The sequence below is a fragment of the Rosa chinensis genome, chromosome 1, assembly GCF_002994745.2.
Source record: "Rosa chinensis cultivar Old Blush chromosome 1, RchiOBHm-V2, whole genome shotgun sequence".
NCBI lineage: Eukaryota > Viridiplantae > Streptophyta > Magnoliopsida > Rosales > Rosaceae > Rosa > Rosa chinensis.
The window spans coordinates 1,366,126-1,505,068 of record NC_037088.1 but is presented as its reverse complement, the minus strand read 5'-3'; the positions used below and the strand labels follow the sequence as shown (position 1 = coordinate 1,505,068).

Sequence of the window (138,943 nt, the reverse complement as noted above, 5' to 3'; positions counted from 1 at the left end):
GTTCACACCAAATACAAATTTGCAAAGTTCTTGGACTCACAGAGTGAAGAAACTGCTCTGGAGGAATCTTTGTGCAGCACCAAAGCTAAGATGTTACGCTGCCTGCATCAAAGTCATCATTAGAAAAATGTCCCCGAAGGCAAAATGGCAATATTTGGCAGAAGGGTATTTGACTTAGCTCACCCGTGATCACAGAGTTTGCAGTATTCACTCGGCTCACCCTCGATCACTAAACTGCAGCCACAAAATACAAGAGAGATGGGAGTCGTCTGGTTCCTGTTACTTGGCACAAGATGGTGGCAGAAATGTTTATTAACTCCTAGAAAAGATGTGGTCAAGCTACAACGTCTTCCTTCAAAATTATGTTTGCTGCAATGGTTCGAGCACCGCCTGCAATGCCTTCCTTCGAAATTGTGCCCGCAAGATGGAAAAGAGGTCTCATGATCAGCAAGAAAGAAACATGAAGACCTTGCTTTTGGTTTCACGGTCACAGCTACACACACAAAAAATGGAAGCTTAATTACACTTATTTGCAACGGAACAGAAGCTTCAGAATATGCAGAGCTATGCTGCAAGTCTCTTTTAGAACAAGTCAAAAATAAAAGACCAAAGAAGCATGCAGCAACTACATTTAATTTAAGAAGCAGAAAACACTTCTTAGCTTGCCACGAAGCTTGGCGGTGGAAGAATGTCTAAAACCTGCACACATAAGCTTGTCAAAGTCAAAGCTTTTAAAATGTGTTTGAACACGTTTGCTGCAAGTCAGAGCAATATACATATTTGTTTGTTCAAACAATCCAGGTTTAATTAAACTTTCCACCTTAATCATAAATCGGTGGCCTAGTTTTTGACATTGCAAGAAGACAAAATGAGTCCTTGTCTTTGTAGAAAACTGATCAGTATGTATGGAGTAATCAAGAATTCAAGATCCATGTGCAATTAAGCATGCTCCAGTGAGAATTAAAGACAAAAGCTTTCAAATATGCATGCAAGTGAACAATTGTGCAGCAAGCTTCTTTCTACGTGTCTGTTTGTCAATCAAAGAAAACCATGGAAGAATCCATATTCAAGAAGAGACACAGACAAAGCAATTGAGTCATGGTGAAATAATAATTTAAGAAGACCAAATAAAGGCCACGATCATGCTTGGCGGTGGCAAACCGATTTAGTACACATCAAGACGAAAAAAATGTTTCATGTGCAATTAAGCAAATATGCAGCAAATTTGTGGATGCAATACAAACAACAAAGGCCAGTCGGTGGTGTTGTCAGCAAATCATAAACAATTGAATTAAAATTCCCTGGTGTGGCAGCAAGTCACCTTGAGGAGAAGCCACGTCTAGTTCAGTTCGAGATGACTGCACAAAAAAGAAGTCTCAATTAGATATTGGGGATTCATGTGAGCTGGTAGCTACAAGACAACAAGATCTATGTCAGATACCGAGTAAAAAAAAAAATCCCAGCAGAGACAGTTAATCAAAACCCAGGGAGAAGAGAGAAGAAGATTGGAGGCTTTACCGGTTCAAGCTTTTGGTTAAGAGTGCAGCATCTCTGGTACGGATCCCGCTATTTATGAGGGGCCAAATATGGAGTCTCCTTCTCCTAATCAAGCAAATCCCGTTGATCTCCATCTCCAATTCAATCTCTATCCTAAGCTGATAAACACACCAGAGATATTCTCTACGGGACTTGAGGCTTATCAAGAAAAGACGTCTGCTAGAAAGAGTTCTGGGGTTCAGTATAGAGACAAGATCAAGTCGTCTATGTCCAAGTTGCAAGCTTTTGGGCTCATAATCTCTCATCAACCAATTTCGGAGCAGTAAGAAGCCCAATTTCGAAAGCCCGTTCAGATTGTTTGTTGATAAAAGAAGAAGGGTGGTGCAAAGCCCATTTCAAAGTTCATGGCCCATTATGAAGCTCGGCACATTCGGGTGCCCAATTTAAATCAGTGGACACTCTACTAAAATTGGGGGTTCACCAAAATATGTTTTCTCGACGAGTTCAAAATATACACCCGTTGAGTAAAAATTGGTACAAAACCGAAAATCCCAAAAGTTGAACTACAGTGGTTTGATCCCTTTACGGGGTATGTAGGCAGTCTAGCAACCCACTAGATGCAACCGCAACTCCAAACAGAATCTCTGACTCCACCAGTCAAATTCAACTAGTCCCAAATGAATCACTGACTCCAGTCAAATTCTCCCAACACCAGAAAAATCAAATTCATTCCCAAATCACACAAATAAAGTCCAAACCAAATTCAAGGGCTTTAAACACTTTCCCAAACACAAATTCAAAATAAATGGGTCATTTACCCATTTAAATCTAAAAAGCCGGAACTACATGTGGTTTGATCCCACAAAGGGTATGTAGGCAATCTAGAACCAAATTTATCTAGATGCAACCGCGTCCTAAACACAAAATCGAATCCCTGGTCCACTTAAACCAAAGTCGTCCCAAACACTACTCTAATTCCAAAATCAAAGCCCTCCAATGAGTCATCCACTCATTGGAACTCTTGAACTACGAGTGGCTTGATCCCTCTCCAAGGGTACGTAGGCAACCCATTCAAATATCCGGGTGCAGCCGCAAAAACAAACAAACAAACACACATCCCATCCCATCAATTGGTTTCTTCATAAATGGAATCAAAGGGTGTTTCTCTGTAACAAGAGATTGTAATTAAGAGACACATTCTGTCTTGAATGGGTCGAACCCAAAATAATAAAAACTCTATTCACTAAATGAATACGAGTGAAATTATGTTGGGTGACATTTACGCTCACTGTGTCCTATTTTCTCTCAACACAACCGCGCACTATTCAGCACCCCGGTAAACCCTGGCGGTGAGACAAACCCGAGTAGCGGTCCGCCCACCAGACCCGCGTTAAACGAAAGATTGGCTACCGCCGGACTTTGAGCATTATCATTGGCGTATGAGCTGGCACTGGCGGATCTTCATACGGCAAACAGAGAACGTGAACAACAGCACAAAGAAAAGGCCGAGGCCCAAAAGCAGGTGGCCACGTTGGTATCACGTTTTGATGAACTAAGAAGAACGCTGGAGGCAACCGCCAACCCGACATGGAGCGAACAGTCACAGAGCACCAGGCACAGCCAACCTAGTGTCGGCGCATTGATACCAACACCAGTCGTACATATGTAGGTCCCGCTGGACCCACCAGAGCTATTGGGAATGGGGCCGCCCCCGGTGCCCCAGTTAATGTTAGAGCAAGAGGCAAAATCATCGCTGCAACCCCACCGCTCGAGACCAAGGGCAAGAATCGAAGGAAACCCACCCGCTCCCAGGCGAGGATCAGTCCAGCGGAGTGCCCAGCCAGGCCCCGCTGGCGATGCAACCGCTCAAATACTGGAAAGGATGCAGCAGTTGGAGCAAAGGTTAATCCGAGCGGAGTCAGGCACCCCAGCGCCAATTTCAAATCCATTTTTTGAGTCCAGGCCAGGACCATTCACTGCTGCAATTCTACAGGCTGTCAGACTGGCGTAAGCAAAGACTCCAAAAATGTCACATTACAGCGGTAAGACTGACCCCTTCGTCCATATGGACACCTTCAAGAAGGTCACCAACAACAAAGGATTCGATGATGCCACCCTATGCCACTTGTTCAGCGAAACGCTGGACAATGAGGCAATGAATTGGTTATTCGAATGCCCGCCGGGATCCATTGACTCATTCCAGGCATTGTCACACGCTTTCCTTTCTTGGTTCATCCTACTTTCCGCCGGACACCACAATACAAGCCAACTGTTCAACGTCAAGCAGGGTACGGAGGAAACACTAAAGGCATTCGTCACAAGGTGGCGAGCGGCAGCATCTCAATGCCGTGATCTTGATAAAACAATGGCTTTGGAGACTTTTAAGCAGGGACTCCTCAAGGGGCCATTCCTCTATCACCTCAACTACAATCATCCAAATGCGGTGTACGACCATCTCATGAGTGAGGCGGTCATTCATGCCCAAGCAGAATTCATCACATATGGAGAAACCCCACCGCCACCAACAACTCCTAGCCAGTAAGGAGACGAAAATCCAGCAAGTTGCGATTCCGCCAGCAACCTCTGATACGTGCCACGCGGCACTCTTCTTTGCGAGTCAGGTTATACTGCAACCCCCCGCTGCACAAAAAAAAAAAAAAAGGTAATTGTCAGTACAAAATACAAGGCTGTGTAAAAAAAAACCCGCCAGTCATGTTCAGCGGAGACCGACAAACAACCTCGGATAGGCTGAAACTCCGACTTAATCCTAAACGTCGGCTCCCCCTCGTTGAACCCCGCTTGGTATTCCCACCCCGTCGTGGCAACACAGAAGGTCCCCAGCTAATAGGACATGGAATCTCTCAGGTTCTCGATCAGCTTTGGCGCTCCCTGGCGGCGACTCAGGTTTACCTGCCCTCTACAACCTTGGCTCTTCACATACACCAGTTTCGTAGAAATGCAGCACCTCCGCCACAGTCGGTCCCTCGCAACCCGACAACCGCCATAGCGAGTTCAGCGCCAGCATCAACCTTCACATGTTGGGGCAGATCTGCCCAAAAGCAACGCCAAACTCGCACACCAAAATTTGAAGGTTTGGCACTAGCGGGAAGGTCACTCCCTAGCGGAATATAGCCTCGTGCACGGCGGCAAAGCCCTCTGGCAGGATCGAGGCCTTCTCCTCCATCGTCGGCGGACGCAGCTTCACCACGCCTGGCAACCGGAACATCCGCTTCAGCTTGTTGACGGCAACAACAGTCATCCTACCTCCCGCCTCATCAATGGGGGTGCCGTCCTGGAGGACCCACGCCGACTCAGCATCCTCTCCCGTTACATCTTCCCCTTCAGCAGAACCACTGGCTGCACTACTGCTTCCTAACCGCTCTTCACGCATATTGTGGGCAGCGGTAGCCTCCCCTACCCTAGAACTCTCTAGACGCGAGGCACGACCCATAACTACGTCCCACGGTATGGTTTGTAGCGGCTCAACCTCTAGCGGTTCTGGCAGTGAGGTTCCTGCACGGGCAGACGGACGCAACAAGTTAATAAAAATTCTATCCGCTGCGCTGAATGACACTTCAGATCCGGAATCCTCACTGCTTGAAATCTCTATGACGTCGGCCATCCCAAACCCTAAAACCCAAATCAGTCAGCTCACATAAGATCTAACATATCCCTATATCAGTTAGTACCCAAGAACATCAAGAACAGTCACCCAGAAAATGCCAAAACAAGAACAAACACACTCAACCCATATGCGACCATCTAGCAAATCCCTAAAAGCCCCAACTCTGTCAAACACCATAACCCATCCCCAAACTCACTTTAACACCCTTACAAAACGTCAAGGAAGAGCATATCAAAAAGAAAACCCAGAAACTGGCCATGCCAGACATCCAATGAAACAAGGATAAGGTTCAGAGTACCAACCTTAATGATGGAATCTCTGGTGAGATAGTGAGCACTTATCCTCGAGGCAGGAGGTCATCGTCCCTCCGGGTATGGTAACTCAACGAAATCTCCGCAGTTTTCTTCTCGAATCTCAGGCGAGCAGAGCTTGAAGACGAAGAGTAGAGTTTGAAGCTTTAGCAAAGTGTCAAATCTCGCTAACTTCCCCCCCCCCCCCCTTTTATGTCAACGTCAAACAGTTCTAGGCCGTCCACTGAAAAACGACATCAAATACCAGCCGTACACGTGTCCCACGATTCCACTTACTCTCCGGATTAACCGAGGCGTCGCCTCGGTTACAAAACCCATCATTACTTAGCATTAATGACAGGGAGACGGGTAGGCTGAGGAGATACGCCTCCACACGCTAACCCTCTATGGGTTAGCCACGTGTCGACCACCATCAGACGAAGCGTTATAGTTAGATCGTCCCTACTGGACACCGGGACTTGTCAACAGTCTACGACGGCCCTGATCAGGTATGTTGACCCCCATCACTTGGGTACTAAGATTGGGCTCGCTACCCAACACCCTCTGCTCCGTGCAGCTCCCCCTCAACAAACAATTTGCCGACCATCCGGAGGTCCGTCTTGGCTAGGGAGTGGGGGACTCCCTGGCAGGCCTAGCAGGGGCCCACCCGAAAGGGTATAAAGCGTTCGCTCAGTAAATCCATGGTTGACAACGCACTGACGCTAATTATGCTTTTGCAAGTCTAACGGAAGTAACGCTTCACACCGCCGATCAACTCCCCAACCAAGATTGCCCTCTTTGACTGGGGACTTGGGGGACTTGTACTTACATGTGCCAGAACAAGCATAATTAGCTATAATGAGCCACGTTCATTGTACCGCCAGAGGTACCGACTCACCAAAGGAGTGACCTGCGGAGGCACAGCCAGGCGGGCTACCACCCTAGCCCTGGATCGCCCCCAGATCACCGCTGACGCTCCGTCACGCGCCGCGCCAAGATAGCATCAGAAGCTCCATACGCTAGGAATCGAAGCACATCAGTCCCACATCGAAAATAAGAAGAAGATCAACCTTCTCCTCACCTATAAAAGGTTCTCCCATCTCTCCTCATTAATTACGCATTTACTACTCATTTATTTTTACGCTGCCTATATGCATTGACTGACTTAGGCATCGGAGAAGTGATGACCGCCCAAAGCGGTCTCCCTCTAACGCCCTGTCTCTCGTGTGACAGCTAGCGGAGGCCATCAAATCCTCAGAGTAGCGGTCCGCCCACCGGACCGCGTTAAACGAAAGATCGACTACCGCCGGACTTTGAGCATTAACACTCTTGGTTTATCAACGGTTTTGATGAGTAGATTCAGGCCCAAACAACTTCGAAAATAACTGAAATTTTGACCATAATTATATCTTCTTATCATGATGAAATCTAACGGTCGATTTTGATAAAGTCTATTTCTTCTGCATTGTTCCTTGTAGAAGGTATATTTTTCAATACAACTAATAAACTAGTTAAACAACATTAGTAGGCACATAAGGATTTCATTCGATCTAAAAAATCGAAACTGGAAATCGATAAATTTGGCATTACTCATCTATTTATAGCGTATTAATAGGTATTGTGTAAAAAAATTAACCCGATCCGCCGTTATTTTGACATGAAATAAACTGGTCAACCCTTTAAACGCTTCTACTTCCCTAAGGGGAGCCGACCCTTAAGGAGATAAAATTTCTGAAATTTTTACACCCATGAGAGCATGAGAGTTTACAGATCAAAAAAATAACTTACGAGTGAGCGGTTATGAGCATATTAGTTTTATGTAGTATTTAAGGTTTAGGGTTGACCTACTAGATCGAAATCCAAACGACAACGAAAATAGCTGAAATTTTGAACATAACCATTTATTCTTATCATGATAACATCCTACGGTTGATTTTGATAAAGTCTATTTCCTATGCATTGTTGCTTATGGAAGGTATACTTTTCATTATAACTAATAAACTAGTTATATCACATTAGTAGACATAAGAATTTTGTGCAATCCAAAAAATAAAAATTGAAAATTGATAAATTTGACATTACTCATCTATTTATAGCGTATTTATAGGTATGGTGTAAAAAAATTAACTCAATCCGTCGTTATTTCAATATCAAATAAAGTGGTTAACCTTATATACACCTATACTTCCCTAAGGGGAGTTAAACCACGAGGAGATAAACTTTTCAAAATTTTTACATTATTTGGTATACCTCATATTCATGAGAGTATGAGAGGTGACAGATTGAAAAAATAAGTTGCGAATGAGCGGTTATGAGCATATTAGTTTTATGTGGTGTTTAGAGTTCAGGGTTGATCTAGTAGATCGAGATCTATACGATATCAAAAATAGCTGAAATTTTGACCATAACTATTTATTCTAATCATGACAACATCCAACGGTCGATTTTGATAAAGTCTATTTCCTCCACATTGTTGCTCATGGAATGTATACTTTTCTTTACAACTAATAAACTAGTTATACCACATTAGTAGACATATAAGAATTTTGTGCGAACCAAAAAATCAAAATTGAAAATCAATAAATTTGACATTACCGATCTATTTATAGTGTATTAATAGGTATTGTATAAAAAAATTAACTCAATCCGCCGTTATTTCGATATCAAATAAGTGGTCAACCTTATATACACCTATACTTTTTCACACGGAATTTTATAGCTAATTATTCTTTTCACCCGGATATCCGTGTGAAAAGGTTTTAGTTTTACACAAACATCTGTTACTGTTATTTATTCACACAGATTTCGGTGTTAACATGTCAAACAGATATTCGTGTGATATTCATTTCACACAGAAATCTGTACCAAAAACTTATTGTAACGAAAATCCGTGTTATTTGAAATTAAATAATTAGTCGTTAGCTTTTATTTTTATTCATAATAATTTTCTTTCAAGTTATTTTGCCACAAAAATCCGTGTGAAATAGTTACACATTTGTAACTGATATCCGTGTATATTTATCTGAGTACCATATACAATTGTCATTCAATTGTTTGCACAGAATTCTGTCTCTAATAGACTTTTTCACACAGATATCTGTGTTAACATTTCACACATATATTCGTGTGTTACTTATTTCACACAGAAATTTGTACCAAAAACTTATTATAACGAAAATCCGTCCCTCCATAATTCACATAACATAAAAAATTAACGATTTCTCAATAAACTTATTTATAATACATACAGAAATCAGTGTGAATTGATATTCACACAAATAACCATGTGAAAAGGTTTTAGTTTTTACACAGACATCTGCTACTGTTATTTATTCACACGGATTTCCGTTGATATTGTTGTATAAATTATTGTGGGCCCAATTATATTCATTTCACACTGATTTCTGTTAGTATATATATTTCACACGGATATCTATAGCTTTTAAGTACAGTAAATCCGTGTGTGTTGTTATTTTGCTAGTAGTAAACCCCATATCAATATCACCTTTAATCAATCTTTGGACATTGCCATCTCGACCTTCAACAATCCAGCTTATATTAATTCATTAAGAGAGTTCAAACTTCAAAACAATCAGTAAACAATACAACCCAAAATCTTGAGTTTTCTCTCTATTAAAAGAAAATTTTCAACGCAATATAGCAAATTTTCACCCAAAACCCCAAATCCAAATGAAAAAAATTAATCTTTAAGCATTGCCTCCACAAATTTGCCTACTTTCGAATATTCATAACATCATGTTTTTATCTTTCCCAAAATTCTCATTCATTAAAAATACTAAAAGATCACAATTCAGAAATTACAAACACAATAGAGCAAAAGATTCATGTCTCTCAATTTTCTAGTCAAGAAAACAAACAGAACATAATGAGAGAATGACAAACCCCCAGAATTCCTCAACAGTAGAGAAGGTATAGATTGGGCGAATAGAGCTGCCCCAATCCTCTTGCTTGGACTTGGCGTTCTCGTCTTACATTGATTTAGGGTTCGACTCCGTCCTGCTCTGATCTTCCGAAGCTGAAGTCTTGGCTGCATCTTCTACCATCGAATCAGCTGTTTGGTTTAGGAGGAAGAGAGAGGAAAAACTCGGTCTGGGTCCTCTAGGAGGCAAAAGGGAGGAAGAGAGAGGAAAAAATTGGTCAGTGGCAGATCCATAACAAAATTTCAAATGAGGGCAAAATGGTCTTTTCATCCAATAATGAACAGTGACCCCAAATGAACAGTTAACTCATCTTTTATATATGTATAATATGTATATGTATATATATAAACCTATATATATATATATATATATGTGTATATATATATATGTATATATATATTGGTATATGTTATAAAAATAAGTTAAAAATTTTAAAAAATAAAAACCACCTAGGCGCTAGTCCCTTGGCTACCGCCCGACTAGGGCCTAGTGATTTTTCGAACCTTGGTTACGATGTTAGCTGATTATAATGCTGACTAATCCAATCAATGCCATAGTTGGATTAGATGAACGGCTACGATACACTTTGATGTATACCAGAATTTTCGGTAAAATCAACAAAAATAAAAATGGAAAAAAATAATTCTGAGAAGATAAGAGAATAATTGCAACAGACCATATATCCCAACAATGAAAACAGAGAAGAGCACGTGAAGTGCTCTCTGAAGGTGAAAAAAACAAAGTTTTTGCTGTAGTATTTTCCACCAAACCTTCGCTCTCTCTGGATGGCGAGCCTAGGGTCTTCGCAAGGGATCTCTACCTCCGTCCGACGGTGCGTCTATGGACGCTATCGTCAGACATGATCTATTCCTAAGTGATCGAATTTCCTTTGATCGGGGCTTTTTTACTTCAGATCAAACCTTTAGGTGTCCAGTGGAAGGGATTGTTGCGGTGGCTGTGTGGGTTTTGTACAGCTCTGGCAGGACGATGTGGCGGGTCAGATGGGAGGCCGGATCTTGGGTGACGCTCAGCAGTCGGGTTCCTCGAGGATGGTGGATGCGAACAGCGTCTTCAGACAACTGGGTTGGAGATGCAGTGGCTGGGGACGATTTGTTGCAGGTCTCAATCCGATTCAGAGGATACTCCGACTTCGACAGAGTTCTGATGCAGGTGGTGACCGGACGCAGGGGTGGGTCCGATGCAGGTGGGCCTGTAGACCCCCGTACTTTTTATTGTTTATTTTATTTCATTTTAATTTGTCGTATAACGTATGAAACTACGTATTCGCGCTTAGGTTAAGACTTTGAGGTCATTTTAAAGGATTAAGAATTTAGAGAAAATCCAATTTGGGTCTAGAATAGTATTTTTAAAGTATCGAGGCTTAGGACAAGCCCGGAAAATTTTCCCGAAACGATTCGGTGAAGTATCGGAGAAATAAGGATGTTTGAAGAGGTAATTTTCGGTGTGGGCTTAAGGAAAATTAAGAGAAAAAGAAAATTGGAGCAGCCCAAGCCCACTTGACCCAAAAGGAAGGGTAAATTGGACATTTCACATTCATTAATGGGAGAGGTATTTAAGAATCACACTCTCTCCAAACCCTAGCATCTTCCTCATTTTCTCCCTTTCCTCTCTCTCTCTCGCCCCGAGAGCTTCTCTCTCTACCTCTCGCCTGAAATCGTGTCACACCCTAACCCAGAAAACTGCCAAATTTTTTTTTTTTTTTTTTCAGAGTAAGGGTGTGAATAGCTTTTAATTGTCAAAGATAAGAAACACTTTGGCAAATAAAAACTATATTGACAAAAAATGAGAATCAGAGGTGACTTGTGGTTGAACTCTTTATTGCATAAGTAAGTACTTACAAGAGAAACAAAAGCAAGCTTAGGAAATAAGCTTTATTGTACAAAGATGAATCAAAACAGTAAACTAAAAATTTATTTCTCCTTCTCCTACTCCCAAATTTCCAGAAATTAAATTCTAACCCCCAAGAGCATGATCTGCACAATATCATAAAAGGGGTGAGCTTAAAGCTCAGTAGAGCAAACCTCAAACATATAATTTGTGATGATGCAATACAGAAAATAACTTCTTATCCTCTGATTGTTAGTAATCTTGTACTAATCTCGGTCACCAGTGTCTTCTTGCCAAACATTAGATCGTTTTATCAATAATAATTGAAGGGGCTTCTCTCCCCAAGTGTATATACCATTGGCTGACTTTGCTGGTCCCTTACGAGTATTAGACTCAACTACACAATCATTTTTACTCTTTCTTCAAGCTAGGATTAGATAAAACAACATGATAATGAACTAAACAAATATTTTACACAACATAAACAATCTGATCAATAGCAAATATCACTCAAAATCATATCAATAGACTGATATAATCAAACTTGAGGTTCCCCAAAACTTCCCCTACCTTAAACCTGGTTTAATAAAGCTGAGGCTTTGTTTCTAGACCTCTCAAAGCTTGTTTTCTGGACTTTGCTGATTCCAGAGTCTCTAAATTGTTTTCTGCTATGTTTTTCTAACTTGTGTTTCTTACTGCAGGTAAAGGCTTCTTTTATACTAGAAGATGTAATCATTAGAAGCTATAAGTAGACTAGCCACCTCCTGCTTAGCTTAGTCAGTTAGATAACCATTGGGAGCAGCTTACTGCCAGCTCCTGCTTAAAAAAACTCATCTGAGGATTAACCCAAATTGCCAGCTCCTGCTTTGAGCTTATTGCCCAAGTTTTAAGCTGCTCTAAGAGCAGCCACTTGTTGCACACACTTAACTTTAAGTCTGCAGGTTCTTAATTGTGGTTAGAAGTGTGTGCACATGTGTTTCTAATAAGCTGCTAGGTGACTCAGCAGTTAAATAAAACAAATAACATTCCAGATTTTCTTTTCTTCTTCTAATGTGTTTTTGTGCATGCACTGCAGGTTTTAATAAAACTTCCAGCTGAAGAAAAAATTCAAGAAGAAGGAGCATAATAAGTTAAGCATTTGCTGGAAATTTTGGTACATTTGCAAGAAGTAATGGCAGAAAGTCAAGGAAGCTATAATTTCAAATCATGAACAAGAAATTGATGTATTGTGACATTTGGAAACATGTATTACTGTAAATATAGTACTTGTAGCTATCTATGTAACCTTATTGAAACCTAAGCACAATTTGTACTTTTTTTCTTTTCTTTTCTTTTTGACAAAGAATGTAAACAGGTAAATGTTTGCTTTTGTTTGTAAGAAACACTTGTGTTCTACTCTAGCATTTTGTTAACAAAAGCTAGTTGGTTTTTGAGTTATAAAAACAAATAAACCAAAATCAGCAGGGATCAAACAATTCATCATTCATGACCCCATACACAAAGCTAGACCCTCTATATTTAATCATTCTTTTGCCAAAACAATTAAGTATATAGCTATAAATAGTTTAGAAGTAGAGTAAACTAAACTAATTAACTTAATTAGAATTCAAGTCTTCACAATCTATCCTCCTAAAAAAAATTTCGTCCTCGAAATTTAGATCATACCGGGATTTAGAAGAGTTCAGGGTATTTCTTGCGTAGTTCAGTCTCTAGTTCCCATGTGGCTTCCTCTATATTCCCATGTTTCCAAAGTACTTTGACCAATGGAATAGTCTTTGTCCGAAGTACTTGCTCTTTATGATCCAATATTCGTATTGGTCTGTTCTCAAATGATAATTCTTCATCTAACTCAAGTTCACTCCAATTCAAAATACGGGATGGGTCTGGATGATACTTTCGAAGCATAGAGACATGAAACACATCATGAATGCCTGAAAGTTGAGGGGGTAATGCCAACTTGTAAGCTACTTCTCCGATCCTTTCTAGAATTTCAAAAGGTCCAATAAACCTTGGTGATAGCTTTCCGGACTGTCCATACCTTTTGATTCCCTTGCGAGGTGATACCTTGAGAAATACATGATCACCAATACTGAATTCCAACGGCCTCCTTCTCTGATCCGCATAACTCTTTTGTCTACTTTGGGAAGTTAGCAAACGTTGCTTGATCAATTTTATCTTTTCGGTGGTCTCTTGCACCAAATCGGGTCCTAATAAAATTGTTTCACCTACTTCCGTCCAACATAAAGGGGATCTACAAGGCCTTCCATATAATGCTTCATAAGGTGCCATTCCTATACTTGATTGAAAACTGTTGTTGTAAGCAAATTTTGCCAATGGTAGATGATCTTCCCAACTTCCATGAAAATCTAGGACACATGACCGTAGCATATCTTCCAAAATTTGAATGGTCCTTTCTGACTGGCCATCAGTCTGAGGATGAAATGCAGTACTAAAGTGCAACTCAGTTCTGAGTGCATTTTGTAAGCTTTCCCAAAGTTGTGAGGTGAACTTGGAATCTCTATCAGATGTGATTGAAATAGGAGTCCCATGTAATCTCACTATCTCATTTATATATAGCTTAGCAAGTGTCTCCGTAGAATCTGTCGTCTTAACTGGTATAAAATGTGCAGACTTGGTTAGTCGATCCACAATCACCCATATGGCATCCCGACTTCTCTGAGAACGTGGTAACCCAGTCACAAAGTCCATGGTGATGTGATCCCATTTCCATTCAGCTATTGGTAGTGGTTGAAGTGTTCCTGCTGGTTTTTGATGTTCCGCTTTAACTTGTTGACGTATAAGACATTTTTCCACAAAAATAGCAATGTCCTTCTTCATACCACTCCACCAAAATTGATGACGTAAGTCATGATACATCTTTGTGCCTCCTGGATGAATAGTATATGTTGTATGATGACCTTCATGAAGCACTTGATTTCTCAATTCCAAGATTTCAGGTACAAATAATCTTCCCCAATATCTAAGACCTTTATCTTCTTTAAGAGTCCATCCTTCTGGTCCATTTCCATTAGCAATTTGTTCTCGAATGGATTTAGATGTAGCATCATTTTGTTGACCTTCAATGACGGTTGTCATCAAGATTGGTCTTCTAGCTAAATTATAAATGAAAGTAATACCCTTTTGCGTGTGTACGAACAATTCGTACTCGCAAATTGGTTCAATCATTTTCCACTTTTGAATTTGTAGTCCTGCCACAAGTCTTTTCCTACTAAGAGCATCTGCTACTGCATTGGCTTTTCCAGGATGATAATGTAATCCAAAGTCATAATCCTCCAAATACTCCATCCAACGTCGTTGTCTTAAGTTAAGTTCTTTCTGAGTGAAAAGATATTTCAAACTTTTATGATCAGAGTAAAGCTCAAATCTTTCACCATAAAGATAGTGTCGCCAAGTCTTCAAAGCATGAACAATAGCTGCTAATTCCAAATCATGCGTTGGATAATTCCTCTCATGCGTCTTTAGTTGACGAGAAGCATATGCCACTACTCTATCAGATTGCATTAATACACATCCCAATCCGCATAATGATGCATCGGTGTATACTACATACCCTACACCATGTTTAGGAATGATTAACACTGGAGCAGTAGTCAAACGAGTCTTCAACTCTTGGAATGATTCTTCACATGCATTGGTCCAAATAAATGGAACTCCTTTTTGTGTTAGCTTCGTCATTGGAGCAGCCAAGCGAGAAAAATTCTTTATAAATCTTCTATAGTATCCTGCTAAGCCTAAAAAACTTCCTATCTCTGAGACATTCTTTGGTTGACTCCAATTTTGTATCACCTCAACCTTGGAAGAATCTACTGCAATGCCTTTATTTGAAATCACATGTCCTAAGAACTTTACTTCAGTTAACCAGAATTCACATTTGCTGAACTTAGCAAATAGAATTCACATTTGCTAAACTTAGCAAATAATTGATGTTCCTTCAATGTCTATAAAATGGTAGATAAGTGTGCTGCATGCTCAAGATCGATTCCCACCAATGATATGCTTGTCCTTCCAGATAAGTACAAGCGATAATGACTTTCAAATCTTCAGGAACTCTTTGGTTATTCATACTCCTTGTAATCTGACATAGCCATTCCTCAGCCATCATAGGATCCATTTTGCCTTTAAATACTGGTGGTCGAGATTTCCGAAATTCTCCTTGAATCCTCATGACTCGACTTCCAGTATCTTCTTAGTGGTTATTATTTCCTCCCCTAATGGCATTTGCCATATCTTGAATGGCAGCTATAACTGCAGAGTTGTTATCTTCATGTTGTTCTTCCATCTCAGCTATCTTAACTCAAGAAAAAATTGAGATCGCTTAGTATTCTAACAATAAACTTAATTTTACGTCTAAATGTAAATAGACAAATATCTCATAACCAAGTACATACATAATAATAAGATGTCTGGTATTATAAAGCATGACAAAATTATTTAACCGACCAACTTATAAGTATGCTCCGTGAAAATATATCTATATCTATATATATATTGAGCTACCAATCAATAACTTAGAAGATAAATATATACTAACCAAGGTAATATTCAATTTATGTAGTACAATCTATGTAGTATAATTGTAATTCAAAAACAATTGCAGTTGCTAAGGGAAAGGTCACGGCCAGCTGTTAAAAATATAAGGCATAAAGAATAAAATCAAAAGATAATGAAAACAGCTTGTCTAGGTTAGGTAAGGAAAGGATAGATCTACTCCCGACCTCCCCTTCTCTTTGGTCAAACCCAAAAACTGGCCACAGCAATTTCCTACCCTTTTTAACTCTAGACTTCGATTCTTGCCCAGAATTCTTGCATCTTTTTACCCATTGAGAGTTACCTAATCGCTTACCCAGACAATTTCTCCACCAAATTGATGAACAAAAGGTCAAAGACGATGGAGGAGAGGCTCCAATCCAAGGTTCCTACGATACTGCCATACTTGTCGTCGTTGACGCCTACCGGAGCTTCCACCCAAGACATGCATCCTCTCAGAACGCCGATAGTTTCTGGTAATCTTTCTTCTTCATGGTTTTGAAATTCTTTTTTTTGGTTAATAGTCATGTTATCTCTCTTGATTTAAATGCTAGTGTAAGAAAAATTGTAGGAAGAACTAGTCAAGTATTACCGAATTCATATGCAAATCGATATGGCTAGCTACTTTCACAATGATACAACTATCTGAAAATAAAGTCTGAAAAGGGTATACTTTGTTGGAAAGTTAAGAATGCTTATGTTCAGTTTGTGAACAAGTCTGAATAAGGGAAACTATCAAACACAAATGAAACAAACAGAAACATAGTATGAATTTGAAGAATTTCCTGATGCAGACCCTCAACTTCGAAAAATCATAACTTACTCTAGAAAACTCCTTTTCATGAGATTTCAATTTTGAAATGATCTTCTAGATGTCTACTGAAACTTTCATGAAGACACCAAGTTCAAATATCCAGCCAAAATGTACATTTTTTAGTAAGAAGGCAACTGGGTCAAAAACTACAGAATACAGACTTTGGTCTTTTAGCCTTGAAATTAACCACTGAATCTTAAATGAAATTGTATGAAATTATATAGATATTAGGCCTAAAGTATAAGCTTTCAACAAATGCAAATGGTTTTTGAAATGAAGGTCTAGATCAAAAGGCTTTGGTTGCTCAAAGTTAACTAAATACATAGTATAAATACAGTAGAAACCCCCCTTTTTTTTTTTTTTTTTTTTTTTAAGTTGACGTGAAGCTGCCTTGCAAACATATATTTCTACTTACTCAAAATAAAAATAAAAAATACTTATAGGACTTGTAGGAAAACTAACATACCATTAGTACATATTGTTCTTATCATGCCTAATCAAACATTAAAGCTTAAACTTCCAACAGAAATAAACAAAGAGTCAGCTCCCCCTTTTATTCTATTTACACTACCTCCCTCCAGACTTCTACTTCATAGGTTCTCCATTAGTTAACGGTGTGGTGTAGTCGGAGTTTCATTCAAAAGGGGTGGGTAGTTTGTTGAGTTCACTGACTCAGAATGGAGGAATAAATCTGGTAGGTTGGCTCCAGCATAAATTCCAGCTATAGGGATTGGTATTGGCGCAGCAATGTTTGGTGCAGCCCCATTTGGTACCTGCACTTGAGGTGTACGTAATATATTCTCCCTCACAATGTTCCTTGTATAGCGATAATCAGCCTCATTTTCCTCCACGTTCATTGCTCCAACAACAATGTCAAAGTGAGCTCTTAATCGATACCGCACCAACTCTCTTTGTGCTTCTGCAGTGAAACGCTGCCTTGTAGTACTAACTTGGTGAACCATGGATGCCAAAAAGTTTCTAGAGTCCACAGCTATGGCCACCTCATATGCCCCCAAGTTTAAAGGTCTTGCCCCTTGGGGTCCGATGTGAAATCCTCCCCAACTGTCCATACACTACTAGAGAAAACCCAATCAACAACAAAATCAATTTGTCTCTAAAAGCTGAGAATTCGTCCCAAAATAATGTTTGAGACGGAATCATTTTGTGGCTAAGGTCGTCTCCTAATGCTCGTCCCTAATTATTAAAGACAACGGTTGATAAATTCCGTCTCCAAATGCATTTGGAGAAGAAAATAAAATTGTCCCCTGTTCAACAAAATTTCATCCCCCAATCTCATTCAAGTTGGCGGGAAAATTAACTATAAATGATGCCAATCGAATGAATAAGCGACAAAACTCATTCCGTCTCTTATTATTTTCAAAATTTAAATTATTTTCAAATTTAATCGCGCCAATCAAACGAATATGGGACGATTAAAACCAGCCAAATAGTGAATTTGACACACAAATTTAGATACAAATGAGCAAAGACAAACCCCAATTCCATTATTATAAGACGGCTAAAGTTCAAACACTAATATAAAGGACTGCGACATAGTTTAAAATAAGACCGTCTAAACCACAATACACCAGCAACTGAATACAATATTGATCAAAAATGCATATCGAACTCGAGTACAGTATTGCATTTGCATATGCAAAACTGGAGGTGTCATAATCATTTCTTCTTGGCAATGAAGAGGCTCCACTTCTGCTCTCTAGAGTTAATCCTAATCAGCTTCGCCTTCCATTCATCAACTATATCATTGTAGTCTTGCTGAATATATTTTGATTGCAAAGAATCAGAAATTTATGAATGCATAGAAATGTAATAATATAACAAATGCACATAGAAAACGAGGAAGAAACTCACCTTAGAAAAGTCCTCAATGAATGGATCCTTGTCATTGCATCACGCAAACCTGATCAGTACGATCCTCGGCAATTACGCCATCAAAACCAGCATATGAGATTAGTATAACCATAAAGTTTAATTTTCTGTCAAGAAAATTTAAATACTAGAGTGTAAAAGGTGGGTTGAGCAAAAATAATCAAGTGAATAGTATAGAATGCTCTTTCCCAAGAAGCAATCCAATAGCTGCAGTCATATCCATTACTATGCTATGTATAGATAAATGGCATCTATATTTTCAGGTAGATACTTGGAATTTGGTTTAGCTTACTGTACTGATTGGATATGATATTGGGAGGAAGACCAACAGATCGAAGAAGAGGAACCAAGAGAGAGAGTTTTGCACCAACAATTAGTCCATAATTAGCACACAAAGCTTGAGGGATAATCTGGAAAAGATGAAAAAAGAAAAAGAAAAAAGATGAGTAAATAAAACTGATTCTTCATGCCTAATTACATAACTAAAAGTAGAGGCCTTTCAAAATGCAAACTCTTGCCTCCGTAAAAGCAAGTACAAGGATGACTGCAGCAAAGATAGCAGGCCATGCTGGGACAACTGTGTCCAAGAAAATGGGAAGTGCCTTGCATAACACAATGCCTAGAATCAAATCACATGTGTTTAGGATACATGTCTACATAATGCATAGTGAGTATAATCAGCATAACTCTCCCCCATTTATTGATATTCAGTATTGTAGCCTAGTTTTAGGGCTGGCTGAGTCATCAAGAATGAAAATCAATACAAAAAATTGCGTAAATTTTTTCTTTTCTCTTTTACTTAGGATGCACATAATGAAAGTAAAATCCATTTGCTTTTAACCATTTGCATCTCTTCCGATACTATCCACCAATCGAGGATCAAGAAGTGGTGGATACTTCACATTTATGGGACGATATAAATGACAATTCACAGAAGCAAGAAGAGCTTGCAACATAAGGGGAGCGGAACTTTAACAATGATATGTAAGTGAAAGAAGAAGCGTAGATTTGAAAAGGTAGGAGAGACAGTGTTGAAGAGAAAAAAAAAAACAAGACATAATGGTAAAAATGTAACCTCATAAAACTCCAAAAAGTTTAGTTTGATATTGAAGTCAATATCATCAGTCAAAACTTGCTGCAAAGGGTGAGGAGTGAAATACGCGATCAATTGCCCCTTTATCTTGGCCTGAACATACAAAAACAAAACCATATGACATAAATCCTATCCATAGCACAAGATGCAAGATTAAAGAATTAAAGAAACAGTATTGCACCTAATATTATATGCCTTTTTAACAGACGAGGGAAGGAAGAAAACAAAGTCAATAAAAATTTCCAAACAACAAAGTCCACCAAGAGCCTATTTGACTAACACTGTAACTGATGAATCGAAAATCACACAAATGAGCTGCCTTCAGATTATGAACAACTAACATTTGACACACAGAACACACTTGCATATGAAAATTGAAAAATTCACACTCCTATTCATTACACTAAACTCAACAATTCAAACACTTTTTCCAAAACGATTCATTCAAATGCTCAATCCTTCACCTTGGGTAGTCATATTCTCAAAGCGAAGCACTTTTGATATGAAGTTCACACTAGACCTAAGGAAAAATCCAAATGCAAATATTCTAAATTTTGAAATTGAGCGTTGCAATATGATCTCCATTACAATCGATATAGCATAATAGAAAACGAGAATTCATAGAGGAGGGGCGGGCGGGGGGGGGGACGAGACTAGAAGAATCGCCACCTACATACCCACGAGATCGAGAAGATTTCGATCAAAAACCCTAATGCCTGAAGAAATTCCTATCCTTTATTACCTTTTATTAAAGATCAAAATGTATCTTTATTTTTTTCTTTCGTTATTTGTAATTTTACTTGTTTATCCTTTTCCATTAACGTAGTTTTCATAGTGTCTCTATAAGGGGTATTTACGTAAAAAATTATGTCTGAGTTAACAAACACATTTTAATAGATAAAATAATTAAAATAAAAGAATCCTAATAAGCTATTAGAATTAGGAATAATAGAAATAAAAGAATCCTCTAATACACTAAATTCTTTTCATATAGAAGATGATCTAGAGAATCCGGATTTTCAAAAAAGTTATCTTAGGTTGTTAATAGTAGTGCAATTGTCTTCTAGTCGAGTCTCTAACGTTCCTCATTATGACATTAACAAACAAATATTACCAGTACCAAAACAAAAAAAAAGACTAAAATTTTGACTCTAATTTGAGATTTGGTGTACTAAATGAGGAGAAGAGAAACTTAGAGAGGCGAGATAGATGAGAGGGATTGTATGATAGAGACACTACTGCTGGGAGGTATTGGTGTTGGAGGTTTGTACGAGGAAGTTGCAGAGTAGTGATCGTAAAATAGTTCGAAGAACTGAGTTAAATGGAGAGGATATTTATATGTAAGATCGAAACTACATCGTTTTAATCCCAATCAGTCGCTATACATTATTTATTTTTGCCAAACCCTGTCCAAATGAAAAGTTATAAAAGGAAAAATACCGCCAACAAAATTAGGGACAAAATTTTTCGCCCCTAATTCTTTTCGTCCAAAATTTGAAATTCAGTGCAAGTGTGCAACTAACCGCTTGAATTTTACCACTTATTTGCGAAACCTAGTATGCATAGGAGACTAAATTAAATTTCGTCCCTAATTAAATTTTGGGACAAATATTTTTTTGTCTCTAATTGAAACTTATTTGTCTCTAAATAGCGTTGGACAGAGAGTTTTGAAAAACAAAAATTTTAGGGACAAAATAATTTTTTTTGTCTCTAATCATGTGTTTGGGGGACGAAAAATTGGTCCGTCCCGAAAAGATTTGTCTCCAAAGGGGTTTTCTCTAGTAGTGATACTCTCTGAAGGTTCCATCTAATTCAAGAAACTTGCAGCTTTAGTTAAGAAAATAAATTTATAACACCATATACCCAAAATCATCCTATCCCTAAAAAAAAAATTTCAAGATCTGTTGCTATAGCTATAAAGATCAGTTCCTATTCTTAGTCTTATGACCTGGTAAACACTAGGCTTTGATACCACTTTGTCACACCCTAACCCGGAAAACTGCCAAATTTTTTTTTTTTTTCAGAGTAAGGGTGTGAATAGCTTTTAATTGTCAAAGATAAGAAACACTTTGGCAAATAAAAACTATATTGACAAAAAATGAGAATCAGAGGTGACTTGTGGTTGAACTCTTTATTGCATAAGTAAGTACTTACAAGAGAAACAAAAGCAAGCTTAGGAAATAAGCTTTATTGTACAAAGATGAATCAAAACAGTAAACTAAAAATTTATTTCTCCTTCTCCTACTCCCAAATTTCCAGAAATTAAATTCTAACCCCCAAGAGCATGATCTGCACAATATCATAAAAGGGGTGAGCTTAAAGCTCAGTAGAGCAAACCTCAAACATATAATTTGTGATGATGCAATACAGAAAATAACTTCTTATCCTCTGATTGTTAGTAATCTTGTACTAATCTCGGTCACCAGTGTCTTCTTGCCAAACATTAGATCGTTTTATCAATAATAATTGAAGGGGCTTCTCTCCCCAAGTGTATATACCATTGGCTGACTTTGCTGGTCCCTTACGAGTATTAGACTCAACTACACAATCATTTTTACTCTTTCTTCAAGCTAGGATTAGATAAAACAACATGATAATGAACTAAACAAATATTTTACACAACATAAACAATCTGATCAGTAGCAAATATCACTCAAAATCATATCAATAGACTGATATAATCAAACTTGAGGTTCCCCAAAACTTCCCCTACCTTAAACCTGGTTTAATAAAGCTGAGGCTTTGTTTCTAGACCTCTCAAAGCTTGTTTTCTGGACTTTGCTGATTCCAGAGTCTCTAAATTGTTTTCTGCTATGTTTTTCTAACTTGTGTTTCTTACTGCAGGTAAAGGCTTCTTTTATACTAGAAGATGTAATCATTAGAAGCTATAAGTAGACTAGCCACCTCCTGCTTAGCTTAGTCAGTTAGATAACCATTGGGAGCAGCTTACTGCCAGCTCCTGCTTAAAAAAACTCATCTGAGGATTAACCCAAATTGCCAGCTCCTGCTTTGAGCTTGTTGCCCAAGTTTTAAGCTGCTCTAAGAGCAGCCACTTGTTGCACACACTTAACTTTAAGTCTGCAGGTTCTTAATTGTGGTTAGAAGTGTGTGCACATGTGTTTCTAATAAGCTGCTAGGTGACTCAGCAGTTAAATAAAACAAATAACATTCCAGATTTTCTTTTCTTCTTCTAATGTGTTTTTGTGCATGCACTGCAGGTTTTAATAAAACTTCCAGCTGAAGAAAAAATTCAAGAAGAAGGAGCATAATAAGTTAAGCATTTGCTGGAAATTTTGGTACATTTGCAAGAAGTAATGGCAGAAAGTCAAGGAAGCTATAATTTCAAATCATGAACAAGAAATTGATGTATTGTGACATTTGGAAACATGTATTACTGTAAATATAGTACTTGTAGCTATCTATGTAACCTTATTGAAACCTAAGCACAATTTGTACTTTTTTTCTTTTCTTTTCTTTTTGACAAAGAATGTAAACAGGTAAATGTTTGCTTTTGTTTGTAAGAAACACTTGTGTTCTACTCTAGCATTTTGTTAACAAAAGCTAGTTGGTTTTTGAGTTATAAAAACAAATAAACCAAAATCAGCAGGGATCAAACAATTCATCATTCATGACCCCATACACAAAGCTAGACCCTCTATATTTAATCATTCTTTTGCCAAAACAATTAAGTATATAGCTATAAATAGTTTAGAAGTAGAGTAAACTAAACTAATTAACTTAATTAGAATTCAAGTCTTCACAAATCGCCCCACCACCCGACGCCGCCACCGTCGCCGGAATCCCAATCCTCACGGCCTCACCAAAATTTCCAGAGTTTCTTCTCTTCCTCCCCTCTTTCCATTTCTCCAACTAAAATCAAGAAATTTGGCCATTTAATCCTCCAAAAACCCTAGAACCCGAAGCTAATTTGGGGGTTTTTGTGATTTCTTCTTTCCAAGCTCAAATCAAGGTAATATCCCTCCTAATCTAGCCTCTATTCATCCGATCTACACTTATTTCTTCCTAAATCCGAGTTTTTGATTTTGATTTGTGATTTTGTTTGCATGAACCCGATTTCTCCTTAAACCATGAAGCTAGGCTACGGGTTTGGCAAGGATTTTTGGTAAGGATCTACCCATGCAACCTTGTTTTCGAGTTTTTTGGTTGAGATGTTGATGTTGCACGGATTTGTAGGTGAAGAAGGCCAAGGAGGAGGAATAGGCCGTGATTTTTGAAGAAGAAAGGGTAAGAAATGGGTTTTGGACAAACCCTAGAATATTTGGAATTTATTTGGTTGATTTTGATTGTGTTGAGCTATTGTTGTTGTTGGAAAAATTGTGAAAAATAGAGATTTGAGGATGGTTTAATTAGTAGGATTTTATCAGCCTAATTTTCAAAGTGTTGGAATTTTGTTGTGGAAGATTTGGTGATTGTTGTTGTGTAGTTTTGGCCAAAAGAAAAGGAAGAAGAAAAGAAATGGATTTGTTTTTGGAAGAAAAGGAAAATAAAGAAAATGGTAAAAGTTGGATTAAATGAGTTTTACTGTGGTAAAGTGGTAAAAAGTGACGAAAGTGAAAGTAAAGGTAAATTCGGTAAAAAAAAGGAGGTAAAAGATAAAAGTGAAAGTGTGGAGGTAAAAGTCATGGTAAAAGTGAAAAGGTGAAAAAGAGAAGAAAATAGGTAAAAGTAAAAGTAAAACTTATTTATAATTATTTACTTATTTATTTTTAATAAATAAGAATTATTTACTTATTTATTTTTAATAAATAATAAATAATAGTAAATAAAGGAATACTTGGTCAAAAGTCAAAAGTCAACTCCGAGAGTTGACCAGGGTTAACCGACCTCGAAAAACATGAGGATCTACTCGACTTTGGTGGCTCAGATTGGCGAAAGTTTAGCGGAGCGATAATGACGTTTTCCTTTTTAAGAAAGAAGTAGTTTCCCAAATTGGTAAAGGTCGAAAGAAATAATTAATGGCCTCATTGAAATAAAAAGGATTTAGTGTGCGCGGTTACTTAAAGTTGATCATAATGTTTACCTGGATAATTACTTACAAACTAAGTAATGGTTCAGGAAACACGATCGTTAAGGAGGCTTAAGCGGAAAGCATCAGAGTGTGGAGTATGCCAGCGTTTTCCAAGTAGGGTGAGATGTCCCTAGCTTCCTTGTTAGAGGCTTTTCGATATATGTGGAATGCTCTAGTATAATATTATGTTGCCTGCAACTATGTTTTTGGTTGTTCATTAGTCGATGCCTCGTGATACCTATGTTTTCATAACTGATGATTGTTGATTGCGAAAACAGAGGCTAGACTTGCATGTTGAGATACTGTACCCTTTTGTATGTTTGTGTTTGTGACCTGAAAGTGAATGAGACCTAGACGCATAGATTCCTAGGGATCCCACGGTGTCGATAACCGTGAACCTCCGGAGGGGGCTGTGCTCCTATGTTTGTCGAGGAAAGGTGAGTACAGACAGTGAACCAGTCATAGGAGACTCAGAGCCAGGAAATGGACACTTTCGCTACTTGTAACCATAAAGACTATAGAGTAGTTGGCCGGTTCTCGAAGGATGACGAACCAGGTCGGTCACCGATTTATTTTAGTTTAGCCAGTAGGTAAGTATCTCGGAGCTCCAAGTTGTGTGAAGCATGCTGCATATGATTTCATGAAACGAAACAACTATGATTGTTTTTACTTGCATTTGTTTACTTGATTTTACAAATGCGCGCAACCTATATCTTAGTAGCTATGTTTTACTTATAGTTTTCAAACCTAACTAAGGTTGGGTCGGCCCCTATTGGGCTAGCGAGGATGAAATGCTCACCCCTACATTTCAGGTTACAACTAGGTCATTCCGGACGATTTTGATTAGAAGTGGGTCGTTGGCCGAGTTCGTGTGTTGTTGTTCCTATTGCTTGAAGTTCTTCCCTTTTGGTATTCCATCGATTTACTCGCTTTTCTTTCAATGTTGAACTCTGTGAGGTCCGCCTACCTGGGACCGCGCCTCACCTCTTTGTTTTATTGTTGTTGTTGGACTACTTTTATTTCTGTCATGATGTAAGCCCTAAGGCGCCACAGTGCACTTGCCCACCTTTTTTTTTTTTTTATCATTTCCAGACTTGTTAATTTGAATGTTGGGTTGTTGATTTAAAGTCTTTTCTTAAAAGTTTTTCTTGGTCTCCTATTTTCTAAAAATTGCATTTTTAAAAATGCCTTGTAGTATTGAGTTGGTAGGTCTACGGTATGTCTACGACGTATCAAGCTCCTATTGGCTTAATATTACGACACTGTGGTATATCGGGTCCCCACAGGCGTGCTCCGTCTCAGGCAGCGGAGACCAGGTTTCGGGGGCGGCGACCCAAGGCGCGTGCTGGATCAAAATTAGGCTGGGCCCTAAACTGTGGCTGGAATACCCTTGCTTCATGGGTTTATGTTAGGGTTTGGGCCCAATTTTTGGGTCTTGCCCAAGTTATTTTATTTTCTGAAGTATTTTTACTTTTATTTTCCTTAAGTTGGATGCGCTTTATGCGACCAATAAAATCCTACATATGTTGTGTAGGCCTAATCGGGCCATGTGCGAGTTATTTGTTTCGTCAAATGGGCACTGCCGCCTAGTGGCAGGGTGAGACAATGTGTCGTCGGATTTATTTTTCGGCCACATCATAATAGGAAAGCTGTGCTAAAGCTGGCAATTATGATATGTTGTAATCGTGTTACATATCGAGTTATCTTTCCGCTGTGTCACTGCTATGTTAAAACAAATGGAGTAACTGATTGTGCACTCTTTGCTAGTTGGTGCTTGTTAGAATACAAGTCTCTTGTAGAGATTTCTGATATTATTTCAGAAAATACTCTAAATGCTTATTGTAATCAAGAGTTTAGGCTCAATGTCCCCCTTTGTATTCGACAGTTTCATTAATCAAAGCTTGAGGACACCTGCACCAGCTCTTTATTCAAAAAATAATATTAATAATAATCGCCTTTCAAGAAGAAAAAAAAAAAAGAACAATTGAGAAATATATAAATTTTAGTGTGATTTGATTTGATGTAACCTTTAATCCGATCTTTTGCGACACCATGCATGTCTTGGGTATTGATTTGATGGCTTCAAATCTTCTGTCCCCAATTCCCTATTCCCTTCCCTGTCTCCCTATTAAATTTCGACACGTGGCATTTGTCGTCTCCTCAACCTTACCACCTCATTCCAACAATCCAGCCTACTAACCCCGCGTGTATCTCTAACCCAACTCTAACTCACCCTAATTCCTAAAACCCACCCACGGCTTCAAATCCTCTGTCCCAGCTACCTCTCTCTGGTTTTTAGCCTGGGTTTCTGGGTTTTCAGAAATTTTGGAATCTTTGGGTTTTCAAGTTGAATAAAGCCAATGCCAAGTTCACAATCGCAAAGGAATGATGATCTCTGGGTATAGCGACTGACTGTACAGCTGAGAATGCTGGGGGATTGAAACCATGGCCAAATGTCTTCAGGGAGTTTATTGCTCCAACTGAAGTAACCACTCCGTGAGATCTCTCCAAAGTCACAAAAAGGATTTTGGTTCCATTTAGATTAATACTACTACAAAGGGATCTAAACACACTCAGCTCAAAACAAAAAATTTCAATGAATAAATTGTAACTTGTATTCCTACAGAAGTAGAAAATATCAAACAAACCGAAAAATATCCAAAATCTTGAAGAAAATTGGTACTGGAAAAAAAAAATTATAAATTGAGTATTTCTTGTCAGTTGCTTATATATTCCCAGCCAGTACATCAATGTGAAAATAAGTTGATAATTAAGTATATAGTGTTGAACTGGAAACACCCAAAACTTGCAAGCCAAGTCCTGCCCAGCTTCAACACGTCCGCCGCCGACGACAGATCGCCCAACGCTCCGCCCGTCCTGTCTGGCCGCCGCCCTCGACCTTCCGCCAGCAACGCCACTCCTCATCTCAACCTCCTCGGACTAGGATTAGTTAGGGAGAACTCCACGCAAAGAATACGAAAAAACAACCGGAAAACAGGGACAACGCCTGGAAAAATGAGCCACCTCCTACCCACAAACCATCGATCTAGATCCGGAAGGATGAAGATCAGGGTTAGAGAGGAGGGGGAGGGAACTGGGTTCAGATCTGTTTTCTCTTTCTTGAGAACAAACTCAACAAAGAACTTAAGAGGTATCTACGATGGCCAACTTGGGGTGAGTTAGAGTTGGGTTAGAGATACACACGGGGTTAGTAGGCTGGTTAGAGGTGGTTAGGCTTAGTAGATAACAAATGCCACGTGTTGAAATTTGATAGGGAGACAGGAAAGGGAATAGGGATTTGAAGCGTGATTTGATTGTTATGACAAGCAGCACATGTGTTTTTTTTTTTTTATGACAAGCAGCACATGTGTTTGTACTTGATTATGTCGCTGACTCCTTTCATAACGCCATGTGATCTAACAAACTATAAATTTTGAAACTACATGTTGTAGAGTGATTTGAATTTGTTACTGTTTCAAAACTTTTAGCAAGTTATTTTAGTTCATGATTGAGTAGTGAATATTTTTAAATTAAGTTAAATTCACCATTATTGTCTGGACTTTACTGTCCCGGTCATATTATTGCCTAATTTCTAAAAATGATTAGTAATATATAGACTTAATTTTTATTTTATCTTTTTCACGTCTGTTTTTTCCTTGCTGTGGCGTGTAGAGAATTAGCTGAAAGTATGAGATGCAAAGAAAGGCCATATAGCTAGGCTAAGGTAGAAAAAGCTCCCTAACTATTTGGCGAGGTTATCTAGTTGAAAGAAAAAAATTAGGCTGAGTGTTTTTTTTTTTTTTTTTTTGAGAGAATTGGGTGTCAATCTATTAATATCAAATGTAAATAACATTACAAAGCTCACACAAAAGAAAGACTACGACAAGATTGTCCATCCTTAGGGAGCCCTATGGCAAAAACCAAATGAAACAATACAACTATGGCGAACTAAAATGCAACATCATCATAAGATTAATACCAAAGCCAATAACATGACACTACTAGAGAAAGTCTCGAAACGATACCAAGCACTAGTCTTAATTTAATTCTTGAAATCTTAGGAGGCAACCCTAGATAACAGTGCTAGCTTAAAACCTAAATAATACTAGATTAAAAAACCCTAAAAGATTGAGCCCTAACCAAGTTAGGCCCAGCCCCCTAGCCTAGCAAAATGCAAGCCCAACTTGAGGCCTAGCACACCACCCTCATGAACATAAACCCAACCAGCAGCCGCCATACACCGTCACTTGCACACCACGTCCGACCCAATCCGGAAGCACAAGGAACCATCGCCCTTCCCCCTAGCTAAGAGAGATCGACAAACACAGTATCCACACCACCATGAAGAAGCCGCTGCAACTCAACCACAAGCCTTCACCTCTACCATGCAGCTCCCTTTGTACTTGACCTTAATAGAGCCGCCATCCCACCATCCTCATCCAAAGCGCACCGGATCGGCAAACGATCCATGTGTCGACCAATCCCAACGCCAAGGTGCTTATTCCACCTCCAAGCCCACCTCCCATCACGGAAAGAAGAGCATACCAGTGAGGAGATCATAAGCCCCGTCCGATGATGACGTCGTGAAGACATGCCGTTGGACGGAGCAAAAGAAGAGACAATGGCTGCCTTTCCTAGAGGAAGTTGTGTTGTGTTTCCATATAGAGAGAGAGAGAGAGAGAGAGAGAGAGAGAGAGAGAGAGAGAGAGAGAGAGAGAGAGAGAGAGAGAGAGAGAGAGAGAGAGAGAGAGTCAACACTAAATCAAACTAGAAAATGATCTTAACACAATGGATTGAGTTACCTTGTACCCGCATATGGAGATAGCTGATGAAGAGGAGATCGTGAACCAAACAGCATGGCCAACGGTTCATGTTGAATTTTGAATATTTGTATTACTTAATCACCATCTAATTTGAGAAGCTAACATTTTTGTTTACTTAACACTAACCTTTGGGCATGAGCTTATATGATTGTTGATTTATACTATTTTTTTTTTATAATAAAAATTCTATTAAAATATGGGAAAAGAATAATTAATTGTAAGAGTAGTTATATATTAAGCTCAACATTTGTGAATCGAGTGTTTTAACTAGAGGAATTCAATGGCAGGTGGGCAATAAAACCAGACGCAGGAGTCTAATCAGCGGAGGTTCCTAAAGAGGTCGTCATAGATCTTATAAGTTACGAGAGAGATCGCCAGAGACTTTTACTACCCCTAATGAAACTGAATATATTTTTATTGGAGGGCAATAAAAATTATTGGGTATTATTAGAAAGCAATAAGTTGGCCGCGGGACTCCGGTCGAGAGGTTGCAGGAGGTCCCCAAAGAGGTTGCAAGAGACTTTTTACCCCAATAAATTTTTATTGGGGGGAGGGGGCAATAAAACCAGATAGAAGACTCTGGTCACCGGTCTGGAGGTTGCCGGAGACTTTTGTTACCCCTAATAAAACCCAATAAATTTTTATTGGGGCAATAAAAAAAAAATTTGGGTATTATTGGGGAGCAATAAAACCGGTGCCAGACTTCAGTCACTGATCCGAGGTTGCCGGAGGTCCCCAAAGAGGTCGCTGGAGACTTCTATTATCCCCTAATAAAACCTAATAAATTTTTATTAGAGGGCAATAAAAAGTTTATTGGACGACAATACAACCGGACGCGGGACTCCGGTCACCAGTCACCGATCGTAGGACTCCGATCACCGGCCACAGGTCACCGGATTCAGGCGACCAATGACAGGAGTCCGACGATTACTTAACAGAGTCCGGCGAAGTCTCCAATGACTTCTTTCTCTCTAAGAGACAAAAAGAGAGAAGGCAAAATTGTCCCGAAAATTAACAAAAAATAATATAAAAAACTTAATTGGGTATCAGGGTAAAAAATATGTAAGTTATTGGGTAAGTGGGTAATCTTATAAGATGTTTGGGTAAGTGGGTAATCTTATAAGATGTTTGGGTAAGTGAAGTTAGTGTAAATAAAATTTGAGTAAATGGACATTTTTCCTAAAAAGTAATTCAATAATTCAATCTTGTGTAAGGTAAAGTGAGCAAACCATTGGATTGCAATACCATTGAATTAGGATAGTATGCTCCTCCTATTATTACATTATTTGTATCACTTCATTTCCAACTTCTGGCCAGGCAAGGGAAAAGAAAACCATTGATAAAAGGGACAACAAATAGGACTTTCATGCCAGATATGAAAAAACGACATGAATAGGAAAAATAGAAAGAGAAAAGAAGATAAAAATTGTCAACATAGATAGAATCAAAGAATAACGTAGGATACAACGAGTTTTATACGTTTTTTTTTTTTTCTAATTAGAGTCATGAGTTCAATGATTTAGGGTTCAATTTATTTGGAGGTGGGGTAGGGGTGAAATTGGCATCCTATTTAAAAAAAACCACACTCTGCTTCATGTACATGTTCATTAGATAATTACTCATAAAAATGGGTATGATTTGTAAAGCAAAAAAAAAAAAAAAATTGTCAATTCAATCCCTATTATTATATTTTAAATTTTCACATTAGGGATGTTTATGCATTATTTAAGGCCCCTTAGTATTGCTTCCTCTCTTTCTTTCTTTTTTAATATATATGAGGGTTTTATACACGGTACGCATATACATTGCATCTAGCTAATTAGTTGGTATTTTTATTCTGGTCATATAATTAGTAGGTATGGCAAACACGTTTTACACATTTGGGTGGTATGGACCACTTATTCTCTCTTATTTATTACGTCAGACATGTTTTTATTGAGGCAGTACTGTTAATTGCATGGAGGTACATACTGTATGATTTTCCACAAATTAAATTAACAACATCTATATGCTAGCTTACTTAAGTAATTAAAGAAATTTAGCTAGCACTTATGATATTAATTTCTATTCAAAAAAAAAAAAAAAAAGGAAAATGTTTGAATACCCTAATTTTAAGAAAATTATTCTTAATTTTCCCACCAAACTTATGGATTTCCTCATTACTCATAAGATGACTGATTTTATTCCTTAATACCCAATTAAGTTTTTTTTTTTTTTTTATTGTTTTTTGTTTAGTTTTGAGACTATTTTCCCCTCTTCCTCTTTCTCATATCGAGATAAAGTTGGAGAGAGAGAGTGGGGTCACCTAAAAGTTTGCTGGAACCTCACCGAATTTTTCCGAAACGTCGATTGAGGTCCCTGAACTTTGTCGGATTCTCGCCGGAGGTCGCCAGAGGTCTACGGGGAGGTCATTGAATATCTCATAAAAGTTTTAGGAGGTTTGCTGACCCCAATAAAAGCTATTATTCTTGCATAGGAATTTAACGGATCAACAGTTGAAATCATCAAATTAGGTCATATACTAGTGTAAAATAGTAAAAATGCTCAAATTCTTAAAGTAAGAGCAACTCTAACAGTTTCCCTATCATTTCTGTATTATAGGGAAGCAAAAGTCAAAATTTTAGTCTTTTTTTCTTCTCCAACTCCAACATATTCTCTATTTTACAGCAATCTCTAAAATCTCCATAATTCTTCCTTAAATTTTAGAGATTGCTATAAATTTAGGGAATTTGGTTTTCTCTTTCCTCATTATCTCTAAAATATGGATAGTTATAGGGAATCTGTTAGAGTAAAAGAAGCTCATTTTTCTCCAAAATAGAGAAAAATGAAAATATGGAGAAGCAGTTGGAGTTGCTTTAAGGTCTTGTCTAGAACGGGTCTATATATATATATATACATATATATATATATATATATATTACATTAAAAGGAAATTGCATTAAAGGAAAATTGAAACCTTGATCTAATCTAATCCTAACTCAATTCTCTACCCTCTTCCATAGAGACCAAAACATAAAGAAAAGTAACATTATTAGTTGAAGAAGATCTTTTGTCTCATGGTAGCTTACTCCAGTTCCCTTACAAAATTCTCGCTATTTGGTCAGCTTTACACTTTACATGTTTCTAGTGATTCACATGGTTTTATCAAATGATACAAGTCTTGGATAAGAATCTACATCGCACTAGAACACCCTTATTGGCGATCCTCTACATCGCTCTAGGGTTCCTCAAACAATGTGATATGTCCCACCTGGTAAATCTTTAACCCTTCCCCCTCTTACTATGACTACAAAATGTTCTCGTAAATTATGGCCAAATATTTGAGAAGTGATTTCAAATCCAGAGGTTAAGCATATTTTGCCAACTTTATTGAGAAATGATTTCAAATTCAGAGGTTAAACGTAATTTGGCAAATTTACAAGCATAAGGCAGAGTGTGATAGTGGAAAAGTTGATAGATAAGTCACCCTTATTACCATTCCACATAACTGTAAATGAGATTTTCACCTTATACATATGGCTCCTCATTTAATTTTTTTCTTTTTTTGGTTAATAAAGGGCTGGTGCGGTTGCTCTCAAGTCTTGATTAATGAAACTATCGAATACAAGGGGGACATTAAGCCTAAACCCATGATTACAATAAGCATCTAGAGAACGTCCTAAAATAATAACAAGAGCCTCTACCAAATAAATGTATTCAATCAGACACCAACTAGCAAAGAGTGCTCTACTGGTTACTCCATTTGCTTTGACATAGCGGTGACATAACGGAAAGATAACTCAATATGTAACTCGATTACAATGTAGCATAGTTACCATAAGCACAGCTTTCCTACTATGTTGCTGCCGGAGGTTAAATCTGACGATACTTGGCTTCACCCTACCACTAAGCAGTAGCGACCATTTGACAACTCGCCGCCTACCTAGAGCAGACAAGGCACTTAGAGTGCACACACTGACATTCAGCCCTGTAAAATAGATGTAGGGACTTATTACGCACCAAAAACACTACCACACTAACCAACTAACATAATTAAAATTAAAAATAAAACATAAACCCAAACCAGCCTGGGCCAGGCCCAAAAAAAGAGCCCTAGCCTAAGCCTCAACACAGGAAGCAAGAGATTTCCTATTCGATTGATTTTTTACAGAAATAATATTTAAATGCTAAATATTTAAGATTTGGACCGTTGGATTATAAATTTATTAAGTAAAAGTATATTAATCGACAATAGGTGAATATGTTCGTTCACCCTAAGGGTGAACCTAAAAATTATTTATAATAAATACTACTTCCGCGTGTATCATATCATTAAGTTAATAGTATTTATTTAATAAATGGTATCATATTCACCCTCCGTACGTACAATAGCAAAATTCAATTATAATAGGGAAAATCGTCCGTACAGTATCTGACATTTTCTCCATTCTAAATTTCAGTACCTCACGTTCAGAAAATACCAGAACGGTACCTGAGGTTCTGACCCTGATCGAATATCGGTACCTGGTGACGTTACCTCCGTTACAAAAACTGACAGCTGACATATTTTGATCATTAAATGACCAATTTACCCTTTTTTTCTTGTTCTCATATAATAAAAAAAAAACTTTTTATTTTATTTATTTATTTATTTTTTATACATGAATGCCAAGTGAAAGGGTCAGGAGGCTCGTAGGTGGGAAGGGCTCAGGCAGGAAGGTTCAAGTGGTGGTCGGGCACCAGCAATTTCAAGGTGGCGCAGCAGCACAACAACACTCCAGCAGAGTCGGTGAGCCACCATCACCATCACAGCAACAGCGCTCCAGCAGAGTTGCTCGAGAGGTGGGAGTGGCTGGCTTCGATAGGGGGCGGCGAAGGAATTGGAAAGCCATCATTCATCAGCCACCATCACCACCACCACCACCACCACCACAACCACAACCACAACCACACGACCCCATCCCCAAACTTTGTGATTCAAACAACACCCGTAGCAAATTTCAACACATAACACCACCAAAGTGGTTAAAGGAAAACAACCTGAGAAGATTTTCATGTCGATCACTTCGATTTCCCGAAACCCAGACAAAGCCAAGTCCTTGAGCAAGTCATTGGGTTTACTCCTTGGCTGAGTTTAAAGTTGGGTTCAACTCTAATTCAATGCAGAGCAAGAAAAAAGAGGAGCTACTAGAGAAGATGGTGGGTCTGGTGACGGAGCTGGTTCACCGGCAAACTCGGCTGCTGGGATCATTGTCGCAGAGGGTGGAGTAGCTGGAGAGGGCTCTCATCAATGAGAGATTTAGGGAGGAAGAAGAGGAGACATGATGTAGATTGCAGGGAAGGGTTCTGGGTTTGAATGGGGCCGAGAGAGAGAGAGAGAGTGGGGGAGTGGGGGGGGGGGGGGGAATGATAGGGAGAGAGAAAAAGAAAATAGAAAAAAAATGAATTAGATAAAAAAAAAAAAAAGATTAAAATATGAAAAGACGAAAATATCCTTCAGCTGTCAATTTTTATAACAGAGGTAATGGCACTAGGTACTGATCTTTGGTCGGGGTCGAAACCTCAGGTACCGTTTTGATATTTTCTGAACGTGAGGTACTGAAGTTTAGAATGAGGAAAATGTTAGGTACTGTACGGACGATTTTCCCATTATAATATGAAATAGAACATCAACTTAGTTTCTCTCTTTGTTTTTTTTCCTTATCTTTCAATAGATGACTATCGGTTTTTATCTTTGGTTCCTTATCTTCAACCATATCATTAAGTTAATAGTATTTATTTAATAAATGGTATCATATTCACCCTCCTTAGGTACAATAGCAAAATTCAATTATAATATGAAATAGAACATCAACTTATTGGTTTTTCTCTCTTTGTTTTTTTCCTTGTCTTTCAATGAATGAATATCGTTTTTTATCTTTGATTCCTTATCTTCAACAAATTAATGACTATCGTTTTTGTCTTTGCTGACTTGTCATTTGGATTATTCACGAATGATTGCTAGTCAGTTGTCACAAAACAAAAGTTTTTTAAATAATTAAAGCTATGGACTTATTTATTTCTACATAACCACACATGCATGCTCAGTTATTCATCATGTGTAAAACATGAAAAAGAAAAAACAAAACATGAGTAATTCCATCTATATGTATTATGTACTTAGTTCAGACCCAAAATAATAATAATAATAATCTATATGTACTTAGTTATTACACCTGTGTGAATATAAATGAATGAACCCATCAAAGAGTTGGAGCAACCAAACTAAACAAAGCTAGCTAGCTAGCCTGTAGCTGCCTAGCCAGGTTAAGCAATCATGATGATGATGAAGCCTCAGCTGCAAAAACCACTCTCCTCCTCTGCTAGATCTAGTCCTCTCTTACCACCAAAACCCGGCAGCTCCGCCATTCTGAGCAGCCCTTTCTTCCTCAACATCCTTCCTGCACGCGGCCACACAAAGCACTACTTGAGCAAAAAATATAATCGCATCCGTGCCTCCAGTGAAGTAAAGGCAGCAACAGCAACCAACACAGGGGTAGATAAAACAGATACTGCAGTTACAGTAAAGGCAGTGGTTACAGTGCAAGAAACAGCGGCAAACATCCTCTCCACCCTTAGCTTGACTGCACCGCTCGACACCCTCACCGATTTCGCCGGCAAAACCTTTCTTCTCGAGCTCGTCAGCGCTCAACTTGACCCCAGTAAGCTAACTACTGAAGAAATTAATTTAGTTAATTATTCATAACTAGTACGTTCTAACTTCTAACTCATCCGATCTGACTCTCTACATATATTACTTGATTCCAACCAGTTTGAGTTTTAACTTTCAGAATCCTTTCCTCTCAATTGCTTCTGGGTATGAACTTTTAGACTCTTAAAAGTTAAAACTATGAACTTTAATTCTTTTTTGGTTGGCTCAGAAAAATATGTATCCCCAGGAAATCAAAAACGGTCCTTGAAGTCCTTGTCCTTCAAATTTAATTCACCACTTGAGGTGTTTGGCTCGGACCTTTAATATTAATGAGCTTAATTAATGAATAAGGCGTGAGCCAAAACAAGGGTTCAAAGTCTCTAGTGCATATTTAAACTTATTTGAGGTCAAAAATATTATTTTAGAGCTTTAACTACAATTATATATGTTAAGATTAACCAAGCACCACATCAGAATAGAAGCATGACTGATTAACTACAGATTCTTGACCAAAAAAAATATTAACTGCAGATTTGGTTTATTTTGATTCCCACATCACCATTGGAATTTTCATCGTCAAAAAACTATGCACAACTTTTTAGCGTGTTGATCGAGATGTACTATTCATTTATTTGACTTTTTATTTTATTTTATTTTAATGAATAACTCATTAATTGAAAAAAAAAAAGACAAGTCATTAGTTACATCACCAATGAACTGACGAATTTACGATCAATCACTAAGTATAGATACAAATTAATTGACAGGACCACAGAGAGGTTACGTACTATATGATTCTACTCATTTGCTTTGCTTTGCTTAGTGGGTCTTCCGGCTAGCAGTACAATCATATATCACATCTTATTCTTAAGCATTTTCAAATTACATAAATGATATAAGTCTCAAATGTTTGGAAAATGCTATGAGATGATCAAAAATGGTTGTCATGTGCTGATATCGTATATGGTAGATTATTTTGAGATAAAGTCAAGTTAGTGTACTTATGTATAAAGTCAGTTTACCACAGTATCAAATATAATCTACTTGATGTATTGAAACATTAATGTAACTTAAAATTTTTGACATGAAAAATGCTAAAATTAGGTGATCAAGACTCTCGTACTACTAAGCTTATAGTCTTATGGTTATAATTTCTTGTAATATAGAAGAAATTATATATATTTTATATATATGGACGAAGTGGTGTTGGCTCAGTGGTTAGAGTACCCACTACCTATGTATGAAGTCATAAGTTCGAGTTACCATGGAGACAGAAGTGAAATCTTTTGATCATCTTTTTAATAAAAAGAAAATATATATATATTTTTTATATATATAATGTACATTTTAAATATACTAAACGCCAATCACTGTTCATATTACTGTTCATAAGCGTATGAAATGACTGTTTTGCCCTTTCTTTTTCATTTATTATCAGCTGCCACTTTGAGTGCGAGGTACTATTCAATGAATAGTAAACTGTGATTTTCCAGATTTGCCCCCATTTTCTTTAGTCTTTGACGCTTTTGTCCCCAATTTTTTTAAAAAAAAAAACGAAAAAACGCGAATATTAGCTCAATTGGATTATTGCAAATAGAAATAAATTATTATGATCTTAAAATTTATTTGTTATTGAATCCATGGTTTTAGCTTAGTAGATTATATAGACTTTTTATCTGTCTTTATATATGGTTTAGGTTTGTCAAATGTGAAATAACCTGAGCCATGATTTAAGTTGATTTTTCAAATACAAATAGAAAAAGTCAGTAAACATGGTATTATATAAATGGGTGTCTTGAGCAATTCTTAAATTTGAAATTTAGGACTTTTTATGTCTATCACAGATCAGTAAATTGTTATGCAGATTTTTAAAAGCTTCACTGCTAAGTTTCATATGTTGCTCCTTATATTATGTTGTTTGTATCTAAAAGTAAATAAAGGATAACTATACTAAAGGAAAATGGGGAGGATCATTGTTCAATGTGTAGTGAAATACCCGATTTGACCCCAAATTTTCTTTGCTTTAAACATTTTATCCCTGATTGCAAATTTTTTAATTTTTTTTTTTAATAAACCCTTAGCCTGCTGATCCTTACATATGTCAGTAAGAGTCAAGGTCATGATTTTTATAATGTTGAATTATAACTTACCAACAATTTACAGCTCACCGGTATTTTTTTTTTGAAACCTGTAATAAAAAAAAAGACAAACTTGATCAAAACACAAGCACCTGCTCAAAACTTTAAAAGTGGAGATTGATTATGAACAAATGAAATATGATGATTTGAGTTTTCATGAATAAAGCTCTTTTCACAATTCTACAAAAAGTAATATGTAAAATAATAATATTTTTTAATTAATATTTACTAAATATAAAAAAACTCTTTTCCGCAGCATGGCGCGGATTTATTATCTAGTATGTACTATATATCAATAGTAATTTTCCAAGGGCTTATTCAACTGCTCTCTTGAGTGGTCCCCTAAAAGCAAGCCATGATACCCTTATACCATAGATGGGAACGTGCCAAGACTAGTCACAAAAGAAAAATTAGTCATATTATCTGAAGAAAAAGATAATAGGCGTCAATATCAATGATGAGTCAGTGGTCGTACGAGGTCTGCGACCAATAAAGCGATATACCCCATACCAACATCATCATGCACTGCCAACCCAGCTCCTAATTGGCCCAAAGCCCCAAACTACCCGTCCGTGACCATGCCTTTTTTTTTTTTTTAAGAAACATTCAAGATTCAATAATTACATTCAAAAAAAGTATTCTGCACTTCCTTACTAGTGTAGGAATTTTACACTGTTAGGTTTTAGATCTTCTCAAGCTTATAACTTGATAATCATATCTGCTTGAGGGAATGTACGTTGGCCAAATAAGTTATACTCATTAGTATCTGTATGATTCGTTTTTACAACAGGGACTGGGTTGGAGAAGGAAACAATAAAGGGGTATGCACACAAAGTGAACCAAAAAGAGACGATCGTCACGTACGAGAGTGTGCTGACGATCCCAGCAGGGTTCGGGGATATTGGCGCGGTTCAGGTTGAGAATGAGCACCACAAGGAGGCTTACATCAAGAGTATCGAGATCACCGGCTTCCCAAATGCCACATCTGTTAGTGTTCCATGTAATTCATGGACTCATTCCAAGTATGACAATAAGCAGAAGAGAATCTTTTTCACCAACAAGGTACGTATGACTAGTTTCGCTTACACCAATTATTCTAACGATGATGTGCTAATGTTGTTGACAATGAAACAGTCTTACTTACCATCAGAGACACCAAGTGGGATCAAGAGGCTAAGAGAAGAGGAGTTGCAACTTAAGCGAGGAAATGGCGAGGGTGAAAGGAAAGCATCTGAAAGGATTTACGATTATGATACATACAATGATCTTGGAGACCCGGATAGCAAAGACGAGTTGGCTAGGCCTGTCCTTGGTGGCAAAGACCACCCGTACCCTAGGCGCTGCAGAACTGGACGACCACGCACTAAAAAGGGTAACCACCACTAACAAATAGCAACACTATATATAAGAGCGATATATTTGATTATTTTTGTCATATTATTGTGTGAATGCAGATCCATTATCAGAGGCAAGAAGCAGCAGCGTGTATGTGCCAAGAGATGAAGCGTTTGCAGAGTTGAAACAGCTCACATTCTCTGCAAAGGCCTTGAAATCTGTGCTGCACGCATTGCTTCCTCAGCTTGAGATAACACTTGTTGATCCAGAGCTAGGATTTCCCTACTTCACAGCCATAGATTCATTGTTCAATGAAGGAGTCACATTGCCTAAGCCAACAGCTAGTGGCTTTTTTCAGTCAATCATCCCAAGGCTAGTCAAGGCAATTAGCGATGGACAAGATGATCTCTTGCTCTTTGAGACCCCTGAAATACTTGATCGTACACCTCTAGCTACCTCTTTATATATCTATGCAAAACTAATAAACAAGAATTAATTCTCTTCAAAAAACCTCATTGTTGGCCTCATGTCCCACTTGTATGCTGCCTTGATATTGATAGCTCTCAAATTATGCAGGTGATAAATTTTCTTGGTTCAGAGATGAAGAATTTTCTCGACAAACTCTAGCTGGTCTTAATCCATATAGCATAGAGCTAGTTACGGTATGCTTTCTTCATGAATTTCCGTTACCAAAAGAACTCTTTCACTTCAATTAGAAAACCCAACATGTGCATTTTGGTTTTTCCTCTATCTATTGAAAAACGAAACCAGACTATATGTGGTTTGGTTGATCAACTTCCCTTTTTTTTCTCTTTAATGGCACTAAATTTCTAATGACGTATCAGGAATGGCCATTGAAAAGTAAACTTGACCCCGAGATTTATGGCCCAGCTAAATCATTGATCACAACAGAACTGGTGGAGAAGGAGATCAGAGGCTTCATGACTGTCAATGAGGTAACATATATATAAATTCCATTCTCATTATCACAGTTTGTCGTTTGTTTTGTCACTTTTGTGTGAAAAGGAACAATTGGTTTAAATTGAAATGCAGGCCTTAAAAAGAAAGAAGCTCTTTATTTTGGATTATCATGATCTGCTCATGCCTTATGTGAACAAAGTGAGAGAGGTTGAAGGAACCACACTGTATGGTTCTCGGACACTTTTCTTCCTCAATGAGAATGGCACACTGAGGCCTGTTGCCATTGAACTCACTCGGCCACCCATTGGTGACAAGCCCCAATGGAAGGAAGTGTTTACCCCAACATGGGATGCCACTGGTTGCTGGCTTTGGAGGCTTGCGAAAGCCCACGTTTGTGCCCATGATTCAGGCTATCATCAGCTTGTCATCCACTGGTAAGTATTTGGTACCCCAAAAATTGCGCAAAACCTTTTTCATAGTGCCAGTTAGTTACCAAATTGGTCATTTATATTTGATTATGAAACCGTGATAAAAATGTAAAATGGCTAATCCTCAAACCTCCATCTCAAGCATGGATATGAGGCAATTAGCAAATCCGCGTCTTTCATGGTTGTAACTACTATTTGCTGTTATATATTCACAGGTTGAGGACTCATTGTTGTACAGAACCATACATAATTGCAGCTAATCGACAATTAAGTGCAATGCATCCCATCTATAGGCTTCTACATCCTCATTTCCGTTATACAATGGAAATCAATGCTCTGGCTCGAGAAAGCCTCATTAATGCAGGTGGAATCATTGAGGCCTGCTTCTCACCAGCAAAGTACTCAATTGAGCTCAGTTCTGCCGCTTATGACCAGCTTTGGCGCTTTGACATGGAAGCTTTGCCTTCAGATCTAATCAGAAGGTCTTTTATATGATGAAACTACTATAAGATTTATTCACATTGTGCGATGCAGGAACTTGATTGAAAGTTTCGAAAAAGAACAACAAATTTAAATAAGACTCCATGGAATTTCAGCAACTAATTGACTTGTTTGCATTACTTTCAGGGGAATGGCAGTTGAGGATCCTACAGCTGAGCATGGTGTGAGGCTAACAATTGAAGACTACCCATTTGCAAATGATGGTCTCATTCTGTGGGATGCCATTAAGGAGTGGGTGGGTGACTATGTGAATCACTATTATCCAGACCCAACTCTTGTTGAATCTGATAATGAGCTTCAAGCTTGGTGGACAGATGTTAGAACCAAAGGCCATGCAGACAAAAAAGATGAACCATGGTGGCCTGTTTTGAAAACCCCAGAAGATCTCATTCATACCTTGACAACTATAATTTGGGTTACAGCTGGACATCATGCTGCAGTGAACTTTGGTCAGTACATGTATGCCGGATACTTCCCGAACCGGCCTACAATAGCTCGAAGCAACATGCCAACTGAAGATCCAAATGACGATCTTTTCAAGATATTTTTGAAGAAACCAGAAGCTGCATTGCTGAGGTGCTTCCCCTCACAGATTCAAGCAACAAAAGTGATGGCTGTCTTAGATGTATTATCAAACCATTCACCCGATGAGGAGTACATTGGTGGGAATGTGGAGTCATCTTGGGCTGAAAACCCGGTGATAAATGCAGCTTTCGAGCGGTTCAATGGAAATTTGAAGAAGCTAGAAGGAATTATTGATGAGAGGAACACCAATATGAAGCTGAAAAACAGAGTTGGAGCAGGGGTTGTTCCATATGAGCTTTTGAAGCCATTCTCAGAATCAGGGGTCACAGGAAAGGGAGTTCCCAACAGCATCTCCATCTAAATGAGTTGATGCGCGCTTTATTAATTGTATTAGTAATTAACGCCTAATTAATCTGCATCCGTCAGTGATAACTGATAATGTGAAGCCTAAATATTTCCATGAAAAATGGTTTCGTTTCACTCTCATTATTTCTTTGAGCTAAAGATTGTAGCTTCACTTAATTATTGTCTATGAACTTAATTATTGTTGTTTGAACCCAAAAGTAGTTTTGGCAATATTTAGCACAGCAGGTTGATACCTGCAGCCCAGAATTAAAGCCTACTTAGAGACCAAGCAGTCTAGAGGCAAATCTCGATATTATCAGATTATCATTAATAATCAAGATATTTGATAATTAATGGTGGTTTACTTGGCTACCAAGACGGAGCATATATGAGAATATCTTTGCATCAAAAATGGACTCAAGGTTGTATTTGACTAGGATTCTAACACACGTATTTGGCAAAAGATCTTGCATTAAGGTTGGAGTCCTGGTTACGTGTATGCTTTGGGTTAGGGTTCGCATGCCTTTAATCAATTAAGGAAGGTGAATCAACCCTTGATTCTCCTTAGTTGCATGAAAGATGCCAATATGTGGCTACGATACTCACATATATGCATGGCAGAAGGTCAATTAAGGAAGCTATCATTCTTAATTGCATGGATATATATTCATATATATGCGAGATATGCATATCCAACAGTTCGCACGCATCCAGGTGGCAATAAATCTTGCCTATAATATTGCTACGTTATAGAGGCAATCTCTTATTGCTTATGGTATATTATCAAGACTAGTAAGTGTTTTGATTTGATTCAAGACCAATAACTGTGGTCTAAAATATAGTATTGCACTCCTATTAAGAAGGTGAATCGGCATATTGAAGTAGCCTATATATAGAGGCTAAAACGAAATAACAAAACACAACCTCTCAATCAACTAATCTCTCAGATTACCCAAAGTCTCTCCGGAGCAACCTATCTTCAATCCAGTTGAAACCAACAAAGCCAGGGTAATGCCCTCGCAACTCAGCGAAGTTAAAGTGACAGGACCCGCCCCGGATTTCACCCCGAAATCCGAAGTAGCCCTGCGGGGCCCACCTTAGAAGAAATTCTACCAAAATTTTGGTAGAACTTCCCCTAAAATGGACTACCCAAAACCTGCAGAAAAATATTTACACTTCTAAATCATCCATCCTTACTCTCCTGGAGTCACCCTGCTCTCCATATCACAACATTCTCCAATTCACATTGAACAATTCCCAACTTACGTAATTCCACAGTTATCAGAACAATTCTAAAATGAAAGGTATAACAAAATAAAAAAGTAAAGAGGGTAAAGGATCAATAAATGCTACAATGCGGAAGTAGTGACAACTATGCCTCAGCTCCATGTACGCCCAACCCCAACTAGTCTAGCCTGCAAACTGGGCATTTAAAACCGAAGGGCCCAGGGGAAAAGTATTGAAAAACACGTTAGTGTGAGTGGACAAAAATAAATAATTAAGATGATTTAAATGAAGCAAACTTGAATACTCTCCCACTTTTTTTAAATTTATAAAACCCCGATGCATGCAACGTTTATAAAACATATTTCTTTAAACTCAAAATCTCATGAAAACATATAGCCCCGCTGGTTAAGAGAAATCAGACTAGGCCCAACTAGTCAAGTAATAATAGGATATGGGGAAGAGATATCACCATACGGGTAAAGGAGCCCTTTAGGCTATACCTACCCTCGACTGCCACACACACATAGATTGTATGAGGAGGAGAACTAATAACCTCGACTACCACTCACGTGAAGAGAAGAATGCTCGACTGCCACTCACAAACACAAAGTAAGTGAGGAGGAGACACAATTAGAATGACCCGAGTATGGTGAGGAAAACAATCGAAAACCAGTAAATCCATAAATCCAATAAAGCTTCCCCAATATCTCACGAGAGAAAAAAATAAGTATATTCTAATGACGTGGCCCCACACGCCAAAATATTCTCAAAATCATAACAAATAGGCGAGATCAAATTATAAATCGTAACTCAGAAACAAAACTAAATCTACACTCATCCATAAGGCATTCCCAATGCCAAAACCGGAAGTTGATGAGTAAATAAGAAAGATAGCTCCATCGAAATCCCATTTCGAAAATCTTTTAAAAATCTCAAATCGACGAATAGAAATATAATATATATAATTCCGGAACCACCTCGGAAAATAATTCGTCGGATAAAAAAAATCAATATAAATCGTAAATTCAAATTCAAGCGTAGAAAACTCTCGTTCTAAAATCATGATGGAAAATCCGATCAATATTCCAAATATATATATATATATATATATATATATATATTCCAAAACCAAATAATATCCGAAACTAAAAATAATATGCTCGACAAAATATTATGATAATTAAATAAAGCATTAATTCAAGAAACAACGCATGCATCAACATTTAAAACAAAAGTCTACTCACAGTGCTATATAGGTGACTACACATATGAGTTTCCTTCGTCGAGCAGTAACTCGGTATAGCGTCCTTTAAGTACACGAATTCAGCAGGTGAAAAAAATCCCAGAAAACTCCAAACTCTAGAATCGGGTTTTCCTTGATTCTCCTTCTACGCTGCAAATCGGAGTCAATGGCCTTAGGGGAAATGATCACCGGCTCGGGGCGCCTCTACTGACCCAATTTGGTGGTCGGAATTGGTCGGAATTGGCCGGAAATGGCAGAATCGTCGGAAAAGCTCAAACTGCCCCCGTGAGGTTCCTTGCTTCGATTCGGGGTTTTCCGGCCAAATCGCCGAAACCCAAGGGCACTAGTGTGGAGAGGAGGAAGAGGCGATCACGTGGTGGCTGGTTGCCCATCGGTTGATGGCTGAACGACTGTGAATCAAGAGGAAGAAGAAGAAAGCCAAAAGGGGAAAGAGAGAGAACTCGGGGGAGAGAAGGAAAGGTGGGTTTCCGGTTTTGGAAACCTACCACAGTAAAAAAAAATCCCATATTTATAACCAATTTACCATGAACAGTAACTTCCGTATTTCAATCATAACTTCCGTATACGAGCTCCGATTTTTACGTACCACATATGCACGCGCTCGATTTAATGTCCTTTCACTATACCACAAAGTTAATCAGACAACTGTCAAACGACTGTTGTCTGAATGAAAAACCTGCTGTTGTCTAGTAGCCTGATGTCTGATTGACCTCATTCAGACAACTGTCGATAACAGTTGTCTGTTGCTCAATCACACAACACGTATAAGCAAAAATTTGTTGTCTGAATTTACCCAAAATCTAATGCGTGTTGACTTAGACAACTGCTTGTTATTTTGGTGTTGAGTGAAATTATTTTAGGATAACTAGTTTCTAAATGTTGTGTTGTGTCTGATGAATCTCCAACAACAAAAATACGTGAATGTTGTTGTCTGAAATGAACCTCAGACTACACATACTCTTTTGAATGCTGTTGTCTGAAATGAACCTCAGACTACACATATTTTTTTCCCTATTGTCTGAAATGCATTTAAGATAACAGTTTGTGAGATGTAAGTGTTGTCTGAAAGCATTTGAGATAACAATGTGCCGGAAACATCTGTTGTCTTGAATGAACCTCAAACATCAATGATAGTGTGGTCATGTCGTTGCAAGGAATTGCACACAATGTCTCCTTTAGTAAAACTGTTGTCTGAATGTTCATCAGACAATAGGTATTATGTGTGTAAATTTATGTGTTGTCTGATGATATTGTACTACCATAGTTAATAGCCTTATATATGTTGTTTGAATTGAATAAGCACTACTGATTCTGGAAATAGGCAAATATGAAACACAAATTAGTTCAAATGTCATTTACTAGCACAGCATTGTCATACATTGCCAAAACACACCGAAACTAGAAATAGGGTACCTAATTGTATAAAGTATTTCTTACATATCAATTCAAAGTACTAGCTACTGATCATGTCCAACCAAAACATAACCACAAACTTTGAACTAGGTCTCCAAGAAGTACCAACACAAATCTTACATATATGTTTTAACCACAAACTTTGCCCACTCAGTTCTGACCACATCGATATCCTCTTGGGAATATGCTGCTTTACTTCTTCTCTCCCACTGAAACAAAATGGTTTGTACTTAGTAGTTGACATAATTCCTAAAAAGAATCTATACAACTCAATTGTGCAACAACAATGAATCTATGCAACATATATATATATATATATATATATATATATATATATAACTTCTATGCAATACACAGGTAATTGACATGAAGAGATAACATATATATCTCTACTGTATCAAGGCCAATATACATGGACTAAATAGAAGAACATTAATTGCCAGTGAGCAATCAACAACCAAAACTGTATATACATATCCACCAGAATACATGCAGAATCACAGTAACCCATATTTCAATAACCATAATCCAAGCGACCTCAACTAGTTTTGCTTAACTTGCTGAAAAAGTCCAAGTTTAAATTACAAACATTAGTTTAAAGTACGAGAATTACTAAAAAAAATTCACTTACTTGTCGACAATGTTCTTCCACAAGGCATATATACATCACATAACTCACAAACACAAGCAGCAAACTACAAGGCATGAGTCCTATCTATAAGGTCATGTTCAAAGAAGAAATTAAGAGACATACCTTAAGGATAGCAAGCTTAACTCAGCCCAGCGATACCAGCTTACCTTCTTCAACCCTCAGATCTTTAGATACCAACCAACCTTCCCTATCAACAGCAATAGATAAACTATGTGTGAAAAAAAAAAAACAATGTTTACAAATTGAGGTAGTAAGGCTCAATCAAGGCATTTGGAGATTACCCAAAGTGGCTACTATAATAACAATTTGAAAATCACAAATTCCATTGGTGTCCCTGATCTTGCCACGTGGACCGTTCGACGATTCCCGATTAAGCAAGACGACACTGAGCAATAGGCAAAGGAAAAACTGCACAAAGATGGTGCCAAAATTCTTTTGCATAAAATATGCAGAAATCAAATAAAACAACTATGAAACACTAAAATTAATTGCAAAGCTACCAATAATAACTTTAACACAAAGTTTCTGTGAGCCAAAAAAAAAAAAACTTTATTTGTCATGGGAAAGAAAACAGACGAAACTGAATGAATGACAATTACAAACAACCTATTAGCCTAAACAAAATTCAGTAACTAAATCCTTTCCACAGAAATCAAACACAAATATTGTTCCAATTAAGAACATAAACAGACCCAATCACTCTAAAATTAAAATAAAATAAAAGCCAGCTCTATAAACCTATGTCAGGAAAAAGCCAATTCTCTGGAAGTAGCTTTGACACTTCCGGAGGAAGAACCACAGGCCTGTATTACAAACAGAGTTCGTGCTCTTAGAAAAAAAAAAAAAAAAAACTGCTTGGAAACACAGTTCGTCTTCTTAGCAAAACAGAACAAAAGTAGAAGACCCACCAAACTCACCAAAACCAGAAATCAAAATACAACAGTCCCTTCCACTGCATATGCATTTACATGTTAGATTCTATTATTAAGCCTTCAATTCCAGAAAAACCAACAATCTAAGAGATTCTAAAAACTTCTCCATCGATATAACATACAGTAAAATCATAACTTGAAACCTCTCCAATCAATAATCAACATCCCAAACCTGCAGAAACCAAGCGAGTCACCATCCAATGAAAATATTCAAATTACCAAACATCAGGAACAAAGCTTGAAACTTTTCCAATCAATCACCTAAATCCCAAATCTGAAGACAACCAAAAGGATTTGTAGCATAAAACATAAGTCAATAGTAAATACAATCCTAAAAGATCCAGAAATGTGACCATGGTACCTTATTAGTTTCTTTTTGTATCCACTCCTGCTTCTCAGAAATGAAATCCAGTTTGGAGGGTGGAAGGTAGACAGAATGAACATAATCGATGCATACCGAAAGCAAGCAACCACTTTCCCAAATCTGCAAAAGTATACACACCGAGTTGTGTCACTACTTGAATGACCACACGGAGGTTGTTTATTTAAAGAGAATTGATAAAAGTGGGCCGCTAACATCAGCCAAGTGATTCATCCATCATATTGTATGTGATAACAAATGCAAATTCTGGGAGCAGAAGAAATTACCCATAGAAACGAAGACAATCTCTATGCAAGGAATGGCCACAGCTCGCCACCCTGCTTGCAGCTGCGTGGTTTGAAAAACTGAGCTCAAGAACAAAGCTTGAAACTTTTCCAATCAATCACCTAAATCCCAAATCTGAAGACAACCAAAAGCCCTAAAACATAAAAACCCCTGACAATTCAAAACCAACAACAACTAAAAATGCAACTAACAAAAACAAAAGTAGAAGAAAATGGCCAAACATGCGATCCTCACTCTTGCCAAACCCACCAAAGCCACAAATCAGAGCACCAGTCCCTTCTATTGCATATAACACAAAGGCTAATCTAACCAGGAACTTTTGGTTAATCTAACCAAAGACAAAAATCAGAGCACCAAAGCCAATTTATGCATCACACCACACAAAGTTATAATCTTTCTAACTACCCACAACTCAGAATGAACTCAAACAGAGACTGGAGTGCTCAAAATCAAATAAACAAACTCAGAATTAGATTATAACAGCACCAAGTATCATACCTGCCCACAGTAATTTCTGGAGTTTACATCAATTCCATTCTCCAAAAGCAATGAAATAATCTGAATCAAAGGCGCCAGAAAAGAACCAAAATCATAAAAATCAAATGGTCATCAATTTCAAATGGAAACCAAACCCAGAAATCGAAACAAAGAAAACCCAAAACGATCTCGTTGTGCCCTTTAGCTGCAGCAAAATGGAGAGGAGAGTTAAGCCCACCAAATTGCACTTAATCGTATCATCGTTTCCAGAGCAATGAACAGAACTGCAATTAGGTTTTCAATAACAATCAAAATCCCGAAACCCAATTGGAAATTTCAGAAATTGGATAATTAAAGCATTGAAATTGGACCTTGATTTGCGCCTTTGACAGCTTTCTCGAACTCCAGTTTTTCCTATCTCACACTAGAGTCTTCTCTCTGCTTTAATCGTTGCCTGAGTGGGTCTGCAATTTTTTTGCCTATCTCTTCCTTCTTCGTTTCTCTCCTTACTTCTACGGATTATATGCTGGGCCTTGTTGTATCAGATGCTTGAAGTAAGAAAAACCAGTTGAGATTGAGAGCGAGGTTGAGAGGGTCGATGAGGTTGAGAGGGTGAGGGGGATTAAGGGTGAGGGCGATGGTGAGGGGGCCGAGAATGAGGGTGAGCGCGATACTGGGTCAGAGGGAGGCCGAGTGCATATATATATTTTTTTTCCTACAAAGGAGGCCGAGAGCAATTGGGAGGGAGTACTGACCTAAATTTTTAGCTAAGGGAGGGAAAACACGTGTTTTTCACAATGGATTTTTTCGACAAAGGAGGCCGAGAGCAATTGGGAGGGAGTACTGACCTAAATTTTTAGCCAAGGGAGGGGAAAACACGGGTTTTTTACAAAGGATGCTATAGGTTTGGGTGTTTTGACTTTTGAGTGGGAAAAATATAAATATAAATTAATGATTGTTTGTTTTTTTTCTGTTTTTCAGACAACAGATATCTTTATTAGTGTTGTCTGAAATCTCTCAAAATTACCAAAGGATCATGTGTTGGATGAGTAGAGGTGAGACGACAGGTTTAAAAAATCTGTCGTCTGACTAACTCAGACGACAGCAAAAACTCATGTGTCGTCTGATGGCTGTCGTGTGATTAAGTTATTCTAGTAGTGTTTACAACTTTCATGAAGGAAATTTTCTCAATTTTTGACCCGAACAAAAAGTCAACTTTTAGGGCCACTAAAAGTATCAAAACAAAGTAAAAAGTGAAGGTAATTGCCGTTTATCGTCCAAATGACTAGTAAACCGGTAAATTTAGGTTCGGGATATAACATAAAGTCACGCTTTAGCAACCTTGTGCTTTCTCCTACTTCCCGGTGATTGCTCTGCTTAGTCTACAAAACTAAGTATCGACTCGGTGACGTAAGAGATTACACCAAAAGTCCTTATCTGTAAGGCATAAAAAAGAACCCTGTGACAAGGTTGGTGCTCTCCTCGTCCATAGTGTTTGTGAAGAAGTCAGGTCAAGGGACACCCCGACGACTACGCCCCACTGTGTTGGCACGCTTGCGCATCAAAAGAGACAGTTTGCTAACCCAAACTAGGACGCAACCAAAAAATTGTCTATGAAACAATCTAGGAAATATAATGCCAAACCTGCTGAAGTCAGTTGGGCAACAAGTCTAAGATAAATCCATTCCAAGTTGCCTGCCTCATGTGTTACAAGTACTCGCATACAAAGGTTGTTCACAAAATATATATTAAAAAGAAAAGAGAAAAATATGAAAGACTTGATGTTGCATCTAATTAAATTAAGTGTGAGATAATTAATTCCATGTGCAACCAGCTAGTTGATGTATTTTTCCGTGGTGGCTAAATCTGAATCTTAGAAAAACATTTTGAGAGCAACGAGCTAGTCGCTTTGGTAAAACCGCAGACACAAATTGTATATTTTAGTTCCCACATGATCAATAAGTTTTCTTTCACGACTGTATGTTATAGAACATAGTAGAGAGTATTATGAACAATTTGAATTGATTTGACTTTCACACTGTTTGAACCTAAAAGTAATTTTGGCAATATCCTTAAGAGGATTGAGCGTGGCGGGCCGATATCTACGGCCCAAAAATAAAACTGCTTTGGGTTTGGGTTACAGCTTTGCCTATTCTGGAATTCGCAAGGAAAACAAGCCCTTGTAGGATTCGCATAGCAGAAACTAACTAGGAATCTTTATTCAATAATCTTTCTATGGCAAGAAACTACCGAAACCCTAGGTATATATACCAGGTTTCAAGGGAAAACACACACAACCTCTTAATCAATTAATCTCTCAGATTATCCAAAGTCTCTTCGGAGAAACCTATCTTCAACCTAGTTGAAACCAACGAAGCCAGGATAACGCCCCAGCAACCAGCAAGCTAAAGTCACGGTTTAGCAAACTCGTGATTTCTCTGACTTCCCAGTGATTGCTCTGCTTAGTCTGCAAAACTAAGTATCGATTCGGTGACGCAAGAAGATCACAACAAAAGTCCTTATTTGTAAGGCATAGAAAAAACCTTGTGACGAGATTGGTGCTCTCCTCGTCCACAGCTTTTGAGAAGAAGTCGGGTTAAGGGACGCCCCGACGACTACACCCTTGGTGTTGGCACGCTTGCACATCAAAAAAGAGAATGTTTGCTAGCCAAACTAGGTCGTAGCCAAACATTTTGGCACACTCAGTAGGACTTGCTTTAGAGTCTTTTTGTTTTTGCCACCATTGGGAAGTCATGGAGTAATCCTTACCGAAAGCTTTACGTGAACTGCCTAAAGCACAAGACCTCCAGTTACAGGTCGCACCTTCGTGTTGACTGTCGTGGTCTTCAAGAAGAAGAAGTTTTGGCAAAGTTTTCTCTTAACCCACCGTTGTCTACGATGTCGAGTTCTAAACAAGAAGGAAACCATTCCAACGACCCTGTTACTTGGGGAAAAGTTATTGCGATAGAGCCTACAGAGGCTGTTGACGTTTTCGCTTCCACTAATGAGGCCATCGTCTATAATGCTAATATTTCTGACGGGTTAGCTCCTATCCCAATACCAGAGGGCGAGCTTGGAAGAGACACACTGGCTATCTTGAAAACCAATAACGATAGGCATTGGGAGGCGTTGAACAGATCATTCGCGCTCGCGAATGAGCGAATGGACCAGAACGCTCGAGAAGTTCGAGAGCAATTTCAGCAGATTCAAGGCTTCTTCGCGAACCAACTCAAAGAGACTGTAGCGGAGTTCGCGACCAAGCGCAAGGATGGCGCTAGCTTGGCTACTCAGGTGAGCTCGCAAAAAGGGGAACTTGATCATATCAGAGATTTACTCAAGAAGCCGCCTATCGAGCCCATTGAGCCCACCAGCGTAGGAAAGTATGTGCCCCCATATGCGAGGGATAAGGCTAGTAGTAGCAATGTTGCAACACCTCCTGTGCAACCTACTCCTGCTTCCTCCAAGAGCAATGACAAATCCCAGACTGCCATTAGAGCTCAGGCAACCAACAAGCTGAAACCTTCACCTTCAGGCGGGAAAAAGGACAAAGTCCTGAAGATTGGTGAAGGCACTTCTGTTGATCTGGTTGAGTTTTGCCAGTACGACAGCAACGGGGTGGAGAACTTTTACCAGGAACTCTCTGATGGATACTATGGACTTGATTAGGCAGGTAACCCTGTCACATCCAAATTTTTTTTTTTTTTTAGATGCGACTTATATTCCAATCATGGAAATAAATTTCCAAAATCGAAATACGAATAATTGGAAAAGAACGATACTAGACAAGTTTTCGAAATTGAAACACAACCTTTATTACAAGAGGGGTTTACAACAACATTTACAACAAAAGGTCAACTATAATCCAAGTTCTTGTCTAGGACCCAAACATGATTAACAAAAACACACATGTATATTACATTATTAAAAACACCCTTGCAGTAAAATAACTTCAAACTTATTTATTTGTCACCTGCAAAATGATAAAAAGGGGTGAGCATACGTTGCCCAGTAGGAGAATGAAACCTCTGTGAAGATCATAGTTAGAATAGCAATAATGAATGGATGCAACTATTATCTATTCCCGATAATCCACATTGTAAAATAAACTGAACCTACATGTCCCATACCATGTATTTTACCACGAAGGTGACTCAGAGTATTCAACAATGTGAACTAACCCCCACCCAAAATCAAACCCCCTAACCCTCTTTTGCTAGTCATCTTGTCTATTCCCCTTTCGCCAGTCCCGAATTACCCTTTCAATATCCTATACTAAGTGCACATTCATAAGTGGGCATACCTGGGATCTGGTACCTGCTGAGGTTATAGACTCAACTACGCAAAAGATAAACCACATACTCATTCCAATAGCATATTTACATTACCATCACCACCCTTATACTTCATGTCTTATTGATGCACAAATACTTTGAATATGTAAATGTATTCATTATTCAGCCATACCAACAAACAGAAACACAGAGGACATAAATGCATATAATTATGAACACAATCATCCAATACAATCATGTAAACAACCATTCATTGCAAACATAGAGGCTCCCCAAGTTTTTCCCCTACCTCGATTGATTTTCACGTTAAGTATCCGGATGAAAACAAGTTCCTATTGCAAGAATAGAATTTATTAGTTCCACACATAAAGAATTAAAGCAAAACTCAGCTAACATACTAAGAAAATCTTAGCAGTGAGTTATTTTGACCAAAACAGGTTTTTACTTGACAAACTGAAATACTGCAGTTTTCTGACCCAGTCACCTTAATGTTAAAAACTGTACAAATCTGTTTAAAATCTGCTTCCATGGTCTTCTAACGATTTGTAGCTGACATCCTAAAGAAACTTTCGGAATTTGAATCACCTGAAAAAAATTTTCCTAGAATTAGTTATGAATTTTTAAAGTTCAGCTACAGTCCCACGTTTTTCTGCAGAAACTGCTACTGTGTGCTAACCTCTTCAGTTTTAATGTACTTTCCACAACTCCAATTTGTGTAAAACTTTCAATACTGAAAATAGACTTTCTAAAGTGTTAAATAAAAGAAATCACACTTTCAACAAGGCTTTAAAGGATGAGTGAAGGCTTTCTAAATTCAACTTTAAAACTGCATATGTTTCCTACTTGGTTCTTGACTCTTCTCAAATCAGATTCTTTTAATCTATGTCTTCCAAAAATTCTAATGACTAAAGGAAACAACAAACCAGATACAAAGTGATTTCAAATTCTAATTTAGATCAATTCAATGACAAAAGATATAAACTATTTTCCAGAAAACTAGTGAAATCAAATAGAAGATGAGAAAATAATTAGTTCTAGTTGTTCCAGTAACAACAACTTTATTCCTAACTGAACTTCATCTCTGTTGTAACTTCTTCTATCATCAAGAATCCCCAAGTCTTATAATAACCTATGAACATAACTCAATTTCCAAATTGCATTAACCATCAGAACCACAAAGAACTCATCAAATCAAAAATTAAAAGAATCACACCTGACTTTTTACTCCTCCACTCCTAAGATACCAAAACCCTCTTTTTCTCTCTCTCCCTTGTTTATCTATGTATCTAGCAACTCAAGGAACTGTATGGAAAGCATAGTTGGTTTAGCCTATTTATAGTGTCTGGAAAGGAGGTGAAAACGTAGAAAGCAAGATAGATATTCTAATTGAAATCTTACCCATATAGGTACTAGACTTGCCACCTCCAGATTTCTAGAGTTCCAGCTCCTGATTCTAGGGTTCCAGCTCTATCTTCATAGCTTTGGGGAATCACCAAATTTGAAACTTGATTTCCAAGGCTGTTGACACCTCCTACTTACCCATAGCGGCGGCTCTGTCCTTTGTACTTTCCTAAGGCGGTGGCTGGTGTATCAGATGGAGGAGAATATGGGGGTGAGGAAGACGATGAAGAGACGGGACAATGCTTTGAGTTTAGGCGTTGTTTGATTTGGTTTTGTCGTGGAGTTTTATTCTATCAGCTGTTAAGCTAGTTGGGTTTGAGTTTTGGGCCAAATCTTTTGGGCTAAACTCTAATTACTTAAACCCAAATAAATAAAATTCAACTCTATACTATATATATAGATATATATATATATATATATATATAAACAATATTTAAACAAATAGTTTAGCACAATAAAATTAAACTTATTATTTTTTTCAGAAAATGTTTAAAAATTTTAGGTCGTCACACTCTCCCCTTCTTTAAGAAATTTCGTCCTCGAAATTTAGAACATACCACAATCCGTAAATAACTCTGGATACTTTTTCTGCATTTCTGTTTCCAATTCCCACGTAGCTTCTTCCACATTTGCATGTTGCCAAAGAACTTTGACTATCGGAATATTCTTTGTTCGCAGTACCTTTTCTTTCCGATCTAATATTTGGATTGGTCTATCCTCGAAAGATAATTGGTTGTCCACATCAAGATCTGTCCAATCTAAAATATGTGTCGGGTCTGGTTCATATTTTCGAAGCATTGACACATGAAAAACATCATGGATACCCGAAAGCTGTGGTGGTAGAGCTAACTTGTATGCTACTTCACCTTTCCGTTCTAGGATCTCAAAAGGACCAATAAATCTTGGAGCTAATTTCCCAGTTTTTCCAAACCTTTGAATTCCTTTTCGAGGTGATACTTTCAGAAACACATGATCTCCCACATTAAATTTTAGTGGACGTGTCCTTTGATCAGCATAACTTTTTTGTCGACTTTGTGCTGTTAGCAGTCGTTGCTTGATTATCTTTATTTTCTCAGTAGTCTCCTGTATAAAATCAGGTCCAACTATGGTAGTCTCACCTACTTCTGTCCAGCATAATGGTGATCTGCAAGGTCTACCATATAGAGCCTCATATGGTGCCATTCCGATGCTAGATTGGAAACTATTGTTATATGCAAACTCTGCTAATGACAAATAATCTTCCCAACTTCCATGGAAATCCAAAACACATGCTCTCAACATATCTTCCAAAATTTGAATTGTTCTTTCTGACTGACCATCAGTTTGGGGATGAAAGGCAGTACTAAAATTTAACTTTGTACCGAGAGATTTTTGTAAACTTTCCCAAAATTTAGAAGTGAACTTGGAATCTCTATCTGATACAATTGAGAGAGGAATTCCATGTAATCTAACCACCTCTTGAACATATAACTTGCCAAGTGTTTCTGCAGAATCTGTAGTTTTCACTGGTAAGAAATGAGCTGATTTGGTTAAACGATCCACAATAACCCATATTGCATCTTTACCTCGAGGTGAACGTGGTAAAGCAGTTACAAAATCCATGGTAATATAATCCCATTTCCATTCAGCTATTGGCAACGGTTGAAGTTTTCCTGCTGGCTTTTTATGCTCCGCTTTGACTTGTTGGCAAGTAAGACATCTTGCTACACATAGTGCAATATCTTTCTTCATTCCATCCCACCAAAATTGACGACGCAGATCATAGTACATTTTTGTACTTCCAGGGTGAATGGTGTATGATGAGTAATGTGCTTCACGTAAAATTTCATTTCTAAGCTCTGGAATCTCAGGTACATATAACCTTCCAAAATATCTCAAACCATTCCTTTGATCGAAGATCCAACCCTCAAGTTGATTTCCAGACATCAATCTGTTTTGAATTGATTTGGATAGAGTATCCTCCTGTTGTTTCTCAATAACCTTTTCCATCAAAATTGGTCGCGTGGCTAAGTTACAAATACGAGCCATATTGTTGTGTATATCAACATGTAGATCATATTCACAAAGAGACTCCATCATCTTCCATTTCTGAACATGTAAGCTTGCCACAAACCTTTCTGATTTTCTACTTAAAGCATCTGCAACTGTATTTGCCTTTCCAGGATGGTAATGCAATCCAAAATCATAGTCTTCTAAAAATTCCATCCAACGTCGTTGCCTCATGTTAAGCTCCTTTTGAGTAAATATATATTTCAAACTTTTATGATCAGAATATAGCTCAAATCGCTCACCATATAAGTAATGTCTCCAAGTCTTAAGAGCATGAACAATTGCAGCTAATTCTAAATCATGCGTTGGATAATTTCTTTCATGTGTTTTCAATTGTCGAGAGGCATATGCGACCACTCTATCTGATTGCATTAACACACATCCCAATCCGCGTAAAGAAGCATCTGTGTATACCACGTAACCTTCTCCTCGCTCAGGAATAATCAACACCGGAGCAGTAGTTAAGCGTGTCTTCATTTCTTGGAATGAATTTTCACATTCTCTACTCCAGATAAATTTGACTTCTTTTCGGGTTAACCTGGTCAAGGGTGTGGCTAATCGAGAAAAATCTTTTATAAATCTTCGATAATAACCAGCCAATCCAAGAAAACTTCGAATTTCTGAAATATTCTTTGGCTGACTCCAATTTAATACTGCTTCTACCTTGGAAGAATCAACTGCAATGCCTTCGTTAGAGATCACATGTCCCAAAAATTTTATTTCAGTCAACCAAAATTCACATTTGCTAAACTTAGCAAATAGCTGATGTTCTCTCAAGGTCTGTAACGTAATGGACAAGTGTCTCTTATGATCTTCCTGTGATTTTGAGTAAATGAGGATGTCATCAATGAAGACAATTACAAACTGATCCAAGTAGGGTCGAAAAACACGGTTCATTAAGTCCATAAATGCTGCTGGGGCATTTGTCAATCCAAAAGGCATAACCAAAAATTCATAATGTCCGTATCGAGTCCTAAAAGCTGTTTTCGGCACATCTTCAGGTTTGACTCGGAGTTGATGATAACCGGAACGGAGATCAATTTTCGAAAAGAAACAAGAACCCCTTAACTGATCGAACAAATCGTCAATTCTTGGTATTGGATATTTATTCTTCACAGTTACTCTATTCAATTGACGATAATCGACGCACATCCGAAGAGATCCATCTTTCTTTTTCACAAAAATGGCTGGTGCTCCCCACGGTGAAGTACTAGGACGAATATAACCTTTGCCTTCTAATTCCTGAATTTGTGCCTTGAGTTCTTTCAATTCTGCTGGTGCCATACGGTAAGGGGATATCGAAATAGGTGATGTACCCGGATATACTTCAATTACGAATTCTATCTCACGCACAGGAGGCAATCCGAATAAATCTTCCGGAAACACATCAGTAAATTCCTTTACCACAGGAATCGTTTCTAACTTCATTTTATTCTCCCCTTCGGCCACAATATGGGCAATTAAATTCAAATAATTGCACTTGATGTCAAATGATACTTCTGATTTATAAGTGCTCTTATCCCCGTAAAAACTAAAAGTTTCACCTTCCGGAGTACTGATAGTTATCTTCTTTTTACCACAGTCCATGATAGCATCATAACGACTAAGCCAATCCATACCCAAGATGATATCGTGCTCTGACATTTCCAGCATTATCAAATCAAAGTAGAATTTATGATTTGATATTTCTATCACACATAGCCTACACACTCTATTAACTCTTACACCCTTACTCAAAGGAGACCCAATAATTAATGAAGTCTTCATAATCTCAGGTTTCAATTCAAGTATAGATGCAAAGGATGATGATATAAAAGAATGTGTTGAACCAGGATCAAATAATATTCTAGCTGCCGTATTAGATATTAGAAATGTACCTTCTACCACTTGAGATCCATTTTGTTCCTCCATGTCATTCAGAGCATACAGTCGACCCTGTGTTGGACGTCGTGCGCCAATGGATGCTCTAGGCCTAATAAGATTTCCTGGTCGTTGTATCTGTTGAGGAACATTTGGCCTCTGCCAATTCTGCTGTGGTTGAAAAGGTGCCCGATACTGTTGTTGTGGTGCATAACCCTGCTGCTGCTGAGGACGAAACTGGAGTTGTGGAGCACGAAACTGAGGTTGCTGATTTGGACGAAATTGTGCATATGGAACTTGGTTTGATTGTATGAGTGGACAATCCCTCTGAAGATGTCCCGGTCCTCTGCAGTAGTAACAGAATTTTGTATATGGAGATGTCCCAAAAGATTTGTATGATCTCTGGAAATTATTTCTGGAAGGTCCGAAATTCTGACGTTTGAACTGTCCACTAGTACTCCCAGAATTCCAAACCCTTTTTGTTTCTTGAATACTACGTTCAGCAATAAGTGCTCGGTCTACCACTTCTGAATATTTCAATAACTTTAGAATTGATACTTTCTCCCTAATCTCAGGATTAAGTCCTTCCTCAAATTTCTTTGCTTTAGTAGCCTCATTGGGAATAATACCTGGAGCAAACCGCATAAGTTCCTCAAATCTACCTTGGTATTCAGCTACTGTCATTTCCCCTTTAGATAGAAACATAAACTCTTTTGCCTTGGCTTGCTTTACTGTGTCTGGGAAATATTTCTCAAGAAAAATAACTTCAAATACATCCCAGGTTGTAATTTCAGTGTCTGGAGTAGCAAGAACTGATTCCCACCAGTGATAAGCTGCACCTTCCAAGTAAGTACATGAAATAATTACTTTCAAATCTTCTGGCACTTTTTGATTATTCAAGGTTCTCTTCATTTGTCTCAACCATTCTTCAGCTATCATGGGATCTAAGGTACCCTTGAATATAGGAGGTCGGGCCTTACGAAATTCACCTTGTATTCTCATAACTCGTTCTTCATTACCTTCTTGATGATTACCATTGCGATTTTCCCTTATTGCACTTGCCATATCTTGAATAGCAGCTATGACTTCCATGTTACTACTAACCTCACCCTTATGTTGTTCTTCTGCCATTCTTTTGGTTTAAAACAAAACAATCATATAATTTTCATTATGCGTTTATAAAATTTAATTAATCTAACATGTAGTAAACAAAACTTTCAAGTATGAGACAAAGATTAAACACATAAGAGAGAGAAGGATAAACATAACATATATTACATTAAAACTTTACAAAGTTTTGAAAGTAAAAACACGTATCTACAGACTATATTTTACAAAACTTTAAACAACAGTAGCACACCTTTATACAAAAGCTAATAAACACACCCATGGTTATTTATTCTACACCATAGAACATAATCACTCAGCATAGCATTTTAAACTTCCTCTTCCTCATAAGGTTCTGGGGAGCTAACAACTAGAATAGCCTCAAGATAGTCCCCCATCGAGCTACTCCCATCATCAGTACTATCATTATTATCATTACTACTCTCACTCATATTAGACTCTGATGATGATGGTGGTATTATCATAGGATTTTCAGGTGAACTTCCAAGATGCCATAGAGCTACTACTTGGTCCCTTAACATATTATAGTAATAGTCATTAGCAGTAGCAGCTATCCCAAGGTTGACAGTGCGAAGTTGGCTCCTAAGGTTATACTTGACCATATTCCGCTGCAATTGGTAAGAGTATGTAGATCTGAAAAATATGGTCTTTCTAATCAGTTGTCTCACGAGTCTTTCGGCACGAAAATCCAATTGTAGTTCATAGGTGTCGGGATTTAACGGTCGAACCTCATTTCTGGTGGCTTCAAAGGGTCCAAGGCTATCGGATGAGTAGACTCTATCCATCCTATAACACAACATAAAGGAATCAGTTTACAGTCTCTAAAAACAAAAGGAATAAAGAGAATACAAATTTCTATCCAATGTCAACAATCCTAAAGGATACTAATTAAACCTATTGCTCTGATACCAACTTGTCACATCCAAATTTTTTTTTTTTTTTAGATGCGACTTATATTCCAATCATGGAAATAAATTTCCAAAATCGAAATACGAATAATTGGAAAAGAACGATACTAGACAAGTTTTCGAAATTGAAACACAACCTTTATTACAAGAGGGGTTTACAACAACATTTACAACAAAAGGTCAACTATAATCCAAGTTCTTGTCTAGGACCCAAACATGATTAACAAAAACACACATGTATATTACATTATTAAAAACACCCTTGCAGTAAAATAACTTCAAACTTATTTATTTGTCACCTGCAAAATGATAAAAAGGGGTGAGCATACGTTGCCCAGTAGGAGAATGAAACCTCTGTGAAGATCATAGTTAGAATAGCAATAATGAATGGATGCAACTATTATCTATTCCCGATAATCCACATTGTAAAATAAACTGAACCTACATGTCCCATACCATGTATTTTACCACGAAGGTGACTCAGAGTATTCAACAATGTGAACTAACCCCCACCCAAAATCAAACCCCAACCCAAATAAATAAAATTCAACTCTATACTATATATATAGATATATATATATAGATATATATATATATATATATATAAAAACAATATTTAAACAAATAGTTTAGCACAATAAAATTAAACTTATTATTTTTTTCAGAAAATGTTTAAAAATTTTAGGTCGTCACAAACCCGGTCAAAATCATTGCCTTGGTGAAAGACCAATTTGTTTCAACTCCTACCCTGCAGCCTTCGTCTGGACCCCATGTCATTCGAATAGGAGGGACACCAGTCAATACTCAGTGCCTCCTGCCCTACAGTTGGTTCAGCAGTCTATAGTGGCAGCTCCTCCCCCTCTTGGTCTAGGTTATATAAGAAAAGAAGAAGTGGAGGAGATGATCAGGGTTGTTACTCAGAGACCCCTCAGGGACCCTTCCCCCTACATATCATGTTGGCACCCTATCCTAAGGGGTATAAGAATATCATATTCTCGACTTTCTCGGGGGAAGACGCTAAAAGTGCTGCAACTCACTTGGCCAGGTTTAGGGTTCAATGCGGCCAATACTAGAATGACTACAGCCTGAAGTGCAAAATCTTTGCCACTTCCTTGTCTGTGGCTGGGTTTACTTGGTTCTCTAAGTTGAAACCGGGATCAGTGCCTGACTGGCCCACAATGGAGAAGCTCTTCAGGGAGACCTTTGGAGCTATAGAGCCCGAGGTTGATCTGGCCTCTCTCACTCAAATGGCCCAACAGCCAACTGAATCTGTTGTGGTTTACCTCCAGCGTTTCCAGATTCAGAAGGCGGAGCTGAATGTCGTGCTGCCTGAAAAGGAATTAGTTAAGCTGGCAACCAAAGGTTTAGACCCACGCCAACGTAAGAAGTAGCATGGAAACCTGTTAATTAAGTTCTATAGGAGAGTTGATCACAGAAGTAGGTAGCTAGCTTTGAACACCTCCTCAGAGAGATAGATGCAAGGAAGAATGTCTCTAAGGGGACATACGTTCCAAGGAAGCACAGGACAGTGGTTGCCATGAGCTATCAGCCAACCATCTTTGATCCCTATTATCAGAGCGAGGAGGCAAATCTCGATGAGGAAGAAGCTGAAGAAGGTGATGTTTCTAAATTCGAGCTGACAGGGAAAAATGGCTTTGTGCTTAAATAGCTTAAACTTAGTAAGGAACCCGTCAAGCTCAAGTTGGTGACGTTCACCAAACCTAAATTCCCTACCTATACATATGATGCGAATAAAGTGCATCCTAGGTGAGATGATAGCCGCAAAAATGGTTAAGACCAATTTTGGTCCCTTCCCTAGAGCATATCAATTGAAACTGAAGAAATACTGCAAGTTCCACATTTGTGGAACCATAATACGGCTGAATGCGTCAAGCTGAAGGACCAAATTCAGGTTTGGTTGAACAATGGCAGCCTCCAGGTGGAATTACTAACTACTTCAGCGGCTTTGGTTAATTTAAACCCTTTCCCAGATACTGGGATTAACATGGTGGATGTGTCCTGGAACAAGAAGGACCAGCGAAAGCTGACTCTTGACCTTACAACTAAAGGTTAGGTAGGGGAAGAGGACAAGGGGGAGTCGGCGAAGAAGTCCAAGTCTGTGGCGAAGGCTTCACCTGTCGTGTTATGTTCGCGGTGCAAAGAAAAGTGTGGCATTAAAGTGTCACATGAAGAAGTCAAACAGACTCTTCGCTTTGGCCTGTTCCCACCAGTCAAGATTGGTTCACCTTCTAGAAACTTCCAGCCTTTTAGCCCTAAAGGGAAAAGTGGAACAGGGGAGGCTAGCTCTCCCAAGGATTCAAACATGTTCAAGAAGTTAAGGGTCGCAGAAGATGAGAAGAAGAAGGAACCTCAAGGTGAGCGTGGGCAAATGGATGTCCTCACCAAGCCTTATATTCCACCAGCCTCCACCTCCATCATCAAAGAGGGGCAATGGTATACAAGGAAGAAGGGCAAGGATGTGCAGGTCAACCTCTCACGGGAAAGAAATCTCCAACGCTGATTTGGGGAGGCAAAGTGAACCTCAGAAGCTTTGGACTAAGGCTTGATCAAACCATCTCAGTTGACCAAATCTCCGGTGCAATATCGAAGACAAATGGAGGCCTTAGCAGCCAAACCACTCATCACAACCAAAGCCTATGAGTAGCGTCTTAGGCCTGCACCTGGAGTACCCAAACCTAGCATTTTTGCAGAATCTCTGAGGGTGGGAAGACCACTTCCCCATCAACCTTAGAGAAGGAGACCTCATCGGCAAGAAACCAGGTTGTTTCGTGAGGAACCTAACCCTAAGCCTTTAGTCTTTGAAAGACTGGGGAGCAAGGGTAGCAATTATGAGTACCTGTAGTGGAGGCATAAGAGGATACAAAGCGTAGCTGTTCAAACCTCAGAAAACAATCCGGCAATGGAGCAGAGGCAAGACCCACCAAGAGTGGTGCAACCCGCTGAGGTTCCCAAGCTGAATCAGACCTTGGCTCTTCTAGAAGAGTAGTCACTTGTGGCCTACGTCGCTAAGAAGTTCAGAGAAGAGTCGGACCTGAACATCCCAGCAGATGAACCTAAGCTGGACCTGGACGACAATATGGAAAAAGAGGAAGTGGTAGATACCACCTATAATATGGTGTATGTTTTTCTAGCGAAATACGCCCTGCCAGTGGCAGCTCAAGAGTGCCAAGCGGTAGAAACAGAAGAATAGAGCGAAAAGGCACTTGAGATTACTTCAGCAGCTTCAACACCAATGGATGAAGCTGTTTTTCTTGAAACAGAGGACGCCAACAGTCGTGGCTTCTTGATATCAAAAACCAGGAAGGAATAACATCAGGGGAGTAATAATTTCTAAGCATATTGGAAATATGTGATTTTGATTGCCAATGAACTGTTTAATAAGTACCGTATTATCATTTCAAGAATAATTAACCACTGTCGGAAGATAAAAAAGGATTAATTCTAGATTACCCACTTCAACTTTGGGACAATCTTCATTTTAGTCCCTGTTCTTTTAATTTCATCAGCTATACCCCTGTGCTTCCAAAATTAATCAACCGTGTCTGATTTTGTTAATTCCGTCCAAAGATTCTGTCAACTGATGACGTGGCAGGAGGGGGGATGCTGAAACGGGCCCACAAGAAGAGTTAAAATGGACAATTTATATTTTTTTTACCAATAAAAGTAAAAAACATCCTACTATTCAAATACAACCGAACTTTTGTCCCTCCAAAAAGCTTCCTCTATTACATAATCAAATAAAAGGAAGAAAACTTCATCTTTTGTGGGTTAAACTGGGCATATGAACACTGCACTATTGTAATAACCAAAGATAGAGTTTAAAAAGTAGTAAAATAACACAACCTGCTCTTCATTAATAATAGGAGTAATACTGACATTGTCTTAAGAATTAGCAACCAATAAGATGCATTTCACTGTTTCGCATCAAAACAACAACAAAAAAGTTAGAAATAGTTGCTTTGTCCAGATTAGCTCTAATCATCATAACAAAAGATTAGACCCAGCAACCTTGTGACATAGCACAAGGTTGCACAAAATAATGCAACATTTCATCAATCAATATAAAATAACCTGGCTTGCTAATCTTAGCCTCCTAGGTCTATTTTCATGCCTCCTTTCCAGCTCTAATCCTCTGTGATGTTGTTGGTGTTGAAGACTTTGCAGAGGTAGAAGCTTTACTGTTTGCTCTAGCAGCTTGTGTAGTGGTTGAAGCAGTGCTCGACTTTGTTGTTGCTTTAGTAGTGGTTGTTTTTGCAGCAGCTTTTGTTGCTGCCTTATGTGCATCCCTCTTATTCTACAATGAGACATTAAAGCACAAATTAGAAACCTTGCATTTTCAGCAGCAACTACAATTTATAGAAACCACAATAACCAAAATATAGAATAATTCCAACACACAGTCCCAACAAATTACCTTCATCTTTTCTGCTTTCTGTATAACTTTGTCCCTAAGCTCATTCTTTGTCAGAGGAGGCTTTTTGGTACCCTTAGCCTACATTCAAAAGTACAGTTGTCAAATTATAAATATAATGCAAATTGAACCATAGAATGCAAACATATCCTAAACTTTAAATACCTTGAATTGATTAGTGGTGTCCTTTCCACTGTCTAGCTTCCTTTTTTTGCTTATCTTCTCCATAGGTGGCAAGTGCCTATGACAGGTCTTGACATTGTGCCCCAAAATCCCATATCTGCTGCACTTCAATGATTTCTGGACCCTTCCGAGCTTTGTTCCCTCAGTAGCTTTCTCTTAAGCATACTTAATTCTCTTGGTTTTTGGCCTACCAGGTTGTCTATTATACTGAGGAGGAAGAATTGCAGCATCATTAGACCGTTCCCAAAGATCCATTCCATTTACAGGGCTGATGGTGTTTGAGTAAGTGGCAAGTATGTCTTTGTCCAGTAGCAAGGGTGTACATAATCCTCAGGTTTTTCCCTCATGAAGTGGATGGCAGATACAACATGTTTGCAAGGGATCCCACTCAAATCCCATCTCCTACAAGCACAACTCCTCCTCTCAATATCAACTATATATCTAGCTCCTCCAATACTTTCCACTTCGATTTTTGGGCTACTTGAACCATATGGAATGCAGTCTGTGGCAGCTTTCACTTTGTTCTTCTCCAATATTTCTCTTGGTTTGGGGCAGATTGGATCTTGAACCTTCATCATCTTGTCCCTCCTAATGTGAATCCTCTTCATCAACTTGATCCTTATTTCCTCAAACATGCTGATAACAGGTTTGACTCTTGCAGGCAGTATGAAGGCATTAAAGCTTTCACTGAGGTTGTTGAGCAGAATGTCACATTTAAGCACTGTGTTGAAATGTGACCTAGACCAGTGCTTTGCTGGTCTTTCAAGCTCTACAAAACACACAACATTGGTAGTTAATGTAAGCCAAAAATTCAATGACAAGAATATAAAGTGAAGTGAAGTGACAATAAAGAAAGCATTACAAACCTGTTAGATAGTTATAAGCCCCTGGCTCCATTTGGTTCATTAGGACCATTTCCTTGGTAAAGTAAGCCATTGTGGTTGACTTAGCAATAGCCCATAGTTGGTCCTTCAATGCTTTCCCTGGAAACTTCTTGTTGAAATTCGTCCATAAATGCCTAACACAGAACCTGTGCTCTGCACTTGGCAAAACCACCTCAAATGCTGGTAGCAGGTCCTTTTGCTTATCAGATATAAAGGTCCACCCAGCTCCATCACTCTTAATGTCCAAGTCATTAGCCAACAACTCTAGAAACCATATCCAACTATCCTTACACTCTTGCTCCACCATTGCATAACCCACTACCCAAGTACTATTGTTAGCATCCACTCCAACAGCTGACAAAAGCTAGCCTCCATAAGGACTCTTCAGATGACAACCATCTAGTCCTATCAATGACCTACAACCTGCTTTAAATCCCATCTTCAGTGCACCAAGACACACATACATCCTCTTGAAAACTAGTTGCTGGCCAGGGTTGTTGAAGTCACACTTAATGTCCACAGTCGTGTTTGGATCAACCCTCTTCAACTTTGCTGTGTAGTCCTTGACCCTGGAATACTGTTCTGCATGTGAGCGCTCAAGTATACTCAATGCAGCCTTCTTGGTTCTATATGCTTGCTGAATTGAGACTCTTGCCTGCACTTTTGCTGACATAGTTTGGGCTAGAGAATCTGTGGCACAAAAACGGGAGAAGGCATTAGTTGTAAATAAAGCTTAGTAGTTATGGCATTGAAATAAATTGATCAGTCTTGGAGAAATAACCTGTAGACCAATCAGGGTTGAGCTTTATCTGATCAATAAACTTTTCAGTCAGATAAGGGGTCCTAACCATGCTATTATCTAGCACTCTTGCACATTTGTGTTCAGCATTGTATGTCTTGATCATTAGAGTGTCTTCATGCTGCATCTTAGAGGCATACAGCTCGAAAGGGCAGTTTTCTACTTTACAAATCACCCTCACTCTTACTCTATCACTCTTCACAAACATAGCCTCCCAACCCTTTTGTATTGCCTTTTCTCTTACAGCAGCTCTCAGTATCTTAGCAGATGCAAACCTCATACCCTTACAAAACTGAGGGTTCCCCATGTCTGTCTTGGGGTTGAACTCTGGAAACCTCTGCATATCATCTCCCTCATCATCTGAGTTTGCTTCATGTCCAATCCCTTCTTCATCAGAATCCAGAGCCCCATACATTGGCTCATTATCTTCAACCTCTATGTTCTCATCTATATCAACATTTGTTCCAACACTAGCTTGCTTTTTCTTCTTTCCCTTCCTCTTTGCAGCACTGGTTCCTACAGATGCAGTAGCTTCCTCATGAATTTCAACAGTCTCTTCATTCTCTTCACATTCCACATAATCCAACCAGTCATCATCAACACCATAGTTAGCATAGTCTTCATCATCCCTACAGGGTTCATAGTCTGCATCTTCACTAGCATCATCTTCACTGATCACATCTATGTCTACTAAGTCTTCAAAAATCTCAGCTTTATAATCTTCTTGTTCTTGCTCAAAATCAACTTTCTGGTTACCTTTGTCTTTGCTGTCACACATTAGAGCCTTGCTTGCTTGAGTTGGAACCTCTTCTTCCACCTCTCTAATCACAATTCCCACAGCCTTTTTTTTGTTTACACATACTTTAACCCTTCTCCCTAACTTTGGATCTCCTTTCAAAACTTCAGGCTTCTTTTTAGATGAATCTGGCAACTCTTCGATCTTTACAGAGCATTTCCTCCTTGGTGAATCATGAAGTTCTTCAATCAACACCCCTGATGAACCAGCTTGACTATACCCCCATGCAGTTGGTTCATTATCAAACATCTCTACATCATCTGTATCAGATTGGTAGTCACCATGAAGATCTAAATTATCTAAGTAGATAATTACCAACCTGATTTGAGGTACACAACAACACATTTGTATGGCATCGAAGTCTATGGAAAGCTTGGTCAGAGCATCATCTTCACTCCCTATTGAATACCAGTAGTCTATCCTCTTTCCAGCATACACAGGGTCTACCCCTCTCACCATAGAATCCACCTCAATTAGGGACATCTTGTCCTTGTCCACATTATCATAGTAGCTGATCTTTCCTCCTACATATTTATTCTCCCTAATAATTCCACCATGGTACATCTTGATTGTGAATAACTCAGGATGCACTGCAGGACAAACATAAATCAACAGTTAGCATCCTTATCCAAACTTTAACCCGACAACACTAAAAGCCATTTATTCCGCAAATAACAACAAAAGTATAGTCCTTTTGGACCACAACAGCACATCTTTGATAGACAGAATATTAAATAGAACAAGACACAAACGGTAGTATTTTAGCTACCCAACAAGGTCCACATGCAGATAGCTAGGCAGCAGTGATATTTCATACTTTAATGGATCCTATTTTAATCACAATTTCCCTAAGTAATAAACACAAGAAGACAAACTTTCAATAAAGAAACCCTACATCCCACCAAACCCAGATTCAATATATACATATATAAACCAAAGTGTAGAGCCACTAACACAAACATCACTAAGTATGAATCTTACTTTAATCACAATTTCGGTAAGTAATGAACTCAAGAATACAAATTATTAATAAAGAAACCCTACATTCCCAGATTCAATATATACATATATAAACCAAAGTGCAGAGCCACTAACACAAACATCACCCCAGGCATAACTCGAAACCACCAAAATAATAAGCTCCTAAACCCTACATCTCATTGTTCATCGAAACCCCCAAATGAAAATTTTTGAAATCCTCAAAACCCGACATTCAAAACCAAAGTTCTAAAATATGAAACCTTAAATCTCAACCCTTATCAACCAAGCTAAACCCTTAAACCATTAATCGATTTCTTACACAAAATATGAGGTAAACCGAAACCCACCATAATTGGGGATTTCATCACCTCCTTCTTCCGTTCTCGGTACCCACTCTTCAATCTCATTACCAGCCATGTGCTTTCAACCTCAAACTAGAGATTGGGATAGGTAGTCTGAAGATGGAGCTATAATGGAAGACGAAATCCAGGTTCAGTTGGGTTTTCAAATTTTCAGGACCGTAATGGGACCGTAATGGATAGGAGTCAAGAATTTAGACTGAATTAGTGGTAATGGGAGCGTAATGGATAAGAGTTTAGGTTTTTGGGGATGGACGCAGAGCTGGAGGGGGGGGGGGGTGAAAACTTTTTTGGGCATGCATGCCAAAAGGAGGGAAAATAGTCTAAAAGGGTATTTTCAAATTTTTGCATCCCCCTTCCTGCCACGTCATCAGTTGACGGAATCTTTGGACGGAATTAACAAAATCGCACACGGTTGATTAATTTTGGAAGCACAGGGGTATAGCTGATGAAATTAAAAGAACATGGACTAAAATGAAGATTGTCCCAAAGTTGAAGTGGGTATTCTGGAATTAATCCTAAAAAAAAAATACACACACTTTGCAAAAATGCGTTGCATCAGATGTCTTTTCAATCAACAACATATTTTTTATTGTTTTCATAAAATGCAAGCTTAATATATGACCAAAAGTCCTAATAATAAAGTCTCGAACCTGAAACTTCAAGTACATATATAGCTTATTCATATTCAAGAATGAATATGAAAAATAGATGCTCTCAACTCAGGATAGATGGAGAAGATATATGTCTTGCAAACAGTGCGACCACGCACGCGATCCTTCGAGATCGAAAATATTTCTCCAATTTAAGTTTGACAAGAGCTAAAGTGACAACCATTTCAAGTCCTGCATACCTAATTGAAGGCTCCCAAAGAGCTCATATTCAGTTGCCAAATGGTACTCAATTATCCATTCAAGAGGCATTATATTCCTCCAAATCTAGAAGGAATATGTTGAGTTTTAAAGATATATGCTTGAATAGGTACCACATAGAAACTACAAATGAGAACAGTGTGGAATATATTTGCATTAATTCCAATACTTACAGCCAAATGTGTATCTTAGAAAGATTGGTTTCCCTCTCATCCAGTTTGTATTATACAACCATTAAGTCAATTGAGGCATACCATGTCGTGAACCAGAAGCTCACTGATCAACATACATTTATGCTTTGGCATGACCGTTTGGGTCACCCCGGATCCACCATGATGCATAGGATCATTACAAATTCTAATGGACACCCATTGTTGAATAAGAATATTATTTTTCCAAGCAACAATCCTTGTAAAGCATGATCACAAGGAAAGTTGATGATTAAGCCATCTTTTGCAAAGATTGATATTAATTCGGATCCCCATCATTTTTATAAAGAATTCAATGGGACATTTGTGGGCCTATACAACTATCTTGCTAATCATTTCAGTATTTTATGGTCTTGATTGATGCCTCTACAAGATGGTCACAATTTTATCTATTGTCAACACGTAATATGGTATTTGCCAAGCTTCTTGCTCAGATAATTAAATTACGAGCATAGTTCCCAGATTATTCTATCAAATCAATTTGATTAGATAATGCTGATGAATTTACATCTCAAGCATTTGATGATTATTGCATGTCTTTGGGAATTGAGGTTGAGCATACAGTCCCTCATGTTCATACACAAAATGGCTTTGCAGAATCTTATATTAAGCACCTGCAGATAATTAAGTGCACTTTATTAATGAGAACAAAATTGTTGACTTATGCATGGGGACATGTCATTTTGTATGCGGTATCATTAATTCGGTTGAAGCCCATAGCCAACCATCAATATTCCCCATTACAGCTTGTTTTTGGGAATCATCCCAATATCTCCCATCTAAGTGTTTTTGGTTGTACTGTTTATGTGCCTATTGCACCACTACAAGGTACTAAAATGGGTCCTCAACGGAGGATGGAAATCTATGTTGGTTTTGATTTCCCATCTATCATTAGATATCTAGAACCTCTGAGAGGTGATATCTTTACTGCACGATTTGCAGATTGTCACTTTGATGAAACATTATTCCCCCTGTTAGGGGGGAGAAAAGACTATTTCTGAAGAACGTACCCACTATTTCTCACTTTGATCCTCGTACCTCACAAAGTGAAAATAAAGTGCGAAGGATCCTCCATCTTCAAGATATTGCTAACACAATGCCTCATGCATTTACTAATATAGCAAATGTAATAAGATCACACATCTCAGCGGCTAATGCACCAGGGAGGATTGTTGTCCCAATTGGACAAAATAATGTGGCGGCCAATGAGCCATTTTTTGCACGCCTGAAGCGTGGCAGACCTGTAAGTTCAAAAGATTTAGTTCCTAGAAAAGTGAAATTAAAGGCACGTACATCTAAATCATAATGACATCGCTTTTGAAAATGTTGATGTCCGATATACAATTCATGATTCTGTAATTACAAAAGAGCAGAGTGTCCATGATGAGACACAAGCCCCTGAAGAGGCTCAGGTACCTGATAATAAGGAAATTTTCATAAACTATGTGCACACCAATGAATTGTGGGATCAAAGAGAAACGATCGTCGATGATGTATTTTCATTTGCAGTAGCTACTGAGATCGTAAAAAGCGATGACTTTGAATCTCGCTCTGTCGATGAATGTAGATATGATTGGCTCAAGTAGAAAGTTGCAATCCAAACAAAACTAAATTCTCTGAAAAAGTGTAGTGTTTTTGGACTAGTAGTCCAAACACAACCCAATGTGAACCCTTTCGGTTACAAATGGGTATTTACGAAAAAGCGCAATGAGAAAAATGAGATTGCAAGATATAAAGAACGCCTTGTTATACAAAGTTTTTCACAAAAGCCTAGGATTGATTATGATGAAACTTATTCCCCCGTTATGGATGTTATTACATTCCGGTATCTAATAAGTTTAGTAGTTTCAGAGAAAATTGATATGCGACTTATGAATGTTGTTACCGCATATCTATACAGGGAGTTAGATACTGATATATACATGAAAGTCTCAGAAAGACTTAAGTTGCCTGAAGCAGCTACAAAATCACACAACATGTACTCAATTAAATTAGACAATCATTATATAGATTGAAACAATCCGGACGAATGTGGTACAACTGTCTCAGTGAGTACTTGATTAAGGAAGGATATGTTAATGATCCTATATGTCCTTGCATGTTTATAAAAAAATCAAATTCTGGTTTCGCAATTGTGGCAGTCTATGTCGATGACATGAATTTAATTGGGAGTAGTCCTGAAGAGCTCACAATAACTGCTGAATATTTGAAGAAAGAATTTGAAATAAAAACCTTGGGAAAATAAAATTTTGCCTCGGCCTGCAGATCGAGCATTTTGCTAGAGGGATTCTTGTCCATCAATCAGCTTATGCTGAAAAAGTTTTGAAAAGATTTGTCATAGACAAAGCCTATCCACTAAGCACCCCAATGGTCATTTGGTGTCTTGATGTTGAGAAATATCCATTCCGTCCAAGACAAGAAGGAGAAATTATCCTTGGTCCAGAAGTACTATATCTCAATGCTGTAGGTATCCTGCTTTATTTGGCACAGTGCACTAGACCAAATATTGATTTGCAGTCAATTTATTAGCAAGATGTAGCTCTGCTCCAACATTGCTCCTTGGAATGGTGTAAAACATATTTTGCGCTACCTTCGTGGTACAACGGACATGAGTTTATTTTATACATGTAAATCCACCTATAGTCCGAGTATTGTTGGATATGCAAATGCTGGATTTCTCTCTGATCCACACAAAGGTCATTCTCAAATAGGTTATGTTTTTATTTGTGAAGATAAGCAATTTCATGGAGGTCGACGAAGCAATCACTAGTGGCTTCTTCCTCCAATCACTAAGAAATTCTTGCACTTCACGAAGCTAGCCGAGAATGCATTTGGTTGAGATTGATGATTCGTCATATTCAAAGCACATGCAGTCTATCATCAATAACAGACACTCCTACAATCTTAGACGAAGATAATGCAGCGTGTATAGCTCAAATTCAAGGAGGATTCATCAAAGGAGATAGAACAAAACATATTGCACCAAAGTTCTCCTACATTCATGAGCTTCAGAAGCATCAAGAAGTTGAAGTTAGAAAAATTTGATCAAATGTCAACTTGGCGGATCTCTTCACCAAATTTCTACCAAAATGTACCTTTCAGAAGTTAGTGAAAGGCATCGAAATGCATCGACTTTTCAAGCTACCAGAAGATGCATGCTGTGATCAGGGGGAGATTCCAATCAGGGTGAGCACTCAAAATCATTCTCAATAGGACATATGCGCGTTGTACTTAGGGCTGTCAATTCCAACACGACCCGATAACACGATTCGAAACCTGCATGAAATAAAGCAGGTTGAACCCGCACGATTAAAAAGCGGGTCGGTGGTGGGTCAACCCGCCATGACCCATTTAATAAATGGGTCGGCCACGAGTCAACCAGCCAACACGAAGTGAACCAGTATAACCCGATTGTGCTATGTTGCTTCTTGAAATTTTGGACGTTCGGAGTATTTGATCATAGGATTAGACAATTTAAAATATTTCGCTTTTTAATTATTGGATTTAATTATTTATGAATTATATATAATTATTTATATTTTTCGTCTTGTGGAGTTTTTAGTGAATTTAATCAATTTATGCATTTTTTTAGTTAAATGGGTCCCATTGTTAACGCTTAAATGGGTTTGTCTAACAAGACACGACCTATTTATTAAATGGGTTAAGCGGGTTGGAAACTGGTAACCCATTTAATACATAGGTTGGGTTTGGGTTTAAATTTTTGACACAATTATTAAATGGGTTGGGTTTGAGTTTATATCTTACAATACGACAGATACCTTGACCTGATACAAACCCAACCCGACACGACCCATTGACAGCCCTAGTTGTACTCTTTTTCTTTCGACCAAGGTTATTTTTTCTCACTAGGTTTTTGCTACCTGACAAGGTTTTAAAGAGGTGACAATAAGCTTGTCCAACACCAAAATTAATTGGTGGATATCTAAGGGGAGTGTTGTAAATACTACAATTATATGGCGCCCACATAATTATTTTTGGTCACCATGTAATACTCATTAGTTAGAGTCCATTATGTAAATCAAGGAAGCTTGTAAGTGATCACCAAAAAACCTTAAGAGTGGTCACCAAGTAACCTTGGGAGTGATCACCAAGTCATCTCATGAGTGATCACCAAGTTACCATATGAGTGATCACCAAGTTAGTGTGATCATCAAGTAACAGAATGAGAAGACACACATCTTTCCCCCATCTATTATTCTCTCTTCATATTCTTTACTTTCTAACAAGTAAGTTATCTCATTTTATAACATAATTAAAAATTTAATAATAAATTAATTATGTCAGATAAAATGTGGTGGGTCCCGCATAACAATTCACACAGACTTTAATTTCTTTATGGAGAAACTATTCTAAATAGGTATTTGGCTAATAGTGATGGGTCTCACAGAAAAATTCACACTGATTTTTCTATTAGTGGGGAGAGACCAAAGGTCATCCTCTCAAATGGAATGGAAATTAAATCTTTGAGTATAGGGTAGCTATTGGGTTTCTCACACTAATATTAGTGCTAGTGCGGCTGCCCTCAACCCTGTGACTATCAAATTTATACACATTGATTTCAATTAGTGTATATAATCAATTTTGCCAGTACTGTAATTTACTACAATGGTCATTGATAAATATGAAAAGACTTGAACGAATACAATTATGCACTCTACTTCAAGCTATAACACATGCAATTTGCATATTTATACCGTCCGTAGTTGTTGGAAACAATAATAATCCTGCATGTGAGGTCGCGCGACAATTATACACTAGAGTCAACCATATTATACTTGTTACTAATTCAATCTCTTTCATTGCCAAAAAGAAAAAAATTGATTGCAAGTCTTTGACCCAGAAACGTAGTTAGATGACTACATCGCCTATAAATGTTACTACTGTTGAGGAAAACATTTGTCTATTTCCAGAAAAAATAAAAATTAAAAAAGGGGAAATATTTGTCGTACTCTCTACTAGTCCCTCTATAAATACGTACAAACATGCACAAAGAAAACCATTGTAGCAAAAATGGGGCAAGCGAGCACAGCTGCACAAGCTAGCTTCCTCTTGATTCCAACTCGATCTGATATCTGATCTGATCTTTATATTAGATAATATATGAATTCTGGGCTGCAGATATTACCCGCTGGTGATGATGCTGGTGAAGAAGTGATTACGATAAAAGCAGTGTGGTTAAGGTCAAAGTAACTGCGGGAGGGTTCATGTCCAGCATAGGGTTCACTCGGCCCCTCGACAGTCTTGGCACATCATTTCTTTTGGAGCTTGTTAGCGCCAAGCTTGATCCCAGAAAGCAACAACTTAACTAATGTTCTTATCTATATATACAAATGAGTCATATTTCCCTGCTCAATTAGTTGTTTATTCACTTGTGTTTAACTGTCTTTCGATCTAATCAAACAGTAAAAAATAACTTATTTGTCTCGTTATTCTTCCACATTAGATTTAGATCTATTGAAAATTGAGCACAAGTGATTGTGTAAATAATTCAATGAATAAGTAAATCAAACTGATATACAAATTAATTAGGAGTCGTGACCACTTACCCAATTTTAACATAAAAAATGTCCACTTGCTCCACTAAAAGTTTTTTGACCCCATTTACCCAATTTAAACTCAAGTGACATTTTTACCCCCAATCAAATTATTAAACTACAAAATTCTCTCTCTCTCTCTCTCTCTCTCTCTCTCTCTCTCTCTCTCTCTCTCTCTCTCTCTCTCTCTCTCTCTCTCTCTCTCTCTCTCTCTCTCTCTCTCTCTCTCTCTCTCTCTCTCTCTCTCTCTCTCTCACCTCCACCTCCTCGTTGGAGCGTCGGAGCACAAGAATCCGATCCAGGGCGGTGAAGACTTCGCTGCAGAAGTCGTCGCCCGGCGAGTCGATGACGGTGACGAAACCTTTCCGGCGGATTTTGGGCCAACTCGGATCTGTTTCGCGATCCGAATCTTGGCCGGGTCTTCCTTGGGGAACCCGACGGCGACGAAGACGTAAGGTGGTTGAGGTTGGCAGTGGTGCGGTGGAGGAAGAAGCCGCAGGAGACGAGCTCGTCGGCCCAAAGCTGCAAGATCTGCCGGTCCGATATTGAGTTTCTTCGTCCCCAGTCATTCTGATCTGGTGCCTAGAGCAATTTATGGGTGCCCAGATCATTTTTTTTTTATAGTGTGAACTCCGAGAATGGTGAAGGAAAAAAAAGTTAACGTGTACAATTGAACATATAAATTGATCAATTGTGTTTTTAGTGTATTCATTTTGGTTCACTTGAGAGCAATAATATGATTATTAGAAGGCAATAATATGTGTATTGGGGGGCAATAATATGATTACTGGGGGGCAATAATATGATCAATTGTGTCTGTAGTGTATTCATTTTGATTTTGAGAGTTTATACAATGGGCTAAATACAAATTACTACCCTGTGGTTTAGGTCCAAAATCAATTCCGTCCCTGAACTTCTAATTTCATCAAAAATACCCCTGCACTTTCAATTTTGATCTAATAGGTCCAATTTGTTAGTTTTCCGACAATTGAGTTATTTAATTTGTTAATGTGACTCATATATGGCCTATCTTTTATGATGTGGTGTCAAGGTGGTCTGCATAGTCAATTTAGGAGTGAGTCCTACTAATAAAAATAAATAGTTTTTCAACAAATAATCCAACTATAATTTGAACTCATAATAGAATATTAATGAATTGGACCTATTAGATTAAAATTGAAAGTACATGGGTGTTTTTGATGAAATTAGAAGTCCAGGGACTGAATTGATTTTGGACCTAAACCACAGGGTACTAACTAGTATTTAGCCCTTATACAATTCACTGGACGGAAATAATATGATTATTGGAGACAATAATATGATTATTAGGAGACAATAATATGCGTATTGGGGGGCAATAATATGATTACTGGGGGGCGATAATATGATCAATTGTGTCTGTAGTGTGTTCATTTTGGTTTTGGGAGTTTATACAATTCACTGGACGGAAATAATATGATTATTGGAGGCAACAATATGATTTTTGGGAGGCAATAATATGAGTATTGGGGGGCAATAATAACATTACTAGGGGGCAATAAATTCAGACACCGGAATCCGACACCAGTCCAGTAGCCGGATTCAGGATTCCGGTCACCGGTCGCCGGATTCCGGTCACCGGAGTCGGCGGCCGGCCACTGTCACCGAAGTCCGACAAGGTGGAGGATGACTTCTCCCTCTAAGTGAGAAAGAAGGAGAGGGCAAAAAAGTCCCAAAAATAAATAAAAAGTATAAAAAAACGAATTAATTGGGTAAAGGGGAAATAATCCCTTAGAGTGTTTTGGGTAAATGGGGTTAAAAAACTGTTAGTGGAGCAAATGGGCAAATTTTAAACTAAAATTGGGTAAATGAGCATTTCCCCAATTAATTAATTAGCTAACTAGCTAGTCGGTCCCTAACTAATTTTCATAAATACAATTCTTATCATGCCACATTTAGTTTACAGATTTCAAAAAACATTAAGCAAAACGGTTATCAATTTGGCTGATATGTTTTTATAGATAATTCTTGCATAAGATCATCATAGTCTATTATTCTTTTGTAAAACTGTGAAAGATTAATGAATATCATAGACTTAATTGATAGTCACTTACTTCAGAGTTATGCATATATATGTTGTTTCCCATGGTCACTGAGATAATGTATTATTAATAATGTCTAGTTGAGTTGCATCAACTTGCATATATCAAATACTGATGAGTTTTTAGATAAAAAAAAATACTGACGTGTTCATTTTCCTTCACAACATATTTTCATCAGATTGAGTAGGCGGCGATGGCTGCGCTGCGGTTGCCGGACGAATTCTCTGGACATCCTGAACCAGTTTGCAGTCGAGTGGACTCGCCGGCTACCACTTTCCAGTCGACCTTGATCAGACTACCATTTTGCAGTCGACCACGCTGCCCAGACCTCCGACCTCCATCTCTTGGCCTTAGTCTTCACTGCAAACTGGTCTGGAATTCCCTTGGTTTTCGTCCAGCAAGAGGCAAGCCGACGTCGGATTTTGATCGTGGAGAAATCCCAGACGTCCGCACTTTTTCTGGGTTGTGGACGTCCTCTTTGGAACCGCTCTCTACACACACACACACACACACACAGAGCGATTCTAGAGCGGACGTCCGCAACCCAGAAAAAGTGCAGACATCACTCATCAGGGCTGGATTAGGCGCCGACGTGCAGTGCTGCTCGTGCCGGACGGAACCACTCCATGATGTCGACCCTCTTCTTGCTGCTAGACCTGCCGATGAAGGGTTCGAAGTCAACCTTGATGGTGCTTCCATGGTTTCTGGCGAGCTCGCCGCGCATCGCTGAGAATCTGATCACCTTCGCCTTCGCCTTCGCGTTGATGGCTATGCCGTCTGGGATGTCTACAGCCTTTGTCCGGTAACTGCAGCGCAACCATCGCCGCCTTCTCGATGCTGGAGGAGGGATGTCCGCACTTTTTCTGGGTTGCGGACGTCCGCTCTAGATCGTTCTTGTATGTATGTGTGTGTGTGTGTGTGTCTATATATATATATATATATATATATATATATATATATATATATATATAGAGCCGTTCGAGAGCGGATGTCCGCAACCCAGAAAAAGTGCGGACGTCGCTCCTCCGGCCTCAATCAAGCATCGATGGCATGGCGCAGCTTGCCTGATGAAGGCCAGGGGTCTGAGAAGCCAGTCTGCAGTAGGGTGGAGTCGCCGGCGACGAGTTTGTAGCGCTGCCCAGAATTTACAGTTGCAGGTGAGGTCGCTGCCCAGAAACCTTAAACTTCAATCTCCTGACCTCGATCGCTGCCCAGAAGCAGTCTAGGATGCCTCCAGCCTCCGTCCGGCAAGCCTCGTGCCGCCGTGCCTCCTGAAAGCTACTGCAACGTCGACGTCCGCACTTTAGCGATAGTGAGGACGTCCGCTTGTGATCAACCCTGTATATATATAAATATATATATATATATATATATATATATTACATAAAAAGGGAATTGTGTTAAAGAAAAATTGAACCCTTGATCTAACCTAATCCTAACTCAATTCTTTACCCTCTCCCATAAACAAAAGTAACATTAATTATTATTTAAAGAAAATTTTTTGTCTCATGATAGCCTTACTCCAGTTCCCTTACAAAATTTTTGTTATTGAGTTAGCTATACACTTCACAAGTTTCTAGCGATTCGCATGGTTTTATCAAATAATACAAGTCTTGGATAAGAATCTACAACGCACTAGAACACCCTTATTGGCGATCCTCTACATCGCTCTAGGGTTCCTCAAACAATGTTTAATGTCACACATGGTAAATCTTTAACCCTTCCCCCTCTTACTAAGACTACAAAAATGTTCTTGTAAATTATGGCCATATACTTGAGTAGTGATTTCAAATCCAGAGGTACGTTAAGCGTACTTTGGCAACTTTACACATATAAGATAAAGTGAGACAGTGGAAAAGTTGACAGATAAGTCACCCTTATTGCCATTCTACAGAAGAACCGTTATGAGATTTTCACCTCATATGACTCCTTGTTTAATTCTTTTGGAGTCATTAATTGGATCATTTTCCTTGTTCGAGAATATATAGGTAAAAAATTTCTCGATCGAATCAAAATATGCAAAGCATTATCCTAAGAGAAGATTTGTCGACTCCTAATATATATAGTTGAATAACAAACATTCGAACTCTGTTGTGAAGGTAAAAAGATCCATGGAACTTTAATTATTTTTGCACTTAAAATCGTTTATACTCAAAGTATATATAGACTATAAAAGTATTTTTAGGTAGAGGTATTTACCTAGAGTGGTTGTATTATTATGATTATTTATTAATTTATTTAATTTTTTTAACATGAGAGTGGTTGCATTTAGGAGAGTGCAATCCATCATTGGTAGATCGCACCATTAATGCATGATCCCGCATATATCAGTATCATTTAGCACTTTGGGTGGAGTGATTCAGGAGTGTTCAATAGGATTCATAACTCATAAGGACCTGGCTAAATCAAAAGAACAGTAGGGGCCAACAGTCATCACATAGAAAGCGCATATTTACTAATTTAATTTAGTTAGGCAGTGTTTGATTGGTTCCCAAACGGAAGATAAAAAAAATAGAAATTTGATTGGAGACCAGAAGATATGTGGATAGATCTCCACATCGATTTCAGCTAGCAATCCAGACATTTGTTGCAGTGCTATGTCCAGAGCCCAGACATTTGTGCACATTATAATCGATCAACTTGTTCTCAACTTCTCCAGATCATAAATAAACACTACTTCCGCGTGTTTACCCATCAGTACGTACAATAGCAAAATGCAATTATAAATGAAATGGAACATCAACTTGGTTTTTCTCTCTTTGTTTTTTTCCTTATCATTCAATGAACGAAGAGTCTTCTGTGGAATTTTCGTTTTTTTATCTTTGGTTCCTTATCTTCAATGAATGACTGTCGTTTTTATTTTCGGCGACTTGTCATTTGGATGATTCATGAATAATCAAAGCTAGTCAGTTGTCACAGATCAGAAGTTTTGAATAATCAAAGCTATGGTGTCATTTATTTCTGCATAACCACACATGAATGCTCATATTTTTTTGTTTTTTTTCTCTGTTATTCATCATGTGTAAAACATGAAAAAGAAAAATAAAAACATGAGTAATTTCCATCCATATGTACTTAGTTCAGACCAAAAAAAAAAAAAAATATCTATATGTACTTGGTTACTACACTTGTATGTATATATAAATGAATGAACCCATCAAAGAGTTGGAGCAAGCAAATTAATCAAAGCTAGCTAGCCTGTATCTGCCTAGCTAAGGCAAGCAATCATGATGATGATGAAACTTCAGCTGCAAAAACCACCCTCTTCCTCTTCTAGATCTAGTCCTCTCTTACCACTAAAACCCGGCAGCTCCGCCATTCTGAGCAGCCCTTCCTTTGTCAACATCCTTCCTGCACGCGGCCAAACAAAGCACCACTTGAGCAAAAAATACAATCGCATCCGTGCCTCCAGTGAAGTAAAGGTAGCGACTGCAACCAACACAGGGGTGGATAAAAATGATACTGCAGTTACAGTGAAGGCAGTGGTTACGGTGCAAGAAACAGCGGCAAACATCCTCTCCACCCTTAGCTTGACTGCACCGCTCGACACCCTCACCGATGTCGCCGGCAAAACCTTTCTTCTCGAGCTTGTCAGCGCTGAACTTGACCCAAGTAAGCAAACAACCGAAGAAATTAATTTAGTTAATTATTCATGACTATTACGTTCTAACTTCTAACTCATCCAATCTGATTCTCTACATATATTACTTGATTCCAGCCAAAACAAGGGTTCAAAGTCTCTAGTGCATATTTAAACTTATTTGAGGTCAAAAACATTATTTTAGAGCTTTAACTACAATTATATATGTTAAAAATATATGACTGATTAACTACAGATTTTCAAAAAAAAAAACTACAGATTTTTTACCCAAAAAAAAAAATAACTGCAGATTTGGCTTATTTTGATTGCCACATCACCATTGGATTTTTCATATATATTTTTCATATGCTGAACCTTTTAGCGTGATTCAATTATATTTATTCGTTTGACATTTTGTTTTATTTTATTTTAATGAAGAAGTCACTAACTGAAGGGAAAAAAAAAAAAAAGGACAAGTCATTAATTACATCGTCAAGGAACTAACGAATTAATTGACAGGACCACAGAGAGGTTACCTACTATAAGATTCTACTCGTCTGCTTTTTTTTTTTTTTTTTGAAAGTTCTACTCAGCTGCTTTGCGTAGTAGGTCCTCCGGCTAGTAGTACAATCATATATCACATCTTATTCTTAAGCATCAAACGTTTGGAAAATGCTATGAGGTATTCAAAAATGACTGCCATGCGCTCTTATCGATCGAGCTCGATCACGAATATCTTTTTTAGATCGATTCAAAAATAAAAATAAAATGTCCACAAATTTTTTTGTTTCCAGTACATTAATATTTTCATATTTCAAGTAAATTAATTCGATACACAGGTATATGGGTAGACTATTTTGAGAGCAAGTCAAACTAGTATACTTATGTGTGAAGTCAATCTATCTTTGTATCAAATATAATCTATTTGATGTATTGATACATTAATGTAACTTAAAATTTTTGGCATGACGAATGCTAAGATTAGGTTGGTCAATACTCTCGTACTACTAACTTAAAATTATAGTTTCATGGTTATAATTTCTTGTAATATATTTAGAAATTATATATATATATATATAATGTACATATGTACCATAAATAGCAATTTTCCAAGCCTTGTCGGAATAGTAATTTTCCAAGGGCCTATTCAATCCCTGTCTTGAGTGGTCCCCTAGAAGCAAGGCATGCTACCCTTTTACCATTATATGTGAATGGGACAAGACTAGTCATTTTTCTGTTCGTCGTATTCACTGAAGATTTATTATAGGGGCACCAACAGAAAAAGAAAAGATAATGGGTCAATATCAATGATGAGTCAGTGAGTCAGTCTGTGGTCGTAACTCGTAAGGGGTCCGCCACCAATAAAGATTTTGACATTTTCTTTAAGGAGACCTGAAAGCGATGTTCCCCATACCAACATCATGCGCTGCCAAACCGGATCCTAATTGGCCCAAACTACCCGTCCGTGACCATGTATTTTTTTTTTTTTTTCCTTCTTCAAGAATTACATTCAAAAAAAGGATTTCTGCAAATGTAGGAATTTTACACTGTTAGAGTGTTAGGTTTTTGATAATCATGTCTACTTGAGGGAATGTACGTTGGCAAAATAAGTTATACTCATCAGTATCTATGTGATTCGTTTTTACAACAGATAATGGGTTGGAGAATGAAACAATAAAGGGGTATGCACACAAAGTGAACCAAAAAGAGACGATCGTCACGTACGAGAGTGTGCTGACGATCCCAGCGGGTTTCGGCCATATCGGAGCAGTTCAGGTTGAGAATGATCACCACAAGGAGGCTTACATCAAGAGTATCGAGATCACCGGCTTCCCAAATGGCACCTCTGTTAGTGTTCCATGTAATTCATGGACTCATTCCAAGTATGACAATAAGCAGAAGCGAATCTTTTTCACCAACAAGGTACGTATATGACTAGTTTCGTTTACACCAACATTAATGTCTCATGCATTCTAACGATGATGTGCTAATGTCGTCGACAATGAAACAGTCTTACTTACCATCAGAGACACCAAGTGGGATCAAGAGGCTAAGAGAAGAGGAGCTGCAACTTCTGCGAGGAAATGGCGAGGGTGAAAGGAAAGCATCTGAAAGGATTTACGATTATGATACATACAATGATCTTGGAAACCCGGATAGCAAAGACGAGTTGGCTAGGCCTGTCCTTGGTGGCAAAGACCACCCGTACCCTAGGCGCTGCAGAACTGGACGACCACGCACTAAAAAGGGTAACCACCACTAACCAATAGCAACACTATATATAAGAGCTATATATGTGATTTTTCTTATCATATTATTATGTGAATGTAGATCCATTGTCAGAGGAAAGAAGCAGCAGTGTGTATGTGCCAAGAGATGAAGCGTTTGCAGAGTTGAAACAGCTCACATTCTCTGGAAAGACCCTAAAATCTGTGCTGCATGCATTGCTTCCTCAGCTTGAGATAGCACTTGTTGATCCAGAGCTAGGATTTCCCTACTTCACAGCCATAGATTCATTGTTCAATGAAGGAGTCACATTGCCTAAGCCAAAATCTAGTGGCTTTTTTCAGTCAATCATCCCAAGGCTAGTCAAGGCAATTAGGGATGGACAAGATGATCTCTTGCTCTTTGAGACCCCTGAAATACTTGATCGTATGCCTCTAGATACCTACCTCTTTATATATCTATGCAAAACTAATAAAAAATAATTCATTCTCTTCTAAAAACCTCATTGTTTGCCTCATGTCCCATTTGTATGCTGCCTTGATATTGATAGCTCTCAAATTATGCAGGTGATAAATTTTCATGGTTCAAAGATGAAGAATTTTCTCGGCAAACTCTAGCTGGTCTTAATCCATATAGCATAGAGCTAGTTACGGTATGCTTTCTTCGTGAAGTTTCCGATACCAAAAGAACTCTTTCACTTCAAATAGAAAACCCAACATGTGCATTTTGGTTTTTCCTCTATCTATTGAAAAACGAAACCAGACTATTTGTGGTTTGGTTGATCAACTTCCCTTTTTTGCTCTAATGGCACTAAATTTGTAATGACATATCAGGAATGGCCATTGAAAAGTAAACTTGACCCCAAGATTTATGGCCCAGCTGAATCATTGATCACCACAGAACTGGTGGAGAAGGAGATCAGAGGCTTTATGACTGTCAATGAGGTATAACATATATAAAAATTCCATTCTCATTATCACAGTTTATCGTTTGTTTTGTTACTTTTGTGTGAAAGGGAAAAATTGCTTTAAATTGAAATGTAGGCCTTAAAAAGAAAGAAGCTCTTCATTTTGGATTACCATGATCTGCTCATGCCTTATGTGAACAAAGTGAGAGAGGTTGAAGGAACTACACTGTATGGTTCTCGGACACTTTTCTTCCTCACTGAGAATGGCACACTGAGGCCTGTTGCCATTGAACTCACTCGACCACCCATTGGTGACAAGCCCCAATGGAAGGAAGTGTTTACCCCAACATGGGATGCCACTGGTTGCTGGCTTTGGAGGCTTGCTAAAGCCCATGTTTGTGCTCATGATTCAGGCTATCATCAACTTGTCATCCACTGGTAAGTATTTTTGGTACCCCAAAAATTGCTCAAAACCTTTTTCATAGTGCCAGATAGTTACCAAATTGGTCCTTTATATTTGATTCTGAAACCGTGATAAAAATATAAACTGACTAATCCTCAAGCCTCCATCTCAAGCATTAATATGGGGCAATTAGCAAATGCACGTCTTTCATGGTTGTAACTACTTTTTACTGCTATATTTTCACAGGCTGAGGACTCATTGTTGTACAGAACCATACATAATTGCAGCTAATCGACAACTAAGTGCAATGCATCCCATCTATAGGCTTCTACATCCTCATTTCCGTTATACAATGGAAATCAATGCTCTGGCTCGAGAAAGCCTCATTAATGCAGGTGGAATCATTGAGGCCTGCTTCTCACCAGCAAAGTACTCAATTGAGCTCAGTTCTGCCGCTTATGACCAGCTTTGGCGCTTTGACATGGAAGCTTTGCCTGCAGATCTAATCAGAAGGTCTTTTATATGATGAAACTACTATAAGATTTATTCACATTGTGCGATGCAGGAACTTGATTGAAAATTTCGAAAAAGAACAACAAATTAAATAAGACCCCATGGAATTTGAGCTACTAATTGACTTGTTTGCATTACTTTCAGGGGAATGGCAGTTGAGGATCCTACAGCTGAGCATGGTGTGAAGCTAGCAATTGAAGACTACCCATTTGCAAATGATGGTCTCATTCTGTGGGATGCCATTAAGGAGTGGGTGGGTGACTATGTGAACCACTATTATCCAGACCCAACTCTTGTTGAATGTGATAATGAACTTCAAGCTTGGTGGACAGAAGTTAGAACCAAAGGCCATGCAGACAAAAAAGATGAACCATGGTGGCCTGTTTTGAAAACCCCAGAAGATCTCATTCATACCTTGACAACTATAATTTGGGTTACAGCTGGACATCATGCTGCAGTGAACTTTGGTCAGTACCCGTATGCCGGATACTTCCCGAACCGGCCTACAATAGCTCGAAGCAACATGCCAACCGAAGATCCAAACGAGGATCTTTTCAAGATATTTTTGAAGAAACCAGAAGCTGCATTGCTGAGGTGCTTCCCTTCACAGATTCAAGCAACAAAAGTAATGGCTGTCTTGGATGTATTATCAAACCATTCACCCGATGAGGAGTATATTGGTGGGAATGTGGAGTCATCTTGGGCTGAAAACCCAGTGATAAAGGCAGCTTTCGAGCGGTTCAACGGCAATTTGATGAGGCTAGAAGGAATTATCGATGAGAGGAACACCAATGTGAAGCTGAAAAACAGAGTCGGAGCAGGGGTTGTTCCATATGAGCTTTTGAAGCCATTCTCAGAACCGGGGGTCACAGGAAAGGGAGTTCCCAACAGCATCTCCATCTAAATGTGTTGATGCGCGCTTTCTTAATTGTATTAGTAACTAACGCCTAATTAATCTGCATCCGTCAGTGATAACTGATAATGTCAAGCCTAAATATTTCAATGAGAAATGGTTTCGTTTCACTCTCATTATTTCTTTGAGCTAAATATTAATGTAGCTTCACTTAATTATTGTCTATGAAACAATCTAGGAAATATAATCCCTTTGGCATTATTAAACCTGCTGAAGTCAGTTGGGCAACAAATCTGAGATAAATCCATTTCCAAGAGACCTGCCTCATGTGTTACAAGCACTTTCACAAAATATATATTAAACAGAAAAGAGAAAAATAAAAAAGACTTGATGTGAGATAATTCCATGTGCAACCAGTTAGTTGCTGTATTTTTCCGTGGTGGCTGAATCTGAATCTTAGAAAAACATTTTGAGAGCCGCCGCATGTTCCCTTTGGTAAAAACGCAGACACAAATTGTATATTTTAATTCCCACATGACCAATGAGTTTTCTTTCACGACTGTGTATTATATGACAGAGTAGAGAGTATTACGTACGAACTTCCAATTTGAATTGATTTGATTTGATTTTCACACAATTAATTTTCTTCCACAATTTAATTTCATAAAATGGTACGTTATTCTTTGTTGGGGCCCAGACTCGTTGTAAGATAATGGCAATTAGGCCAAGTCTTCAGAAGACTCTTAACGTTTCATATGCAACTTGACATCCTCATAAGCTCAGCTGCTGATCAGATGATTGTACTTCAGCTTGAAGCCTTGACATGAACTTTTCTAATAATTGAATTGTTTTTCAAACCTACCGGTCATTGACAATTTTTTAGCTCCATTTCATTTTCTGTTACGATTATTAATCTCTTACATAATAGTATATATATAAGGCTAAATTCTGCTTGCTATAATAGTATAATAGTAAGCAGGATTAATCGCCACAAATTATGACGTCATTGTCAAACACTGCATACTTATCAAAGCGTCGACCAGAATTTTAGTACTATATATTATATCGTCAATACACTATTAATATATAAATCTATACATGCACGATGAAACTTGGAAACGACTCATTCTTCCAATTGAGCTGCCTACTACATCTCCAACTCCTGTTAACAAAACATAAGAAGAGTAGATAAGCAGCAGAAACACAAAACATGATCCAAAATCCAGGACCATTAATCTAATCTGATTTGATCAATCACTATAAATTAACCACAAAGATGAGTTACCTTTTTTGACTTTGTCAAGGGGAAACCAAAGGCTTCCTAGACCTAAAATAAACCCCTTCAGCGCATGTGAAATGTTCCAACTATGCATTGCAACACAGTTCCTGGCCACTTTGACAGCTTCGAGGTTCGAACCTAGGTTGGGGAGCACACCCAACTAGGCAAGAACTACTAGGCCACTTGCAGTGGTTACAAAGATGAGTTACCTGGTGTACTTTTTGTTAGTTGGCTCTATAAGGGAAAAAAATAATAATAATACTTTTTTGAGTACGTACATTTTACTAAGGATCTTTATTATGGGTGGTGTCTGAACTTTATTGAACTGGACAATATAGTATCTAAACTTCAAAAATGATCAATTAGGTACCTGAATTTAAAAAAAAAAAAACGAATCAATTAAGTACTTCCGTCACATTTTTGTCCAAGCTCCGTTAAAATCAAGGGTAGATCTGATATTTAACATACTTTTCAATGAGAATTACTTATTTTCCCATATGAAAAGGTTCTCCCTTTCTTCTTCCTCTTGATACACAAATCGGACTTATTAGAGTATTCCCCAATTTCCATAAACCCCAAATTCAAGTTGTAATTCTTTTGGGTTATTATCACAAATGGTACCTGAACTATACCTCAATCTTATCGATGGTACCTAAACTTCAATTTTGATCACAACCAGTACCCGAACTTTTCGATTTCATTTTAAATGGTACCTAAAGCTACCTCCGGTCACTATTCCGACTAAAAACGACATGGGAGGCAATCATAGTGATGATTTTTGATGATTTCGAGGGTTGCGATCATATATAGTGATGATTTTTGGTAATAGACTTGCCTTGAACTTATTTTTTTTGTTTTTTGTTTTCTTATATTTGGCTTTTTTGGCCGGAATAGTGACCAAAGGTGGCCTTAGGTACCATTTAAAATGAAATCGAAAAGTTTAGGTACTGGTTGTGATCAAAATTGAAGTTCATGTACCATCAATAAAATAGAGGATAAGTTCAGGTACCATTTGTGATAATAACCCAATTCTTTTATAGCCAAGAGATCTCAATCTCTCAAATCCATCAGCCAAGGAAAAGCCACAACCCAATCAACATTTTCTATCTCTATATTTTTCTACGAATAGCTTCAATTAGTCCACTGACCCATTTTTTCTTTCTCCCAAGAATTCCAACATATCTAGAGATAGAAAAATATAGAGATAGAAAATGTATAGAAGAATCTATATTACTTGAATTCAAACTAGATTACATATGTTGATAGCTTCAATCTAGATTACATATGAGTTGTTATAATCTCATTAAATTTGATCATTAACAAAAGGAAATTAGGTAATGTTTAATTGACTTTGGCTAATATTGTTAGTATTCTTCCACTGCATCTATGGACAAGCAGATCGAAGCAGAGATCTTGGCCTTAAAAAGCGGCCGGCCAATTAGGATAAACTCGAAATATATGCCTGTACTAATATATTTTACACCAACTTGGCAAAAGAAGCAATGTTAGAAAAAAACAACCAGAAATTTACATTTTGGCAGAACATAAATAGCAATAAAATACTAGGACGAATTTTCAATGAGTACTGTACATCACTGAATTTGATTTGCATGTATATCGCACATGGTCACTGAATTTTCTTTCACAATTTGCATATTTTACAAAGTGGATCTTCTTTTCTATTCGCTAGAGTACGTAGCTGTTGGAATACCGTTAAAACAATGTGCTGTGGCGACAAACATACTTTTAGGGTTTTAATAATGTATAATTAATAATATTTCTTACTACGGAACCAAACTATTCGCAAGTTCTAGGATAGCTATTTTTCTCTACTGTAGAGCATTCTGGCAAGCAAAAAACTCAAGCTGATCATTGATCAACTAGCTAGCTAGGCATTCATAACTAATGAATTCTCATCTGCAGCAGGGACCCCACTATGATGATCAAGTTTCCAATGATGCACTCAAACCTGCAGAGTATCAAGTAGTACTAACCATAAAAGCTGTGGTTACAGTCATAGTAACAGCCGGAGGCTTCCGATCCACTATAGGGATCATTCGTCACCTCGAGGACTTGCGAGGCAAAACCTTGCTGCTGGAGCTAGTTAGTGCCAAGCTTGATCCCAGTAAGCCCTTGCATTAAAACTTCATTCATGAACATATCAGGAACCTAATCAACTAGCTACTTCAGGTCTAGTTAAATTTCGATAATTTCTATCCAGCTGCTAGCTAACTGTAGGTGCAGTTTTCATTAGGTCTTGATGTTTTGGAAAGCCGCTATGCTCTTGATTTAATTACGTTTATATATGAATACATGAATATTTAAGCAACATAGATATTCAACTAGGCAGCTAGCAGAACCACGCAATTTGCATATATATATATTTTTGATTCCCACATCACCACTGCACTATTTTTCTTTCAATTCACAGTTATATATATAAGTAATGTCAAGAGTAGTTGAGAGTGAAGTAGTTCGCACAATTAAAATGCCCATGCCGGCCACTTGATCACCTACTGATCAAGTTTTTTCATAACTATACACAATCTGCATAGAGTCGATGTGTAATTAATATTTATTTAGTAGATTATTTCATGCAAAATAGTGAGACTTCAAAGTACCCTCCACGAAAATATAAACCTATTAAGAAACATTACCTTTCAAAAATAAAAAGAAAAGATAAATAAACTCAAATACCCCTATTATTTGTACCCCTTTCAATGAATAAAATGATCCAATTATCTCAAAAAGAAAAAAAAATCCCAATTTCCGTTTCTCTCTATTTCAACACAAACTAAAGATAAAACTATTGCTTTCGTTGTTGTTCATTTGCTCAGTTGCTTATAAGTGTGCGCAGGCACGGAACCAGGGGTGGCTGAGGTATTGCAGCACACCTCAGCCACCTCATTTTTGAGAGAAATATATGTAGGGTATAGGTCATAGAATAGTCTCTCTCTCATCGCACACCTCAGCCACCCCATTTTTGAGAGAAATATATGTAGGGTATAGGTCATAGAATAGTCTCTCTCTCATCTCTAATTCATTTTCTTCTATTCTTCTCTTCTATGATTCTTTTCTTGGTGTTTTTCTTTCCTTGTTCATCTAAGATAGACTTCTCTATTAGACCAAAACAAAATAAATGAATTCTTCAATTTTATCATTTTTTCAATTAAGAGTTTAGCATTGAATTCTAGATCCTATATTAATTTAGATTTTCATCAAGGAAATGTCATAAAAAAGATTGGTGAATTTTTTTTTTTCCTTAAAACATAAAACTTAGTTTGATTCAGCCCACCTTCTTTTATAATCCTGGTTTTGTCCTTGCGTGCGTGCCACACACATGCCTTTCTTACTCAGAAGAGATTTAATCCCTTTGACTGAAAAGTTCCAAAAAAAAAAAATTATCTAAAAAAGAATTGAGCTAAGAACTTATTTGATGACTACTGATTTCTGATTGAGCAACTTGCATATCCTTTTGTATACATATGCTGTGCTTTTCACATGTAACCACAAAACCAATCACAATTTTTTAAATTAATGCATTGCTTAATCAAATTACGTATAAGTCTTAAGTAGCTCAAGTGTTATTGGAATGGTTGATTAGTGACGCTAGAAATGTTATTTTTGGTCTCCGTCATAAATTCATAATAAAACCGTGGAAATGGTTAAAATAATTTGTGAAAGATAATTTTATTATACACGATCGATATTATAAGAGGATGAAAAAGTCATCCTTAAAATTGCAACGCTAGGCACATTGATTTGCCTTGTTACAGTCATACTTGTACAATAATTAATAACTTTTACCTTTAGGGTAAAAGTGTTAAATGGTCCTATAGTTTGGAGTGATGCCCAAAATGAGATAAAGTTAGCTCACTTACACCACCAAGAGATTTTTTTTCTCACTAACCCAATTTAATATCTAAATGACGATTTTAGGCTCTAAAAAGTTAAGAATTACAGATTGACACTCTCTCACATCATCGATCTCTCTCTTTCCCCTCCCTCTCTCTCTCTCTGCCGGCGACCTCTTCTTCTTCTCTCTCTCTTTAGGGTATTTTTCGGAGGCTCGGTGGTGTACATGGCTGTCTCAGACCTGGGAATCATCACAATCCGAAAATTACGATAGTTGAGTCGGAGCAGTGAGGACCGGTTCAAGATTGCGTTCTTCGGCGTGGAGACGATGGTGCTGACCCGACCTGGTCAGGGCTTCGCCTTATTGGAATTCGGATCCAAACCGGACTTCACCTTCCCCTTCAACAACCGCAATTTCTCCGGTCGGGTTCTCAGAATGATGGTAATTGGAGAATATGGCCGGAGTTCACGTCGACCTCTGGCTTCTTCTCCAGGTAAAGTTGTGCTTGTTTTGGTGGTTTATCATGAGTTAACTCATTAAGTGAATCGGTGGGAGTTCTCTGGAGTTGAAATTAGATATAGACCGAATCAGCTGGATTGTGTTCAGGAGTTGTTCTTTTTCTTAAATCTTCGGTTTGCAATTTGAATAATTGATTAATGAAGCAAGTGGATAAGCATAATTGTGAATGATGAATTAGTTATTAGAATTTTGGATTACATTGATTATTGGTTGTGCATCTTGGTGTAGTTGGAAGATATGAAGATGGATGAAGCGTATGAAGAGGTGGCAGTGGAAATAGCTGGACAAGGGGTCCTTGGGAAGAGAGTTGATGAGATGGAAGCCAGTTTCATGATGGCAGAAGGCCCAGAAGGAAAGAAAAAAGAAAAAAAAAATGTATTGGTGGGCAATAGACGTGTATTGCCCCTCAATAGACGTCTGATAAAAGTCTATTGGAGGGCAATACATGTCTATTGGGAGGCAATAGACGCTTTAAATTGATACAATCTCTGATTTTTTTTCTTTAATTAAAGTTTTATTTGTGTAATTTTAGGAAGATTAGTTTTCATTTCAGTAACCGAAACGTATATTGGGGGGCAATATACGTCTATTGGGGGGCAATAGACGTTTTGAATTGATGTAATCTCCTCATTTTTTTCTTTAATCAAAGTTTTATTTGTGTAGTTTGAGGAAGATTAATTACCATTTTGGTAATCTAAACGTCTATTGGGGGGCAATAGATGTCTACTGGGGGGCAATACATGGCTGATAGTCGCCTATTGGGGGCAATACAAAGCTGATAGTCGTCTATTGGGGGCCAATAGACGTCTATTAGGGGGCAATAGACTATTGGGGCAATAGACGTCTATTGCCCCTCTATTAGGGAGCAATAGATGTTTATTGGGGGCAAAAAAACTTTCCGGTGGGATTTTCAGCAAATTCTGGTGGGCGGTAGCCGGTGACCGAAATCCTGCGACCGGTGCCCGGATTCCGGCGAAAGTTGGCCTGAATTTGGCGACCGGTGACCGGAGTCCGGTGATCAGTGATGGGATTTCGGCGGCCGGTGACGGGCTCTGGCGAAGTCTCCTATAGTTTCTCCCTCTTCCATTTTCTCTCTCTCTCTCTCTCTCTCTCTAAGTAACAAAGGGGTGAGGGGTAAAATGGTATTAAAAAAAAATTAAAAACAAAAAAAGAAATCTTAATGGGTTATTAGAGAAGACTCCCTTAGAGTGTATTGGGTAATAGAGAATTAAAAAAACTTAATGGGGTAAGAGGGAAAAAAATCCCTAGAAATGGGGTAAATGGACAAAACCCAAAAAAAAAAAAAACAGAATTCCACAACCTCCTCCTATTTGCTGTCAACAATGGCAAAGCTTGAGAAGTTGAGATAATAGCTCACGCAAACGTTGATTACACCAACTTGAGAAAAAAAACGTTGATGATTTATTCGCTGCTGACTTTTCATTTAATCAATATACGAGATTATTCAAGAACGAATTTTTGATGGTTATCGTCATTAATATTGATTGGAGAGGCGATGTAGATCAATGCATCAGTGATGGTGATAGGTAGGTTTGTGAGATTCTTTTTTTAATTACAACAACAAACTCAAATTACAACAACTAGTGTTTTTTTTTAAAAAAATTACAACAACTAATTTTTCGTAAGTTGAACTCACAACCTCCTACTTAAAAAGCAGAGACTAATGCCACTAGATCAAATGATATCGGACGGTTGTGGGATTTAGTTTTTATTTTATTTTAATTTCTTTTAGCTTTTTAAAATTAAAATGACAAACTTATCCTTACACATCACATGTGTGAAATTAAATATTTTAAACCATAATGTTAATTTTGGGAATTTGGGCATCACTAAACCACATGGACTACTCATAACTTTTCCCCTCATTTATATACATCAATTGGCTTCTTCTTTTTTTTTCTTTTCTTTTTTTTTAGAGAAAGAGAATTTCATTGAATAATATTGTGGTATTAGAGACTAATTTATTTTGGTTATATAAGTTTTTTTTTACTTGGCAAATTTCTGGATATTTCAAATTGTTTTTATTCTTTTTGTAATTGAATTCTCAATAGGGATGGCAATGGGGTGGGTTGGGGATGGGGATGACAATAGTCATTCTCTACCCCCTTCCCCGCCCCAATCCCCAATAAAATATATTGGGGATTCCCCGTCCCCATCCCCACTGGAGACTAAGCCTCGAAACCCGCCCTAAATCCCCAATAAGAATTTAATAAATAAAATAATTTTTCTCATATTGCCTTTTTTAAAATCAAAATCTACAACAAATAAATTTAAAACATGATTAAATTCATAAATCATAATTCAATGAGTGCAAAAGTCAAAATACCATTAAAGTAAAAGTGTAGCCATTAAAGTAAAGTAATAAATATATATATTTGAGATTTATATTATAAAAAATAAATTAAAATATATATATATATATATATATATAAGTTAAATATATGTATATATTATTGGGGCGGGTTTGGGGATGGGGATCACAATATCATCCCCGCCCCATCCCCAATCTTAGATAGTGGAGATTGGGGATCCCCATCCCCATTCCCTATTTGTCCCCGAATTCTCCCCCCATTAGGGGCGGGTATCCAATGGGGCTCCGCCCCGCTGGAGATTTTTGTCATCCCTAATTCTCAAGGTCGTCCATAGGTTGGGTAGTTATATTATCAGTTTACCCATCGGTGGAAACAAGTTTTTGGGAAATCATGGTCACCACCTCACCAATCTTAGTTGGAAGCTGGTCAATGGCAAACCGCTGAACATGCTCTAAGCGAGATTCTCTCTTCCTCACAAATCAAGTCAGAATCTCGCTAACAAGGGGGATTACCTAATATACACTTGTACATGATCCATGCGCAAAAATGGCCTCTTTTGAAAATGTGCACAAAATTTAGCAGGATCTCTACGTGAGAACGTCGATCTGGTATAAGAGTATACTTGTTGTACTTGAACTTGATTTACCCTTAGGCCAAGTTTAGTTTCGGAAAGTATGCATCAGGAAAGGAAACTTGTTCCTTTTTGGGATACGAAAGAAAAGGAAATATTTTCCTGAAGGAAAGGAAAATAAGGGGGAAAGTGGTTGGGGGTAGGAGTGAAATCCTTTGATCCTCTTTTTAAGAGAAAAACGAAAAGGGAGTTTCTATTCATACCTCCAAAATTGGTATTTAGACCTCCAACTTACTTTTACAAATAACCGATATGTTATCTACACCTCCCTAATTTGACCATAATACCCATCATCCAATAATATCAATAAAAACTTTTTTTTAGAGTGTTCTATTCATATACCTCCAAAATCGGTAGCTAGACCTCCATCAATTTTTGAACGTTTCACAATATTATTTTACTCTTGATATAACTAAGTTGAAAAACAAAAAAAAATCTTTCAATTGATAGCTCTTTCCCCCCTGCTTATTGTAGTATTTTGTAGGCATACGCATCTTTAGAGGCTAAGAGCAGTTCATTTTTTCAACTTCCTAAGATTCCCTCGTTTCATATATTAGCTCAAACAGTACGCTCCAATGGATGAATATGATTTTAAGTGAAAGTGGTCTGTTGGTGTTTTGGTTAGAGAATATTGCATATCCGAAATTGACTCGAGGAACTGCAAAGTAAGGAACTGGTCTGGTAATTTCTCCGCTGCTTGGTAAGGATGAAGATCATAACAAAAACAAAAGGGAAAAAATGGCATGAGGATGAATATTTGTTGATTTCATACCTCTATAAGGGAAAAGACTTTTTTTAATTTTTGTTTTTTCCCTTTTGTGTCTTTATTGGTAATTTGACATGAGTTGACAAAGTCAACTATCACTTGAAAAAAGAAAGAGGTCCAAATGCCAATTTTGGAGGTATGAATAGAAGCTCCCAAAAGAAAAAGGGGGAAAATGGTTCCTTCCAAACTCCAAAAGAATCACTTTCCCCATTCTTTCTTTACATTTATTACTCATAATACATTATTTTATTACATTATTTACAAACTTTTTAACAACTTCCGGATAAATTTCCTTACGTTAGCAAACATCGGAATGAAAAGTCCTTGGGTATATATATAAATATAAATTTTTTTAGACGAATTACACACACACACACACACACACACATATATATACATACATTTTTTTGGACGAATTATATATTACATAATAAAAAAGAAAAAAAATTGCCAAAACAACATTTTTTTTTTTCAGAAGAAAGTCAAAATAATTTAAAGTCATTAGATTTTGAAAGAATAAGATAGTCTTTTTCCTCAAGAATTACATGACATGTTTTGATAAATAGGTAATGTATGTAGGTGACATGGCAGGAGACTTAGGATTGGTGCTACAAATCTTACTCCTCATTGAGGCCACAAATCATTTTTCATATATTTATTTTACACCAACTTGACAAAAGAAGCAATATTAGAAGAAAACAACCAGAAATTTACGTTTTGGCAAAACATAAATGGGTGGTTCTATTCAGACCTCCCAATTCGTTATTTGGGCCTCTTTCATTTTTTGCACAATTTTAAAACCAAATTTACCCCTCTGCAAATAAAACAAAAAAAACTCTGCATCTACATCGTAGCATGCAGCTCCCCTCTTACACCTTGCAGTTCTCTCTCCATTTCTCTCCCTATCCACAAAATTTAGAGAGTTAAAATTTAAACTTTGAAATAACTAGTCCATCTTATTTATTTGAAATCACCATCTTATCATAGCTTAAAGAAGAGGAAGAAACACGTTTTGATCAAAACTGGAAAACAAAAAAAGAAAACCATATACCATATGATCTAAGCAGTAGACATCTCTCTCTCTCTCTCTCTAACTCTATTGTATTCCTCTCTCTATTTTCCTTTCCCTCTTCCTCACTATCCCTTCATTTCTCTCTTCTCATCCCCCCCCCCCTCTCTTTCTTCTCGTATCTATCTCTTTATTGGTCGTCACTGGCTCCAGAAGCTTAAGACGTCTTCATTGTTTCATCTCAAGTTTATTATTAGATTCTATAAATTATAGATTGGATGATATTTGAAATTGTTGAATTTGAATTTATGGAAGTCAATCTTTGAAATCAGAAAACTTAGACTTACTTTCATCGACTTTTCTCTCAAGTCTCAACCCAAAAAGGATTGACCAAAATTCATCAAACCTAACTGGGCAATCAAGAATTATAAGGTCTCAATATCCCATGCCATTTTAAATTGCTCCAATAGAAATCCAACTTCAATTGTATCAAGTAATGCCAAATTATTTAAAGAAGAACACAATATGAGTTCAAATTAGCCGGTCGTAATTGCTAAAAACAAAAAAATCGTTAATCTTGAAAGGTTTTTTTTTTTTTTTTTTTTGCTGGTCTTAGTTTTTTTTTTTTTTTTTTTGATACGCAACATAAAGTCAGATACGAAGGCCACGTTGGCCTCCACCGTTTGGTGGTCTTAGTTGTTCATGAAAGCTAACTAGAGTCTGGAGGTGCAAATGTTTTATTTATTTATTTATTTTTCTTTCATTATTGGAGCATCGCACATATAACAGAGGTGTAAAGAGTTATCCAAAAAAAAAAAAAAACAGAGGTGTAAAGAGATAAAAATAGGGGTAAATCAGGAAAGTTCAATGGTGAAAAAAAAATAAAGAGCGGTCCAAATATTAAATTGGTAGGTCTGAATAAACTCACCCAACATAAATAGCAATAAAATACTAGGACGAAATGTCAACGAGTACTGTACGGATTAATCAGTAATCTCTGGATTTGATGTGCATATATATCCCACGTGGTCACTGAATTTTCTTTCACAATTTGCATATTTTTCAAAGTGGACCTTCTTTTCTATTCGCTTGAGTACGCAGCTGTTGGAATACTGTTAAAACAACGTGCCGTGGCGACAAACATACTTTTGGGGTTTTAACGTATAATAGTATTCCTTACTACAGAACCAAACTATTCGCAAGTTCTAGGGTAGCTATTTTTCTCTATAAATACACGGCCTCAGTGGAGCATTCTGGCAAGCAAAAAACTTAAGCTGATCATCGATCAACTAACTAGCTAGGCATTCATTAGTTAGGATGAATTCTCAGCTGCAGCAGGGACCCCACTCTGATAATCTAATCAATCACCATGGAAACCCCTCCCTCGCCAACATCCTTCCCCGCCACGATGTCCATCCTGATCAAGTTTCCAATGATGTACTCAAACCTGCAGAGCATCAAGTAGTACTAACCATAAAAGCTGTGGTTACAGTCATAGTAACAGCCGGAGGCTTCCTATCCACTATAGGGATCACTCGTCACCTCGAGGACTTGGCAGGCAAAACCTTGCTGCTGGAGCTAGTTAGCGCCCAGCTTGATCCCAGTAAGCCCTTGCATTAAAACTTCATTCATGATCATATCAGGAACCTAATCAACTAGCTACTTCAGGTCTAGTTAAATTTCGATAATTTCTATCCAGCTGCTAGCTAACTGTAGGTGCAGTTTTCATTAGGTCTTGATGTTTTGAAAAGCCAATATGCTCTTGATTTAATTACGTTTATATATGAATACATGAATATTTAAGCAACATAGATATTTAACTGAGCAGCTAGCAGGACCACGAAATTTGCATATATATTTTTGATTCCCACATCACCACCGCACTATTTTTCTTTCAATTCACAGCTATATATATATATATAAGTAATGTCAAGAGTAGTTGAGAGTGAAGTAGTTCGCACAATTAAAATGCCCATGTCGGCCACTTGATCACCTACTGATCAAGTTTTTTCATAACTATACACAATCTGCATAGAGTCGATGTGTAATTGATATATATTTAGTAGATTATTTCATGCAAAATAGTGAGACTTCAAAGTACCCTCCACGAAATATAAACCTATTAAGAAACATTACCTTTCAAAAATAAAAAGAAAAGATAAATAAACTCAAATACCCCCATTATTTGTACCCTATTCAATGAATAAAATGATCCAATTCTCTCAGAAAAAAAAAAATCCCAATTTCCTTTTCTCTCTATTTCAACACAAGCTAAAGATAAAGCTATTGCTTTCATTGTTGTTCATTTGCTCAATTGCTTATAAGTGCACGCAGGCACGGAACCAGGGGTGGCTGAGGTGTGCTGCAGCCCACTCCATTTTTGAGAGAAATATATGTAGGGTATAGGTTATAGAATAGTCTCTCTCTCATCTCTGATTCATTTTCTTCTATTCTTCTCTTATGTGATTCTTTTCTTGGTTTTTTCTTTCTTTGTTCATTTAAGATAGACTTCTCTATTATACCGAAACAAAATAAATGAATTCTTCAATTTTATCATTTTTTTAATTAAGAGTTTAGCATTGAGTTCTAGATCCTATATTAATTTAGATTTTCATTAAGGAAATGTCATAAAACAGATTGGTGATTTTTTTTTTCCTTCAAACACAAAACTTAGTTTGATTCAACCCACCTTTTTTTACAATCCAGATTTTGTCCTTGCCTGCGTGTCACACACATGCCTTTCTTACTCAGAAGAGATTTAATCCCTTTGACTGAAAAGTTCCAAAAAAAAAAAAATATATTATCTAAAAAAGAATTGAGCTAAGAACTTATTTGATGACTACTGATTTCTAATTAAGCAACTTGCATATCCTTTTCTAACTATACGTATGACTTTTCACATGTAACCACAAAACCAATCACAATTTTTTAAATTAATGCATTGTTTAATCAAACTACCTATAAGTCTTAAGTAGCTCAAGTGTTATTGGAATGGTTGTTTAGTGACGCTAGAAATGTTATCTTCGGTCTCCGTCAGAAATTCATAATAAAACCGTGGAAATAGTTAAAATAATTTGTGAAAGATAATTTTATTAAACACGATCGACATTATAAGAGGATGAAAAAGTCATCCTTAAAATTGCAACACTAGGCACATAGATTTGCCTTGTTACAGTCATACTTGTACAATAATTAATAACTTTTAAGGTAAAAGTGTTAAATGGTCCTATAGTTTGGAGTGATGCTCAATATTAACTTTGTGGTTTCAAAATTTTTAGTTTTGCTCTTGTAATTTGTGAAGTTTGATCAATGTTAGTCTAAAAGCTAATTTTGACAAAAATTTTCTAATGTGCCAGTCATGTGTAAGGATAATTTTATCGTCTCAATAAAAGAATTCAATGAAAGAAAATTAAATTGGAAATGTTATGGAAAATGAGACTAAAAATAAAGAAAAAACAGAATTCCACAACCTCCTCCTATTTGTTGTCAACAATGGCAAAGCTTGAGATAGCTCACGCAAACGTTGATGATTTATTCTATTCTCTGTTGATTTTTCATTTTTTTTTTTGGATGAAAAGAGGTCAGCCCATTATATATATTCAGCAAGCAATACAAAAACGAAACACCCCTATGGGGTCGATAGAAAGAATCATTCCTTAGGGAATCCTAAACACCTATTCTATTACAAGAACAAGCCCCCAGGCCACCCCGAGTATACCCACATTTTAAGGAAAATAACGCACCTTATTTCAAACAAAGATAAAAAATCTTCCGAAGTAAATAGTAAAATGAATCCTCAGAGAATGTGATCTTTGCGACCTGATAAAAAACTAAAAGCTAGGAATGAAAGATGACAAATCACCTTCCAAAATTAAACAAACCCAGCAGGCCCACCAAGCCTAGGAATGGGACAAAAACCAAACAGCCCACTTCCAGGCCCGACCAAAACACCTAGGACAAACCCTAGATGAGATTGCTGTCAAACCACCGCCGCCATACATTACTCGCCGGAGTTTGATGCCTGCACGACCACCATCACTGATAGCACCATCCTGTAGACGATAACAAACCCCACCACCATACTTGAAACCCACTTCCAATCCGGCAACCACTGCCGGCGAAGGAGAGTCGAGAGCACCACCGATCTCGTTGTCCTTCAACAGGAGCGACCGATCCCAGCCACGCCAGAGAGTGCCACCATTGAACGAAAAATCCATCCTCTTGCAATCCATCCGAACAGATCCATCAGCTCTCTAACACGAACCAGACGTTACAGCCCTGGACAACTGCAACCACCAAGCACCGCCATTCGCTTCACCCACTAGTACACCTCTGTAGATCCGACCAAACATCAGATCCTCGTCAATTCCGCCATCAGCAGCTTGAAAGAGAACTTTAGGCAGGTTTCGACGGAGAGGCCCGTCTTCACCACCACAGATTGGACCATAGAAGGAGGCAACTCCATCCTTCCAGATCGAAAGTACACTGCCTCCACCAGTGAAGAGAGGAGCCGGAGGAGAGAGCTCTCTCTCGAGAGGCATAGTACGTAAACAGGCTTCTGTTGACTTTTCATTTAATCAATATACGAGATTATTCAAGAAGGATTTTTTTTATGGTTATCGTCATTAATATTGATTGGAGAGGAGATGTAGATCAATGTGTCAGTGATGGCGATAGGTAGGTTTGTGAGATTCTTTTTTAATTACAACAACAAACTCAAATTACAACTAGTGTTTAAAAAATAAAAAATTACAACAACTAATTTTTCGTAAGTTGAACTCACAACTTCATACTTAAAAAGTAGAGACTAATGCCACTAGATCAAATGATATCGGACGGTTGTGGGATTTTTATTTTTTTAATTTAATTTATTTGAGCTTTTTAAAATTAAAATGACAAACTTATCCTTGCACATTACATGTGTGAAATTAAATATTTTAAACCATAATGTTAATTTTGGGAATTTGGGCATCACTAAAACACATGGACTACTCATAACTTTTCCCCTCATTTATATACATCAATTGGCTTTTTTTTTTTATTATTTTTTATTTTTTTTATTTTTTTATTTAAGAAAGACAATTTCATTGAATAATATTGTGGTATTAGAGACTAATTTATTTTGGTTATATAAGTTTTTTTTTACTTGGCAAATTTCTGGATATTTCAAATTGTTTTTATTCTTTTTGTAATTGAATTCTCAAGGTCGTCCATAGGTCGGGTAGTTATATTATCAGTTTATCCAAATATTTTCATTCTTGCCAAATAAATTCTATTCACACACCTCTTAATACTAAATACACATCATTTTTTTCTACACCCGACATCAGATTAAATTACCAAAAGAGATATTTATATCAAAAATGAAGAAACATAGTTGGAATATACTATCACACTTTATGCTTTTTTTTCTACTCAACGTGAATGACGTGAATTATATTTGCAATTTAGAGATCGATGGTGCATTTCTTGACCAAATAACAATATATACAATTCCAATCATATAAAAATTTGCCATAATGAAAATTGTGTTGTGTCCACCTAATCCTCTATTCGTTTTATTTGTTCTTCATAACCCGTTGTACTCGTTTCTTGGTGTTCAACCAAACTTCTCACTCTAGTATAATATTAACGTATATATAATGACTGATGATGATAATGCATGTTGTTAAATATAATGCATGTATATTTAGTGAATAGATATGGTGTATTATGAATGAGAATAGTTTAAGAAGTTTATGGTTGTGTTTTTGTCTTTGGATTAGTCTATTGTGAGTCCAACTCACGACCTCTCACTTATAAAGAGGAGACTTATGCCACTAGACCAAATGATACTGGGCGTGGTTGTGTTTTTAGTAAAATGTTAAAATAAAAAAGTTAATATGTGGTGTATTAAGTATGAGATGCATGGTAGCAATGTGTGAATAATAAACCCGATATAATTTGAGTTTATTATTATTTTTTACTTTTACAAGCACATAAATGTAGACATGCAGACTCTTTAGTAAAGAAATGGTGAGGGAATAGATGTATAAAAAATGAAGTTTTATTCCTTGACGGGAACCAAAAGGAGGCCTCAAGGCTTTGAGGTTTTCTGGGTTAACCTAAGTCCTGATGAACAAGACGCACGGTTAATAATTTCAGGTGAGTGAAATTTAATTGTATATTAATTCAATTCTCGTAGAGACAGGAAAAGAGAAGGAAGCGATCAAGGGGCACTCGCACAGAGTGAGGAGAGACGTTGAGGAGGTGATATATGAGAGTGAATTCAGCATCCCAGCAGGTTTTGGAGAGATTGGAGCTGTTCTGGTTGAGAATGAGCACCACAAGGAGATTTACATCCAGACCATCGACCTCACCGGCTTCCCAAATGCCTCCACTCTCTCCATTTCCTGTACCTCCTGGGTTCATTCCAAACATTATAATGCACAGAAGAGAGTTTTCTTCACCAACAAGGTAAGTGATCGCGATGCATACTTTTGCTTTTATTATAGGAAATGACTCTTTGATGTCCACTCCTCCTTTATATACCCCATATATGATCCCTTACTAACTGCTGCTTAAAGTTTATTAGGATGAATTACTAGATTCAAATGAACATTGGTCAGATAAGATTTTCTTATGTTTCCTTCCTTAGATTACTATGCTGCATGTGACTGGTTCTTGGACGTAAAACTATGTGCATACATAATTCTAATATGTTAATTTGTGTGAACAATGAACCAGTCTTACTTGCCATCAGACACTCCAAGTGGGTTGAAGAGGCTAAGAGAAATGGAGCTGCAAAATTTGCGAGGAAATGGAGAGGGCGAAAGAAAAACATCGGACAGGATTTACGATTATGATAAATATAATGATCTCGGAGTTCCAGATAGCAAACTGGCTAGGCCAGTCCTGGGGGGCAAAGAGCTTCCCTACCCTAGGCGCTGCAGAACAGGACGTCCACGCACTGAAAAGGGTAACCACTAACCACTAGCAATAGACAAAATGGATTCTGTTAAAAAAAAATGTTTCTTACGTACTGATCAAGTTTTCCAATTCACAACTACAAATAATGTGATCAGTAAGAAAATGTAATATTTTCGCCAAAACTTTTCTGAAGTTCTAGACACTAAATTGAACACTAACGCATTACTTGGGATTTGGGAACTTGGTATCCAAAACTTTTGAAATCTATTTGGTGTCTATGTTCTATAGCACTACTCTTGTACATCAGACAAACTCGGATTTAATTAATAGGAGATTAGTAGCATCTGGTTAACATATGCACAAATGTATCTGTGATATTTTCTTTTATTCAAATAGATTATATAAGATTTAGTTGTAACAACTGAACCATTTTTTGCTGTTTGATATGTTCATTAAGGATCAAGGATGTCGAAGTTTGAAATTATTTTATATTCTACTATCGAATGTCAATGCAGACCCATTATCTGAAGAAAGAAGCACCAATGTGTATATACCAAGAGATGAAGCGTTTTCAGAGGAGAAACATCTGACATTCTCAGGAAAGACACTAAAATCTGTGCTGCACGCTTTGCTCCCTCAGCTTGAGATATCACTTATTGATCGGGACTTGGGATTTCCACTCTTCAAAGAAATAGATTCATTGTTTAATGAAGGCATTGCATTGCCTAAGCCAAAAACAATTGGTTTTTTTAGGTCAATCATTCCAAGGCTAGTGAAGGCTGTCAGTGATGGGCAGAACGATCTTTTGCTCTTTGAGACCCCTGCAATGCTTGACCGTATGCCTCTTCTTTATATGTGCAGAACTTCCGAGGAACAATCCTTTATTTTTATTTTTCTGAAAAACAACCACATAGTTGGCCTCATTTCATTATATTGTATTATTGTTAGCTCTTGATTATCCCTTATATTGCAGGTGATAAATTTTCTTGGTTCAGAGATGAAGAATTTTCTCGGCAAACTCTAGCTGGTCTTAATCCATTTAGTATTGAGCTAGTTAAGGTATGCTTCCCTTGTGATTTTTCAGATACAACACTTTTACTTCCATAAGTAAACCAAAACATGTAGTTTCTTTTTTCCATCCCATCCTCAGTTCTGTGTTTAAACTGGTTACATCTATTTTTTATTTTCTCTTGTGGTTATCAACTCTTGCCTTTTCTTCTTTCATTACAGGAATGGCCACTGAAAAGTAAACTTGACCCTGAGATTTACGGCCCCCCTGAATCATTGATTACTACTGAACTGGTGGAGAAAGAGATCAAGGGTTTCATGACTGTCAATGAGGTAGATTATGAAATCTCTTGCGAGTCTCACATTGTGTACAGTATTAACCTCATTAGATCCTCCTGTTTTGATTGTCTTTCTGATTAAGTCGATGAATTGTTCCCCCTTCTGATTCATCTGACTTGAAATCTCGTTACTGTGAGTATGTGTGTTTATGCACGAGCATTTGGGTTATTTGTTTTCTGTGAAAGAAAAACTGCTTGAAATTGAAATGCAGGCCTTGGACAAAAAGAAGCTGTTTCTTTTGGATTATCATGACCTGCTCATTCCTTTAGTGAACAAAGTGAGAGAAATTGAAGGGACCACATTGTATGGTTCTCGGACACTATTCTTTCTCACTGAGAATGGCTCGCTGAGGCCTGTTGCTATTGAACTTACTCGGCCACCAATTGGTGACAAGCCACAATGGAAGCAAGTCTTCGTCCCATGCTGGGATGCCACCGGTGCCTGGCTATGGAGGCTTGCTAAAGCTCATGTTTGTGCTCATGACTCTGGCTATCATCAGCTTGTGATCCACTGGTAAGACAATGGTACTAAACTGGGGTTAAATCCATACTCTTATTGGCAGGTGGTAACCAAATTTAGCAAATATATATGCACCTACATAGATAATGTGGGATAACTTGTTTGTAATTATTATTATTTTCACAGGCTGCGGACTCATTGTGTGACAGAGCCATACATAATTGCAGCTAATCGGCAAATGAGTGCTATGCATCCCATTTATAGGCTTCTTTGTCCTCATTTTCGGTATACAATGGAAATCAATGCCCTGGCTCGAGAAAGCCTCATTAACGCAGGCGGAGTCATTGAGAGTAGCTTTTCACCAGGAAAGTACTCCATGGAGCTCAGTTCTGCTGCGTATGACCAGCTCTGGCGCTTTGACATGGAAGCTTTGCCAGCCGATCTGATAAGAAGGTAGTCCATAGGATCAAACGACTAAAATTATAAATATATGATATATTTGGTATCTAGTTGAGTAGAATAATACCCTAGAGCACCACATAGAATTTCAACTACTAATTTATTTGTTTATATTTCTTTTAGAGGAATGGCAGTTGAGGATCCTACAGCCAAGCATGGTCTGAAGCTAACAATTGAAGACTATCCTTTTGCAAACGATGGTCTTATTCTTTGGGATGCCATTAACCAGTGGGTGAGCGACTATGTAAATCACTACTACCCAGACGCTAGTCTTGTTAAATGTGATCAGGAGCTTCAGGGTTGGTGGACAGAAGTTAGAACTAAAGGCCATGAAGACAAAAAAGATGAGCCATGGTGGCCTGTTTTGGAAACCCCAGAAGATCTCATTCATGTTTTGACAACAATAATTTGGGTGACATCCGGTCATCATGCAGCAGTGAACTTTGGTCAGTACACATACGCTGGATACTTTCCAAACCGACCTACAATAGCTCGAACCAACATGCCATGTGAAGATCCATCCGAGGAGGTTGTCAATACTTTTATGACGAAACCCGAAACAATACTGCTAAACTGCTTTCCCTCAAAGATTCAAGCAACAACAGTGATGGCTGTGTTAGATGTGTTATCGACACATTCACCTGATGAGGAGTATATTGGTGAGATTTTGGAGCCATCTTGGACTGAAAATCCTGTTATAATGGATGCATTCGAGTGTTTCAAAGACAGTTTAAAAGAGCTAGAAAGAATTATTAATCAGAGGAACGCCGATAAGAACCTGAAAAACAGAGTTGGAGCAGGGGTTGTTCCATATGAGCTTCTGAAACCATTCTCAAAACAAGGGGTCACAGGAATGGGAGTCCCTAATAGCATCTCCATCTAAATTCTATATTATGATGCGTTTGATTATGTAATAATTGTATCAGTAACTAGCCCTAGCTTATGACTAGGAATCAATAACATGTGGTGTCTGCATTATAAATTACAGCTCTAAGGCGGAATGCATGATTCGCAATAAAACAATAATGATGTCTTTGTTGTAAAACAGAAAAATTTTTGAGAGAGAGAGAGAGAGAGAGAGTTTGGACACAGAGAATTAGATTGTATCCATTCATCTCACCATGAGGGGGTTTATATAGGAGTACATGATGTATACAAATAGGCAACGTTTAATAGCAACGTCAATTACTCATATTCACAATCCTATCAATCATTAATCTATAGTGAAAGGCATGTATGACTCTCCATCTATTTACATGAAATTAGCCATAATTATTTACAACACTCCCCCTTGGATATTTCATGTCAATAGTGTTGCCTAGGCTGAGCAGTTCTAAGTTGCCTCGTCAAAAACCTTGCCAAGTAATAAAAACCCTGTGGGAGAAAAACAACCTTGGTCGAAGGAGAAAAAGAGCACAACGTGCGAGAATGTGGAGTAGTCGTATCACAATAGAGATATGTGAAGTCTTCTTATCAACATCATAAGTAGATAGTATGTCTACGAGAGGGATGCATTAGAGTTGCTACACCAAAATCTTGCCAGGTAAACCCAGTGGGAGAAACCCGTGGTCGAAGGGAAAAGATGAGCAAATGCATATATGTCAAATCAAAGCATCTTCAGGATGTACTATAATTGGGGTGACCATGCTAAAGATGTGCCTCGTTAAAACCTTGCCAGGTAACAAAACCCAGTGGGACAAAATAACCCTGGACGAAGGACAAAAAGAGTACACGTGGTCAAGTGGGTATGCTTCAGGATACTCCCCCTGATTTCGACTCCCCTTGAAAATTATAAGTTAGGTAATTCAAACAGTTTACGTAGACCAATATCTTGAACATGCTTCTGGAATGTATATTTTGGTAGTGACTTGGTGAAGAGGTGCATGATTTTCTTCAGATCAAATTTGCTTAACTTCAATCTTCTAATGCTCTTGTTGTTGCTGATTGAAGGAGAACTTCGGTACAATATGTTTGGTGTTGTCTCCTTTGATGAAACTTGTCTTTATCTGCTCTGTGTAAGCAGCATTATCCTCGTAGATAATGGTTGGTTCATCAGTGGTGGAATGCAGTCCACATGTGCTTCGAACATGCTTTGTAACGGCTCTTAGCCCTGTACATTCACATATTGCTTCTTGAAGAGCTAGTAGTATCTTAGCATGATTCGAAGAGGTAGCAACAAGTGTCTATTTCATAGACCTCCAAGAAATTGCAGTATTCCCAATGGTAAAGACATAACCAGTTTGGGAATGTGCCTTATGCGGGTCTGATAGATAGTCTATATTAGCATATCCAACAAGGCGAGCATCATTCTGACGATCAAAGGGATTTGATTCATTCCTTGATGCATAGGGATAGAATAAGCCCATATCCGCCGTACCTTTAAGGTAGTGAAAAATTTCTTTTATGCCATTCCAGTGGCAGCGTGTTGGCGCAGAGCTATATCTAGCTAACAAGTTCACATCGAATGAGATGTCTTGTCTAGGACATTAAGTCAAGTACAATAATGCGCTTATTGCACTTAGATATGAGATTTCTGGCACCAATATCTCTTCGTTATCATCTGCAAGATGATACGGTTCTTTCTAGAGTTCAGACGACCATAGGTGTGCTTGCTTTTATCCCATTAAAGCATCTTAACATCTTCTGGATTGTAATTTGGTTGATGGACCAAATTTTTCATTTGCACTGTGCTCGAGCTCCAGGTCGAAACAATAATCTGTTCTCCCAAGGCCTTTCATCTCAAATTCCAACTTCAGGTGCTTTGCGGTTTCCTTGATCTCTTCAGGAATATCAATCAAATTCATGTCTTTAACATAGACCGCTATAATTGCAAACCCGGAACTTGTTTCCTAAATAAACACGCATGGGCATAGTTTATTATTCACATATCCCATCCCGATCATATTCACTTAGACAGTTATACCACCTCCGTCTAGATTGTTTCAATTCATAAAGTGAATGCCTCAAAACTAATGGAAAGCGTGTTCCATGGTCTAGAACTATTTGCATCGGGTATCATAAGTCCTTCAGGAACTTTCATGTATATCTCTGTATCGTGATCCCCATAGAGATAAGTTACGACCACATTCATAAGCTGCATATTCAGTTTTTCGGAAACTACCAAACTGGAAAGGTAGTGGAATGTTATGACGTCCATTATGGGAGAAAACGTCTCCTCGTAATCAATCACAGGGCATTTGAGAAAATCCTTGCGCCACTAGACGAGCCTTGTGTATCACAATCTCTTTTTTCTCATTACGCTTCCTTACACATACCCATTTGAATTCTACGGATTTAACATGGGGAGGTGTGGGAACAACAGGTCCAAACACCTTTCTCTTTGTCAAGGAATTTAATTCGACGTGGATTGCTTATTTTCCTTTTTAGCCAGTCGTCTCTTCATTGATATTGATCAACAAGGCAAGGTTCAATTTCATTGGTTGTTATAGTTTCGGTGGCCACCGCAAATACAAACACATCATCGATGATGATCTCATTCCAATTCCAAATCTCACTAAATTTACCAAGATTTCTCTATTCTCGGGAGTGGGTTCAAATGTTGGAGCGTCCCCCAACATAGTCTCTTCTAGGACATACCCATAATCCGAATTTATCTCGTGAGATGAATCGATTTGAGATTGCGATGTCAAAAGGATTCGTTTATGCCAAGTTTACCCTCTTCTAGGGATAAGAATCCTTCGAACCGAATGGTCTACCTCACTTCAGGGCAGGGACATATAACTGGTTAGCCGCCATGGTCGTACCTCGTCCATCTGGGACGACACATCCTACAGGGACGTCTATCCTTGCAGGCACATTTGCAATAGGTATATATGATCTCGTCACTTTAGCTAGATCAGAGAAAGCGTCTGGCATATTTTGGGCTACACTCTGTAGATCTAGAATTCTCCGCACTTCATTATCACATTGTACGGTTCGGGGGTCAAGATAAGACATAGTGGGGACATTCCACGTCAATTCACATCATTCATCAGGAACGGTAACGTTCATATCTCCCCCTAACGGCGGGAAGACTGTCTCATCAAAGTGACAATCCCTAAATCTAGCGGTAAAGAGATCACCTGTCAAGGGCTTGAAAGAGCACATAATGGATGGGATTCATAATCGACATGTATGCCCATCCTTTGTTGAGGACCCAATTTTGTACGTTGTGACGGCACAATTGGCACGAGGACTACATACTCAAATGCGCGTAAGTGCGAAACATCAGGTTCATACCCAGTCACCAGCTGTAACGCGGAGTAAGGTTGGTAGCAGTGGGCCTCAACGGGACCAACATAGCTGCATGCAAGATTGCATAGCTCCATGCAGAAATTAGAAGCTTGGTGCGCATTACCAAGATTCTATCTGCGAGACCATCTTGGGTGTGAACATAGGGAACTAAATGTTCAGCATCAATCCCAAAGGATATGCAATAATCATCGAAAGAGTTCGATGTAAACTCTCCGGTATTATCAAGTCTTTTGGACTTTATGGGATAATCTGAGTGGTGAGCCCTCAATTTCATGATCTGGGTGAGAGTTTAGCAAAAGCAGTATTTTCTTATGGACAGTAGTGTAACATGTGATCACTTTGTCGATACATCAACCAAACCATTAATATTTAACTGGTCCACATGGTGGTTGGATATGTCCACAAATTTCCCTTGCATTATGTGCAGAAAAATGGTGGTGTATGTACTAGTCTTTGCATATGATGGTCTAGTATTAAATATTCTTAACGAGTATCGCATAGTGTGTCATTATATACAGGACCCTTATTCAGAAGGGGATGCACCTGCGATGAGTTGAGGATACAGTGCATCACACTTTGACCCGAGTGTCCCAAAAGGTCATGCCATAGCAAGTAGTTGCTTGAATTAGTTAGCTTCTAGTTAACAGATTTCAATTTCTCCAATGTACGCTTCTGGCCGCACACTCGGAGGTTATGCAAAGATATTCCACGCATTTTTCTCAGTGGTTTCAACGTGGTAACTGTTGGTTCGAATATCCTTAATACTCAATAACGTTCTTCTGGAACGTAGAGAATACAAGGTCTCATTAATGGTAAGTTCAGTACCATTGGACAAAATAAAGTAGGATTTGCCATAGCCCTCTATCAGGTTGGATTGCCCTGATACAGTTGTCACAAAGGTATGAATAGATAATAAGTTTGAAAAACATCTCTGATCTGGGAGTATGGTGTGTGTAATAGCACTTTTAACCAGACAACAAACTTCCCCACAGAATATGTCTATTCATTTATTTAATTCAATGGATCACAGGTATAAATAAGTTTATTGAATTAAATACAATCAAACATAACCACATTTTCATAATCCAAAATGATTGAAAACATAAATCACCAAAAATAATCCGAAGATGTTTCATTCATTAAGATGAAATAGATATGACACAAGGGACCAATTATACCCATGTCTTCGAGTTCTAATCCTCGGTATGTTCAGTAACTGCCTGAAAATCCATGATCTCTAGTGTGGAATCGATAGAAAATTATCCTTCAATAAAGTTGGTATTTTGAGTTCCGCGACTGGCGTCATACTCATCTACTGCTTCGGCTATCACACAACAGGTGCGGGACCAGCAGTCAATTCCTCCAATCGATAACAAAGATCATGATGATTCTGGTGGTGAAAGGTCGGACCAGTGTTCCTTTCAACTTGGGCTTGCTGAGTTATGGCATCATAGTTCCTACCACGTGGAGCCTAATTACATGGCCTCTTGGACTTTGGCCAAGTGGCAGACAGTCATATGGGTTAATTTCGTTCTGCCAATCATGTCTTGCTTCAAGCAAGAAATGGTCATCTTATGGTGAAAGTGCTCTTCCAGAGTGACCCAAAGAGTCTGTATATCCTCTTCATCGGATACTCAACTTGGAGTGTTTACTCCATATGTTTCCTTTTTGAAAATTATGGCACTCATATTAAAAGCCTCAATGACGACATTGTTAGCATTGATTGTTGATCTCATCTTCTTTGCAGTCAGATGAATTTTCACACCTTGAGTTCACTTTAGATAGTTTCTTCTGGAGACCTCCAAAGCAACAAAGTCAAACATGTTGAGATTTGACATTTCTTACAGGAAAGGAACATATAATATTAGTGCTTTGAGTAATATCATCCATAAGCAAGTAATGAGAACTTCAGGTTCTATAACATGGTATGAAAAATCGGATTAGACATGTAAAATCTACTGGTTTTATCATGTGTGGTGAATTAATGAAGGAAACTTCAAGTTTCTTAAATGGTATTATCGAAACTACAAGTTCGATTTATGTATGAACTACTGGTTCATCAGATACCTGCATTTTCTACACATATATTCTAACACGAAAATTTGGCAAGTAACAAAATGATATTGAATAGAGAAAATTGTAATAATATCTCACAAATTGGCTAAATGGAAATCACAAATCAATTGAGATATTAATTGCATGCTAGTAATATAACAGATTAATTATCACACAATTATGTGAGTAAATGCTTCTGGCAATTAATTACACATATTAAATATGATGAATCTATTTACAATATCAAATCATTTTTCCTTTTATTTGATTCTGATGGACCAAAGGAGTGGGCTTGATAGTGAAGCCTACTGGGCTTAGTCTGCAAGCTCGTGACCTAGGCTTTCATGCACTAGTCAAAGAGTATGTGAAGCCTGCTGGGCTGCTAGGTCCTGCGCAGGGAGAGTGGGCCTGCTAGGCTCAAACTGGTCTGCCAAGGAAAAAGTTATTACTCAACCCTTTTGGTAATTCCAATTAAATACGACCAGGTAAGAATATGAGGTTTGGGTGGAGCGAGGCTAACTTAAGTACACAGCCTCATTGTATCTTGCCTAGACATCGCATCGAATTGGGTATGCCTACTTGGAAAGATTCATAACCTTTCAATGTTATCGAAACTATGGGTTCGATACGTGTGAACTTCTGGTTCAATATTTATGTGTGATTGTGGTAATGAGCATAAATTACTATGGTAATTGCTTTGGATAAAGATCAATCAAAATCAAAACATGAATTTAATCAATTGATCAATCACCAATTAAATGGAGTTGAATCTGCTTCCAGTAGTATTAATATTAAATGGTGGTGATAATTACCAATTGGCCATAATGGCACAGTGGACAACATGCTAGGCTGGTACACACTGTGGCTGGGTTCGAATCCCAGAAATAGCATACTTTATTTTTGCATGATTGATTGATGCTCTCTAGTTGTGAATTGGTGCTACTAGACCAAGTGTTATTTTTGCATGATTGATTGATGCTCTCTAGTTGTGAATTGGTGCTATTGGACCAAGTGCTAGACATAGCTAGCTACAGCTAAAGTATCCTAATTTTTTTTCTTTTCCAATCAAACAATCCAAAACATGAACAGGTATATATATTCCAAATAAAACAATCAGAATTTAGGGTTCATGCATCATGGAGGATTTTTCATGTTCAATCAATAGGCTCAATAAACATGAATATAAAATTAGATTTTGGAAAACATTACTTGATGAAGAGCGGATGAATCTTCAGTTTATATGTGCAGAACTGAGAAGGTTGTCTTCTCAGCCAATCCAAGAGCTATTCGCCTCTTTTGGTAGGAAATCCCGAATCTCAAAGCTATTCGATCCAAATCTTAGAGCTAGTCGTAAACACGGAGCGGATTCTCTTTTGAATAGCTCCCACTTCGAATGATGTACAGGTCTCAAAACTACTCCAATAGGGCTGAAATTTAGAGGTCAGATAGAAGAGGCAGAGACCAATAACTTTGATGAAGGAAAGATTTTGATCTGAGGTCCCGATCAAGAGGTTTCGGGGCTTGCAAACAGGCTGCAGCAGGGTTTTTTTTTTTTTTTGAGAGGGCTAGGGCTTGGGTTAGAGCTTCGTGCTGATAACGTGTTGTAAAATTGAAAAAAATTTGAGAGAGAGAGAGAGAGAGAGTTTGGACATAGAGAATTAGATTGTATCCATTCATCTCACCATGAGGGGGTTTATATAGGAGTACATGATGTATACAAATAAGCAATGTTTACTAGCAACGTCAATTACTCATATTCACAATCCTATCAATCACTAATCTATAGTGAAAGGCATAAATGACTCTCCATCTATTTACATGATATCAGCCATAATTATTTACAATAGTCTTCAGCACATTACCAAAGTTTTGCATGGTTAATAGTTTTCTTTTTTTGAAACAGCATGGTTAATAGTTATTACTAGTATATTATTTATTTATGGTTCTTTGATGAAATAACCAATAGAACACGAAAGCATTCTCAAAAGGTAAAAATAAAAAATAGAACGGGAACAATGCCCTAAAATTCTGATTTATCTTCTTATTTAAGAGAGTGAAATTCATACTCCATATTTTATAATTCACACTTTCTATCTTTTCTTATTCTCAACCTCTTTGTTTTTCGTTCTTTCTTTCTTTTACTTTTATCTCTCACAAATCCACCTCTATCACTGTCATAACCATGACCTTAATTGGTTAACGATTCGATCACCAAACTTGCAGTGACATTAACATTCTAAGGTGAGGAAGACGCCGTCAACGAAAAGGATTTGGATGATGTTTTCCTCATTGCTTGATCGATCTCCTCTAACCGCACGATTGATAGGAGAGTAATTGTACATTATTTATATCAAATTCCTTTATATTTTCATGGTTAGTTCTTGATATTTTCTAGTTATTTACTGTGTTTATATATTTTATAGGTATTTTAGAGCAAAGAAGAAGAAAAGAAGCAAAAGAGGGATTGAAAGCCAAAATCAGCAAATCTGCCTGTGCAGATTAGTCAACTTCGACAGAGTACTGAGAGCAGCTCAAGACGATCTAGATAATGATATTTATATTGATAGAAAGCCTCGGATGTCTAGTTTCCAAAGATTTTTACGGTAAGTGAATATGATTTTTCTAGAAGAAGTTATGACAGATTTAGTACAAGGAGGTTAGGCTGCTAGTGAATCTGAGTCCAAACAAGGAAAGATTGTCTCCTAGAGCTATAAGGGAAGAAGAATTAAAAGTCCTTCTTTAATTAGAGATCAAATTCCTTATTTCTTGGAGGAGAAGAAGTCTTGACGCAATAACTATATAAAAAGGAGTCTAGGGCATCATTGTAGACATCTTTGGATGCATAACATCAGTCCATTGCCGCCATTCTCTCTTCCCTCTCTTTTCATGTTTTATTTTATTTCTTTTATGTATTGCTAATAGTTTTTGATAGTTAGGGGCTGCCTAAGCCCTAGACATGTGTAAACTAAGATTTTGGCGTTAATTTTATAGTTTCTTGGATATTGAATGTTTGTTAATTCATTGGTTTCTTATTGATAAATTCTGGTTTCGTTTATTATGGTTGCAAACGTAGTAAGCATGCTAGGATTTTATTGCTATGATTTCGTGTTTAGATCATCATGTCAAGCATGTTATCTAGAGTAGCACATGAGTGACTTGAGCCCCATTCATATGAATTAGCATCGAGGTAGATGATGTCCTAAGTACCGAAATTGCCTAGCTTTATTCACAACCTTTTTGTTCTTAATGACTTTTGACTTGAGAGCTGTACGAGAACATCACTCTAGGTTCCATGTTAGAAGCTAGGTTAGGATGCACACATCATGCACTTAACATATCAAGTATGAAAGGTTAATATGTTAAGTTCAACACATCATTATTGGCTTAGCTTGAGTAAAAACACTCAATTGAAAAGAAGCATATAGGTTAAGAAATCTTAAGTGAAACATGGTCTAGTGGTGTATGGTTGTTCCTAGCTATTCTTAATCTCATCTATTTCAAAAACCCCAAAAACAATTCTTAATTTTCATCACTTTCTGTTCTATGTTTTGTTTTATTTATTTAGTATAGTAAATCAACTCTGATTCCCCTGAAATTTTGTGAGTCGTTTTTATCGTGTCTAGTTTGTGTCTGTAAATTTTCATAATTTTTCGTTGACTTTAGATAGAGTTCTTAATTTCATCTTTATTAGAGGTCAGTTTTAGTGTTTTGTCTGTTTTTTGCATATTAAGCACAATCCTCTGCGGGAGACCCTTTCTTTCCTATATTACGATTGACTAATATTTGTGATTGCAGGGTTAAATTATTATGCCTATTTTAGGTGTACCAAATTTTGGCGCCGTGTCGCCAGGGATTGTTTTCCTTAATTGCAAATCTAGTTTTTTTGTTTTTTTTGTTTGTGTTTTTGTGTTCTTGTGTTTTTGTGTAATACTAATTAGTTTTTGTTTGTTTTGTTTTCAGGATGCAATACCCACGTTGTTACTTTGAAGAAGGTAACATGACGTAGGAGGATCCATACTCAAGCGTCTATAATTAAGGATGGGGCGATTCAAACTCTTCATGGCTCTTCAACTCATGGCAGCCTTATCAAGCTCCTATGAATAACCCCTATCGTCATGATTTCAATCCGTTCATGTCATCATCATACCAAGAGCAAGCATATGCTGCTATAGAGCAAGAAGTAGAGCAAATTGTAAATTCTTTGAAACAAGGATCAGCGGAGCTAGAAACACAATCTTGAATTCAAGGATCCTTCAATGTTTCTGAGGCTTGCCAAAGCTCATACCATGATCATCATCTGCAAATACCTCAAGGTAACTCTCTTGAAGAGTTGGTTGCTTCTGTGGTTAATAATGTTTCTTCTTATGTGCAGGACATGGAGACTTATGGCAACAATATCTAGCAAAATGTTGAGAAGATTGAGCGAAATGTTGAGAAGATTGAGCGACATGTGGAGACAATTTTGGCATTTATGAATCAAGAGTCAAATGAGCAAGAACCAACTCAAGAGCTTCATGTGAGTGAGGAGGAAGATTGGGCAGCGGCTAATGAGCCTTTGGAAGCCAAGTAAGCAATCGTTATCCCTCATGAAGAGCAACAATGTCATAACAATGATGTGGGAGATTTCTTAGAAGAGGAGTCCATCAAAGTCCCCATAGTTGAGCCTCAAATTCCGTCACATGAAAGGTCACATGCTCATTCCTTGCCACCTTCAAGCTATGCATATGTTCCTTCCCTCAAAGAAGCACTTGAGTTAATTGATGAAAAAAAGGAATCACCATGGTACAAGATCATGTGGAGATGGTACGTGAGTATTTCCAATCCAATAAGGAAATCCATTTGGCCATGCTTGGTGGATCTAAGAAGAGAAGGAGACAATGGAAAAAGAGAAAGAAGAAAAGCTTGGATCACTATCCTTTCATTGTTTTCAAGGAACCGAAATTGCTAACAAGGGCACATCTATCATCATTGAAAAAAAAGAAAACATATCATCGAACCAAGTCCTAAATCTCCTGGTTACTCTTGATAATTTGTGTGCAGGTCATAAGGTTGTAGAGAAGGGTGAAAAGTGTCACTTTTGTAAAAACAGAGTGCCGGCCATACAGTCAGTCTATTTTGGATGACTGCCGTTTTTAGCTCAGATGGAACCAACAAAAGTACCATATATGCATCGAAATATCATTGAGTCTAGTTTTTTTTTCCAGTTTTTACAGAACTGGATTTAGAGTTCATATGCATTTCCAGTTCCACTTTGAGTACAGAAAGGTCAGTCCAGGAAAACAGAAACCTGTGCAGTTGGGTCATATAAAAGGCAAAACAGGGAATACTTCCGGGGGTCCAATAAGGACAAACCTTATATGTACTTAAAGCTTGAGATGTCTACTTCAAAAGTGATCTAGAGTATCATCTCCATTAGAGCACTGTAACCTGTCGGAATTGTGGTTTGAATGGGTAAATGTCCTTTTCTCAGCTTTTCTGTACAAATTTCTATTTTTCCTCCGACTTTGCAGGGCTGCCATTTTCAATCCATGTGGAGTAAGGAGACTTGCCACATATGCACGGACAGCTTATAATACCCACTTTCAACTCTCAAAAGCATCTCATCCAGCGGGCAGTCCCTGTAGAAGTTATAAGGACTGGAAGTTGGCCTCATGACACAAAATTGTGAAGTTAGGAAGTGCACTTTTCGTTCCTTCTGTCCTTTTCAATCCATCATCACTTCTTTTGGAGTCCATATAGCATAGAGCTTACATTAGGAAGTCAAGACCTTCTGGTCTTGAGGTTGGGGTCTTTGTTGTCATCTCCAAAGGTCGCGAGTATTGGGAGATCTATAAGGGGGGAGATTTTCTATCAACCTTCTCACCTTCCTTCCTTTTGATTTCCCTTCTTTACGCTTATATTTTGCATTGTTTGATTTAAATTTCCATACATTGAGGGCAATGTATGATTCAAGTGTGGGGGAAGGGAATTTGTCAAATTTTAGTCTCATTAAAAAAATAAAATAAAAAATGATGAAAAATTTCAAAAAACCAAAAAAATTTCATTAGTTATTTTCTGTCTTTTAGCGTCTTTAGTTCTTGTTTTCAGTTTTTGTTTTGTTTTGCGAGTCTTAGGTTGCCTTTCAACAGTCTATGATGAACTTAATCTCTGAAATTATAGATAAAAGAGGAACATAATTTTGAGATGGTGTTAAAAGAATTTTTTTGGTTAATTACGATATATATAAAGCATATGATTGTGTAGTAGATGTGGCTTTTCGTTGACTTTGGTACAGAATATAAAGCATGTTGATGATGATTTTTGATTCATAATAACCCTTTGTGAGAATTTGAGCCTATTTGCCATTCTTTGTGAGTGTTTATTGAAAATTATACTCTTATTTTTCTTGGCGATGCTTAGTGATCTCATTATCTTTCTCTTTGATTGACTGCTTGCCATAGATTAAGTTTAACGGACTCTAGAGATTACTAGAACTTGCTCTTGTACTGGTGGAAACTTTTATCAATACATGTCCCTAATTTCGGAAAGGATAAAGGCACCTAGGATCTTCCACCAAAGCCAAAAATAGCATGTGTCCCCATTTATGTACACAAGATGTACACTCTCTTAGTTTAACCCTTTTTGAGCCTCCATTCAAACATTTTTCTTTCATTACCGTCAAAATCCTAACCTTTAAACCTTAGTATATTTATATCCCTACCCTTTGTTCTAAGGATTTAGTGGAGCTAATTCACAAGACAAAGAAGATTTTGAAGGCACTACAAAAGAGATGATGAGGAAGAATAAGTGTGGGGGAAAGACTTGTCCATGATGAAGAAGAAAATAATAATAATATGTATGTCGAAAAGAGAGAAAAAAAAAAGAAGAAGAAAAAGAAAGAAAAAAAAGTATGTACGGCTATGAAAACAAAAAAAAAATTTATGGATTTTAGTCCCCTCGATTGTGAATAAGGAGTTTGTTTTGAAGTGAAGGCCTAAGTAAGATAAATTTGGTCTTTGTCCTATTCCACAAGTGTTCAAAGGAAGGTTAGAATGAAGTAAGGGCCCAACACAATGACATCCGGCCCTCAATAAAGATACACAAGAAGCTCAACATTGCAAGATGCCTTGGTGACTAAAAGAAGACGTCTCAATGCTTCAATGGGCTCCACTAGGTTTTTAGAACACTTTGTGATTTTTCCTTACCCTTTCGTTTCTTTAAACCCATAAACCTTGACCCCATTACAACCTTGAATTAAGACCTCTTTGATCCTTAAGATGGGCAGCCTTTGATCTGTGGAGATTGGTTACAAGAGTTAAGCATATGGTTCGGTCTGTTTGGCAAGTAGTTGGTATCCTTCATGAGATCATAGAAAAAAAAATTATTACTGTTTTAGAGAAACGGGAATGGAGAGAAAATCGCTGTATTCTAATTGATAATAGGGGCCTCTTTATATAGAGAATTACAATGCATAGAATTCGAATCATACAAGGAAAGGTAATCATACATTGAATAGGAATATCTAGAATCTTCTAATTAAACCCTATTACCACTAGGTCAAGTAACTTAGAGTTTGGGCCAGACACACAAATAGGGATTTACTTGAACACTCCCCCTTGTGTCGCCCAAACGTGGTGCTTCTCTCGTTGCCTCGCTAAAAACCTTGCCGAGTAACAAAAACCCAGTAGGACAAAAATAACCTCGGTCGAAGGGGAAAAAGAGCACAACACACCCTTCACGTTTCGAGACTATACATGTAGACACCTCCCCCTGATGTCTGCATCTCCCCCTGATGACTACGGTCATTGGAGTTCAGATAACTTCCCAAACGATGCTACCAACATGTTTCTCGAAAGTGAACAAGTCTGCCATACTATCCTCAGATTGAACCTAGTTCACTATGATCTTGAGGAGAGTCTGTTGTTGCTGATTATGCTTGGTGTTGTCGCTTTTGATGTAGCCTTGCTTCATTTGTTTAAAATGAAAAGCATTATCCTAAATGCTCGTAGACTCATCTGTGGTAGACTTCAAACCACAATTGTTCGAACATACGTAATTATGGATCCAATCCATAAGTATTCACTAACCATTTCATGAAGAGCAATAATCTCTGCATGGTTTGAAGATATAGCAACTAGGGTATGTTCTGTAGACCTCCAAGATATCATAGTCTTTACCCATGGTGAACACTTAACTAGTTTGGGAATAACCTTTGTGTGGGTAAGAGAGATACCCAATATCAGCAAAACCTTCCAAAACACTTATCGTTTTGGGATAGGGATGTGGACGCATGCCAATGTTGGCGGCAATCCTGGTGTGTGATGGGTCCGAATCCATCATCTCTCTGTAGGGATAGAACAACCCTATATTAATCGTACATCTCAAGTACTGAAAGATATGTTTTTCCACTAACGCGTTGGCGCACAGCTATACCGAGCTAACAAGTTCACAACATATGAGATGTCTGGTCTTGTGCATTGGGGTAAGTACAATAATGCACCTATTGTACTCATGTAAGACACTTCTGCCTCTAGCACATCTTCCTCATCATCCTTCAGACGAAGAGCATCCTTTTCAGGATCAAGACTATGAACGATCATGGGGGTGCTTGAAGGCTTGACCTTGTCTAAATGCCAAATCATCTATCAACACAATGCTCAAGTTCCAAACTGAGACATAATCGTGTTCTCCCAAAATCCTTGATCTCAAACTCGGATTTCAAGTGTTCAGCGGTTTCCCTTAACTCTTTAAGGGCTTTCTACGAAGATCGTGTCCAATATGAACCGCGATATAATCCAAAACTTGTTATGGAAACACGCTGGAATATCCCTTCTTAATCAAGTAGTCACTTTAGTGAGCGTTTCAATCTCTTTGTAAAACACGCTCCTTGGTCTAGAGCCACTTGACTGGGTAAATGAAGTTCACCATGAACCTTCATGTACATTCCATATCTAGATCCCCATAGAGATACATAGTGACCACATTCGTAAGCTGCATGATCAGTTATTTGGAAACTACCAAACTGACAAGGTAGTGGAGTGCAATGACATCCATTACGAGAGAATATGTCTCATCGTAGTCTATTCCAGGGCGTTTTTGAGAAGCCTTGGGCCATAAGGCGAGATTGTCATCTCTTTTTCTCATCACGCATTCTAACGAAGACCCATTAGTCGATAGGTTTTATGTTAGGAGGTGTTGTCATCACTGGCTCGAAAACCTTCCTCTTTGTTAGAGAATCCAACTTAACCTGGATCGCATCTTTCTATTCAGGCCAAATCTCTCTACGTTGGCATTCATTCATCAACGAAGCGTGGTTCGATATCATCAGACTCAACACACTCATGCTCAACGAAATGCGCAACTACATCATCAATTATGATGGAGTTTCTATCCCACGCCTCATGTACACTAGTGTAATTTTCATGAAGCTCTATATTCTCAGGAATAGGTTCTGACGTTGAGGCGTCCCCCAACGATAACCATAACCCGAAAGATTCTCATGAGACAGATTTTGAGTATCGATGATCAAAGGATTACAATGTGGCAAAGTATCCTTCGAACTCACGGGCCTCCCACACATCTTAGCTAGAGTGCCACTCTCTTTGGCGTTGGCGCCATACCTACCTCTGTGTAGGGTGACGCTACGTCCTCTCGTAGGGACATACTTCCTTGCAGGCATATTTGCAGCAGATGTGTGATCTCGTCACTTTAACAGGGATTGAGATGAGACATAATGGGGACAGGCCATGACAATTGTTGTCGTTCCTGCTGAACATCTGTGTTCTTATCTCCTCTTAACAACGGGAAGACTGTCTCATCAAAGTGACATATGCAAATCTAGCGGTAAGGAGATCGCCAAGCAAGGGCATTAAGTGGTGGAAGATTGTTGGAGTCTCAAATCCAATTGAGTTGCCCATTCGTCTACAAGGACCCATCATATAGAGCTGTGGCGGCGCAGTTGGCACATAAATGGCACACTCAAATATGCGTAAGTACAATATTTGTACCCAATCACTAGCTGTAACACGAGGTAGATTGAGTAGCAGTGGCTTGTAAACGAACTAGCATAGTTACATGCGATATTGCATCACCCCAAGCGGATATAAGGAGATTGGTGCGCATTACCAATGTCCGGACTACCATCGTAGTTGTTTTCACAAGACCATTTGGGTGTGCTCATGGGAATATGATGTCCAACATCAGTCCCAATGCAATAACCATCAAAAGTCTTCGATGTAAACTCTCTAGCATCGTCAAGTCCAATTGACGGAATAGGATGATCCGGGGAGTGAGCCCGTTGTTGTATAATATGTGCTAGGAATGTTGCATAAGCAGCATTACAAGTGTACAATGACACAACACGTGACCAGCGTGTTTGCATGTCAACCAACATTATGAGATATTTAAACGTCCGCAGGTTGGTTGAATCAGTCCTTAGAATCCCCATGGATTCTATGTAAGAACAGAATGAGTATTGTCATATCCTTTGCATAGGACGGTCTCAGTCCTAATTTCCCTAAGGAACGGGCTTTGTAAAACTAGCGAGAGGCTTTAAAAGCAACCAATGAGAATTTTGGTTAGGCCTGAGCGTTTGAAACGCTATTTGAAGCAAGTTGGTGATTGCAGCATCACCTGGAGCACCATCAGCATGATGGGCACCATCCATGGTGTCATGGATAGGGACTGTGCCAACCCTAAGCTGGTGGTGGATGGCGGCGGGTGCCCTAGGCAGCGGTGGCGGTCATACTTAGTCCAGGAATCAACCTTTAATTCATGCTTCGTTTTGCTCGAAAGAAATGATGTCCATTTGAAGTCTTTAGTTGACGGATCATCATATCATGATGACTTGATACACATTTACGCAAGCATACGTATCATTGTCAAGATAGGGAAGTATTATGCCCAAAGTTTATCGTACCACGGGGATTAGTGGCTAACCCACAATCCTTGGGTAATCGGAAATAAAGACACTTAGCAAACAAAGAAAAGAAAAGAAAATAAATAAAAATGTTAATCTAAGGCACCAAGCCCTAGCAATGCTCGGTTTTGGTTCTCACCAAAGCCTAATCACAACTAAGAGCCTAGTGATGATTATCTACAATGAGTCGAAATTCAATATTTTGAGAGATGATTTTAGATTAACAAAATGTAATGAAATGTAAAGCAATTAATAAAAATGCAAAGAAATTAATAAAAGTGTAACCAAATAAATGGGAATGTCGGGTGTTAGGGAGGTTCCTTCACCAAATCTCATGTGTCGGAAGCTAATCTAATGTAGATGCATATTTCCTATTTTGGCAGTAGTCGTATCCAAGGCGGTTCAAGGCTCAAGGACCGAAATTCCCTTTCATGGTATTCCTACTCCGGTTCAAGGGTCGTAGAAACTCACTTGGCATGAATTAGAGCCGGTTCAAAGGTCACTAATTCACATCAAGAGGCGTAGAGATCGAGGAATTAGACTACTAAGCAACCCGCCTGCGCAATCACGTAACGGGTGTAAATCACCATGCTTATAACCCCTCGAATACGAAATTGAAGGTTTATAGCTTAGGAATTAGAGGGAGTCAAGCCTCTAACTCCGTCCTAGACATGCTCAAAATACACATCCTAGAGTTGACTAGGCTCCTAGACATGCATTTTAACCCAACAAAAATAGATAAAAGCATCCATCATATGAAAATTGCATCATTACATTAAATTAAACATCTTTTACACAAAATTTGGGTTAGGGACACAACCCTAACCCCCAACAAGAAAATTACTCACAACCCATAATTATGAACATCAAAGATACAAAATTCAAAGAGGAAAAGAGTATAGAAGTGTAGGAGAAAACAAGAATAATCACAAACAGTTAAAAAGCTACCATGATTAATCTTGAATTACAACTCCTACAATTATCCAAATCTTGAATCTTGTAGAGGTAGAAGCCTTTGATGAATCTTTGAAGTTTTGGGTGAGTAATTCCTTCAAATCCCTAAAACAAAACTAAAGAAATATGGAAAATGGAAGAGAAGAGGATGGGAGAAGAGAATGAGAGCAGCCCAAAGGGCTGCCCCTATTTTTGGTGTGGTGCGCTGCGCTCCTCTCTCTCTGTTCTCCCCTGATGGATGAGATGCGAATGGATCTGCGGCTTTAATTGAACAAGGAAAGACTAGTGTGCCATGTGTCATGAGTACACTGGTTTAAAGATAACGTGTTGCTGTGCGTTTGGCAGTAAGAGAAAGAATGAACTGCTGCACTCCTTCTTTGCATATTTAAACCAAATGATTAATTGAATTTCTGCCATGTGTCACTAAGATACATGGTTTTGGACCCTTTCAATTATGCTAACGTGCAGGCCAATAATTAACCTTAATTAACCACTAGTTAATTAAGACTAATGGTTAATTAAGGATGCTTTGATCTAGAGCTGACGACATCGACCTTTATTGAAAACTCCACCTTGCTACGATGATTTCGCACATTTTGCTATCAATTTCCGTAACTCCGTTTATTTTCTATAAAATAAACAAAATACATTAATTACATAATAATTGACTTGAGAATTGGCTTATTTCTAGTGTTTTAGATACAATTACATGCATAGAGATACGTGTAATCACATGACTAGGATGACCTATCTTGTCATGACAAAGCCAATATGTGTCTAAATCCAAGAGATCTTCTCTCATAACTTTATTGGATTTAATAGCTCGAATAGTGACATAAAGTCTACTAGAGAGACACATAAACTTTTCTAAGATGCGCCTTTGTTCGCAATCGTTAGAGGTATTGCAAAGGAACTCATTTCCGTTCTCTACATGCGCTTTCGCATGGAATCCGTTGGCTATTCATAGGTACGATTGGCCCTAGGAGCGTAGAGAGTTTCTGTGACAATAATTAAGGTGACATTTGGCAAGTGAAACTTGAGCTATTCCATGTCCTTGAATTAATTTTGATGGCCCAGCCATCATAGTCACAAAGTAATATGCTCAGAATCAAAATGGAGTCATAAGGAAAAGAACTCGAAATTTTATTCATACGCCAATGGAGTTACATCATTGTCTCTTTGACCAAAGAAAATCTAATCCAAAATGCTAGCTAATGCAAAACAATGGTAGTCGTCTAACTTCTTTTGGTAATACCAAAATAAATGTGACCAGGTGAGTAAAGAGATGTCGGTGGAGCAAGGCTCGCTTAAGTACCACTAATCTCATAACCTTCCTAGACATCACACTTACTTTGGGTGAGCCTACTTTGAAGAAAGACTAAACCATTGGCATCTACTACAAAGTATATGGCAATTGCCTCTTACTTCTCTTGAAAAATAAAGACTTAAACAGAATTGGCGATCTATTGATCCCAACCAGATTTGTAGTCTTCAACCCTTCACTCTAGATCATCTTCTTGATCTTCTTGTTCCACATAGTGAGCTTCTCTCGCTTCACAATATGCTTTGTAGGTGGTGACAATTTCTTCACGAGCTCTACAAATGTGTGCCCAATGACCGGATACTCGACATCGAGAACATACATCTCTTTGCTCCGACTCCATTGATTGAGGTGCTTTGAAAGCGTCATTTAGATAGCTCTTAGTGTTGGTGGCGCTACCAACATGGCCAGCGGCGTTGCCTCCCTCTCTTTCCACATTGACCTCTTCGGTTATGTGTTGGCCTATTTTGGTAATTACCTTCCTAAGTAGAGAGATTACATGGACCAGAACGTCCAGAAGTATCCCTAAGATTAGGGTTTTGCTCTTGGCGCCCTCTCTTTGGGGCGTGACTATAATTGGATTCCGGAATATGCTCTGTTTCCACGGATCTCGAATTATAGTTCTTCACAAGGATGTTGTCATGCTTTTCAGCTACATTCATAGCTCCAATAAGCTCATGAAACCTTGTGATCCGTCCTGCATTAAAATCGATTCAATAGTTCTTAGCAACCATCAATGTAGAGACGGGGAAGGTAGAGAGAGTCTTCTCAATCAACATCGCATCTGTGATCTCTTTACCACAGAATTCCATTAAGGATTTTATGCGAAGTGCTTCTGAGTTGTAGTGAAGAACTGACTTGAAATCACAGAAGCGGAGGCTATGCCATCTCACTTCTAGGTCAGGGAGCAGGGAGTCACGGACGTTGCCAAATCTTTCTTCTAGTGAGACCCACAGCCTTCTGGGGTCTTCTTCATTCATACACTCATACTAGAGCGAATCATCCATATGACGAGTCATTAGGATGACGACTTTCGCCTTATTTGCCTCTAAGGCTGCTCTATTTGCTTCCAAAGCTTGAGCTTGCCCAACAGTTAGCACGTCCTGGCTAGGCTCGAGAATCATATCCAGGATTCCATCGGCCTTGAGATGCTGGAGGACATCACGAACTCACCTGTGATATCCAGAGCCAGTTGTTCCCAATGGAGCAAAGTTCAATTTCTTCAGGTTACTCATCCTGAAAGAGAACAAAAAATTATGGTTAGTTTCAGAGCGTAAAAGGCTACCACGAAAACATATAAAATTTCTGAGCGTAATCGCTTCCAAGAAATTAGGAATTTTTGAACTTAATCGCTTCCAAGAAATTCAATTCCAAGAGGTATTGGATTAGATTGAAATAATGAGGTAAGTGGTTGATCTTAAATTTTCTACAAACTCTAAGTTTGGAGGACTCTACAAGCTCCAAGCTTGGAGTGAGCACGAACCCCCATAGTTCGGCTTTTGGTCTCCCATATGAAGAAGAAAGGGGGGGGGGGGGGTAGAAGATGTGAGGTTGCAAGTCCCCGAGAAAAGAAGAAAAAGAATGAAGAACTTCAAAAACGGGAACTTAAATCTCAAAGACTTACTTGTTGATTCAGGGCTTGAGAACAAGCGCGTGTTGATGCAGGCATGTGGGAAAATAGGCTGCGGGGATGTGTGAGGTAGGCAACCTTTAGTCTAGGCTAGCTGAATGCGAGAGCTGAGGGGGTAGGATGCGGGTGTTGCAGGGCCGCGGGGGCAGCAGATGCAAGGCATGCTCGCTGGGAGCATAGGTGCTGCAGGGGTAGCGAGCGAGCATAGGGCTGCGGGTGTAGCAAATGCAAGGCGCTCTAGCGGCGTCGACATGTCGAGGGGTCGCGAGGTTGCGGGGTCTTGGTGTGGCGAGGTCGCAGGCAAGCAAGAGTAAGAGCAGGCGAGTGTTTGTGGGCGCTGCAGGGGCAGCGAGGCTAACCTGGTAGGGTTAGCGTTGAGTTGCAATGCGAGGGCTGCTACATGGTCACTGCGGGCGGTAGTTGCTAGGGTTTTGAAGGCTACGATTTTAGGGTTTCAGGGTTAGGGCTTTGTGCTGATAACGTGTTTTAGAGAAAAGGGAATTGAGAGAAAATCATTGTGTATTCTAATTGATAATATGGGCCTCTTTATATAGAGGATTACAATGCGTAGAATCTGAATCATACAAGGAAATGTAATCATACATTGAATATGAATATCTAGATTCTTTTAATTAAACCCTATTACCACTAGGTCAAGTAACTTAGAGTTTGGGCCAGACACACAAATAGGGATTTACTTGAACTTACATATATTTTGACATAGCCTTTCTTTCTTTATATATGTGAGATTTTTGTTTGTCGAAAATATTATCATCTCTCACATATATTTGAGTGAAAAAGCTTTTAAGTATTAGCCTTAATTGGAGAGAAGAAAGAGTGGTGAATCCTGTGAGGTTTGAATCATACTTGTTGGATACATGCTGAGCTCCACCCATCACCATTGTCACCCCCGTGTCTTACATGCTGATATGTCGAATATATGTTTTAATTAACCCTCGAATTCTTATGCTTGAATCTTGGTTGCGTGCTAATCTTGATGCTATGAAAGTAAGAGATTTCTGAGACAACAATGTTGAAGGCATAGTTTGTTTGAGTCTTTTGAGTCCTTGTTTTATTTTCTTAGTTTTGTTTGCTAGGGACTAGCAAAGTCTAAGTGTGGGGGTATTTGATAGGAGCGTAATTGTACATTATTTATATCAAATTCCTTGTTGTAAATATTAATGTGGCTATCCATGTAATAGCAATTAGTGTTGCGTGATATACGCCAATTAAGATTGATTGGTGATTAACAGAATATAATTAGCGATTGATTGACTGTAATTAGACGAGTGATTGATGTAATCGTTAAATAGTTACCTTTTGTAAACCTGAGGTTCTCCTATATAAACCTCATTGTGAGATGAATAGAATCACTCCATTTTCTCATACTTCATTCTCTGTGTCTAAACTCTCTCTCTCTCTCTCTCTCTCTCTCAAATTCTTTTATTATCGTTTTACAACACGTTATCAGCACAAATAATTCTGCCATTGAGAATAGTTTTTTTGGAGCACGAAAAGCTCTAAAATTGCTGATTAACCAAAGGAGGATCATCATTCAATCTGGTTTAGGGTCTGAATCACAAACAAGCTATTGGATTGGTTGGATTGGCTGAGAAGACAACCTTCTCACTTTTGCACAAATAAGATGAAGATTCATCCGTTCTACATTGAGTTAAGTTCTCCAAATTCTAATTTTAATTCATGTTTTCAAACTTGATTATGTGAACAATCACCATGATGCATGAACCCTAATCCTATCTGATTATTTATTTGGTAAATATATATTTGTTCATATTTTTGGATTTGATTGACATATATCATGACACATTGACATGTATGATTCCTATTTAATATTAGTACAATGCCAGAAGCATTTATTCAAATCATTGCTATAATAACGTGCATCATTTCCTGTTAATGCCGTATATTACGCTCATCACCGTAATGATTTCATTATTGACTTTACGATATTTATTTACTTAATTATAATTTATTAATGCTATATATTAAGTTTATTGCCATAATGATTATGTAATATTTATGGGGTTAATGAAGCGTTAATGCCAGAAGCATTTAAAGAAAAAAAAAGGTTAACGGTGAATATTAAATGAGGCTGAGTTAGAAGCTCAAAATCAAGTCCAAAGTCACAACAACAAATCTGAGCCAGAAGCTTAGGCCCAAGTTGCAAGGCTAGAACAGAAGCTCGCCACATGTTGCCGTGACAAAGGTTATGAATCTTCTCAAAGTAGGCTCATCCATTTGGATGCGATGTCTAGGTAAGGTTCAGATGAGGCTGTGTACTTAAGTGAGCCTCGCTCCACCTAAACCTCATCTTTCCTTACCTGGTCGTATTCAATTGGAGTTACTGAAAGGGTTGAGTAATAACTTTTCATTCATTCGCAGACCAGTTTGAGCCCAGCAGGCCCACTCTCCCTCCGCGGGACCTAACAACCCAGCAGGCCTCACACACCTTTTTTGACTAGTGCATGAAAGCCTGGGTCATGAGCTCGCAAACTAAGCCCCGTAGGCTTCACTATCAAGCTCACTCTTTCTTTGGTCCAGTAGAACCAAAATAAAAGGAAAAATGTTTTGATATTGTAAATAAATTCACTATATCTAATATGTGTAATTAATTTCCAAAAGCATTTATTCACATAATTGTGTGATAATTAATCTGTTATATTACTAGCATGCAATTAATATCTCAATTGATTTATGATTTCCATTTATCCAATTTGTGAGATATTATTACAATTTGCGTTATTCAATATTTTTATGTTACTTGTCTAAATTTTCGCACTAGAACATATGTGTAGAAAATGTAGGTACCTAATGAACTAGAAGTTCTAAATGAACCAGTAGTTCATACATAAATCGAATTTGTAGTTTCGATAATGCCATTCAAGAAACTTGAAGTTTCCTTTATGAATTCACCACACATGATAAAACCAATAGATTTAACATGTCTAATCCGATTTTTTATACCATGTTATAGAACCTAAAGTTCTTATTAGTTGCTTATGGATGGTATTACCCAAAGCACTAAGATTATTTGTTCCTTTCTTGTAAGGAATGTCAAATCTCACTAAACTTGACTTTGTTACTTGGAGGTTTCCGGAAGAAACTATCTAAAGTGGACTCAAGATGTGAAAATTCATCTGACTACAAAGAAGATGAGATCAACAATTAATACTGACAATGTCATCACTGAGGCTTTTAAGGCGAGTGCCATAATGTTCATAAAGAAACATATGGAGAAAGCACTCCAAGTTGAGTATCCGATGAAGAGGATCCACAGACTCTTTGAGTCACTCTAGAAGAGTACTTTAAACCATCAAATGACCATTTCCTTGCCTGAAGCAAGACATGATTTGCATAACGAAATTAGCCCATATGACCGTCTGCCACTTGGCCAAGGCCCAAGAGGCCACATTGTAGGAACCATGATGCCATAACTTAGCAAGCCCGAGTTGAAAGGAACACTAGTCTGGTCTGTCGCCGCAAGAATCAGCATGAGCTTTTTTATCAATGTGGAGGAATTGACTGTTGGTCCCGCACCTGCTATGCGATAGCTAAAGCAGTAGATGAGTATTACGCCGGTCGCGGAACTCGAAATACCAACTTTATTGAATGATCATTTTCTATCGATTTCACACTAGAGATCATGGATTTTCAGGCAGTTACTGAACATACCGAGGATTAGAACTCGAAGACACACTACTTGTACATACATGTCCATTTGCAAGCATAATTAGCTATAATGAGCCACGCTCATGGTACCACCAGGGGTACCAACGCCCACCATATGAGTGACTGGCGTAAAGACAGTTAGCCGGGTTACCGCCTGAGCCCCGGATCAACCCCAAAGCACCGCCGACGCGCCGCCACGCGCCGTGTCAAGATGGCATCAGAAGCTACTGAAACTGGGAACTGAAGCACATCAGTCCCACATCGAAAACAAAGAGAAGATCATCCTCTTCCTCACCTATAAAAGGTTCTCTCCTCTCTCCTCATTTATGACGCATTCAATACTTACCTACTGTCACTTTGTCAACATAAATACATTGACTAACTTAGGCATCGGAGAGTTGAAGACCGCCCGGAGCGGTCTCCCTCTGACGCCCATTGTATTTTATTTGACAGGTAACGGGAACCACTCACAACAAAGGTATCGATCCGCCCGCCGGATCAGCGTTAACTAAGGTCCAGCTATCGCTAGACTTTTAGACATTAACACTACTACAAAAAGTTAATCACACAACACTAATCACACAACGGAACAGAAATCATCTGTTGTGTGTTTAAGTAAGCTTTATTGCACAACGGTACTTGTTAGATTCTGTTGTGTGAATGCCAACAAAGTGATAACTTTTTTATCAGAACTACATCGCACAACGGAATTAAGTATTATCCGTCGTCTGAGTCATGAAAAATTTAGCGGCAGATTTCCCTCCACTCTTGAGTCTTGGTTGCCTCTTAAAATCTGAAATTTGGGGTACTTGGTACAACTGTGCCTGAGATTTCCGTTGTGTGATTGAAAACTAGAAGCCAAATTTTGAGGAAGCTTGCTTGAATGTGTTTCACTAGGTAAACAAAGTGCAAGTTGTAGAAATTGGACAATTGAAGTTATATTTTTCTGTTGTGTGAAGTGGGAACATAGGCGGCAATATTTTGAGTGAAAATGTTGTAGGCGGTATGTTTCCCTCCATGTTTTGGTATTTTGATTTTATGTAGTACCCTCAGACGACTATTTGTTTCAGTTTCTGTTGTGGGAGTAACTTTGAGAACATTTTGCTAGGTTTAATTGCCACATCGTGTTCGGAAGAAAAAAGGAAAACAAAACAAAACCCAGCAGTCCTCTCGACCCTGTCGACGCTCTCTCCACATTCAGTCCTCTCTCTCAAACCCTCTCTCAGTCTGAGCCAAAAGCTCAGAGCTTTCCCTTAATCCTCTCATCCAAAACCCTCAAATTTCAAATCCCCTAATCTTCATCTCATCCAATTGCTTCTCCGATTTGAATATCAACCTTCAATTCAACTCTACCATCTCCATTTCGCCGTCTTTTGCTACAAAATGGCATTCCCTGGCTGTTGTTACCCTTTTCTAGGTCGTTTTTCTTCGTCTTCGAGACTGCACTATACCAAAATCTTCACCTTCCTATTTCAATTTGCTCTTATGGCGATCCGCATCTCCCTAGGATTTTCCGGCTTCGTGGCCCATAACCTAGCCTCCTCTGCCAATATTCACGTCAATAATTGATGTGGCATCCACAGGTGCTGGGTTAGGTCTCTGCTATTCGGCACTAACCAGGTAAAGATAAAAAGTATATTTTGTTTCCGTATCTCTGGATTTGAAACTTGGGGTTGAATTTGTATTTTATTTCGTTAATTTTTTCCGTATCTTTTGTTCGTGTTGAATCGAACTGCTTTTGTTTAATATCCTGGACGTAGTGAACGGAGTTGAGAGATGGATTTAGCTCGCTGGCAATTTCACATAATGATATATGCTTAGTGGTCTGTTTATACAGGCTCGTTGCTATATGCTTAGCATAATGACCGTGTTTTTGTGTTGTTTTTGTTCTAATAAATTAGGGATTGTGATGTTCAGACTTATGAACAGATGTTGATTCTATTTATGTTTGAATTTTGCAGATTAGTGTCTTGGATGTGGGGTTCAATGTGGTTTTTAGCGACTTAAAGGCCCAGGTAATGCTCTTTACCTCTAATTATAATGTTATTGTCTTATCGTTTCCGTGTAGTTTCGTTGGAATTGTCTTGTTTTCCCGTTCTAGATTTGTGAAAGTTGAACTTCTAATTTGAGATTGGAGCATTGGATTTAATGCTGATGGTTATGTATAAGAATTTGATATTGTCTTATAACAACTTTCTGTTAATTATAAGAATCTATTTGGTTTTCTTTGGTGGACTATCATGGGGAAGAGAGAGGAGGAGGAAGAATTAAGCCCTTAGTTGCTGTTTCATTCATTGTGTGAGTTCAGAAGGAAAGGGAATAGGAGGATAAAATAGAATTGAGCTTCTATTGCTTCAAATGAGAAAGGAATTAGAATTGAGCTTCAAATTCCTATTTTGTTTGTAATAACATAATGGCTACATACTGTCACAGGTTGCGGAAAAAGATTAAAGACATATAGCAGCCACTTTCTTGGGGTCACAAAGAAAAATATTCTAACTTCATGGCAGATACACTGCTGTAAAACGTTCAGGTAAATATACATTTTGGATCATGTTAAAGTAATTTGAGAGTACGGTTTAGATGCAACAGTTTCCGTTCCAATGTAAATTCTTCGAGATGCTTCATGACTGTGATATCTCATTCGGAAACAATGATTTCCTTTAGTGTAGACATCTTAGCATTTTTGTTAATCTGGACAGTTTTGAGTTTATTTTTCTGTTGGCTTTCTGTATTACAATATACAGAGAACCACGAAATAAAAGGCTGGTTCTTATATTTCTTTATTGCCTTCTGTCTTTCTTTCGTTTTTCTTCCTTAGGCAAGTTGTTGTTTTCCTCTTCTTTCTTTTTTTCCTTTTGTCTTTATGAAAATACCTTTAGTACCTTTGAAAATACAGTTATTTTCAAAGGTACTGCTTTATCTATTGGTTGGGTGCAACTGAATCTATTGTGTGAAATCTGTACTTGTCAACATGCCAGTTTGAGCTGGGGGTTGAGATCTTGTTGTTTGGACTTGACTTCAGCTCATGTGTAAAATTCCTATACTCATCAGCGTTGGTAGTTTATCCAAATGAGGGTATGAGCTATATAACCTCAGCATTCCTACTTTTCTCTTTTCTTCTATTGTTAAAGCCATCCAGTGTTTTCTACCGGTCTGAAAATTGTGACTTTAGCTATTCATCCTTAACAGTAATTCCTGTTCAATTAACCTTTTTCTATAATAATGGAGAGCTTATCCATAGGGAGCTGTGTGAAATGTTGTCTGAAACTCTGAACTCTCTCAAGTCTCAACTCATCTACCCTTGCCTTAATATCTAGTCTCAACTCTCTACACAAGTCTCAATTGTGTCAAATGTTGCTTTATATGTTTCCTTTTGCCAGTCTGAACTGTGTTATGATATGCACATTGTACGGTGCTCTAGATTATTGTATCAGAAAGTGTTATTTAACTCAAAAAGTTGTATAACATTCATTGTTGTGAAAAAGAAAAATAGGGAAATTTGATCTTTTCAATGTTGGCAATGGTGTTTCTAGTTCTAATTCCTTTCTCAGCAGAATGTAGAATTTTACTTCAAATGGTGTTTCTAGTTCTAATTCCATTCTTTGGAACAGGAAGTTCTTTTGCTTCAAATGAGACGGCTATATAGAATTGAGCTTCTCAGCCATTTGGATGGATAAAATATCTATTTTTAGAATTCAATACATGTTTTATACGTATGTCCTATCAGTTTGTTAGAATTTTACAAGTTGAAGTTTATATTAGGAGTCTGCATGGTTGTATCACCAGTTTTATTGTTGTTACGATCTGGGAATGAGGCTGCTGTTTCAGTTTTCTGTTACTAAGTGAGAAAAGAGGACACGTGTGCTTGGTGGACTGTTTTGTAGCCAAAAAAATGCTTGAAATGTGTTCATATCTTGTACGTTACTTCTTGTCTGACCTTGATAATAATGATTTTATTTTTGGTGCAGGGATGCATCCACGTGTCCTGGTTGATGGTTTTGAGATTGCCAAAAGTGCAACACTTCAATTTATCTAGAAATTTAAAACTCCTGTGGTAATGGGCAGTGAGCCTGACAAAGAAATCCTAAAAATGGTAGCAAGGACAACTGTGCGAACAAAGGTATCTTGAATTATGCTTTTCCTTTTTCTTTTTGGTAGAAGGGGAAGGGGAGAATGAGGTTTACTCTTAGGTTTGAGTCCTGCTCAGCAAAGGAAATCTTTTCCTGTTATATATCATGCTAATATGAAAAATGCTTTTTTGCAATTACATGAAGCATTGGCTGCTCAATTGACTGACATAGTTGTAAATGCGGTGAGTAATTGTGGTTTATGCAAGAAGGCTTGAAATAATGTTTATTCCACATGCAATTCTAATTTTCAAGTTAAGTGGCTTACAAAATCTAGTATTTATTGTAGACCTCTTGCATCTTCATTTGTTACAAACTACAGTTTCATTATTGATAGGTTCTTTGCAACCACATACCTGAGGAGGCAATTGATCTGTTTATGGTGGAGATTATGCACATGCGCCATAAATTTGGTGCAGATACACGTTTGGTTTGTTAATATCTTATATACTACTCAACCTTTAAGATTCTCTTTTGATCTTGATCACTTGATGAATATCATTGGATGTAGTTCCAATTCTTTTTATTATTTTTGTTTCTTCATTCCAAGATTCAAAGATGGAATTGAAAATCATATTACTGCAGGCTAGATCAACTTTTGTTTTTGATTGCTGGGCTTGATGTATGCTTTGTCGGTGCTTTGTATATGGGATAGAAGTTTCTGTTGTCATTCTACAGTTTCTCAGTTAATCTATGTCTTATTCTAGGTTGAGGGTCTTGTCCTTGATCACCCTTTTTCTAACCCCTGATTTTGTAGATTATTGCTCTGAGAAGAGCAAAGAGGAGAAATATGGAACGGTTGGTTTTGGCTTGTGGAGGGGAGGCAGTGAACTCTGTAGATGATTTAACTCCTGATTGCCTTGGCTGGGCTGGACTTGTATATGAGCACGTCCTTGGTGAAGAGAAGTACACATTTGTCGAAAATGTGAAGAACCCTCATTCTTGCACAATCTTAATCAAAGGTATTCAGTCAGTAGCTCCATGCAAATTGCAAAGTTCTATATACAATTTTGTTCTCTATCCATGTCTCGATATATATCTTGCATCCCTGTCATGGTAATGCGTACATGATACACATAATTTTAGTGCCATTGCCAAGTCATGTGGTAGTTTAATTCTTATATTCACTTTTAATGGTGCAGGGCCTAATGATCATACAATTGCCCAGATTAAGGATGCTGTTCTTATTTACTCTAATTAACGTTTTTCTGGTTTTCAACAGTCTTCAATTATGACAGTGAGGACTGGGAAGGAAGACATTAGAGCCATAACAAGGATGCCCACTCTGCGGTAATGATCCAAAGCTCGAGAAGCAACGTAAATGAGTTTTGGACTGGGATCTTAGAGCTCGAGAAGCAAGTGCTATGGATTACCTCCTTTCAGCATATGAGCTACCAAGTTTGATTCATGTGTAGGTAGTAGCTAGGAAGGCTTGTTTGGTACATTATCTAATAACTTGAATGTTTGGAAGTTTGAAAAACTTATATGATATGGATTAGTGTGGGTTTATGTGGTAATATGGAGCATTATTTATGAAAAGATATTCCAGGTATGGAATACATAATGAACAAATAACAGCTCAAAACAATGTTGTGAGAACCAAGCTCAGACAACAAACCTAATGTTGCTCACACAATGGATGATAAAAAGAATTTGTTGTGTGAACTAACAACCAACAACAAAAGAAAATAAACTTCTGTTGTGTGAGATTCATAACACACAACGGAAATAAAATCATCTCTGTTGTCTGAGTAACCAACAGACAAGGGAGATAATTTCACTTCGGTTGTGTGTTACTTACCTCAGACAACAAAGACTGAGTTACATCTGTTGTCTGTTATTAGTCTCAGACAACAAAGAATAAGTTATACCCGTTGTGTGTTATGAATCTCACACAACAAAGAATAAGTTATACCCGTTGTGTGTTATGAATCTCACACAACAAAGAATAAGTTATACCCGTTGTGTGTTATGAATGTCACACAACGGCAAAATTTCTTTTTCTGTTGTGTGAATGACCGAGGCATCCCTGCGCATGCCATGGTAGGCACCTGCTGCCCAGAATTCACACAACAGAAAAATAACTTTTCTGTTGAGCAAACTAATGTTAGACAACGGTGGAATTACCGTTGTGTGATTTTTCAATTACACAACACTCGCTTAGACCACGGTGAGCTTGGTCATCACACAACAGAAATCCACCGTCGTCTGATGGCCTTTTTGTAGTAGTGACATGGGTATAATTGGTCTCTTGTACCATATCTATTTCATCTTAATGAATGAAACATCTTCGGATTTTGGTGATTTATGTTTTCAATTATTTTGGATTATAGAAATGTGGTCATGTTCGAATATATTGAATTCAATAAACTTATTTATACATGTGATCCATTGAATTAAATAAATGAATAGGTATATTTTGTGGGGAAGTTTGTTGTCTGGATAAAAGTGCTATTACCCACACCATACTCCCAGATCGGAGATATTTTTCAAACTTATTGTCTATTTATACCTCTGTGACAACCGTATCAGGCCAATCCAACCTGATAGAGGGTTATGGCAAAATCCACTGTATGTTGACCAATGGTACTGAACCTACCATTAATGATGCCTTATATTCTCCACGTTCCAGAAAAGCATTATTGAGTATTAAGGATATTCGAACCAACAGTTATCACGTTGAAACCACTGAGAAAAATGAGTGTAATATCTTTGCATAACCTCCAAGTGTGTGGCCAGAAGCGTACATTGGAGAAATTGAAATCTGTTAGCTAGAAGCTAACTAATTCAAGCAACCACTTGCTATGGCATGACCATTTGGGACACACAGGTCAAAGTATGATGCACCGTATCCTCAACTCATCGCAGGTGCATCCCCTTCTGAATAAGGGTCTTGTATATAATGACATACTATGCCATACTCATTAAGAATATTTAATACTAGACCATCATATGCAAAGACTAGTACATACACCACCATTTTTCTACATAGAATGCAAGGGAAATTTGTGGACATATCCAACCACCATGTGGACCAGTTAAATATTAATGGTTTTGGTTGATGTGTCGACAAAGTGATCACATTTTACACTATTGTCCACAAGAAAATGCTGCTTTTGCTAAACTCTCACCCAGACCATGAAATTGAGGGTTCACCACTCGTATTATCTCATAAAGTCTATAAGACTTGATAATACTGGAGAGTTTACATCGAAGTCTTTTGATGATTATTGCATATCCCTTAGGATTGATGCTGAACATATAGTTCCCTATGTTTACACCCAAGATGGTCTCGCAAATAGAATCTTGGTAATGCTCACCGAGCTTCTAGTTTTTGCGTGGGGCTATGCAATCTTGCATGCAGCTATGTTGGTCTCGTTGAGGCCCACTACTGCCAACCTTACTCCACGTTACAGCTGGTGACTGGGTACGAACCTGATGTTTCGCACTTATGTGCATTTGGGTATGCAATCCTCGTGCCAATTGTGCTGTCACAACGTACAAAGTTGGGCCCTCAACAAAGGATGGGCATACATGTCGATTATGAGTCTCATCCATTATGTGCTCTTTAGAGCCCTTGACAGGCGATCTCTTTATCGCTAGATTTGCGGATTGTCACTTTGATGAGACAGTCTTCCCACCGTTAGGGGGAGATAAGAACATCACCGTTCTTGATGAACGATGTGAATTAACATGAAATGTCCCCACAATGTCTCAGCTTGATCCCCAAACTGCACCAAAATAGTGAAGTGTGGACAATTCTAGATCTATAGAGTATAGAATACAATATGCCAAACATTTTCTTTGATCTATCTAAAGTGATGAGATCATATATACCTGCTGCAAATGTGCCTAAAAGGATAGAAGTCCCTGTAGGATGTGTCGTCCCAGATGGACGAGGTACGACTATGGCGGCTAACCAGTCATATGTCCCTGCCCAAAATCGAGGTAGACCATTAGGTTCAAAGGATTCTTATCCCCAGAAGAGGGTAAACTTCGTACAAACGAATCCTCTTGACATCGCAATCTCAAACCGATTCATCTCACGAGATAAATCCAGATTATGCGTATGTCCTAGATGAGACCATGTTGGGGGACGCTCCAACATTTGAACCCACACCTGAGAATAGAGAAATCTCGGTAAATTTAGTGAGATTTAAAATCGGATTGAGATTATCATCGATGATATATTAGTATTTGCGGTGGCTACCGAAATTATAATAAGCGATGACCTCAAACGCTGCTTTGTTGATCAATATCAACGAAGAGATAACTGGCCAA

At 38.0% G+C, this 138,943-nt stretch overlaps 5 protein-coding genes and 3 long non-coding RNA genes across 13 annotated transcripts; 5 read left to right on the top strand and 3 right to left on the bottom strand.

Annotated features, from left to right (window-relative positions):
* Positions 1-15,860: 15,860 nt before the first annotated feature.
* On the top strand, positions 15,861-23,106 carry LOC112190388. Its single transcript, XR_002932379.2, has 2 exons — positions 15,861-16,225; positions 22,765-23,106. It is a non-coding gene; the product is annotated as an uncharacterized LOC112190388 (long non-coding RNA).
* Positions 23,107-35,609: 12,503 nt separating this feature from the next.
* On the top strand, positions 35,610-42,457 carry LOC112190371 (linoleate 13S-lipoxygenase 2-1, chloroplastic). 2 transcript variants are annotated; one of them, XM_024329810.2, is made up of 9 exons: positions 35,611-36,078; positions 38,997-39,268; positions 39,341-39,578; positions 39,661-39,981; positions 40,118-40,203; positions 40,387-40,497; positions 40,595-40,896; positions 41,106-41,372; positions 41,518-42,457. In XM_024329810.2, exons 1-9 carry the CDS (start codon positions 35,694-35,696, stop codon positions 42,275-42,277), a joined length of 2,742 nt encoding a protein of 913 aa, XP_024185578.1. In that variant the 5' UTR covers positions 35,611-35,693; the 3' UTR covers positions 42,278-42,457. The 2 variants fall into 2 exon arrangements, with proteins under 2 accessions (XP_024185585.1, XP_024185578.1); XM_024329817.2 differs by lacking the exon at positions 39,661-39,981 and having other exon boundaries at positions 35,610-36,078.
* Positions 42,458-46,078: 3,621 nt separating this feature from the next.
* LOC112190396 lies at positions 46,079-49,637 on the bottom strand. 4 transcript variants are annotated; one of them, XR_005804875.1, is made up of 7 exons: positions 49,265-49,637; positions 48,915-49,177; positions 48,398-48,530; positions 48,111-48,233; positions 47,099-48,023; positions 46,920-47,004; positions 46,079-46,374 (listed from the first exon to the last, which is right to left on the bottom strand). It is a non-coding gene; the product is annotated as an uncharacterized LOC112190396 (long non-coding RNA). The 4 variants fall into 4 exon arrangements; XR_005804876.1 differs by having other exon boundaries at positions 47,099-47,921; positions 49,265-49,635; XR_002932386.2 differs by having other exon boundaries at positions 47,099-47,225; positions 48,398-48,549; positions 49,265-49,626.
* Positions 49,638-52,686: 3,049 nt separating this feature from the next.
* LOC121051038 lies at positions 52,687-54,847 on the bottom strand. Its single transcript, XR_005804885.1, has 2 exons — positions 54,584-54,847; positions 52,687-52,863 (listed from the first exon to the last, which is right to left on the bottom strand). It is a non-coding gene; the product is annotated as an uncharacterized LOC121051038 (long non-coding RNA).
* Positions 54,848-64,407: 9,560 nt separating this feature from the next.
* LOC121051035 lies at positions 64,408-68,228 on the bottom strand. The gene is made up of 5 exons (XM_040512864.1): positions 66,812-68,228; positions 66,013-66,720; positions 65,129-65,915; positions 64,967-65,044; positions 64,408-64,846 (listed from the first exon to the last, which is right to left on the bottom strand). Exons 1-2 carry the CDS (start codon positions 68,187-68,189, stop codon positions 66,395-66,397), a joined length of 1,704 nt encoding a protein of 567 aa, XP_040368798.1. The 5' UTR covers positions 68,190-68,228; the 3' UTR covers positions 64,408-64,846; positions 64,967-65,044; positions 65,129-65,915; positions 66,013-66,394.
* A 12,606-nt stretch (positions 68,229-80,834) lies between these two features.
* On the top strand, positions 80,835-86,343 carry LOC112190361 (linoleate 13S-lipoxygenase 2-1, chloroplastic). The gene is made up of 9 exons (XM_024329799.2): positions 80,835-81,294; positions 82,914-83,185; positions 83,274-83,511; positions 83,594-83,914; positions 84,055-84,140; positions 84,322-84,432; positions 84,532-84,833; positions 85,045-85,311; positions 85,456-86,343. The coding sequence occupies exons 1-9, from the start codon at positions 80,910-80,912 to the stop codon at positions 86,213-86,215; spliced, it is 2,742 nt and encodes a 913-aa protein (XP_024185567.1). The 5' UTR covers positions 80,835-80,909; the 3' UTR covers positions 86,216-86,343.
* Positions 86,344-97,801: 11,458 nt separating this feature from the next.
* LOC112197988 (linoleate 13S-lipoxygenase 2-1, chloroplastic) lies at positions 97,802-106,754 on the top strand. 2 transcript variants are annotated; one of them, XM_040513056.1, is made up of 9 exons: positions 97,802-98,160; positions 102,748-103,013; positions 103,284-103,515; positions 103,982-104,302; positions 104,440-104,525; positions 104,697-104,807; positions 105,025-105,326; positions 105,459-105,725; positions 105,855-106,754. In XM_040513056.1, the coding sequence occupies exons 1-9, from the start codon at positions 97,875-97,877 to the stop codon at positions 106,612-106,614; spliced, it is 2,631 nt and encodes an 876-aa protein (XP_040368990.1). In that variant the 5' UTR covers positions 97,802-97,874; the 3' UTR covers positions 106,615-106,754. The 2 variants fall into 2 exon arrangements, with proteins under 2 accessions (XP_040368990.1, XP_024194741.1); XM_024338973.2 differs by having other exon boundaries at positions 102,742-103,013.
* Positions 106,755-135,424: 28,670 nt separating this feature from the next.
* On the top strand, positions 135,425-136,161 carry LOC121050804 (T-complex protein 1 subunit zeta 1-like). The gene is made up of 2 exons (XM_040511997.1): positions 135,425-135,624; positions 135,805-136,161. Exons 1-2 carry the CDS (start codon positions 135,453-135,455, stop codon positions 135,861-135,863), a joined length of 231 nt encoding a protein of 76 aa, XP_040367931.1. The 5' UTR covers positions 135,425-135,452; the 3' UTR covers positions 135,864-136,161.
* Positions 136,162-138,943: the final 2,782 nt, after the last annotated feature.

Excerpts from the sequence above, each read along its gene's own strand:
- LOC112190361 (XM_024329799.2), top strand. The coding sequence starts at position 80,910 with ATGATGATGATGAAACTTCAGCTGCAAAAACCACCCTCTTCCTCTTCT. Across the intron at positions 84,141-84,321 it reads ATAGCATAGAGCTAGTTACG|GAATGGCCATTGAAAAGTAA; the intron begins GTATGCTTTCTT and ends ATGACATATCAG. Across the intron at positions 85,312-85,455 it reads CCTGCAGATCTAATCAGAAG|GGGAATGGCAGTTGAGGATC; the intron begins GTCTTTTATATG and ends CATTACTTTCAG.
- LOC112190371 (XM_024329810.2), top strand. The coding sequence starts at position 35,694 with ATGATGATGATGAAGCCTCAGCTGCAAAAACCACTCTCCTCCTCTGCT. Across the intron at positions 36,079-38,996 it reads CAGCGCTCAACTTGACCCCA|GGACTGGGTTGGAGAAGGAA; the intron begins GTAAGCTAACTA and ends TTTTTACAACAG. Across the intron at positions 41,373-41,517 it reads CCTTCAGATCTAATCAGAAG|GGGAATGGCAGTTGAGGATC; the intron begins GTCTTTTATATG and ends CATTACTTTCAG.
- LOC121051035 (XM_040512864.1), bottom strand. The coding sequence starts at position 68,189 with ATGTACCATGGTGGAATTATTAGGGAGAATAAATATGTAGGAGGAAAG. Across the intron at positions 66,721-66,811 it reads CAACCCTGATTGGTCTACAG|ATTCTCTAGCCCAAACTATG; the intron begins GTTATTTCTCCA and ends TTTGTGCCACAG.
- LOC112197988 (XM_024338973.2), top strand. The coding sequence starts at position 97,875 with ATGAATTCTCAGCTGCAGCAGGGACCCCACTCTGATAATCTAATCAAT. Across the intron at positions 105,327-105,458 it reads CATCAGCTTGTGATCCACTG|GCTGCGGACTCATTGTGTGA; the intron begins GTAAGACAATGG and ends TTATTTTCACAG. Across the intron at positions 105,726-105,854 it reads CCAGCCGATCTGATAAGAAG|AGGAATGGCAGTTGAGGATC; the intron begins GTAGTCCATAGG and ends TATTTCTTTTAG.
- LOC121050804 (XM_040511997.1), top strand. The coding sequence starts at position 135,453 with ATGGAACGGTTGGTTTTGGCTTGTGGAGGGGAGGCAGTGAACTCTGTA. Across the intron at positions 135,625-135,804 it reads TTGCACAATCTTAATCAAAG|GGCCTAATGATCATACAATT; the intron begins GTATTCAGTCAG and ends TTAATGGTGCAG.